The sequence below is a fragment of the Tyto alba genome, unplaced genomic scaffold (assembly GCF_018691265.1).
Source record: "Tyto alba isolate M040663 unplaced genomic scaffold, T.alba_DEE_v4.0 Super-Scaffold_2, whole genome shotgun sequence".
Taxonomy (NCBI): domain Eukaryota; kingdom Metazoa; phylum Chordata; class Aves; order Strigiformes; family Tytonidae; genus Tyto; species Tyto alba.
In genome coordinates, this window is record NW_024881282.1 from 33,005,025 (window position 1) to 33,118,923 (window position 113,899).

Consider the following 113,899-nt stretch of genomic DNA (forward strand, 5'->3'; position numbering starts at 1 on the left):
TCGCCGGGGGGAGAGGCAGCGGGCAGGGGCCGGTGCCCCACAGCTCTGGGGGAGCAAGACTCAAGCTCGCTCCCGTACCCTACGTGGCCGTTCGCAGCTTCACCACCACCTGTAGCGGCATTTCTTCCTCTTCCCCGGGGGGGCTGCCTCTCGGAAGCGGCTCCTTGGGGTGGTTTTATTGTAAGGGGGGGGGGGGTCTGCTCTGGCTGGGAGCAGGTCTCCGACATCGCAGGGGAGGAAGGGGTCCCAACCAAGTCTGGGCACCACCTGATGCAGCCAGTGCGGGTCTAGGGGGGCTTTTCTGTGTCTTTACGTTAGGTGTGTGAAGCCTTTGCCTGTTCGGATCATCCCCGGGGCTCGTGGCTGGGGGATCGGACGTGCTTGGCCACGGGTTTAGAGCGAGCTGGTTTTTTTGGGGCAGGGAGAGTGCTGCTCCCTCGCCTGGTCCCTGCTTGAAAACAGCCGCCGGTGCCGCTTTGCTACGCACTCGCTGGAGACTCACCCCCCCACACACCAAGGAGCAGAGCCCAGCAGCCCCCAAATTCTTGCTTCTCAGGCTTCAGGGCACAGGTGGAGTGCCCCTTCCGCCTCTTTTTCCTTTGTTGCTCTTCTCATCTGCCCACAAGCTGACCGCTTCCCGTCTGGGCTCGTGTGCTAGTTCCTTTGCCATGTAACCCGGCTGACAGCAACCCCTGCTCTTTCTTAGTGCAGGAGGAAAGTCCCAGCTACAGGTAGCCAGAAATACAGCAAGGTTTACATCTCATAAAGCCAGGAGCGATGGTGGCGGCGGCGGTGTGAGGGGCGTATTTTTAGATCAACCAAAAAAAAAAAAAAAAAAAAAAAAAGAAAGAAAAGCTGAGCCCTGATGCAGAACTGCAGAGAGCAGACAGCACCCAAGCCTGGGAACCGGGAGTTTTGTGGTCCCCGTGCAACTGTGCACGGGCGCTGCGGCTCTGCGCTCGGCCCAGCCGCCCCAGCTCGGGGGAGCAGGGAAGGAAGCTGGGGTCCCCCCAGGGCACAGGGCAACAGCCCTTGGCCGCGGCTCTGAGGTGGCTCTGGGGAGCCACAGCGACAGCAGGGAGGGAAACGTGGGGTTGGAGGTGCAGCAGGGGGTGGCAGGGGTGGCTTTGCTTCTTGGCCTCCCCCCTTTTGTCATGACAAGGGGGCTATGTCGCAAGGGGGAAGAGGATGGAGCTGCACCCAGGGGCACGGAGAGGTGCCCGAGGGGCACTGGCAGAGTTTGGGTGACCGGGTAGGGCAGGGTGTACATCAGGCACCCCGTATGCGCCGCGCAGCCAGCTGGCACGGCCACGGGCTGCCCCACGGCACAGCCGGTGGTGGGCAAGGAGAACGGGGCGGGGAGGGGGGGGGGGGAAACCACCCCAGCTGAGACAGAGAGCAAGAAACAGAGCGTGGGCCCTTCGCTCGGGCTCAGCAGCAGCATGTGCTTGTCCTGCCTTGTTACGTGTTTGCTGTAATAATATTTCCCCTTTAAGGCTGGGCTGAAGTTATTTATACTTGTGGGGTGGTGACAGGAACAGAGAGCGGAGCAGAAGCCCTGAACTGCTCTTACCTGATCTGCGGCGGAGGGGCGGACTAAAGGAAGAAGGAAGCTCAGAAAAAGAGAGGGAGCGAAAGAAGGGAGTCCAAAGGAGGGGAAGAGAAAGCAGGCAGGGCATCCCTGGGGAGGGACGAGGGAGGGGACCGGTTGGGGAAACAGAAAAAGGGGGAACGAGGGAAGGAGGGAGAGGTCCTCAGGGAAAAGCAAGGGGCAGAGAGGCTCCGGGGAGCCAAGGGGCCGCCAGCATCCGATGCCAAGTGTCACCGAGAGGTGCTGAGCAGGTACAGCTGAGTGGAGCAGCTCTCGTGGTCTCCTCCCGGCTCTCAAGATGATGAAGAGGCAGTTCCATCGGATGCGGCAGCAGCTGTCCCATCCCAACATCACCAGCCGGTAAGGATTTCTCCACTACCTGTGCTGGAGGGCTGTGAGGGAGCGGGATGCGGGTGCTGGCAGGTTTGTGCTGGGACTGGACTGACATCCCAGGGCCAGCAGCCAGGGAAAAGCGGGGGAGGACCCTGGGTTTAGAGCATCCTCAGCAGAAGCTGAGAGGCTGTGGCTCCCTGGCTCCCCGGTGCCCGCGGGGCAGCAGGAAGGCTGCACTGGTGCTGCTCAGCAGGGACATGATCCCCAAGCCTGGCTACCTCCTCCGGGGCCCATAAATGCTGCATCCACCTGGAAACGGGCCTTTCCCAAGCTTGGCTCCCCCTGCATGTGAGGGAAATGGGGAGGGACCTTCCAGCCACATGTCCCTGGCTGTGTGGTGCCCAGGAAGGTCTTAGGAGCTGGGACCTGCTCTCCCTGCTGAGCCCGAGGTGCCCCGTGGGAGCCAGATGCCCTGCACAGCTCTAGCCAGCCCACCAGCGTGGGTGTCCTGGGATGCCCTTCAAGGAAAGGACCAGGGATCCTCAGAGCACCCATGGAGGACGTACAGCTTCAGACAAATCCCTCTGGCCCCATCCTACCTCTGCCGCTTCCTTATTTTTCTCTTTGGCTTTCCAAAGCTCTCCCCTTGCAAAACCCAGAACTGAAATTACAGGGCTGGGCCCTCCCTTCCCAGCCCCCTCACTCCCTCTTTCCTACAGCCACCTCCACGGGTTCCCCAGCACCGGGAGGCTGAGTGGGACCGACTGTGTCCCCTGGACCACCGAGATCCTTCAGCCAGCCCAGCAGAGCAGCCGCGGGGAAGCAGGTCCTACAGCCCGGTGGCCTTTTGCTGTTCTTGCGTTTCCTGGAGGGGAGCATGATCCCCTTTCCCATCCCTCCTCCCTCAAGATGTCTCATCCCCATGTCGGATGCACCTCCCTTTTGTTTAAGGCCAGGCAGGCAGGAGGTCTCAAGCAGCTTGTGCAGTCCGAGAGCGAGCTCTTCACCCACTGCAGAGCCTCTGCTCCACGGGCTGCAATCTCACGTGATTTTGCTTGCCTTCAACCAAGCCACCCCCCGTTTCCTGCAGCTCCACATCCTCATCCCACATTGTCTCTGGCGGGCAGTGAAAAGAGAGAAACATGAACTAGGGGAAAAAGCAGCAGCAGCAGAGGGAAAGCAGACAGGGTTCCTGGGGTGTAGCAATGGCAGCGGGCCATGAAGCAAGGTTTCCTCTATGGGAGGCATCAGGGAGATTTGGTGGTGATGGCGGCTGGTGGGTTTTGAATTTGGCTTTGAGCAGAATTTGCTGCAAACCAGAAGTTTCGTTTGACAGATTTGCTCCTAATACCTGCTACAAAACCGAGCAGAAAGCTGGTTTCATGTAGGCGTTTCTGGAGGGGCTGGTGTTGGTCTCAGTCACTATCTTGAACACAAAGATACCCTTGCTCCAGCACCAGTGGCTCTTCTGATCTGCAAAGACGTGTGCCAGGCTCCAACAGCAATGCCCTGGATTTGCCTTCAGTGGAGAAGCGGACAGTCAGGGGTAGAAGGTTTCACCAGCAAACACCCCACTCCTGCCGTGGCCCCACTGGGCACCCTGTCTCCCAAAAAAAACAGGCTACCTCTGGACATTTGGACTGTGGTGCTCTGAACTGGAAACCCTGCCTGATGGGGTGTCCACCAGCCAGCAAGGTTGGCTGCTTTGCCCTCCTCCTGCTGTTCTCATCCCCCCCGCCGGGCTCATTCTGCCCATAGCCTTGTGTACGACTGCCCAGGCCACAGCCAGCATCTCCTGCTCCCCGGAGCCCAAAGAGAGGCAGCTGGGATGCAGAAGGACCTGCTTCCCCAAGGAGGCTGGGTGGAGGTCACCCCCGTCTGCTGATGGCTCTTTCTCCTTCCTCCTCAGAGCCCAAGAAGCAACTGAGCTCCTGCCAGAAGATTTACTGCAGGTGAGGCGCAGGCTGGGCCCGTAGGCGTGTGCCTGCTTGCACCTGGGCGTAGGAGGAACCCGCCCCGCTCCTGCCTGCGATTTGCCCTGCCAGCACACCCAAGTCACGGGGCTGGGATCTGCCCGTGACTCTGGGATCATGGCATTAAGGGAATAGCAGGCTCCTGCCATGGCAAAGGGCTTCCCCAGCTGCTCAAGGAGGGATGAATCCTGACTAGGAGACGTTGCTCCCTTTTCATCATCTGGACTGGGGATGCTCCGGGCAGGCCACCCACACCCAGAGCTGGGCGGTGGGGAGACGGCCTCGGGGCATCCACGGTTGGCAAAAGAGCTTCCCCCAGTCCCACTTTTCTGCCCCTAGATTGAGCAGAGGATCGAGCCGGCCAAGCGAGCAGCTCACAGCGTGTCCAAGAGGCTCCAAGCCTGCCTGCAGGGACAATGTGGCTCCGAGATGGACAAACGAGTGGTGAGTAGAGTCCTCCCACCGCAGCCCTGTCCCCTGACAGCAAAGGGGATGCCAAGCCCCTGCTTTGCAGGCTTTGCTGAAGGGTGGCCCAAAGCTGCACCCAGCCGAGGTCCCATCTCCAGCAGCGGCCACCAGCACATGCCTGGGGAGAGCAGAGCAGAGCAACCCTCTCAGCCATCACCGACTTGAGACACTCCTGAAACAGAGACAGCGTCTTTGCATTGATTAACCCTCCAAAGCCCTGTTGTCCATGTCCCTTCCCAAACCCCTGTGAACCCCTGGCAGCCACGGTGCCCTGCAGGGAGGAGCACCACAGGGCGGCCAGGCACAGTGGTGCCACCACTTCTTCCTCCTCGGTTTGAACCTGCCACCCTCTTCCCAGCAGGTGCTCACCAGCCCTTGTCTGGGAAGCAAACAGTGTATCCCCCCCCCCAGCACTTCCCCTAGCCCCCCCCCCACGATTTTGTGGGCTCCACTCACAACCTGACAAGCTCCAACTTGGCTTAATTATTTTTGGTGATTAAACTGCTCAACGCATCAGAAGCCATGGCAGGGCTGGTCTTGGTGAGGGCTTCCTTCAGTGTCACGGTCCCCCACAGGGGACTATCTGAGAGAAGGCTGGAGGTTTTTTAACCAACTGTGGAGCCTTGGTGCCTCGTTTAGCTAACTGGATCCTAGCTTTGGCTGAAGGGACATCCAAAGGGTCCTTCCTCGAGCCCCAGGGCCAATGGCACTGGGTGAGCCAGGGAAAGATGTGGGGACCCAGTGCAGAATTTGGCCACTTGTTCTCGTGCCATGGTGGCATGCTTCACAGGGAGGGAGCAGCCACATGCCAGCTCAGCAATCCCTTTCCTGAATACTTGTCTCTGTGCAGAAGAAGCTGCCCTTGATGGCTCTGTCCACAACGATGGCTGAGAGCTTCAAGGAACTGGACACAGAGTCCAGCCTCGGGTAAGTGCCGGTGGGAGAAAGTGCCAGGGGTGATCCCAAACCATGCCAGACCCTGGCAGAGCCACTGACTCGGCTCAGGGGCTCCCACAGCCAAGCTGAGCTGTCAAACCTTGTCCTCAGAGCAAACGCTGGCGTTGGAGTGGGGCAGGGGACAGCCAGCACCTTCAGCCTCCAATTGCAGAGGGGGCCAGGGACAGGCTCAGGGTCCCACCTGGGTATGGGTATGGTGGGGGGTGTTGGGTCAGAGTGTGGCATGGCTCCAGCCCTCAGTCATCTCATCTCTGTTCCCCACGCAGGAAAGCCCTGGAGATGGGCTGCTGCATACAGAGCTCGCTGGCCAAAATCCTGGCCGAGTTTGAGATCGCCCTGGAGCACAACGTTCTGCAGCCACTCAACAAGCTCAGCGAGGTAGCCATGGCCACCTTTCCAGCTCCACTCTCCCATCCCACCTCCCCTTCCCCGTCCCCAAGCCTCCTCCATTCACTCTGGCCTCTCTCTCCCTTAGGAGGAACTTCCCATCATCCTGAAGCGCAAGAAGACCCTCCAGAAGTTGATTTCTGACTGGAATACAATCAAGAGTCGGTATGGGGCACACTGCGGCTGGGGAGCCAGGGCATACGGGGCACAGCCCCCAGCCAGGCCGGGGGAGAGAGGAAGATGCTTGCCCTGGGGAGGAAATTTCCAGTGGCTGGGGGCGAAGTCCAAGAGGCAACAGCTCTTCGGGTGCACCCAGCCAGCCCCTCTCTGCAGGTGCATCCCGCTCTGGGCTGAGCTGCTGGCTCCACGGCACAGGAGAGAAGGGCAGCGCCATTGCCAAAGGCAGCAAAGTGCCCCAGCACCGCTCGGCGCCACCGAGATCACCCCACCCTGACTCTTGCAGGATAGCCCAGGCTGTGCCGGGTTTCTCTGGGAGAGCAGGGCAGCTAAGGGTCACCGATGGCTTGTTTCCACACTGACCTCCCTTTGGCTGGAGGGAGTGGAGGGGACATCTCAGGAACAGGGCTTGGGAAGGGTCCTGCAGACCCTGGGTGTTTCAGTCAGCCTCGCTGAGTGCTCCCTGACTTGACCAGATCGCGCCCCGTGGTGCGGCAGCGTCTTCTGGGTGAGAGAAGTGAGAGGCACTGACCTAGGAGAACCACCACAGGGCGGTACCAGGACTTGCTGTCCTCCCTGTGGTCCCCATAACCCTTCTGCACACCCGTCCCACCCCATCTCCCTGGCACCGAGCCCTCTGCTCTCCCACCCCAAAGGCTGAACCAAGCTGCCAAGAGCTCCAGTAACAGTGCTGGTGCTGGTGCTGGCCCGGGGGCATCTTCTGCTGCCAACAAACTGGAGATCTTGAAGGAAGAGGAGGAAGACGTGAAGAGGAAGGTGGAGCAGTGCAAGGTGAGAAGGTCACTCACTCTACCCCACAGGGCAACTCTGGGGCTAGAGACTTGCTCCTCTCCAGCAGCTCCATCTGAGGTGACCTAACGCCGAGACAGATGCAGCCAGCCAGCAAACAGGTCCCTTGGGGAGCAGAGACAGGAAGACGCCCCAAGTTTGGGGAAGAAGAGTAAAGGATTATGAAGCAGAAGCTGCTGCAGAGAGGAGGGTCCAGGGCCTTGAGCAGGGAGCTCATGGGGTCCCCCTTGGGCTGGGAGCCAGGCGAGCTGGGGTCTGTGCTGGGTGACATGGGGCTTTCACATTAGCTTTCCCCACCTCTGCTCTGTTTCTCTGAAAAGCCCCGCAACTTGTCTGGCAGAGTCCGTGGGCTCCACCAGAGCTGGAGGTACAGGGACCTCCTGTCCCTGCGCCCCTTGGGCCGGTACCCTGGTTGTATGGCAGGTTGCTGCCACTACCTGAATGCAAGTGACGGGGGGGGCGAGGAGGGATCTCCCCACACGGTCCCAGCCTGCCTCCCCCACCGCACCCCAAAGACCCTGTCTGGGCAACTCACGGCCTGGACGAGGGGCTTCGCGAAGGCTTCCTTGGGTGCCAGAGAAGAGGTGGAAGGTTGCTCTTCTCTGTATCTCCCTTCCCAGGACGAGTACATGGCTGACCTCTACCACTTCTCTACCAAAGAGGACAGCTACGCCAGCTACTTCATCAGAGTAAGTCCTCTCTTGCATTCCTCCTCCGTGTCTGAATGTCTCCTGGGGTACCTGTGAGCCTGGCCTCGTCCCCATCTGCACCGAGCCCACCAGCCAGGGCAAGGGACAGCCCCAGGCACCAGCAGATGCCCAAAGCTGGCCCTGCTCCGTGCACTGTGGGTTAATGCCACCACCAGCACAAACTTCAAACAGAATGGCTCGTCTCAGTGATCCCCCCTCTCTAATTTGCCTGCTACCCCTCACTATATCCACAGTCCCACGGACCCCAGGGGATTCCCCTTGCAGCTCCATGTGGGCGCAACATCCTGGGGATAGGGATCTCTCCGAGAGGGGCTGGTGCCAAACTGAGAGCCGTTTGTCTGTCCCCTGTCCGACAGCTGCTGGAAATCCAAGCCCAGTACCACCGGCAGTCCCTGGGATCGCTGGACTCGGCTCTGGCGGAGCTGAAGGAAAGCCGCAGTCAGACAGGTACCCAGGCCAAGGCAGGGGGATGCGAGTGCGGCTGGTGAGGCTGGGAGAGATGGGGTTTTTCCCCCCCTGCGCCTGCCGCTGTCTCCCACATCAGGCTGGTGGGCCAGGGACTGCAGCCTGAGGCAGGCTGGGGATGCTGCCTGCCCTGCCTGCCTCTGCCCAGCCAGGCTTGGCTCGGAGAGAAATGTCACCCCGGCTAGACGCTGGATGGCCCGCGTGGCCCCTGTCCTTCCCGACGTTCATCTCCCTCTTCCAGAGCCCTCCTTCTCTGCAAGCACCCCGGTGCTGGGGTACTATGGTGTGCCCCTAGAGACGCACCTCAGGAGCTTGGGCCGGGAGATTGCGCTGCCCATTGAAGCCTGCGTCATGATGCTGCTGGCCTCCGGCATGAGAGAGGAGGTAGGCAGTGCTCCTGAGTCCCCCAACACCCTCCCCCCTCCCCCCCAAAAATGGAGCCCCCCACATCCCTTCCCTCTTCTCCCCATCCCTAGGGACTCTTCCGGCTGGCAGCAGGCGCCTCGGTGCTGAGGAAGCTGAAGAGCAGCTTGGCCAGCAGCTCCAACTCCCTGGAGCAGTTTTACTCGGACCCCCACGCCGTGGCCGGTGGGTGCCGGCAAGGCAGGACTGGGGGACACAATTGGGCAGTCCCTGCCGGCCCCCAGCTGCCATCACTCCCTCCGCTCCCCCTCCCCTCCCAGGTGCACTGAAATCCTACCTGCGGGAGCTGCCCCAGCCTTTGATGACCTTTGAGCTCTACAACGAATGGGTCAAAGTGGCCAGGTGAGTCCGGGCATTGGGGCAGAAAAGCCTAGCGGGGCTCAAAAAGCCCCCAGTCACCCCCCTTCATCCCTCCCGGCGCTCAGAGCAGGGCTGCTTGGCCTCGTTTGCCATGTGGGGAGATAAGAAAGCAGCACTTGGTCTGTCCCATGCTCGGCAGAAATCCAGAAGGCCCCAAATCTCAGAGGAAAAGCGATAAAAACCACGGCAGGGCAAGCGGGAAGGATGCAGCCTTTTTGATTATAAGACCTTAGTTTGTGAAGACCCACTTGGCCTCAGTGGTGTGAGCCCCACCTCACCGGCCCACCCGGTTTGGCCCCTTGCTTTCAGAATGGAAGGGGTGGCGGAGGAGGCGTAGCAAAAACCCTGGGGAAAGGGGGAGAGCATCTTTCTGAAGGGACCGGCTCAGTGCCAGTGATGCCCATAGTCACAGTGAAATAGGATGGCTGCTCATGGCAAGGCGGTGCTCGCCCCCAGGCCCAACCACAAGCTATATTCGTATCATATTAAATCCCTCTGAGCCTTCGGGGTACAATTTTGTCCTCTGCGGATGCCTGCCTTAGCTGCCCAGTAAAGGCAGCAGCAGGGCATCTCCGTCCCCAGGGCTATGGCATGTGCAGGGCGGCCGACACTGGCCGTTCTGCCTTGCACAGTGTCCTTCTCTGCCGTAGAGAGTGGGCTGAGCTCTCTGCTCCTTCTTCTCTCTCGCAGCTTAAAGGACACGGACAGCCGCATACAGAGCCTGCGAGACACCTGCAGCCGCCTGCCCCAGGAGAGCTACAACAATCTGAGGTGTTTTGCAGGGACAGGGCTTCTTCGGTCCCAAGAAATCACTGGGGGGCAGCCATTCCCTCCCCAAATCCGTATTTACCGATCCCTTTCACCCCGCAGGTATCTAATCAAGTTTTTAGCCAAGCTGGCCGAACACCAGGAGGTAAATAAAATGACCCCCAGCAACATCGCCATCGTGCTGGGCCCCAACCTGCTGTGGTCACAGCAGAGCACAGGGTAAGGTCTGGCTCGGAGGGGTGGGGAGGCAGCTCCCCAGCCCCGGCTGGGGTGCCCCAAACACAAACGCCATGGGAAAGGCTGAGCCAGCAGCCTTCACGCTGGTCTAAAGCACCTGCACCTCTTCCATCCTCAAGTCCTGTCCCTCGTCCCCGCGGTCCCCGAGTGGCACGTCCCTTTGCCAAGCACATGTCCTCTTAGCCACTCTGCAAAAAGGCAGAGGAGGGGGCTGAGACCCAGAGCACTTGTGACATGGATGGCCTCCAACACTATTGGCCTCCAAAACCAAACCAGGGTTTCCAGGACAGAGAACAAGGCCCACCTCCTGCCCTACCATCCTCCTTGGCTGGACTGTCTCCCCTTCAGGCTCTGCCCCCTTTGGATTGAACACCAGAAGGGTTAATGACCCAAAACCTCTTTTCTGATGCCTCCTCTACCCCTGTCTCTCAGAGACCCCATGCAACTGGACTTGGCCTCAGTCTGCTCCATCCAGGTGGTGGGTGTGGTGGAAGCCCTCATCCAGAATGCAGACAGCATCTTTCCCGGAGGTAGGGCCAGGGCCTTCGCTTGCGGGATCCGCAGCCCAGGGTGAAGGGGGAAGGAAAGGAAAGGGACATTTCTCCACCCCCGGGAGGAGGGAAGTGGGGGGGGGTTGCTCCAGTTCGCCGCTGTGGGGTCATCAGGAGAAGCTCTGGGCAGCAAGCACTTCCTCATGGGGTCTCCTCCTTTTTCTCCACCCAGAGGTAGATTTCAACATCTCGGGCATGTTCACGCCACCCATGAACAGCGAAGGTGGCGAGGCTGCCCCAGTGGAAGAGCTGACCCCCGAGACCCCTCCGGCCAGCAGCCCCACTCTCTTGGAAGGAGAGGCGTAAGTCTGGTGGGAGCTGGGGGCTCTGGCTGTCCCAGCCTTCCCCGTGTCCTCCCCTACACCCCACCCCACGCCAGGGGCTGTACCCTCGCGGGTGGACGCCTCGGCCCCGTGGCCAGGACCGCCATGCACAGCCGAAGCGTGACCTGCCCCATTCTCTGTGCAGCAGCTCAAGGGAGCCCGAGGCCAGGCCCCCGCCGGCATCCCCAACGGTGACCACACCATCCCCCGAAGCTGCGGGGCCACCGGCTCCAACGACGACTGACGACACCACCCGAAAAGGTTAGGGTGCCCCAGACGGCACAAGTGATTGGGGAACGACACCCCTCAGTGTCACCTCCTCTGGTTTGCCTTCGTCCTGCCGTTCCCCGCATCAAAGGGTGCACGAAAGGGACCCTGCCACCAAATGAGAGGAAGAACCTCTGGCCGGGGCAGCATGGCCAGGACCCAGCCCTTCATTGCGTGCTCCAGCCCCAGACGCAGTGGGACTGTGGGGATGGACGTGGTAGATCCTCCAGTGTGTTGGGTCGAACATCCCCTCTGTAAAGAGGTGCGAGGCTCACGACCTCTTGGGAAGTGGGTGAGAAGAGCCCTCCAAAGCCGGTGTGCGCTTGGGTCTCCCGTATGGGAGCCGGACAAGGGGCGGTTTGTCTGTCAGCCTGCCTGCAGCCCCCTGCCCGACCCACAAGCCGGCACTGCAGCCCCTCCTGCCCCCGGGGGAGAGACCCCAGCGGAGGGGACCCCCAGCCCACACCAGTTTTCTTTCCAGGCAAGCGCCCAGCCCTCGCCCGCCCCACGATGCCGCCGCCGCCCGTGGCCCAGCCCCGGGGCACGGCCCCCGAGCACCCCGTCAGCCCCAAAGCCCGGCCACGCCGGATGGCCGGGGCGCCCAGCCGAGCCCCCTCCGTCCCACCGCCGCTCCCCCCGCAGCCGGCACACCGCCACAGCCGAGACGCCCCCACGTCCCCCAGGCCTCCCGGCAGCGAGGCCGAAGCGGCGGCTGCCCCGGGCTGCGCCCCGGGAGCCGCGGGCGGGGGGCAGCCGCTGCCCGAAGGAGGAAGGAGCCCCCTGGCCACATCGCCGCCGGCGGGACGGCCCGCGGAGAGCTGAGCAGGGCGGGGGGCACCGCAGGGCTGGAGAGATGGGGTGCAGGGCCCCGCCGGGATCCACCTGCGGAAACGCCGGGGTGGCCCAAGAGGCGGCACGTCCCCCCCCGTCCCCCAGCACCTCCACCTTGCTCCCTCCACGCGGGAACCCCCTGCCCGCCACCCCCCCCTTGCTCCACGGAGCCTTCCTCCCCGCGCCCCCGTGGCCCTGACGGGGCCCGGCCACCCCTAAGGGACCCGGCTCCCTGCCCAGGATCACGGGCGAGCCACCCACCCAGGTCCCGGTGGGAGCCCTCCCGCGCCCGGTGGGCTGGAAGGGCGGGGGGGGGGGGGAGGCAGGGCAGCCCCCAAGCACCCCCTGCCATTTTGGGGTGGCGGTGGGCAGGCTGGCGCCGTGGGGGGGCCGCTTGCGGGCACGCAGTCACGATCCCAGCCCTTTCCGTCGCATTTTGCCTCAAAACGTGTTGCCCCAGGGGCACACTGGCAGATACGTATAAGTAGAAATATATATATATATTTTGCAACTACGTTACGCAAAGAGCTGGCGTCGCGGTTGCAGGGAGGTGCGAGCAGGGCAGCCCGAGGTGCTGGAGACCGACCGCCCGCCCCGCAGGCGGGAGAGGAGAGGGAGATCCCCGGGGACGCCAACACCGGAGGGCGGGAGGGCAACCGGCTCCCCCCCCCCGGGGCCCGCCGAGGGACGGGGGCGAACGATAATGGCGGCTCCGCTGCCCACACGCCCCGCCGGCCGGCAGAGGGCACCCTACCGCCGCGCCTTCCCCCGGGCTGGCTTTCAGCCAATCGGCTAAGCGCGCTGCGGCTCTTGCCCCGCCTCCCTCAGCAGCCAACAGGGCGGGGTGGATGTCGCTTCGGGAGGTGAGTGTCCCATTGGTGGAGGGGGGGGCGGTGATTGGCGGGGCGGGGCGCGGCGCCCGGTGGCGGCGGCGGCGGCGGCATGGCGAGCTGCCGGCGGCTGAGCGGCGCGGGGCTGCGGGAGGTGCTGGGCCCGGCGCAGGGGCTGCTCTTCGACTGCGACGGCGTCCTTTGGGCGGGCGAGCGCGCCGTCCCCGGTGCCCCCGAGCTGCTGGAGCGGCTGCGGCGCAGCGGCAAGGCCGCCCTCTTCGTCAGCAACAACAGCCGCCGCTCCGTGGCCGAGCTGGAGCGGCGCTTCAGCCGCCTCGGCTTCCGCGGCGTCCGCGCCGAGCACGTCTTCAGCTCCGCGCTCTGCTCCGCGCTCTTCCTCCGCCAGCGCCTCCTCGGCGGCGGCGGCGGCGGCGGCGGCGGGAACGGCAGCGCCCGCGTCTTCGTGCTGGGCGGCGAGGGGCTGCGCGGCGAGGTGCGGGACGCCGGCCTGCGCCTGGCGGGGGAGGGCGAGCCGCCGGCCGCCGAGCCGGTGCGGGCCGTCCTGGTGGGCTACGACGACCAGTTCACCTTCGCCAAGCTGGCGCAGGCGTGCGGCTACCTCCGCGACCCGCAATGCCTCCTGGTGGCCACCGACCCCGACCCCTGGCACCCGCTCAGCGACGGCCAGCGCACCCCCGGTGAGCCCCCCCCCCCGCTCCCCTCCCTCGCTGCAGTTGCCGGTGGCGGGGTTGGTCTCGGTTGGGGATCGCCATCCCGGGCGAGGCGGTTCCCTGAGCATCCAGACGGGCAGCCTCCCTGCCGGCTCCCGAAGCCGTGTTGCTCATCCCCACCCCCTCCCTCCCCTGCCACCCCCCTCACCGCTTGCTCATCCCCCTGTGGCGGGACCCCTGCCCGCTAGCCCGTGGCTACTTCTTTTTCTTCCCCACCCCCTCCAGGGACTGGCAGCCTCACAGCCGCCGTGGAAACCGCTTCAGGCCGCAAGGCGCTGGTGGTGGGGAAACCCAACACGTACATGTTCGACTGCATCGTGGAGCGTTTCGGCGTGGACCCGTCCCGCACCCTCATGGTGGGAGACCGTCTGGAGACAGATATCCTCTTCGGCAAGAACTGCGGCCTCTCCACCATCCTCACCCTGACGGGTGTCTCCCGCCTGGAAGAGGCGCAGGCCTACATGGCCAGCGACAGCGCCGCTGCCAAGGATCTGGTGCCCAATTACTACGTGGACAGCATTGCAGACTTGATACCGGGCCTGGATGAGTAGCAGTCTGTACGTGTGAGGGCAGAGGGGTCAGGTTCCCCCCATCCCAGATCTCCCATCTGTTCCCATTTCTCTTTCACTGCCCTGTTCCCTCAGTTCCTGGCTTCTTCACATTCCAACGCCCTTCTCTGGGGGCAAAATAGGAGAGGGTTGTTGGGAGGGTGCAGGGTTCGAGGTGTCTCCTTTCTGCTGAGAGCTATCCGTGACGGACAGAGCTGCCAGCGGCCAGCATCTCTGGGAGAGAGCTGGAGGCCTTGAGGGGGTCAGATCAGTGTCTGTGTGGCCCCTTCGCCTGCAAGGGTTAGGGACTGGCTGTCGCCTTCTTTTTCTTGTAGATAACCAGTGGCGGCCTTTTACTGCTGTCCCTTCACTTGCATAACTCTCAACTTCTGAGCTGCATCCCTGCAGTCCTTGTGGTAACCCCCTCCTTGCCAGGGGACTGGCTGGCATTGTCACCCACCCGGTCTCCATCAGTGCCAGGGCGTGTGGAAGGAGTGTGCGGCAGCTCGGGAGTGATGAATGAGAGCATCTCTGCCTCCCATGAGTGAAAGGGAGCACTGCCTCATCTCTTCTCTCCCCTGTTCCTTAGAGATGTTTCCCTCACCACCCTCTGCCCCAACTCAGCTAATAATGAGTGTCCGTGTGTGGACTGTGTCCATCTGAAGGACTATAGAAAGGGAAGAGACTGGTTTGAGGGTGGTTTTTCGTGCCAAACAGACAAACTGTGACTGCACACAGCGGGTCTGCGGTTGTACCTTGTTTTCAAGCACCTTTTCTAAAAGGGGCTTGTGAAGGAGAGAGGGCTCCGTGACCACGACCGCACAACAGCGGTTGTACAACTCGCCCTGGTTCACCCTCCTCGGTTGGATTTTGTTAGAGTACGGTGAGAGAAAAGGGCTGATGGGGTGGGGGGATCTGTGCTCCAACTGCTGGTGTGCAGGTGACGTGGTGGTGTTGTCACTGCTGTGAATGTGTCACAGCCCTCAAAGTCATTCCTTGCTGCTTTCTACATTTTTTTTTTTAATTTCTTGATCTTATTTATCAAACTTATTTATTGTTAAAATATTGTATTATTTGTATAAACTATGCTGACTGGTTGCACCAAGGGGACAGGAGGCAGTGCCTTTGGGCCTCCCTTACTGTCCATGTCCCATGTTGATGTTCTTACACTCACCGTGTCTCTATATAATAAAGTGTGAGCGTAGGCTGGAAATGGCCTCCTTTTTTCACTTGTGGTTCCATCAAGATGAAAACGGCCTAGGTATCTTTGAGCCCTCAAAGATGAGGACATAGCAAGACCTTTCCTCACTCAAGGGGGTGCTGCTGGGTAGACAAGAGGGCTGGACAGTCTCTTTGAGCTGCTGTTTGCTGCTGTCTCTTACTGGGATCTCAGAACTGGAGTCAAGGAGGGAGGTGGCTGGTGGGGCTATGGCAGAGGTGTGGGGTCCAGCCAGGCAGACTGGAGCAATGCAATCTTTGCCAGCTGCCTTTGCATTTCACATGACTCCTTGCTGGGGAACAGTGGCTCCTTGTGATGCACCCAAAGTCTGCCTGCTGCTAGCCAGGTGAACCCCAGCGATCCGTACGGCCCCTGTGCGGCGGTGTCCAGCTCTGCTCGGGCCGGGGTGAGGTGCCATCTCCGTCACCCACCTGTAGCTTGCAGAGGGTTGAGAACTGCCCAGGTAAGGTTTTGCTGTGACCCTTCTCAACTACGCTAAGCTCTGAGTGAAGGGGAGGTGCATGTCACCATACCCGTGGAGGTGACCTTCACCGGACCGTACCTTGCCATGCCCTGCATCCTTTCCCTGGGTTTGGCTGTGGTCCCAGCCAGGAGGAGGGAGAAAACAAATTGGGTAAGAAGAGTTTCAAATCGCTTCAATGTACTTTGCCTTTCTCCCTCATGCAGGAGCCAAACCCTTCCCTTGGTCTGTCTGAACCCTTTAGCAGCTGTTGATGGTAACCAAGCATCAATAACTGATCTCAGTGTAAGTTAGTGCTGTGTCAGCTCATGTGGCAGAATTTGATGCAACTTACTGGCCCTAGGATAATTTCAGGTGCTAAGTGTCTTTCCCCCCACACTCCTCCAAAATAACAGGAAACAGCCCTTCAGAGTAAAAGAAAATCCAAAGAAATCTCTGAAGACTGCCCATCATCTTTATTAGCCCCCTCTGTATGTATCTGTCTCTCCCTTTTGTCTGTCTTGTCTCCAACTAGACAACCAGAGGAGTGGAACCCCCTTAATGAGCATCTGACAAACACTTGTATCCTCAAGCAGAGCAAGATGGAGGCCCAACGCGCCTGCTAACTCCAGCTGCCTAACTGGAGATACCCAGACCCCGGTTTATTTTTCAGAGCACTCTATTCTTGTATCGGGCTGAAACTGGGAGGGCTGTTGGGGCCACAGCTGGGAATGCTCAGTATGGCTGCAAATTGCAAGGACAAAGTTTACCTGTGCGTGTACAGAAGAGGTGGTGCGCAGCAAGAGCATCCCCAGGAGAGGGCCCTTTTTTTTCTAGGGTGCTTTGAGGCTGAAGGCTTCTCGTGCTCTCTGTCTCGTTTGCTCTGTCCTTTCCGGCTCCCCAGCCAGCAGACGGGGGGGCTGGAGGCTGTGGTCTCCCAGGCTGGCACACCGGGAAACAGAAGGGGAACCAGGAGCTAATCAGAGCGTTACAGCTGTGTTTGGGCCCTCTCCAAAGGGACTTTGGAGTTCGTCCTTTAGATCCCAAATGGTGAGCCTGCAGAGTAGATTTTCACGTGGCTGCTGCTGAAAACAGAGCTCAGCAGAGGTGATGGCTGATCCCTATCTCTTAAGACTGTGTAACTTCTTTTGATTTGGTCCACCTTTCCCTGAGGGCTGTGCTGTGAAGCAGAAGTGGACTTGGAGCAGAAGGGAAATAGGTTTATAGGCTTCACCCGGCCTTCCCTTGGTTCTCCATGTAGTTCAGGGCACCAGGCAGGGGTGACGTGTGTCCTGTAAATGTTTCTTCTCCCCAGCAATGGAAGCAGAGGGATAAGTGCTGCCGCTAGCCACAGGGCTGCTTTTGCTTCAAATGGGGATGAGAGCAGCACTATAGGGGTCTATCAGGTCTGCCAGGCTTTGGTTTTGTGTCATTTCCCTCTGCTACTATAACTCCTGCACGTAATGAAGGTGAGTATGAGCACATCTTATTAGAAAACTCGTCTGGAAGGGTCCCTGAGGGATGGTGAGTTCTCCATCCAAACCCTTCGGACATCTGTTCTACCACTGACACTAAGGGGTCTGTGAACCTCACAGAGGTTGGGCCTTGGTTCCCTCTGGGGGGGGTCTGGTGGGGCTGCAGAGCACATCTGCTGTTGAAACTGAAAAAAAGTGATGGCTCCTGCCCGGGTAGCTGATTTCTTCTTGTCTAAAGCAGTTTTTCCTCTTGGGTTGGGTGTTCAAGGAAGCAGTGCAGTTGCCAGGGAGCACAGGGCTGTGGAGAGTGGAGCAGCGCGTGGGAGGGCGGAGCGGATGGGAAGCCCAGCTTGGTGTAGTGTAGGGAAGGGTATTTATTTTCTCACCTTCAGAAAACTGCAATTGTCCTTTCCTGCCGTGCAATAGAGACAAGACCCAGGCAGTTGGCAGTCGTCCCGTTACCCCAGGAACCTTGTATCCTTCATCCGTAAGCGCGGTTACCGTGGCAACCGCTGGCTGGATGATGTAAGCAGCAACCTGCTGAGCATCGCTTGCTCTGGGCAAGGCCCAGGGGGAGGCTAGGGATGCCCCTGTTCCCCTGCCTGGGGGAGAGGCGAGTTCATCTCGCCTCCCAGCCTCCAGCCATCGTTAGGTACAGACAGGTGAAGGAGGCGGAGAGCTGCTAGAAGTTTCTCTGGGCTCTTGGGAGCTTGGGGCAACGTGGAAAAGGGTCAGATATACGAGTAGGTGAGCCTGCTTCCATAAGAAGCTACCCCTTGAGCCAGAGTGGACCGAGCTATACCACTCCCATCTGTGTGCAGGGTTCGTGATTTGATGACAGCTAACCCAAAAGCAGCCTGTGTGTCCTCCTCTGTGGCTGTCTGCCTCTTTCCTCTACTGCTCTGTGGCCCCCTGGCTAGCCTGCTCTCACCGGCCCAACTTCTAGGGCACCGATCCTTTGGCAACCTGATATCCCCTAGTTTGAAATGTTCTTCATGCTCCTGTTTTCCCGGGATCAGCATATTAACAGGTGCTTCCTGTGTACCTTTTCAAACATACCACTTTCTTCGCTTTCAGAGAATCACAGAATGGTTGAGGATGGAAAGGACTCTGGAGGTCATCTGGTCCAACTCCCCCTGCTCAAGCAGCGTGCTCGGTGCCAGCAGCCCAAGCCATCTCCAGATGGCTTCTGACTATCTCCAAGGATGGAGACTCCCCAACCTCTCTGGGCAGCTGGACCGGTTCTCAGTCACCCTCACAGTAGTGAAGTGTTTCCTGGTGTTCAGAGGGAACCTCCTGCGTGTAACCGTTGCCTCTGGTCCTGTTGCTGGGCACCACTGAAAAGATCCTGGCTCCATCTTCTTTGCAACTTCCGTACAGGTATTTATAGACATTGACAAGGTCCTCCCTGAGCCTTCTCCAGGATGAAGAGTCCCAGCACTCTCAGCCTTTCCTCATAGAGGAGATGCTTCTGTCCCTTCATCATCTTTGTGAACTTTCCCTATACTCTCTCCACTATGTCCCTGTTTCTCTTGTACTGAGAAGCCCAGAACTGGACACAGCACTCCAGGTGTGGCCTCACCAGTGCAGGGTAGAGGGGAAGGATCACTTCACTCAACCTGCTGGCAACACTCGTCCTAAGGCAGCTCATGATACAGTTAGCCTCCTTTGCTGCAAGGGCACATTGCTGGTTCATGTTCATCTCAGTGTCCAACAGGACCCCAGGTCCTTTTCTGCCCAACTGTTTTCCAGCTGGGTGGTCCCCAGCATTTACTGGTGCCTGGGATTATTCCTTCCCAGGTGCCAGACTTTGCACTTCTCGTTGAACTTCACAAGGTTCCTGTCAGATCATTTCTCCAGCCTGTTAAGGATGGCAGCACAACCCTCTGATGTATCAGGCACTCATCCCAGTTTTGTGTCATCAGCAATCTTGCTGAGGGTACACTCTGCCTCATCATCCAGATCATTGATGAAGATGCTAAACAGGATCAGACCCAGTATTGACCCTTGGGGTACACCACTAGTTACTGGCCTCCAGATAGACTTTATGCCACTGATCACCAGCCTCTGGGCCCAGTTCTTCGGCCAGTTTTCAGTCCATCTCACTGTTTCTTCACCCAGCCCATACTTCCATTGGCTTATCTGTGAGGATCTTATGGGAGACAATGTCCACTGTTCTCTTCTACCAAGCCAGCCGTTTCATCATAGAAGTTTATTGCATTGGTCAAGCAACTGACTCTTCAGGAAGACAACAAATGGGCCCAAAGATATTCATCGGTGAGTAGATGCCTTTAATGTGAAGAATTAATGATCGTCCTGGCTGGGAAGTTGTTAGTGTTCAACCACATGACATGGTAAGAGAACTAGGAGGATCTGGAAGGTGTTGGGACTGGCAGGACAGAGGAAGGGTTTTTTGCATGGGAAAGTGCCTCCCGAGCCAAGAAAGGATCATGATCCTAGGAACTCGCTCAATACTTGCCCAACCTGATGTGAGAGTCCCCCTTTGCCAAGGCAGACAGCTCTGGCACCACCCTGTCCTGCAGCAGCTGGAGCAGGGAGGAGAAGGCAGCGAGGAGCAGCAGCCTGTTAGTGCCTGCCCTGGGGACGCAGCCAGCGTTTACTCTTCCTCCAGCAGCCGTGGGAGTAGAAGTCCCTCCTCTGCAGTACAGCTTCCCTCCCCTCACTTCTTACACAAGGCATTTGCCCCCTCTACCCCATGACATGGGCTTCCAGGTACCCCTTTGCCACCCCTCTGTCATTATCCAATTTTTGCTTCCTTATTGCTGTCTCGTTTGTTCCACAGACTCTGACCCTGGGAGACTTGAGTGGCTATGCACATCCAGGACCTGCTGCTGTGTTGTTGGACTCTGCCTGCCTGGGAATTGTGTGCAGATAATGTATTGGAAGTGCTCCTGACAGACAAGCTATTTTGGCACTCCATATATTCCCTGGGAGATACTAAACAGCTGAACCTGCTGAGAGCAATTAAAAGCCATTAAAAACTCCACCAACTTGGAGTGTTGTACTGATCTTTGTAGCTTCAGTATACGGCCACAGCAAAGCACTGTCAGCTCTGTAAGCCTTCAGTGTGGAGACAAGGCAGACACGATGCCAAAAACATTCCCAGATCACAGGGCAGCTGCCTGCAACAATCCAGGTTGTTCTGCCCCGTGATTTAGCCTGCTAGATGTGCAGCTCCAGCAACTAGCAGTTTCCATTCTGTAAAGAGGATATTGCTGAGCACTGAGATGCTCTCTTCACTTGTTAGGGGTGAGAGAAACCTGTCCTTTAAACAGACACCGTCGTCCATCAGGTTGCCTGAAGCCCTGTCCCAGTCCTTCTGCTCACCAGCCCTTGCTGAGCCTCTGGCCTGGCTCCCACAGAAGCTGCAGAGAAAGTGGTACCCGATTAAAATTTGGGGGCAGGGATTACATCCTTACTTGACCTGCTTCGAGTAACCTGAAACAACTCTGTTTCCTCCAGGTACACTCCACTGTTGTACCGGAGCTGCCTGTATGCAAGTTAAGTAGCTTATCCCTGCAGTGTGGATGCCAGGGGAAACTGAGTCTTGGTGGGCTGTAGATTAGAGATTTCCCACCTGCCAGGACTACAACGACTGTGGCCCTGCCAAGGTGCCCTTTCCTCACAAAACAGAAGTGTTCCCGACTTGGTGTCCTCCCCTGGCCCAATGCATGAAGGCTGTTGATTCAGCTAACATTGGGCAGAGCTTAGGAGAGGTGTGTAGCAGTGCCAATCCCTCTTTGAGAGCTTGCAAATTCTGGGGGTGGAGGTGTGAAGAATGGCAGTATGTTCCTGTTCAGCGCTCCGGTACAGCTCGGGGACCATGTGCCTGCCGGAGCCTTGGTAACCTGGAGAGTGACACGTCTCATGAGATGGGCCGTACTCTTCCAGTGGAGAGTGTAGGCTGTTTTTCGGCTGAGCTTCCTAATGCTTATTGCCTTTTAATCCAACGCAGTCTCATTAGTTGCCTTCCCTCAACAATTTCAGGGGTGAACGGACCTGTGTCGTTGAGCAATCCCACACTGTGCTTGACTCTTGTTTGGCCACAGGCAACTTGGAATGCCCTTGAGCCAATGTTGCTGGGACTTTACCTGTTGGTGCAGGTTTTTGAGCTGCTTTCTTCTCGGTTATCTGTTCGGACAGCCTGATGTTAAAGATGCTCGAGACAGCTCTCTACAGAAGTGGTCTTCCTCATCCCAGAGGTCACTTGTCGCTTGCTTACTGCCTGGTGCCAGCAGCACAGTCCTTCATACTGGAGAACACTTGTTCCTCAGGTCGATGCAGGGATGGAGGTGGCTGGTCATTGCAAGCAGCACATGGTCCTGGCTGGCACATCTTTTAAGCATCAGGATCTGAGGCAGACCCCCATGGTTGCTGATGCAATACAAAACTCTGCCATTACTACCTGCAGGTGTGACACAAGCTTTCCAGAACAGGGTCTCCAGCAATGGGACACAAACAGCAGCAGGAAAATCTGTCAGATACCTGTAGTGACTCAGAAAGAGATACAACTCTGGAGAAGGAGTCTGTGAGTTACCCTGGGACTTCTGACAGCAAACCTCCAAGCTCAGCAACATGGAATCATCCTGTCTGCTACCCGTATTTCCTCCTCCTGCCCTGGCAATGTTCTGCAATGCAGAGCAGTAAGGCACCTGCAAAGGATCGTCCTTACGTGCTCCTTGTCTCTTGAACTTGGATGCTGCGCCAGATACAATAAGGAAATTAGATATCTCTAATAAGTCATCTGTCTAGGGCTCTCATTTTCCCATCTCCTGGACTGTTGTTCTCGAAGTTGAAAATAAATCTTGAAGTAAGAGGCTTCTGCTTTGTGTTCCCATTATGCTGATTGGAGTGAATTGACACCAGATTTCTCTTTCATTTCATAATGTTAATGTAAATTTTCTCTTTCCTTTTTCCTTTCTATTGCAACTACCATGGGCTCCACTGTCTGTCAGATCCTTGTACAAATGGAGTGTGAGCTGCGAATCCCTGTCACCACCCTCCCCACCAAGACCAGCTGTTAATCCTTTAACACACAGCTGGGTGATACCTAGAGGCCTCATTAGCAGGCATGGTAAGAGGAAAAATTGCAGCTGTATAGAAAGAAATGCAGCTGAAATTGTTTTCCAGCAGACCTCAATTTTGCTGTTGCCTGAGCCTCCTGTCTGTCTGTCTGTCTCAGTAGAAGGGAAGGAGTGGGAGGTTCCATGTCAGTTGCTCCATATCTCTGCAAACCCAAGGTAAGCTGGTGTTGCCTGCAAAAAACTCAGTTATTTTCACATCAGTCTGATGCCCAGTGACAGGAATGCTTTTACCACAAGAGAGGAGGCTGTGCCAGGCAGGGCCAAATAGCTGAAGGTTGTAGAGTGGGATGGAATGGTCCTGGGTGTCATCCTGGCTGATGCGGGCTCACCCATGGAAATATGGGTTGATAAATGGCAGCTGGCTGGGAAAAGAGTATGAAGTGCTGTCCCTTCACGCATTCAAAACTTGTGTTCCTCCAAGTGGTTGAACAAGTCACCTTCCTGAGGGCTGAAAAGCTGGATTTATAACCACAGACAGTTGTGGCTGTTCTTCAGGCGTCAGCTTCTTACGCTGGCTCTTGTCGACACCGCAGGGCCCTTAACTACTGCTGGCACCCCAGGTGCAGCCAGCCACCCCGCGGCTGCAGCTCTCCTCTCCAGAGCTGTTTCTCATCACAGATCATCCTCACTTCCCCCCACAGCTCCGGTCGGCAGTGGCTTGGTCACGTAAGCGTCTCTGCTCGGGAGAGCCCGGTCGTTGGCACGCAAAGGCTGTGTTCTGGAGAGCAAACAGTGCACAATGTGGCTGACAGCCCCGCAGTCTGCATCCAAGTCACAGCTCCCTTTTGTGCATGCTTAATCAGCTCCTTCTGTGCCGGGCTGTGCCGCACTGTTGCTTGGCATCTTCTGTCACCCTTCCAATTGCTCTTAGAGCGACCATGCCCTCCATTTACGCCCTATAGTTTCAATGTTATAGATGTATGTTTTCCTGTCTGCACATTACCCTCCCTTCAATAGTTGTCTTATGCAGTTCTCCATCATCCCTTGATGAACACCAGATATCCGGCTCGCTGCTTTACCCGCTACTCCATCAGCTGCACCACCACAGGAATTGCATTTTCTATTTTCCAGGCCTGTAGCACATTTTTTTGACTATCCATGTCAAAGTGAAGGAGGACCTAAGCTGTTCAGGCACTGCTGTAAAGCCCTTAGCAGCAGTTTCAGGCGCCTAAATCTCTATGAATCAGGCCCGAAGTCTGGAGAGCAGGAGGGGGAAAAGGGCCATCCGCAACGAGCCATCTGCAACCCCTTCAGAGGGGTGCAGCAATCCCAAATCCACGTGCAGTGCCCGTTTCCAGAGCCACGTGGAGGGCAGTTACTGATCCAGGCTGGGTGGGCGGACAGATTTCACAGCACAGGCGGGCAGTGCCCCTTCTCCTCTGCAGCTAGGCAGCCCTGGCCGGGCAGGGGGAAGGAGAGCACTTGGGACCGTGGTTGCACAATGCTGGGAAGCTGCACGTACACAGCCTGGCTGTTGTAATGGCAGCCCTCGCCTTCAGCCCAGCTCGTTCACTGGTGCCCGGCTGCTTTGCCCTCGAGGGGTGATGTTTCAGCAGGAGGAGGCCGTAGACGCTCAGCCAGAGTGGGGCAGCCACCACGCCAACGAGGTTGCCACTGTGGCGTGCCCAGCCAAGCCAGCCCCTGGAAATCCAGGGCTGTCTGCGGTCAGGCAGCCCGCAGGCACGGCCGACAGCAAAGGCGAGTTTGGCACCCCGGTGCAATGCGGGCAGGGAGCTCTCTGCTCCTCTGCAGGCAGAGCTGAAACACGCCGGCTGGGCGAAGGCGCGCTGGGGAGCTGGGGCTTGTCAGTGCTCGCCCTGGTTGCAGGCAGAGGTGGCCGGGGACTTGGTCCACCTGCAGCTGGTGCGGCGTTGAGATGCTACCAGCAGTGGGAGCCTGGGGAGCCACCTTTGCGCCGTGCTGGGGAGAGGCAGGGCTTCCTCCAGGCACCCAGTTTTGCTGCGATAACGGCCAGCGCGACAGCGCCCTGCAAAACATCCACTCCAAACTGCTCTGGGGATGGCAGGGGGGGGACCCAGAGCTGGGGAGGGTGCTATGGCTACCAAAAAGGAGTGGTGGGTGTCGACATGCTCTGAGCAGCATCCTCCCTCAGCTCGGTGGAGGCAGAAGCAGTGCAGTAGGGCACATCCCCTGGGGAGGAGATGCTTTGGGAGGTCTCAGGATCCCCATTCTCATCCCCAAGGCACCACTTGCTCACCCACCATCCTCTGTCCCCTGGCCAGGCCAGCTCTGACTCTGCCTCTTGTGCCACACGGCTATGCTGGTGTTCCCACCAGCTCTGCTAGTGGTGCTAAAGCCTGGTGTGCTGGGTGATTCTCCTTCATGGATGTCATGGTGCTCCCAGAAGTGTGCACACACAACCCCAGAAGACTGAAAAATGTTGCCTTAGAAAAGAAAATAAGAAAGAAAAGCAGTGCATTTCATGTTTCAGCCTTGTGGAGGGACCAAAGAGTATCTCATCTTTAGAAACTGCCAGAAAGTTAAAAAAAAAAAAAACGAACCAAACTCATTTGTGAACTGTAGTGCATGTCCTGCTTTCTACCCTTCGCAGGGATTCATCCTTCCCTGCCCACTGCACGTACCTGCACCCTGGCACAGTGCTGGGGCTCTTCAGGGCTGGGCTGAGACACCCTTCCTTGGGTGCTCAGGACAGAGAGGCAGCCCCTGCAAACACACAGGGGTGTCATTCTGCCTCAGGCCGGACCCACACCAGGCCAAAAACCCAAAGCAGCAAATGCTTCTGAACCATTTGCGAGGCTCCCCTGAAAAGGGCGAGCACACGCCCAGCAAACTGGGCCACCCTGTCTCCAGCAGCTCTCGCCCCTGCCCAGAGGGCACGCTGGCACTGCTGGCACGCTGCTTGCAGAGAGCCTGTCTTTCTCGGAAACCATCCCATTTCCCCATGGGTAGTATCGCTCTGAGCCAGTGCTCACCCTCCTGCCTGCAAGAGGGACAGCCAGCTCGCAAAACGGCCAAGAATCCTCACCCACTTCTATTTCTGGGAAGAACAGCGCAAAGCCCAGCATCTCAGTTTCACTCTGAGGGGTAAAACTGTCTGTCCCCCAACCGAGCTGAGACGCAGCCATGTGCTGGGCACAACCTGACCTTCCTGCAGTGGGAGAGCATTGGTTTTCCAAAGGGGAAAAAGTGACTTGGTGGGGACCTGGTCAGCATCCAGGTCCAGTTCTTGAGAGCGTCCTCCAGGTAGCTGCAGCCCACCAGCTTTGGTCAGTCATGCTCTTCGTTTACGTTGCCTGCTTTCAAGAAGACTGAGAGGGGCATTTCTGAGGCAAGCCTGACCCAAACTATGGCAACCTTATGATCCCCAAGGGTGGGTACATGTGTGGAGGGGTTAGGTTTCCTCCATCAGGGCTCCTCCAGCTGGCCCAGTGCCCTGGGCTTCACCACAGACCTGTACAGAGACAGTCCGGGTCTCCCCTTTCTCAACTAGGGGCTTATCATTAGGTTGAAAGGAGGAATCTCTGGCTCTGGGGACAAGGTTTTGTCCCCATTTTCCACTGACTTTTTTCTCCAGGGCTAAATGAGACTTCCTTTCATCCTCCATTCCTCTGTCCCAAAACATGGGCTGTGATGGCTTCTCAGCATTAGTCATTGCTCTTTGGGGAAATAAAGTCCTTCTGCAAGCCATCTTCTTTACCTGACAGCTAGCAGCCTTATAGGCACAGCAGAACACCTTCTGGAATTCATCCCAAATCCCTCTGGGTGCCCAGAAGGCCAGGGGAGCTTTGGGAGCAGATGGTCGGAGACACCCGACCGCCGCTCCTCCAGCATCCCACGGCCCCATGCAGCTGCATGCTGCCTAACCAAGTGATTGCAGTGACCTGGTCTGCCTCTCCCCCTGGCCCAGGGTTTGACAGCCCTGAAGCCATCCTTTCCAACCCCGCTGCATTGAGTGAACCAGTCCCAGCACGGATCCTGACCTTGCTCAGGCCACAATACACGTAGGGACCATGAGCAAAAAGTTTGCTGTTCCCGAAGGACAGAGTTGCCCCAAAGCAAGAACGGCTGCTGTCTGTTCCTATCCTCTTGCCCCTTCGTGAATCCTTTAACAGCTTTAACAGCTTTAATCTTTAACAGATCCTCTCAGTCCAGGCTACTGGAAGTTCATGAGACTTCCCTGGCTGGTCTTGGGAACTTGAGGAGGTGTTTTTCAGGAAGCCTCAGCCTGACGGACATCGCGCAATGCAAGAAGAGATGAAGGCTGGTGTTTGGTGAGACCAGATCCCTCTGGCACAGCACCGTCCGCTGCCGGAGGGCCGCCCCAGACACCTGGAAATGAACATCAGTCCTGGGATCTCTGCTCCTTTTCCTCTGATTCAGCTCCAGGGATGTGCTTGGAGGGTCTGAGCAGAAAGGATGGACACACTGGCCTCAGTGGTGCTCCTTGAAAGATCCTGCCTGGGCCCAGGGAGGTCAACCCCCTCCTTTGCCCTGAGGGGTCCCTGGCAGGCAAGCAGTAATACCAAGGCAGAGGGACAGGGAACGGGTAGCCCAAGACGTGTAGCCAGGTGGACCAGTGCCAGGATGGAGGGGCTCAGCCTCATTTCCCAGCAAAAGATAGTGCCAGCACTGGTGTGACAGGCTCTCAGCACAGCCAGAGACCAGGAGAAGGTGGGAACGCCGCAGCAGCACTGGCCCTGCATGAGCCCCCATCTCCTCCTCATCCCACCAGCTGTGTCGCAAGGATGCTGCATGGCTCAGTCTACATGGAGGTGGTGGTGAAGCTCAGTAGCAGGTGCTTCGACCAGAGAAATTTCTGTGGGCTGCGAGATGCCGTCTGCAGTTTTCCTGCTGTGTGGGGGGGTCCGTGCAGGGCTGGGGGAAGGAAGACGGCAGATAGCAATGAAGCAATGGAGAGTCTGAAGGAAGGCCAACCGAGACACCCTGAGAAACGAAGCAAGTAATAAAATCCCAGAGAAAAACAGCGCTCCGCGCCCAGCTGGGCCCACTCCTGGAGCTGTCAAAAAGTCATCGTTGGCTCGGAGGCAGGCAGTCATAAACGCAGGGAGAGACTTCGAAGGGAGGGAAGGTTTTACCTGTCGAGCAAGTTCAGGAGTACCTTCGCCCACCAGCTGGGAGTGTTGAGCACAGCGGGGAGGCAAGGCTGGCAGTCCTCCCACCACAGCCCTCAGCACAGCAGAAGGAAGAGGAGGGGGAGAGAAGGAGCAGCAGCCCTGTTTCTTCTGTGGCATCCAAGCCAAGAGACTGGCTGGGCCATTTGGGCAGGGTACCAACCCCAAGGGAAGGTGGGGTGGGCACCTGGGCCAAGTTGGGTAACCTCTTATCACCAGTGGGGAACCAGCTAGGGGAAGGCTGAGTACCTTTGCAGTTTATGGCAGTCTGCTTGTGTTTTTGGCCACCCTCTTTGGACTCAAACCTTTATGGCTGGAGAAGAGGTCCTGTCCACTCATAGGGCTGGCCCCCAGCCTCCCGGCCCCACCAGCCCCGTTGGGTCCTTCTCCCAGCCACTGCTTTGCCTCCTGCACTGCTCATCCCTGCTTGTGGGTGCAGGTCCTCCTTGACTTGCTCAGCAGGTAAAACCTTCCCTGCCCATGAAGCTGAGCTCGCACCCCCAGGGCAGCCCAATAAAGCACCACGTGGGGTAAGGCCCTGTTCTACTCTCTGCTGGTTTTCTGTCTCTTTCCCCCAAATAAACAGATCGCCACGGAGAGAGACAAACGCCTTTGTTTCCGAAGTGGGAAGGACTGTCAGAATGGTATGTCTCCCTGCATCTTGTCAGGGGTTAGATACGTCCCTGAGGGCCACAGGGAGCCCTTCCATGCAGCACAAGTCCTTGCTGACAGTGCTATTGTTAAGAAGGGGTGCGTTTTGGGAGGGCTGGGGATCTTGCCCCCTGCTTGTTCCTCCCCAGAAAAGTCACAGATGATGTTTCTTTGCCGAGGGAACCTTCCCTCCCTGATGGCTCTTGTCCTGAACAGACACCAGCTTGGCACTCACCAAGTGCTGTGCAGGGAGGCCCCCGTTTCTGGACCTCTCTGTGTGCCCCTGGGTTGGCATGCACCCCATGGGGTGCCACAACTGAGCTCTAAAGAAGTGACCTTCTCTTGGAGCTGCCCAGCACCAAGCTCACGCCGCTCCAACCCAACATCTGCACCCAGCAGTGGCCCTTGGGTTGCTCCGTCCAGGAGCTCTCAGGCAGCAGAGCCAGTGAAACAAGCCCAGGATGCTCACCCTGCCCAGGTTGGGGGACACCTCGCCCAGAGCTTGGCTTAGGGCTGTGTCCTGCAAAGGGCCTGTCCCACTCGGGGCAAGTTTACACAACAGCAGACCCTGTAGGAATATTACTTTCCCTCTAAGATTACCTCCTTATCATGGGCTTGACCTGAGGACTACACTCATCTCCCCATCTTCCCTTTGAATGGGAGGAGGTGTGTTATATTACAGCTTGAACCTGCCTGACTAAATTTAGACAGTGCAGAGGCCAGGAGAATCTCCCTGGTTTCCCCTGTTTGCTTTAGTGGGAATGGAAATTACAAAACCCAGCTGTCGCCTGCTTCTGGAGAAAATGCCTGAGGGCTTGGAGGCCAGTACCTCTCAGACATCCAGGGTTTTTGAAGCTAATCCACCCTGTACAAGAAAACTTATAGACTGTAGGGCTTCAGGCTGTGGATATTCAGGGTGAGGGTAAACAGGCATGAACAAGCCCTCTGGAGCGAGGGGCACAGGGAACATCACATGAACCAGCTCAGGGTGATCTCTGAAACGTTGTCACCAGCCTGGGGTCTGTGGTGGGAGGGGAAGTCAGGCAGGTTTAGTAACCCTGTTGGGTAACTCTCACCAGTAACTGGAGCCAAGAGGAAGTGATAAGTGCCCCTCTGTCCAGGACGGAGCTTCACCCAGGTTCCAGTTCTGCTCCTTGATGCTTCTGTTTTGTCACGTCCAGGGAGATGTGCCCAGTGCCTTCCCCTACCCTCAGGCAGTGCCTTCTGCCCTCTCCTTCTGGGCTGCACTCCCCTGGCAGTCATTTACTTTGCTTTTGCCAAGAGAGAAGCTAAATATATTAATGCCTTTCCCAGCTCTGGGGAAGTCTCGGGGGTCGGCACCCCAGGGTGTAAGGGCTGATCCTCCCACGGGTGCATTGGCCCCTTGGCCTCACGGCAGCGTATCTGGTGAACCTGCTGTGGGCTGAACGGACAGCACGGACCTGCCCCACAGACCAGCTACCTGTAGCGTACAGAGGGTACATCCAAAGGTACATGGCTGGCCGGTGGACTCTCCCTTACCTTCTGTGCTGTGGAAGAAGAGCAGGACTCATGCTCATGCGAGGAGCACTTGTCACCAAATCACTGGTGCACCGATACTGCAAGTGAATGTCCATCGCTCTTCCCCCAGGATCCTGCTGTGAAGAGGCTAAGCAGAAACTGATATTATGTCTAACCAACGCCTTGCCTCATCTGTGACCCGGCTCCCTACAAAAATATCTCTCAATCAGTAGCCCATGGGCCAAAAATACTTTATAAAATCCACAAAGCTGTGCCACAGAAAAGCAGCCCACTCATGCATATAGCCAGGCAGTCAGGTGGCATGTCAAGGTCTACCCCTCTGGCCAAAGTCAGGAGTTTGTCAATGCTTAGCCTCCATGTCCATCATAACAAGAGCAAGACTACAATCCCATAGAACAAAACCACATTGTTTATTTTGGTGCTAAGTGCATCGACACGCTTCTCTCCCTTCTCTCAAGCCACCCAGTTCTGCTGGGATGTGAGCTGGTCCTGGGATTTCTTCCAGAAAAATTAGATGCTCCTTTGTTTGGGAAAGGCCGAGGAGCCCAACTGTGGAGTACAAGGCAGGAGAGAGGGAGGGTACATCTGTGCCACCAGTGCTGGGGGAGAGTGAGCTTGTGCTCCTGAAGAAATGGCCTCTATTACTACCCCGTCAGCGGCTGCTGTGAACCTGCCCAAGCTCCAGGTCTGGAAGAGGACTGTCCTCCAGATCTAGAGATCCCAAGTGTGGATCCCATCTTTTGCCATGAGGTATGGACCATTGACAGCTAGACTGGGCTGAGTGAACAAGGCTGGCTCTTCCCTCTTTTGCCCCGAAAAACAGTCAAAGCCCAGCTTTGGTGTCAGTGGGTTGTTTCAGTGCCTGCTCTCTGGAGAAGCCAGAGGTGAGGAAGATCGAGCTCTTGTGTGGGACATGATGATAGATGGACGTGTTTGCTGACAGGGGTAGGGATGGCTGCGCAAAGGGCTTCCTCACAAATATCCACCTGCAAAAACTCCCGAACGAGCAGCACGGCCTCACCATAGCAGTGACGTGCATGTTCCCACCAGCCCCAGAGAGTGCCTGAGCCCCCTTGCAAAGGAGTGGGAACCAAAAATATTGCAGGGGATGACGCATCCCAGTGCTTTCCACTGCCTCCAAACTCTGATAGCATCGGAGAGGAGCGCCGCGTTTTCTCTCCCCAAATAGTACCAGCCTTGGGGAAGGGAGGCTGCCAAGCCCTGCTGAAACACCCTCCCATTTCAAGCAGCTGATCCCGGCAGATAACAGACAGCTTACTAGTGAGAGGCTAATTGTTCCAGCTGGCTGTAGGGTGGCAGGCAGCAGCTGCCTAACAGGGCTCAGTGCCACCTAACTCTTTGGGGCACTGAGTGAGGGATGGCACTTGCTACTGAAACCCTCAAAGGAGTTTTGGGGATGTTGAGGGGACCCTGGTCAAGCAGTGAAGGAGAGTCCCAGGCTGCGCTGGCTTTGGGGTGCTTCCCGTGCCAGGAAGATGCTTCCCTGATGGAGAATGATGAGCTGTGCCACCCGCAGGACACCAAGGGAGGGCAGTTGCATGTTGGCCCAAGGCAATTCTCTTTTCTTCAGCTCTTGCTGCCTGGCAGAGCCCTGTTGCCCCTCAGAAAGGCCTTTTGCCTGCCTTGGCTTCACGTCGGCTGTGCGGATGCCTTGTGGTCCCACGTGCTTTGGAGGGTCTCGAAGCACGAGATGTGGCCCTAGTGCTGGTTCACCGGCTGGCTGCCGATGAACGCGTCGGCCACAGCAGATGCAATGGGCCACACAGGGCACGTCTCACTGAGAAAAACCTGATGTGCTCCAGGCTCCCTGCTGGCCTCACCTTCCGAGCAGCTCTGATGCCATTTTCTCTGTGTGGAGACTACTATCACAGCCCACACCCTAGGTACCACTTTGCATGCACAAGAAAAAGATGTTTTCAGGCTTCTTTGTCATTCCTGCCAGCAAAGCCCATTCAAGGCAACCCTTTCCTTCAGAATTATCATTTCACACTGGTTTTCACACACATCACTCGCTGAAAAATAGCATGCGGCTGCGTTTTGGTCTCAAGGCTGTTGCAGGAGAAAGTGCCTGTATTCCACGAACGTAGTTCTCCTGAGCACTGTCTCTTAGGAGAGCTGAAACCAGCATCTGGGTTGCTGTAACATGTTCAAACACGGCATCCAATTACAGCTTGCATATTAAGTACAGCAAAGAAACCTCTGCCCAATGCATCTCAAAAGTCACTTTAACACACAATAACCCGAAACAGGGAATATGCCTCAGCAGGTGGTTTCTAGTCTTGAAAAAGGCTCAATAAATGGCAGGTTTCTAAGGCACTGCAAGGGCACCAATTGGGGTATTACAGCAGTGCAGAGCCAGTGGGCACAGTCAGTCGATAGCCTGCAGCTCTCCTGCTCTGGCACATCAGTGCCGAAACATCTGACTCTCTCATATGGAGCTGCGTTTCCTTGCCCTTCAATTCCCAGCACTAACCAGCAGCCCAGGAATATTTCTTAGCATCGTATTTTAGCACAATATTCCCCTTTCTGCAGTGGTGGCGCTGGGCTTATGTTGCAGGCCCTCTGGAAGTCATTAGTCAATGCCCAGACAAGTGGTGGCAATGGTTTCCCCTCTATAGTCAGCATTTGCTGAGCTTGTAACTCTGCTTTCGAAACATGGCATTTCTTAAAGGTTGAGTTTGCAGCCTTGCCTGCAGTGCCTGCACAGCCTGAACAGCGCATGCTGCACCCCAACTCATTTTCACTTCTACCTTTTCCTTTCTTTCTATTTCTTCCACTTGATTTATTTAAAGAAAATTGGAATTTCACGCCACTGGTCAGAAGTTTATTTCCCATTTTCTTTAAATGAGAAAAATATTATCAGTTTCAAACGGCGTGGCAGAGTGGTACAAGGTCCCTAACTGTACTTTGCCTACAGGAGAATGTAAGCCTTACTCCATTCACCTTCCAGCTCTCCCGGGTCTGCTGTCCCCCTCTGGCTCAGCAGCGATTGCTCAAGCCACTGCAACACTTTTCTAAACCTATATTTGCAGCTCTTGGAAATACTCTACGTGCAGCAGCCATGAAGTCTGGGCTGCGGCATTTCGAGCAACCTCTCTGTGTCAAAACCAAGAATGTGCTTTCCTAAAGCATCAGGCCGCCCCTCTTTGATTTGCCTTTGCTGTGCCGCCCTGGGCCAAGTGCCCTTAAATTGAAATGCAAATGACCTGAATCCTTCCCGACCAGTCACTGCTTGGCTAGGATTAAAGATCTGCTATCTCCACCGCTCCAGCCTCACAGTCAGGATCCTTCATGTCCAAGTTAATCGAAGGCTTGATGCTTTTTTGCTGTGCCGTCAATATTTCTAGCACCGTCAGGCGAGGAGTCCTCCTGCCTATCAGGCGGGTGGAGGAGCTAACCCAGGTTAGTGGGTGGCTCCTCGTTGTTCTCACATGCTAGAAGGGCACTTGAACCGTTTGGGCCAACTATTTCTGCAGGCTGACTGACACAGGCTGATCCGTGCTGCCCATGGCCGTGACCCAGCACCCAGCTCCCTCCCTGCCCTCCCCACCAGGATGCTGTGCCCGATACCACCCTGGCTGGCAGACCAGGATCACTCCCTTCCCTGCCAACCGCTGCAAAGCCCACCGGCTGTGCCTGGGGAGGGTTTATACCCCAGAGGCGAGATGGAGCCCAGTGTGAGCAGGCAGAGGTGCTGGTGACCAGGTGGGGTGCGTGGACGTGCAGAGCTCCTGGGATGCACTTTGAGGCGTGTCTAACGCATCCCAGGGTTATTAGCGTGAGCAGGAGTCATTCCCGCTTCCCCAAGCTGTAACTTCAGGCTCACCCGGATAAATCACCTCATCCAGGTACCCTTTGATAACATTCGCAGGATTATCTTTACCACTAGGGAACACATTTCCATACTGATTTAATGAAAGCAGAGATTCTGGAGTCAGCAGGAGCCGGAGACTCACAGACGGCTCCTAATCCAGGAAATTGGATGTGGTTGGAAATGTTTCAGCAGGCAAAGCTTGGGAGATCCGGCTGTGGCTCATTCCTGATGTGAGGCTCTGTGTCCACGAGATAATAAATTTGAGTTTAGCGCAACTCATCCTGAATTTAAAATACCACAACCCACATAACAAAAAGTGGCTGAACAGGTACAAAGACGCTCTCCCAGTGGAAAGGTGTTGCGAATCAGTGAAGGAGTAATTGCAGTCAAAACGGGCTTTGGCCAGCTGGAGAGTAATGTATACAGGTGGACTTTGGTCACGTAGGCCACGGGATTTTCAGTCAGGCCCTTTCCCAGTCCTCTGAGGTCATGACTTGGGACTCTCTATCTATCACCACATTCCTCACAAGCAGATTTGGGGGTAGATCTTCCCTCTTTCGCTTCAGACACTTGCCTGACTGGGCTATTTTTTTGGTGGCTGCCAAACCACCTTGGTTAGAGCCACCCAACAGCTCGACCCAGCAGTTCAACTTAACCCCACAACTTGCAGTAGCTGGACTCCAGCCCTCAGCACGCAGGACCAGTCCGGGTATGCTGAGGCATACCAGTGCCTATCAGCTAGACCAGAAGGCAGGCCCTAAATCAAAGCTACTCACAGTGATGAAACTCACCCTTAGCAATCATGTTTCCCTCTTCCATCTAAGCTGAATTACAGCTTGGAGGCTGGGAGGGGTGGGGATGTCCATAAGGAAAGCTGTGAGCTCAAGAAACTGTGCCGTCTCAGCAGCACGGGCTCTTTGGGTGTCAAGGAGAGCGCAGAAAGAAGGCTGAGTCCCTGTGAGAAGATCTACAACAAAGACCATGGGCAGCCCTAGCTACAGATGGAGATGTCTGGTCCCTTCTACGAGAATGATGTGTCTCCGCCAGCATCGGGGGATGAGCTCAGGCACCAAAGGCAGCAGAATTTCCTGGAGGACTGTCTGGGATTGCTCATTTGCACTTCCCAAGGAGGAGTGAGCAGACGGAGGCATTGTGCAAGGAAAGGCTAGCGAGAGGGCAGTGAGCTGCTCCCAGGAGCCAGGCTCTCTCTGAAGCGCAGGCCACAGTGGAGGAGCCCAGGGTCGGGCCCTCTGTGTGACACCTAACCCCTAGCATAGGACATGCTTAGCGGGGGCTTTGCTGTGATTTCTGGCCTTGCACAGATGTGCCAGCTGTGCATTTGGCCTGCCCCTGTCATGGCAGATGGCTCTTCTACAGCCCCTTCTCCTGGCCCCGTCGTGTCCAGGGCACACAATCCCAGTTTGGAGAAAGCAGGTGCAGATGCAAACACCACCTGCCTCACCCTCATAACCAGAGATGAGGCACTGCTGAAGTAGTATCCCACACACATTACTCCTTTGTCCACACCTGTGGCTCTGGCCAAGATTTTGGCATGGCCAAGGGCACTGTTTGCAGCAACAGTGTCAGGTCCAGTCACTCCCTTTGGCTTGGGCAAAGATCTTTTGCTTCCCAAGGTACAATGCAGATCAATGGCTTTCTCTCTAACACAAAGTAAGGATTTCCAATGTGATGCAGGAGAGCTGTCCTGTTAAGGAATAGCCTGGCTGGAAGGCTGGAGGAAACGGGACCTATCCCACTGCTGAGTCCCCACACAGCAGGATAAGCCCATGCCACCAAGGTCTGCTGTGATCTGTCCTCATCTTCCTCATTTCCATCCTTTGCAGATCAGATGGGCCGATAACCTTCTGGCACATCCCCTAGCTGTCTGACCCACCGCACGCTGATAAGGAATGAGATGACAGGAGGTGAGGATTGCCAGCTCTAGTCAGCCTGGCTCTGCCCTTCTCAAACCCCAGTGGCCATTTCTACACCGCATTGCTCCTGAAAATAACGGGCAAGCACTTCTGCACCTTCAGTGTGATGGAGCAGGTGTCAGTGCAGCTGGGACACCATCTCTGTCTGGTGTGCCATCGGGGTGAGCAGGGACCTTCCCTTCCCTGAATTCAGCTATACCTTATGAGGGCACTGATCCTGGAGCTTTAGATTTTGTCACCTCATCATGGTGGCCAACCCAGAGGTAGGAAGGGAGAAGTGGCATTGTACAGCTGGAGGTAGCCCATGGCCTACAGGCAATGGGACACCCCACAGCCCCCTTGCCTGTCGTATTAGCCTGTCGTGCCAATGCCATTTAATTCAAGGCTCCTTGAAAGCCAGCAGAGACACCCGGACCTCCATCAGACAAACATGGGCTGCTTGAGGTAGGCTAAAGTCTGAAGGCTGAATTCCTTGATGTAAATAGCCCTTCCAGTGTCTCCTCTGGGATGGTATCCCCTCCCTCGTTATCAGCTGTTATCCATGAGCTGGTCTCTAATCTTCCCAGCAACATTTGGAGGAAGGTCCATGGATAGCCATGACTCGGGGAACTGGTGGCTGCTAAGGCTGGGTTAAAGTGCTCAGCTTCCAGAAGCACTGTGGAAAACACAGAACCTACTCCATACCTTTTAAATGGCCTCACCCATCTGCAGCTCTAAGTGAGCAAATATTTACAAATTTTCCTTCCCGTCCAACATTCCTTGCAAGGGAACAGTCCCTCCTAGTCCAGTCCCCGTAACCTGCTAGACCAGCAGCAGCTCATCTCCCTGGAGAGATGTCTAGGTCCTTCGCAGGGCTTCAGTCTCACAAAATCTTGGATTTGAAAGGAATTGATTTAATTACACATACAGCCCGAGCAGAGGGAAGCTGTCTCTAGTTACTGTTTCTCTTGCTGGTATGGAGCACTTCTCATCCCGCACCACACGGAAGGGATCAGGCTCAAGGGCTGAACCCTGAGGCAGAGTTCCAGACGGGGAAGGAGGGAGCAGGCACATAAGAGCAGAGGATCCCACTTTGGCCTTTACTCCAACCCCCCTTGTGTCATGGGGTGATCAGCATCCTGGCCAAAGGCTGAAGCCAGTCCATGCCCTCCCCAGCTCCAGCAAGCAGGAGGGTCTCCCTGCTACCTGTGCTGGCATTGGTGGCACCAACTGGAAATACCCAGTAGTGACAGTCTCTGGGGTCGTGCTTGACAGGGGTAAGAGGGCTGGGGACTATCACATCCTCAGCAGATGGGGAACTAATGGGCCTCATAGAAAGGGAAGAAGAAAGTGTTTCAGTGAGTTTCAGTTCTGGGCCTCTTAAGGAAATCACAGAGCGTCTTGTGATTTAGAGACAAATATGCAAGACAAGGAAAGCTTTAAGCCACAGGCTTGGCCCACTGCCTGAATTTTTTCCCTCGTCTTTCAGTGTAATTACAGTTGAGCCATGTAGTAATTGAGTAACTTTTTCCAAAGGAATCCTTTCACCAAGAGTGAATCATACTTGCCACAAAGAGAACACAGAGGCAGATAAAAGGCATATAGATCCTAGGGTTTATTGTGATAGAGCGTTTTGCCCCCTTCCCCTTGTTCCTCAGCCCCCCAGGTGTGTCCCGGGTAGGTGCAAGAACCAGGCACCGAGCTTTCCTGGATAATTCCTCCTCACCCCTCCAAGACAGCTTCCTCCTGGCTTGCTGTGCCCTACAGCCAAAATGAACTGCATGGTTTGGAGGGCATCTAGGGGTTCTGCAGAATAAGGGCTATTTTCCCTCCTTTGGTTCCTGTACCTACAAGAGCGAGTAGTAAGGGCTGGGCAGCTTCTGGGGACAGCAAGGCTTGATGGTGCAGCTGGGTGACCCTGGATCTAGCTTCAGGATTTCACCTGAACCACGAACAGTTGCTGAAGTACTGTGTGTGCTCAGTGTTATTTCTTCTTCTGATTTAGCCGGAGATGAAAAGCCCAGCCCTCCTGCCAAGTCTCAATCCATCGAACCATTTTCCATGTGGGATAAAAGCCTTGGATAGTAAAACACTCATTGTAAAACTATTTTCCGTTGGCTTCATGGCCGCACACAGCTGGATCACGGAGCAGCCGGCAGCCTGCTTGGAAGGATTGGGTTTAGCATCCTGGAGAGGAGCCCGGGTGAGGGTGGGAGGAGGCAGCTCTGCCCGATAGGACCTCCCTGCCCCCCCAAACTAACCCCTCCCACCCTTTCCTCAGTCTGATTGGCGAGTGGAGTGGAAAAAGGGTGGGACAGCTCAGCTCCCCATCTATTTAAAGGCAAGGGTGGGGTCCCTTGAGCTACTTGCTGGGGACCGTTGCACCTCGGTGGAGCGGAGCATTAGCCCGTAGAGCAGCACCATGTCTTGCGTGAGTAGAGCCGAGGATGGGGCAGCCGGTGCGTGGGTGCAGGGGCCAGCTTTGCTGGAGGTGGTGCCTCACGGAGCGGGACCGCGGGGAATGAGTTGGCTTGGTGCGAGGGTGCTTGCGCTGTTCTCCTTCACCTGCTCATCAGCCCCTCTCTCAGAGGGGCTGCTAGAGCTGGGTGCCGGCTGCTGGGGAGGAAGGATCCCTGCTGCGTGCACTATAGAGGGGTGGCTGCTATTTCTTGTTCGGGCAGGAGTGGTTTTTGTTTGTTTGTTTTTTGGGTTTTTTTTCCCCTGCAGGATCCCTTTGGATAGGCATGTGGGGGGTCCTTGCTGGGTTGGCTCCCAAGCTGGGGTAACCTGTTCTACAGCAACTCTGCTCTGGGGAAGCAGCTGCAGTAACATTTCTTGCTCTCTGAGCATCTCTTCTGGGCAGCCTTGCTGCTTGCTTCCTGGCTCAAGTTTTCATGAGTCACTGAATCGTTCTCCTTTTCTTGTAAGGAAATGCGCTATACAGAAGTGCCCTTCTGTGAGTGTCAAGGACTACCAAGGAGATGCTTGTGTCAGAAGAGAGACTGCACTTTGATTAATTTATCTTTCATTAGACTGAGGGTGATTAATCAAGGAGTGTCCCAAGTGCAGACTTATTTAAGTAGGATGGGGGAAAGATTCTTAGTATTCTTGAGGTCTTGCTTCTGCTCTGATAGAGACTAAGTATATATGGTTTTACAGGGTATTTTAGTTTTCATAGAGAGAAAGTGGGAAAAGATGTGTATGTGGAGTAGGAGAATGTTCTTGCAATGGCTGAGCCTACTTAAAAAAAAAAAAAAAAAAAAGAGAGCAAGCCCTTAGGAGCTGGAGAGCAAAGCGTCTGAGCCCCTGGACCTGGGCAAGGCTTCAAGTTGAAAACCAAGCAAGGGGAAGGGAGGGGAGGCTCCATTCCTGCACATTCAGGCTTCTCTGGGATGATGAGACCCATAAGGCACACAAGTGTTTGGGACAGGGCGGGTGTGATGGGAGCTTGCAGGTATTTATGCTTCACTGCTGTGAAATATGGATGAGAGCAGCGGGAGGAAGGTTGGGAAATTGGGCACAGGTCCCATGTGACTGGGTTAACTTCTCTGGGATGTCCCTGGTGCAATGCCCTAGGGGAAGGGAGCTTCCCTGTCTCTCCAGCCTTACAAAGCAATGCACTGTCTTGTTCTGGCTTGGCAGCTCTCCTTGCTGCCTTGCAAGTAAGCCAGCAGGTACTGAGCTAACATCTCTGCCTTCGTGTTCCCCAGGGACCAGTATGCAGCAACTTGGGTCTCAAGCCCGGCCAGCGCCTCACTGTCAAGGGGAAAATTGCACCAGGCGCCAAGAGGTAAGCTGTGCTGTGCTGCCCAGGCACGGCCAAGGCACCAGACTGAGTTGTCATCCACTGGTGGGGGAACATAAGGAATTCCTCCCTCGGGTAGGAGCGGAGCAGCTTTGGAAGGAGTTAACACTAGCAGCGCTTCCCAGTGAGTCACTGCCTGTGCACTCTGGAGATGAACTCTACTGCCAAGGGGATAAGCCAAAGCAGATGTGAAGCTCCAGATGTGTGCACTGGCAGTGACCGCATCCTCTCTAGCGCAGGGTAAAGGAAATGGGGAGTTGTGTCTATACTGAGATCTGGGTTGAGACCACCCCTGCAGCCACATCCTCTCCCCTGCATGAAGGTGGCCCAGGAGCAGGGACACTGTTACAGCACCTTGCTTCATTGGGCAGGAGGAGATTATGGCCCAAGCAACTGGGAGGTCTTGGGTGCTCTGGCTCCATGGATGCTCTAAGCCACAGCTGATGGTACAAATGGAAAGGCTGCATGTTGCAGTAAGAGGTCTCCGGGTGTGTTGAGGTTTGCTTTCACTCAGTGGAGGTGCCTCTCAGATGTTGATAAGGAAGGAAGGTGGTGAGCAGGCAGGTGGGATTGAATGGAAATGTGCTCCTGGCTCTGCAGAGATTAGGGTGTCTGGTGTCCCCAGAGAAGCTGCTGCAGCAGCCCCCAGCCCTTGTGCAGGTCTGTGGCTGGTGGGGCCCCTCGGTGGGTAATGTGGAGCCTGTAGCTGCTGTACCAGCACTAGCCATGTTCCAGGAAACATGTCCCAGCTCTTCCCAGTGCCTTTGAAGTGTGATAGCATCAGAGTGAAGCCTCCTGGGCTTTCTCTTGCCAAATAATATGCCTCTTCTCATCTGGGTGAGAGGCCCGGAGGCAAGATGGACACTGGGCTAGGAAGCTGCTTCCTCCCACTGACACTGCAGATGCTTTGGGATAGCTAATGACATGGTAATTATTTGAGCTGCCTGCAGGGTGGGGAGAAGACAGTGGCTGTCTGGCAGGCTGCAGCACCAGCTAACTGTTTGAGGCTGGAAGGAAATCTGTGAAAAGCAACAGACTCCTTGGGAGCTGGTTTGGGTGCAGGATAACTCCAGGGCTCTAAGTGCTGAGCTTTTTTTCTTGTTAGAAGCTTTGTGGAAAGTAAGCTGCGTCTGTCTCTCCCAAGGATGGCACTGTGGGGCCTATCACCCCAGCAGAGGAGAGTACCCTTTACTGACACAGCACCATCTTTTTAGGGAAGCTGTGAGGTTTAGAAAAGGGTTTATCTTTGGTTACCCTCAACTGGGCTTGAAGCAGGCAGACCCAGAGATGCTCATGGTAGTCAGCAACGTGTTACCATAGTATTGATTAAAACAGTACCAATGTCGTCTTTCTCTGCAGCTTTGTGATGAATCTGGGGAAGGATGCTTCCCACCTCGGGCTTCACTTCAACCCCCGTTTTGATGCTCACGGTGATGTGAACACCATCGTGTGCAACTCAAAGAAGGTGGAAGAGTGGGGTGCAGAGCACAGGGAGACTGTCTTCCCTTTCCAGAAGGGGGGTACAGCAGAGGTGAGGCCTGGGACACGCTCCCTGTCCGTGCCTGATGAAGGGAGGGCGTTTGGCACGGGACACCCGACTGCAGGGGCTGTCTCAGGGCTGTCTGTGCAGGAGGTGGTTGGCTTCTCCTGCTTGGTTAGTGCCACCACCCAGGGCTCTGAACAGTGATAGAGGGTGGGGATCAAATGTGCAAGCTCCATCTAATTTAAGGGGATGTTACAATTGAACTGAGCAGAAAATAGGCATCTCTTGGGAGACCAGAATAACACTCCTGCAGTTGAAGAGCAGGTTATGCTGCCGAGTGTGTTCACCCTGCAAAGCAGAGGATGGCACAGCAATGCTGTCAGGGGGAAGACTTGAGGGTATCTTGGCAGAAACTTTCTCTGACTCTTCCATTTGTCTTGCAGATCACTTTTGGCATCAACCAAAATGATGTGACAGTCCACCTGCCAGGCCATCAGTTTACATTCCCTAACCGGCTTGGTCTCGCTGTCTTTGATTACTTTGATACACAGGGGGACTTCACACTCCAGTCCCTCAGCTGGGAATAACTTCCTCTGACACCTCCATCTCAAAGATACAGAAAAAGTGATCAATAAATAAGTGTTTTGGTCTAACCAGTCTCAATCTCATCTGTTTCATACTCTAAGCCCACATGGGTTGGTCACCTTGTTGGAGGGGGTGGTGGGTGGCCAACTTTGTTCAAGTACCATATGTGGGTGGGATTGAGAGGAGGGTGAGGGTCAAAAGCCTGCTAGGGCAGAAGGCAAAAAGCCCAAGGACAGTCTCGGCAGAAAACATTGGGAAAAATCCTCAATTGTGCTAGCTTTGGCCTGTACCACTCTGTAGAGGTCGGTCCTACCCATGACTCAGCTCCCCTGTGTTTTCTTGGGACCTCTTGCTGTTGCAGTGGGACAGTACTATGGTGTGATAGAGCATGCAGTGGACTCCTCATCCAAATCCTTTCTTCCAATAACTGCATAAGCACAAATATTTTTGGGCCACAGCTCATGTGGCACATAAGGGCAGTAACCTGCAGGGATCTGGTTTTTCTTCTGCTTCCTATGTGTTGTCTGGTCCAGTTAGAGCTAGGAGAGGTAGCAAGGCCCAGCTGGGGTGCGGGATGTTAAGGATGTGTCCACTATGCTTTTGTAACCCTTTCACTCATTAGCCCAAATGAACCTGAGAGCTTCCCGGTCTAAAATGAGGCTAGCCTCTGAGGAGTCTGGAGATGATGAGGCATGGTTATGCTACAGCATAGTTCTCAGTGAGCTGTGAGTTGTTACTCCAAGGTGTCAGCCAGCAGCTGCCTTGGGGGGCTCTCCCAGTATAATGCTACTTTGGCAGCAATGACTACTGCTGTTGGGCAGGCTGTGCCTGGTGGGCATAGGAAAGGTGGGAGCTGCCCTTTCCGCAGTGCACAGTGGTTACCAGGTAGACCTGGTACAGAAGGACCTAATCTCTGGGTCGTCACTTCCAGGCTTGACCATGAGCAACATGAAGCACAAGCAATCTGATGTCCTACAAGGATTCCCTGCGGGCCTGGCTGGGCCAATTCTTCCCATTAAGCAGTTGCAGAGCAGCTGGAGCACAGGAACTTGCTCCTGTGGCAGCAGCACCTCGTGTATGTGTTCCATAATTCACGAGGCTCTGCCAGGTCCTGTGTCTCAGGTACCCATGCAGAGGGAGGCTTGGCTGCTAGAAATTGGGGGGACCTGAGGAGTAGGATAGAGATGAGTTGGAGACAATGGCTCAGGATGGGCTTTTGAGCTGGGAAGCAGGAAGACTTGCAGTATACCAGCAACCTGAGGCTCTGCAGCTGGATCTCTCTTGAAGCCTCATGTTGCCCAAAGCCGGTCTGCTCTGGATAATCATATCCTGCTTTTTCGGGCTACATCTATAGTAGCATACTGGGGTACGTTTGGTAGGCCAGAGAGCTGGGGATTTCCTCGACCACAGCAGGGACATGGTGCTGGTGAGGGCCCCCTCCATGAACAGTGATGATGGACATGTAGCGGAGGTGTCTCCCTACAGCTTCCTCTGCTGGGCTGATCTTGAAAGCTGAGCAAATGCGCCGACCTCCCCAAGCTCTACTTCGGGGCAATCTCACACTGTATCTTAACTGCACTTGAGAGTCTTTTTTTAGAAAGACTCTTCAAAGATTTTTTTCGTGGAGGGTGGGGGAAGAAAGCTGAGTGTAAGCTTTACCACAAGAGGATGAACCTTATTCAGGTCTCCTGCTAGCGTGGCTGCTTCTTGAAGTGACTCACTGGCCCTGTGAAATCTGTGACTCACTGTTGTCCTGACTTTGTTATGGCTCAGCCCCGTTGCTAGCGAGGTGGTGAGGGGTGGTGAGGGCTCCCCAGCTGTATAATTTAGATGTATCGAGGCTGACTGCTCCCTTCCACCCACTCCTCAGCCTTGCGCAAGGTGAGGCATGTGAGGGCTGAAGGACCTTGAGGATGGAGTCAGGCTCCCCCAGATAAGCGCCTTCCCCCGGCCAGCTGAAGAGGGTGAGGGGCAGGCATTGCAACAAGGACGATGGAAGGCACTGCACGCCATCGCGAAAGGTGATGCACTTTTATTTCTCAACTTGACCCCAGCCAAAGGCTGGGAGACGCTCCTAGCCTGGGGTGCTGCTCACCCCTCACTTTCCCCCGCAGACCCTGACAACTCCCCGAAAGGCGGGGGGATGCCGTGGCCTCCCACCGGGCCCCCCGTGGTCTCCCGGGAGGTTGCTGGAGGCCGTGCCATGCCCATCCCGCTGCGGCCGGGGTGCCGGCGGTAGCTGCTGGCGAGCAGGGTGTAGAGGAAGGGGTTGACGCAGCTGTTACCATAGGCCAGGCAGGTGACGCCGAAGTTGAGGTATGCCTGGGCGGTGGGGCTGATGCCCAGCCCCTCGCCCCAGTACAGCCCAGCCAGCTGCCAGGCCCAGAAGGGGAGGAAGCAGGCCCAGTAAGCCACCAAGATGACGGAGATCCTGGAAAAGAGCCGCCGGGCAGGGACCCGGCCGGCCACCGGCAGCCCCGGGCCCCGGGTGGAGGACCGGTACGCCTGAGCCAGGCGGGTGTAGACGATGCCCAGCACCGTGCCGGGTGCCAGGATGCTGGTGGTGAAGAGCACCGTCAGGTAGAGCCGGAAAGCTGCCGGCGTCCAGGTTGGGATGCAGATGCGCTTGTGGGGGCCACCCCCCTCCCGCAGCTGGGTCATTGCCATCATGGGAGCCGTGAGCAGGAGGGCGAGGAGCCAGAGGACAGCGCTGGCCAGCTTGCGGTAAGCGTTGCCAGCCTGCCTGGCCCGCAGCGGCTTGGCCACCGCCCAGTACCTCTCCAGGCTCATGGCAGTCAGGAGGAAGATGCTGGCGTGCATGGTCAGGAGGTCCAGGCTGAGCAAAAGCCTGCAGCCCACGTCCCCAAAGAACCAGTCATGAGCAAAATAGGTGCAGACCACAAAAGGGATGGTGGAGAGGTACAGGAGGTCAGCCAGGGCAAGGTTGATCACATAGACCCCCAAGGAGCCTGCTGAGTGGCCCTCCACCCTGCCAGAGGCCACCACCACCGTGTAGATGTTCCCCACCATCCCAATGAGGCACACGGCCAGCAGCACTGCGCCCAGTGGCCCTGTGACTGGGCTGTCCCCTCCCAGGGCACTGCTGTCGTCAACCCCGCCGCTGCTTTCCTCCAGGAAGCTGCCACCCTCAGGATCCTCTCCGGGCCTTGCACTGATGAAGGAAGGGTCGTAAGACATCTTTGGGTAGAGCGAGCAAGAGAGAGTCAGGCTGTCAGAGACCTGTTCCTTCCCCTTGCCTTCCTCCCTCCGCCCTACGGGACACGTCTAGCCTTAACAGGAGAGCAGGTGAGGGAAGGGAAGAATAGCGAGAGTTCATCAGACATAGGGTACTCCAGAGAAGTCTATTCCTCACCTCCAGCTGCCCAGTCCGTTTTGATGATCTTGTCCATAACAGGCTCTGTCCGGTGGTTTCCCTTAACAGTCAAGGAGCTGAGAAAGGGACACTGCCCTCCCCTTCAAGACCAGTAGGTGCAAAATAACCTCTGCCAGCCAGGAGGAAATGTTTCTGCTCTTCACCAGCTCCTCATTTGTTTCTCCTCCAGTGTTCGCTGGGCCCACGGGAACCAGCGGACTCAGTGGACAAGTGGATTTCTCCTCCCAGGTCTGCGTCCTCTCAGCTCAGACAGACTCTGGGGAGGTGGGCTCTGCCCCCCCCTGAACCAACCCTTGGAAAGTTGCCTTGCCCACTGCACAGAGGAATGTGTCTGACTCACAGCTTCACACACAGGTGCGAATGCAGACCCAGTTTATTCTGGGCTTTTAGCCACTAGCAGAGGAGCCCTACTGGCTCCCTCCTCTTTCTTGCAGACACACTCTTTCTTTCCCCAAGTCTTCCTGCCCTTTCCTTCTGCTCCCTCTTCCTTCTTGCTCTTGTTTCCCCTTCTTTTTCCCATTTCCCCTTCCACAGTTGTCCTCATTTGAGAGAGGAGATGACTGAAAGCCAAGACTCTAATGTGGCAAAGGGAGGAGGGGAAGCATCACACAGAGGCTTTAGAAGGGAAACAAGGGCCAGCCCTGAAAGTGCAATAGGCAGGAAGCTGCCGCACTGCTCCGCTTGGTCTTTAGCCAAGCCGGGCTGAGAGGGCCTGTCCCCCACCCCCTCCCAAGGACATCAGGGTCCCTCGAGGTGTAGACAGTGGATGTAGCCCCCAGTTTGCAAGCAAGCCCACCAAATGGTGGGACATCTCACATTTTCTACAACCTGGTCCTGTTCTACCCTTGTCCCCCAGTCAGCAGCAAGCTCCTATAAACTCAAAGGGCTGCACATTTTAGACCCGCTCTTTCTTCCCTCTCCCCAAAGACCATCCTCCTTCTCTAAGCTTTCCCCCTCCCTCCCTCGTCGCTCCAGGACCTGCTGCCTCACCTCAGAGCAGGGAGCAGAAGCCTGTCATGAGGGCACCATTGCCTTCTAGTGGGACATTGCTGCGCGACACCAATGCCCTTCTGTGGGGAACACTACCCTGCTCTTTCTTCACCCGCTTTTGAGCCCCATTCGTCTCAGGGAACAGACATAGAGAGACAGAATTTGCAGAGCAGAGACAGATGTGCCATTACCAAACACGCTCTGCTGTTAATTCACAGGGGTTTTCAGGCCACTCCACCTACACTCTTTTGCAACCTCAGTGTATTACTTTTGTTGTGGCTGAGTTAAACGCCTCCACTCATCTCCAGCAGCAATAACTCAGCAGCAAACAGGAGAAGGAAGCATCCTACTGATACTGCTCTCACTGCACCGAGCACCTTCCTGACCAATGTGCAGCATGCTACTGCAACAGCTTCAGCATGACCGTGCCACAGGAGTGAACGTAGGGCACAGGGCACTGAGGGAGGCAACTTCAGAGGCTGGCAGCTGGGTCACACTCTCTTCTCCCCAGAGAACTGAATTTGCAGGTCATTTAGATGGGGCTTGACCTTCTTTTTAATGGATATTTTCATGTTGCCAGAACCAAAAGGCACTTCATTTTGGAACACAAGCTTTGCAATGGCTCTTGGTTTTTAGGACAATCGTGCTCCAAACTGGGGGAGATCAACAAACTGCAATGAAAATACACTTTTCAGTGGAAAGCTCCATTGTGCCATGGCAGCAGGATGAGCGATGCCACTTCCCATCCAGGAAGTTGATGCTCCCAACAGGTTGTGGTGGTCGCAGCACAGAGGGGCCCCCCTTGGACCGTGCTTTTGCCCATTTGGCTCTGATGAAAAGATTCACCGTCCACGTGCCCTGGGAAATGCAATGAAGCACCATTTCTCCTTGCTCTGAATGTCTGTGCCTTTTTGCAAGAAACAACCTCATGCCTTACAGTTAGCAGCTCAGCTCATTTAGGAAGCTACAATAAATTACAATGGAATTTTTAAATTAATTTCTTTAGGAGATAATTAAAATACTGTTTGCCTCATTAATTCCAGTTAGCTCCCCTTAACACATGAGATGCCTACTCTCACACTGCCCGTGTAAAACTGCAGACACATCAGATTCTACAGTCATCAGCAGAACTCAGCTGGTCCTTCCAGCACGTGAAACATAGCTCTCCCTGGAGAGTTTTAAGAGATGATCTTTAAGATATGAATCATGGGTTGATTTAGTGGTTAGAGCTAACTGTTACTAGAAGGACGTGAACATACAGACTTTCTGCTACTACATAAAATTATATGTGTATGTAATATACAATATATACATACATAATGTATAGGGATGAATGAAAGCGTTAGGCCTTTGACATACAGAGAATGAGGGAGCAGAGATCCATGTATTACTAACTTCAGACATCAACCTCTAGGCTCTAGTAAAGTCAGCAGAGAGTCCAAAGTCTGTATCAGACACCACAGGCTGCTCTCTGCTGGACCCAACCTCTCTCTATGGGTTTGACTAGAGACGTAAATTTGACAGCTGAACGTCAATGGCATGAATAGCCCTCACAGTATCTTCCCTAGGGCAATATTCCACCTCCCACCACTTTTTGTTACGTGCGCACACACACGCACACTACCCACATACACACAAGTATACACACACATTGAGCAGATCTCCTAACCCTCTCTGTAGCAATCAGAGGAAGGTCTTCACACAAATGTGATCTGAAGAAGCTTTCAAGCCCATACATGGCAGGAGGAAACAGGCCTCACATTTGGCTGTTAGATTACATCTTTTAAGTGACTTTTCTCAACTACAGTTCCAACTGATCAAATATCTAGATGTTTCACATCTCTGTCACCAGCAGAGAAGCCATTTCTTGAAAAGAAACTCTCTCCTACTCCAGCAGCCCCTGCAACCCACTGGGACATAGCTCCAGCCAGGCAACTGTCTTCTTGCATAAGGTATGTGGCTGCAGTTTCATGCAGGAGTGATGCCAGGTCCCATGTCCAGCACAGTGCCAAGTTTTCAAGGCCCAACTGACAGGCAAGGCCTGCTGGTGTCCAGTCAGGTCACAGTAATTTAACAGTGACAGGTTGCACTGAGGATTCAGACTCACAAGGTCTTGCACTCGAAAGGAAGCAGCTCGACTTGGCCCCCAGAACAAAGTAGACTGTCTATGGGGAAAAAAAGTGCTTCAAAGGGTGCTTCAAAAGCAGTGTTTCTCCGATGTCGATCCCCTCTCCTCTCCTGACAGCCCACCCAACAGAACCAGGTAGAGTCGAGTCATAGTGAGGTTCTGGCACAGCTTCCTAGGATTTAAACTTGAAGTAGGCTTCAACTGTAGTGCAGAAAAAAAGTGGTGTGTTAGGGCAATACCCTGGACCAGAGTGGCAGGAGGGGAAGGAAACAACATCCAGGCACTTACTTGCATACTCCTGTGGTGTCATGGCCTGGTTGATGATGCTTGTGAAGGCTGTGATCCAGTCCAGCTGGTCGGTCTCCGTCTCGCAGGTGAAGAGGTATTCCCGGTCGGGGGTGACAATGGTGAGGCCATAGGGCCAAGAAAAGTTGCCCTGTGTCCCCGAAGGCAATCCCTTCTGGACGCTATATCCATTCTCTCTGCTGCCCACAAACACCTCACCCTTCGCAAATGCATCCTGCACATCAGGACGGAAAGAGAGGGATTTACAGAATCCCAGAAGAACCAGGGAATAGTAGCAGTGCACCTAAGGACAGGAGGAGAGTGGGTGAGGGCCAGGGATGTAGCAGCAAAAAGACTTGAAAGTGGCTGAGGGATTCAGAAGAGCAGGGATGCTACGCTCAAGGGCAGCAGCGGAAAGAAAAATTTAAGAGCATAGATCTTCAGACATCTGAGAGAGGAACTGCTGCTCCTGCCTCTCCGTGTCACCCCCCATGTCACCCTCCTCTCCATCACCACCTTCCCACCACTACCCTCCCTGTTGCCATTGTCTGCGGGCAGTGAAACAACACAGAAAGCATGGGATGAATTAAGTGGGATGGAAAGGGCTTCCCTAGGTCTTCTCTAGGTCTTCACCTAGAGTCTGCTCAGCAGCTGGGGAACCTGCAAGCCTCCCTTACAGCAGCACATAGACTCTGGTTGCACTTTGACCCTGCCCTCAGCACTGTTGCCTGCAGCTGCCGGAGGTCAGATCTCCCCCTCACCAAAGGGTCCTTGAAGTACATGAGCCTGCGGTGATCCAGCGTGAACCAGCGCTTCTTAAAAGCCTCTCTCTGCTGTGAAGGGAAGAGGTGACACATGTAAGGGGACAGTGCCCTCTGCCGTAAGCAATGCGAATGGGTACCCAAAATTCATCCCAACCACTTGAACCAAGCCCCTGCCTTAGCAGCAACCTCCTCCTCGCCCTTTCTAAGCTGAGAGTGGGGATCAGTATCGGGTTTTTCAGTCCCAACTGCTGTCCCCAACTCTTGGACTTCTGTGAAGGACCCCAGAGCGGAGACAGGAGAAATCTAGACGCTAAATACCTGTACGGTCACGCACACACAGACACATGCAGAGAGATCTGTTGTTCTGGGAGAAAGCATGGACTCTGGCTTCATCTACTTTCACATGTGTCCTTCCCCTTCCTTTTATTCTCCCCTCCCTTGGTGCACACACACTGTTCCCATGGGTTTCTAAAGAGTCAGGGGGGAATGGGGAAACAGCAGGAGAAAAACATTGAAGTAGGGAAGGTCAGTGGCTCTCTGGGAGGTCCCTGTCAGATTTATTTCTCCCACAGCAGCTCACCTTGGGACCAGTCTTCTCCATGTATCCCTCCTTCAGGAAGTTTCTTGTCAGCCGATTTTTAATCTGACAAAAAGGCAAGAGTAACATTCACTTAGCCGTGTTTCTTTGCTATTCGCTTTTGCCCCCAACCCTTCCTTCTATTCCCCCAAATTCAGCCGCCTTTTAAATTCACGTTTGCAGAACTGCCTAGCCAGGGGTCAGTTCTGTCTCCAAAGTGCCCAGAAACGGCAGAGAGCGGTTGTTCTCTGGCCATCACAGGGCCTTTTACACACACTTTCTCATCCCTCTATCTAAACACTGCAATTTCCACTTCTGTACCTGGGGGTCTAATAGTAGCTAACGGGATCTTTTATCACATAACCAAGTACCAGCGGGAGACTCAGCACTGCACTCTATGGCTGCCTTACCTCATTATCGCTGGCAATGGGAAATGCTACCTTTAGATAATGGAACTGCACGGAGCGAATGGCATTGTACCAGTCCACTACCTCCTGAGAACAGAAAAGGACAGGACAGAAAGCTTAGCCAGAGCGACAGTGAGCCATCTAAATTCACCCAGCTGCACCCAACCCTATGTTAACCACAAACACAGCCAGCTCTCCCTCCCCAGCACCTGTAGCATCTCCCTCACATACACACAGCCAGCACGGCTGCCCCATTCCTCACATGCACAGGCAGCACATCTGCACATCTTCTGCGGCAGCTCCTCCCACACAAACCAACTCAGCCAGCGTTCCTGCCCTGCTCCCTGCAGCAAAACTCTCTCACAGACACACAAACACAGAGCCAGAACCTCCACCCTGTTACCTACAGCAACTCACACACGCACACCCCGTCCTACTCATGCTTCACACTGCTTAGTATCAGCAGCTTCTCAAATCATCTCAACTGCTTTGCAGTGTTTGATGCTAAAACCAGATACCTTTCCACTTTCATGGTAGACAAATATATTCCGGGTCTTGTTGTCTTTGAGATAGGTGATCTGCAGGCCATTGGGGTTCCCAATCTTTGCTGGCTGGAATGTAGCATTGATGACATCAATTTTAACATTGATTTTGGGTTCTTTGGCCTGAAAACAGAATGGCATTTGTCATGCATGAGACATCCTAGTGGGAAAGAGACCTGAGCTACTGACTTAGTGGGGTAAGGCAGGGTCAGAAGGCTTTAAAAGGTAATAAGTGCCCCTTCCCACTAAAACTGTTGTATCACTCACTCCCTTCACTGTGTGGCATGCTTGAGCCCAAACAGTGGTCCAGGCCCTCCAATTTAGATTTGAGCTGTGCCTACTCTGGAACTGCTAGTGAAACACTGAGAGTGCATCTGACTTTACAGCTGAGCCAGTCTAGAGGCTGACCGACCTCAAAAGGAAAGAGCCCATTCCTAGAATCACAGAATCATAGAATGGTTTGGGTTGGAAGGGACCTTTAAAGGTCATCTAGCACAACCCCCCCTGCAATGAGCAGGGACATCTTCAACTAGATCAGGTTGCTCAGAGCCCTGTCTAACCTGACCTTGAATGTTCCCAGGGATGGGGCATCCACCACCTTTCTTGGCAACCTGTTCCAGTGTTTCACTACCCTCACTGTAAAAATGTCTTCTTTACATCTAGTCTGAATTTACACTCTTTTAGTTTAAAACCATTACCCCTTGTCCAATTGCAACAGGCCCTGCTAAAAAGTTTGTCCCAATCTTTCTTGTAAGCCCCCTTCAAGTACTGAAAGGCAGCAGTAAGGTCCCCCTGGAGCCTTCTCTTCTCCAGGCTGAACAACCCTAGCTCCCTCAGCCTTTCTTCATTCAGGAGGTGTTTCATCCCTCTGATCATTTTTGTGGCCCTTCTCTGGACCTGCTCCAACAGGTCCATGTCTTTCCTGTGCTGAGGACTCCAGAGCTGGACACAGCACTCCAGGTGGGGTCTCACCAAAGTGGAGCAGAGGGGGAGAATCGCCCTCCCTTGACCTGCTGGCCACGCTTCTTCAGATGCAGCCCAGGATATGGATGGCTTTCTGGGCTGTGAGCGCACAGTGCCAGCTCATATCGGGTTTTTCACCCACCAGTATCCCCGAGTCCTTTTCTGCTCTCAATCCCTTCCTCCTCCATCCTGTATTGATACCTGGGGTTGCCCCAACCCAGGTGCAGGACCTTGCACTTGGCCTTGTTGAACCTCATGAGGTTCACACAGGTCCACTTCTCAAGCTTGTCCAGGTTCCTCTAGATGGCATTTCCCGCTCCTACCTACCCCAGGCCACTCCCTGCCTTGCGATAGTATATTAGCACTTGCCCCATTCATTTCAGGGAGATGAACGAGCAGAAAAGTAGCCCTCCTCAAAACAAATAATCTGAACAACAGGTTTTTGCCAACTTGGCTCACAGTGGGCTGAGGCTGGTTCCAGGGATGCTGCAGGATTGATCACACAGCCAGGCAAATGGATAGAGGTGAAGTGAAAGATCAGCCCTTTTATCAGCAGTAAGGGAAGGGTGTAGGGAAGCACAAAGGGAGAACATGGGGAAATGTCACCCTGACAGTAGGAAGGGGGCCCCTCTCCTCAGTGACATGTTTCTGTTATCATCCCTGGCCTGGGATGAGCAAGGCAACCTCAGAAACATGCATAGAAAATAGGAACATCTTTTTGACCCTGCTCCCCTGGGTGGAGTACACACTGAGGTGGGAGTTGACCGCCATACTCACATCCTGCTTGGTAAAATACTTCAGACATCCCTCTCTCTCAGACAAGAGGAACTTGCGGGGTAGGAACTGCCCATTGTCTCGACCTCGCTTCCAGAGGATGCCTTCCTTCACACCTGGGAGCAGAAAGGCCACTATTAAGAGCATCCCCCCCACAGGCATGGTAGGCATCAGAGAGCTGAGTGCGGCCTGGGGTCCCAGCCACACCTCTGGATAAAGCACATGATGGACCACTGCTGAGAACACTTGAGAAGGAGAGATCTCACCTCTGACTTACGGCTGAAGGTGGTGGTATTCCTGGGTTTGCAGCCCAGATAAGTAGTCACCAAAAGACATTCCCAGATGCTTCCCACCTCCTAGTCCAGCTGCTACTACTGCCTCTGACAGTGTGAGAGCCGTTTCTCCTGTGAACACTGGAGTCCTGGCCCATGTAGACCCTGGCATGGGTCCAGAACTCTTCCCACTTGACTCTGCAGGACCCTGGGCTCCAGTGCCTTGTGTCACAGCACTGGCAGTGACATTTCAAAGACAACTGCCATGGTTGGACTGGGTGGCATGCAGCAGGACAGAAATACCCTACTGCAGAGGTCTGGCACCACCACGACAGCAAATACCCTCGAAAAATGCCAACTGGTAATACCAGACTTGGAAGCAAGCCACGGCAGTGCCAAGCTATGCTGCCCACAGTTCAAAAACACACATATATCCCCCAGCAATGCCCTGTAAGTACCGGCTGGGTTCTCAGAAGTACTTTTGGGATTTGCAACATTGACACTATGGGCTTTCTCCTCATGGTAAGTGAAGGCAACAGGCAGGAAATTCTGATGCTGTGCTCTGCTCTTACCATCAGAATATGGCAGCTGTTTTCCTGGCTCAGTGAACTCTTTGCGTTCGTATTTGGCCCGTATCCACTGTTCTCTCAGCACTCTACGGAGAGAGGTGACAGACATCTCAGAAACAAACTAGAGGAACCCAGAACTGCCCTTCCCCCTTTCCTTCTGTATACAGCAACTTACTGGCAGTCATTGTAGGTTGGCTGGTAATAGTAAATAGGGATGTGAGCTTCATATGTGGCTTTAGTCACAGCATTCCCGTGCTTGGCCAGAAACTGCGGAGTTAGACAGAGAGTTAGTGCCTTCCCTCTGATGCAGACTCATGTTGGGCCTTTTTCTTTCCTAACCCACTACAGGGCTAGATGTAAACTGAGCTCTAATGGAGCATTCTCTTTCCCCTCCATTGAAAAATCCCAGCAAAGTCTGGCTACAGAAAGGTGGGTCTCAAAGGTCTTGTCCACTCTCAGACGTTACACTGATTGCACCTGATTCAACAGAATGCCATGAATGTCACTTCCGTGAGGCTGGGTGCACGCACAATCAGTGGATTTGCTGCCATGCCCCACATCTCTGGGGAGAGGAGTTCAACAACAGCTCTGCAATGCCATCTGGGAGGACATTCCGGACATCTTTGCTCCTCTCCAAAAAGCAGTGAGATACAGATTTTTTTCTTTGGATCTCTGGAAAATCTTTCCAGTCCCCTGAAGATTAATGCATTGAGAGGGGTGTAATGGGGAGAAGTCAAGTTCTCATAAATGCCATTTTTCTCAAGAGATCATATATCTGGGAACTCTTTCTGGAGCATGGAATGGCCCAAGATTTTTCCCTCAGACTGCTGAAACCAAGAGGAGACATAGAGGCTGGATGGTGTTGGCAAGTGAGAGATGAGTAATCTGGTGCGATAAAGACCCCGTGCCTTGACAAATTACACTGCAAGAGCTCTGAATTTGCAATAAAGTAACGGGACATGGAGCGACACCTAAGGCAAATGCATCCTCCCTCGCCCAGTGGGTTATGGGGAGTTATCCCCGCTTGAGTAACCAGAGCATGATTAGCAAAGGGACAGATTAAATCAGATTAAATCTCCAACTCTGTGTGGCCAAAGGGCTGATTTTCCCAGCACAGTTAGTGTATTGCCTAGACCCAACCCACCTGACATACCAGTGGGGATAAAGATCTTACCTGCACCTGAGCATCATCCCAGTGGTCCATCTTCAGGGATTTGACTTTGCTGATGCTAGGGATGTTGCGGTGAATTCCTGAACAGCTGAGGCATATAAAGACACCCAAAGTAGAGGATGCCCAGTCAGGATCTAAGGGTATAAAAAAAGGTATGACTAGAAGTCATAAACTCCCCTGGGACATATGCCTCAGCTGAGAACATATGCCTGAGAAACAGAGCGACAAGACCACAATTTCATCTGACCTGATTAATTAACACCCAAGGTACAGGTGCCAGTCTGGAAAAAACATAGCTGTTAGTCTCTCACCCCTCCTGTTTCGACCACTTCACCTGAATCTCTATTGACCTGAACCTTGAAAAACTTCCAAGAGCTCTGCAAACTCCCTTTGTGTAAAGGGGCACCCACAATGAAAATGAAACTACCTCTGGGAAAAGACTCCAGGAGCTGTTTAGCGCAACACAGCAAACCCCCAACAATATTTAGCTCAGGAAGTAGAAAGCAGCCTTGAAACCAAAATTTTCCTGGGCAAATTTAAGAAGGCAAAATGGTACTAATTAGGCTGGTCTCAATTTGGCTTGGGTGGTACGCTCCACACGCCCCTTTTGCGAGGAGTACGATGGGTGTTTTTAGCGGTGCCTGTAGGAGCTCAAACTGGGTACCCTTTTGAGAGGGCAAGTCCTCCCGTAAAAGAAATCTCCGAGGTGCCTGTGGCAGGTTGTCAGTTCAGAGCTGAGTCACGGAGGAGACAATGCCCTCCTGAATCATGATTTCATTCTGGAGCAGTCAGGGTTTCACTGGGAGTTTTCCTGTCAGGTCCTGACTGGGCATGACCTTGATTTGTATTTGAGATCTGACATGACTGCAACCCACAGCGCTGCAGCTACACCGTCCCTTCTCATCTAGCACTACCACGTCCCTGTCCTTCTTCCCACCAGCTCTGTCACAGCATCTCCTTCTTTCTCCCTTGACAATTCACCTCCAGGGAGAGGAAACGAATATCTGGAGCAATGCCTCTCCTTCCTCTCCACCCCAGGCTCCTGTCCCAAATAGCGACCAGCCCCAGCTCCCTGCTTTTGACTCTTCCTCTAGCAGGCAAGACCTCAGATACTCACCTGGCTTCCCACAGTCTGCACACAGAGAGTTTTCGGCTCTTCTCCACACCTCCTTCAGGGCCTTCATCCTCCGCTCGTGTCCTCCGGCCATCACCTCCCAACGCTATCCCTCCAGGCGGGGCAGGGCAGGGCCAGGAGGGCAGCTGCCTGCAACCTTCTGCACCTGCAGGCCAACCCGCTGGGTTGCCCAAGGAAGAAGAAAGCCACCAGAGAGCCAGAAGCTCTGGCAGACAAAGGGAAGGCAGGAGAAACTGTAAGGTGAATGGAAGAAGTGCGGAGCCGGCTGGGCACAGGCAGGGGCGAAGAGGCTGGAGGCTGAAGTGCACCCAAACTGCGAGGGAGGAGGAGGAGGAGACCTGCCCCATGGGCGTGGAGGGAAGTGCAGCAATTAACCACAGAACTGGTTTTTCCGCATTTCTGCTGGTGAGAGGACAGGCCAGGAAAAGAGCGAAAGCAGCAAGGGAGCTGATAAAGGCAAGGCGGCCCTGGACCAGCGTCAGCCAGGCCGTGTCAGAACTCGTGTCGGGACTCGTCACGCTCCGTGGGCTGGGGCGGTTGGCTTCGGCTGCCCCCGCAGCGCTTCAGGAGCTTCCATCAAAGTCAGCTGGCCCCCACATCAGCATTACACCCATTTTTAAAGCGAGGACTGGAGGGCAAGAAAGGTTCAAGAGTTCAGCGATAGTCGCTCAAGCCAGCAGCCGAGAACGCGACAGCCCCGATGCCCCCATCGCCTTGTGCCAGTCCCTCTCTCCACCACTACAGAAACCGTGGCTGTTCAGCCAGGTCCTGCATCTTGGACACTCAGTGCCTGAGCAGAGACCTGTCCTTGTGTTGTGCCTCAAACAGGGTTCGTCACCCGGTGTGCAATAAGCCAAGATAGCAGTTTATTTCATATTTGTGCAAAGAGAGGTGCTAGGTGGCAATTCCACAAAGCTAGCGCACCACACAAAAGAACTTCAGGGTATTTATAGACTCCAGACTACATGGATACACATTTACTATATTAACCTCTACTTAGTTTCTTATCCCTTTATCACTCATCAGTTAACAACATGCCTTGTCTTGATTTAAAGTTACAGTGTGTTTTAATTTTCGAAGCATACGTCTCACAAAAGGAGGCAGCATTATGAATAATATATAAAACAAGTAAATCAATCCTTGAATACAATCTAAATCAGAATACAACTTAATGGATTCCCAACTACAGTTCATTGGATTCTCGAAATCTTCAGCTTCTGGATTCCTCAGAAAACTACTCTTCCTTTGGAGCCTCCTTCACTCGCGTATAGTGTATCCAGCCCTTAACAGTGGCATAGGTGACCAACAGTACCAGGCAAGGTCCTTTCCACTGTTCCTTTAAAGGCTCATCCTTCCAAGTCCAGATATACATTCTGTCACCTGGCTAGAAGTCATATACTGGAGTATCTAAAGATAGAGATGATCGCTAGTTTAAGTACCTTTTTACCCTTAGACAACTCCAAGGCTCAAGTTAGAGCTATAATTTCTGATTTTTGAGCGCAAGTATTGGGCAGCAATGCTCGTGCTTCAGCCTCTTTTTGTTGGGTTACCACAGCATATCCAGCCGTCCATACCCCATTCCCCATGAAGCTGCTCCCATCTTGCCGCTCTCTCAGTTCTTTGGCAAGTACACTACCGAACAGGGTTGGGCTATTCTTGAATCCTTGGGGCAGCACTGTCCAGCAGAGTTGTACTTTCCTACCAGTAGTGGGACTCTTCTATTCAAAGCCAAAAATTTTCTGGCTCTCCTCCTCCAGGGGAATGCAAAAGAAAGCATCTTTTAAATCTAACGCTGCAAAATATACGTTATTTTCAGGTATCGTAGACCGCAGAGTGTAGGGGTTAGATACTGCAGGATGAACTACAGTGAACTTATTTTCTCTTAAATCTTGCACCATTCTTGAGATTGACATTTCCTTACTGGTAGAATAGGGGTGTTATACCCAGACTGAAATTCCCTTAGTAAGCCATTTGCACAAAGGTGTTAATTAGTGGTGCTAACCCCACTCTAGCCTCTAATTTCATTGGATACTGCTTTTTCCTTACCGGTTGTGGTCCTGATTTTAATTCCACCTTTACTGGAAGAGCATTCTTTGCTCATCCAGGTTTCTCAGAGGCCCAAACCAAGGGTATTACAGCATCTAAAATTTCCAAGATCCTGGTCTCTTCCTGTTTATTTTCAGTCAATAAGCACAACTGAGCTTCCCACACTGTCTTCTCAGGCACGTGTAGCTGAAGGGACTTATCAGAAAATGTCTGTTGTGCTTTCAATTTACATAATAGATCTCATCTCAACAATGAGCAGAGGCACTCTGGCATGTATAGAAATTCATGAGTTAAGGTAGTACCTTCAACCATACATTCCACAGGTTTTAAAAATGGCCTTGAAGTGTGTTTTCCCATGACCTCAACAACTGGCATATGCATTTTACTTAAAGGTCCCTTACAACTAATTACTACTGAATGGGTTGCCCCACTGTCTACTAGAAAATCAAGTTTCATTTCCCAGCTTAACTGGAACCTGGGGGTCAGCTGGGGAAATTTTAATGTTTTCCCCTGGTCTCTGTCAATCTGAATCTGAGGCTCCTAGCATGATCAGATCTGCCCCAGGTGCCAGCCCTGCCTTGGGCCACTGTCCTTTTTTCGTAATCTTTCCCTCTTTGGACACTTATTTTTCCAGGGCCCTTCTTCCTTACAGTAAGCACACTGATTTTGTCCTAACGGCCCAGAGAAGATGTGATTATTTGTGCAACCTCTTCCCCTACCATTACTACCACGCCTTGTGAACTCTCTACTCCTCCTCTCCCTCTCATTGAACTCTCAGTAATTGCTGCTGCCAAAAAGGCACCCTATAATTTTCTATCCTTCTGCCTCTCCTTCTGTCTCTCCTTTTTCTTGACTTCATCTGGAGTATTATAAACCTTACAAACTATTTCATTTAATTGTGAAATTGACGTTCCTCTGGGACCATCTACCTTTTTTAATTTTCACCTGATAACTGGGGCAGATTGTCCAATGAATTACGTGTTAAACATTCTCCTGTTCACCTCATCTTCTGGATTCAAATCTGTCCATGATGTCTAGCAACATCACACAACCTTTCATAAAATACTGGTGGATTTTCTTCACTTCCTTGTCTTATTTCATATAACCTTTGACACGTTCTTAGGTTTCAGAACTCCGTGTTGGACCCCATACAAAATTAATTGCTGATATTGTTTAAACAGATTTTTCCCTGCACTGATAGATATTTGGATCCCATTCTGGATCAGTCCTAGGCATGTGTCTGGCAGGGTCATCATTAGCATTATGGCATTCATTTTCTTCCCTACCCATTTCTAACACCAAGTGCTTCTCTTCTGCTGTAAAAAAAAAAGTATTTAACATTGCCTGAAGAGCTTCCCAAATAGGGTTATGGATTACTATTATTGTTTTCAACAACCGATACATCTTTTCCGGATTTTCGTGGTATGATCCTATTGACTGTTTCCAATTCAACAAATCCAAGGTAGTAAAATGTACATGTACAAACACAGGCATTCCCTCCACCCCAATTGCTTGTCAGAGGAATACTTGTATAGCCGGACACCGTCCTCTAGTCCTTCCTGAGACTGGACTAAAAGTCTCTTTCCCTCCCTTCTGGGAAGATCCCTCTTCCTCACTACTGCCTTCACTTACTGGTTCCTCTTTCCTGACTCCTGATACCAACAGCTGTATGTCCTCTGGCTCCTCTGGCCCTTTAAGTCCTTTAATACACCTTTGCTGTATATCACATGCTGAGCAACACCACTGCTTTTTTTTCCCTTGCTCACTTTCAGCTAACACATATATACTGTTAGGATCATTATCTAACAATTTTAATTTTTTTCCACAACATGAAAAACAGATCAACATACAGTACTTCATCCCACTTATCCATCTTCCTACACAACAACATCAATTGTAAAATAGTATTATAATTCAAGGTCCCATATTCTGGCCACTTTTCATCATTGTCAAGCTTATACACGGGCCACCATTGTCCACAATATAATTTTTCTTTTGTCAGGGGATCCCATCTGAATTTAGTCCAATGTTTAAGGATACATCCTAAAGGGGTACAAGGGGGTATCTCAGTGGAGGAAACTGAACCCATACTGAAATTATTTCCCAGGAAAATCTTCTTTAATTACGGTGTCATACACTCAGCTTTTAGGAAGAAATCCCCCTACTTCTCATTCCCCGCATCTACGTGTAGAAGAGAACTAAGCTCCTGCTGTGGTCCTTTAATGGAACGACTTATGCAGAGCAATCAGAATCCAAAATAAAAAATCTTCCCTTGGATATCTCATAGAGCCATTGCACCGTTGTGTCGCTTACAGCCTCACTCCCAACTGTGGGAGAGAGGAACCGATGAAGTCCTTAATCCACAGGGCAGCGTGCGCTGGAGTCCAGTCGGACCCCTTCCCCCCATCAGGTACGGCAAAACGATCCCAGCAAGGCTGTCAACACAGTCCCATCTGGGTTGCCAGAAACTGTTATCTCCCAAACAGGGTTCGTTACCCAGTGTGCAATAAGCCAAATTTACACAAAGAGCTGCAATACCAGTTTATTTCATATTTGGGCGAAGGGTGCTAGGTGGTAATTCCACAAAGCTAGCACACCACACAAGAGGACTTCAAGGTATTTATACACTTCAGGCTACACAAACACACATTTACTATAATAAACATTGCTTACTGTCTTATCACTTTATCCCTCATCAGTTAACAACATGCTTCATCTCTATTTAAAGTTACAGTTTGTTTTAATTTTTCTCCGCAAGCTCGAAGGGTCTTTATTCAGGCAGGGGTCTTTGAAGCAGTGGGCCCCGATTTTTACAGTTATATTGAGGATAGTCCCTCCAAAGAACACTCTAATTAAACTGATTTACAGTAAACAGTTTTAATGAGCCTCCGTGTTTCAGAATGTTTCTCCAAGGAGAATAGCTCCTGATTAGAAGTTCCTTACTAATCATGGTTGACAGTTGAAAGAACAGAATCCATTCTATCTGTCCTTTGTATTTCACGAGAAACACGTCTGGGCTACATCTGCACTTGCCTTCCCCAGCTAAAAGGAGCAGCACAGGTGCTGCTGACACCAAGCAATAACAATACCTTGAAATAAACTCTCAGACCTCCACTGAAGAAACGCAGATGTTTGAGGAACAACCTTTATTAGAGATGCAGATGTAAAATAACTCCGAGGAGTGGCGGAGCGACTCTCAGGGTGAGAAATCGGGTGCTATCCTGGCCACGCAAGGCAGTGCTTTTGCTGGGAGGGAGCTGAAGGCACCCAAGCCTGCAAGAAATCCCTCTCCTGCCCCAGGATGGATGCACGGTCTGCGAGGCCCGCGATGGCGGCCTCCCCCCTCCTGCCCCTGGAGCGACAGAGCACACCAGGAGCGGGCAAGGGGACCCGCACAAGGTGACCCGATGCCGGCCCCACGCTCTCCCTTCACGCCTCCCCACAGCCAAGGCAGCGGCCCTGCCCGCCCGCCCTCCCTCCCAGCCCGCTGCCGGCGATGCCCGCGGCTCCCTCAGCCCCACGCAGCCGACAAGCGCCACCCGCTTAAAACATCGTGGAAACAAACAGCCCCTCAACCCCTCACTTCGCCCGGCGGCACAAAATGGCGGCCGGGGGCCGCCCCTCACGGCCGGGCGGCGGCGGAAGGGGCGGGCGGCGGCGGCGGCAGAGGAAGAAGCAGAAGCGTGGAACCGCCATGGGCCGCAAGAAGAAGAAGAAGGTTGCGGGCGGCCGTGAGGGTCGGACGGTGGTGACTTTCGACGAGGAAAGGCGGAGGTGAAGGCCGGGCGGGCCCCGAGGCGGGAGGGGAGGTGCCCAGCGATGAGGAGGAAGGTGTGTGTGTGTGGGGGGAGTCGCTAAAAGCCGGGCGGTTTCTGTGTTGCCGGCGGCAGGGAGTACCTGACCGGCTTCCACAAGCGGAAGGTTGAGCGGAGGAAGGCGGCGCTGGAGGAGATCAAGCGGAAGCTGAAGGAGGAGCAGAGGAAGATGAAGGAGGAGGTATCCCTTCAAACACCCCCTGGCCTTCCGTGGGAGAAGGGTCGCCCCCCCGTCCCGCCATGGCGGGCTGGAAGCGGGGCAAGAGGGGACTTGGGGCTTCCCCTGCCCCGCTTCCAGGGGGCCGGGGCCGTCCCGAGTGGAGGGCAGAGGCGCCGCAGCGACCTGTTTCCATCTCTCAGCGGCACCAGGAGTACCTGAAGATGCTGAGCGAGAGGGAGGAGGCGCTCGGTACGTGCTGGGGCCCTCGGCGGCAGCGTGAGGGGCAGGAGGTGGGCGCCCGCGGGCCGGTGCCCCGGGCTGGGTGCCGCGGGCCGGTGCCCCGGGCCGGTGCCCCGGGCTGGGTGCCCCGGGCTGGGTGCCCCGGGCTGGGTGCCCCGGGCTGGGTGCCCCGGGCCGGTGCCCCGGGCCGGGTGCCCCGGGCTGGGTGATGCGGGCCGGAGCAGTTGCACGCAGTCCCACAGCATCGGCTCCTTGTTCCTCTCGCGTTCCCCTGAGAAGCTGGGTAGCAGTCCGGGCGGTGAGCCCTGCAGCACGCTGGCCCCGGTGGGACAGGGGGTCGGGTGGGTTGTGCAGAAAGAAACGAGCAGCGGGACAACTCCAAGGTGCTACCGGGTCCCCTCTGGTGTGAGAAGAAGCTTGCCCTTCGTGCTTATAGTGCCAGTGTTCAAGCCCGTCTGCCCCTTAACTCTGCGTGCAAAGGCTGTGTCCCCATCTCCCTTCATTCCACACATACACCCCCCTCCCCCCTTGGCATGGCACTGCTGGAACATGCAAGTGTGTCTTGTGACAAGTTGGGCGCTTTGAAGTGCAAGATTTCTTGTCTCCACAGAGGAGGCTGATGAACTGGAGCACTTGGTGACATCGCGGACGGAGTCTGTGAACATTGACCACCCAAACCACATTGTAACAGTGACCACCATCAGTGACCTGGACCTCTCGGGAGCACGCCAGCTGGGACTGACCACCCCTGTGGTAAAGCCTCTTGCTGCTTCTTTGTATCAGCCGTAAACACTTTTGGGGCTGGCTAGGTAGGGCTGGTATTCCCTGAATATGCCCTGTTCAGAAAAAATTACTGTTAGCATGAGGAGGGATTTCTCTCTCCGTGATCCTGTGCTTGGACCACAAATAAGAAAACCATTCAGTTCTTGTTGTGGTTGCTTTCATTCTCAAAATGTACTGTAACTGAAATCTCATATTTGTTTTATAGAGGCTTTCAGGTACTGGTTGACTTGATTCTGTTGATCTTCATGACTTGCGGCTGGATTTGAGCTCTTTGGGGAAGTGTCTGTGTCTGGCAATCAATCTTTTACATTTGTAAGGTCATTGTCTAATCTGAAAAGCCACTTAAAGAAGTTTGAATAGTAATTCAAGAAAAAAGATGAAACCTTTTAATTCATTTAGACTTCAGTTGCCTAGCCATTGAGATCATGCTGAAGTTTTTATATCTTAGGCTAGATTACTGTAGGACGTCTCACTGGTTGTCCCTTTCTCTGAGGGGCTGCAATGATAAACCCTGAGATTTGGACAGCAGTGGATGTGGAGAATTAAAAAAGACTTCATCAGTAATTAGGTAGTTCACAAAGCAGGATGAAACCAAGAAGACAGCAGAAACACCATAATCACAAGACTGTCAGTTTTAATGTGTCTATAGGGATTTTTTTTTCTCTTTTTTGCTTCCTTTTTAAGGGAAAAAGTGATGGATCAGAAGAGAAAGGGGAAGAGGTGGTGAACAAGCCTGTAAGAACAATGCCCAAGAAGTCCAGAAATCCCTTCCTGTCTGAAAAGTATGTGTTAATTCATCCAACTCTTTGCTGCTAGGCTGTGCATGCTCACCTAGAGGATCCTGAATTTCCAGAGCAGTGGTGTGGATGCAGGGAGGGGATGCTGTGCTGCCTGGGCACCCGTGGGCAGGAGCCAGCAGAGGGCACTGGCAGAGCACAAACCTGTGCTGGGCGATCCGTTCCCATTGCATTGATCCCAGGTGACAGCAGCAGCAAGAGGAGGAGGATGTGGTGCAGGGTGGGCTTGGTCCTGAGATGTTTACCTAGTCCTAATTCTCAGCAGATATTTCAGGGAAGGGTGTATTGCAGAGTGCAGAGTCTGTCTCTAGGATTGAAGGTCAAAAAACCCTGAAGCTTTGGCATTCTCCACATTCTTTGGTATCCATGATTTAGAACTACTTTGGGGATGCAGAGAATTACTTAACTCAGTGGTGGCTGGGCAGCCCGCTGCTCAGAAAATTCATTTTGGTTCTTACTGCACATGTAGACCTGCAGGTTTCTTGCCCTGTCACGATGATGCTCAGCACAGTGGAGTTCCTCTGGGGCTTGCTGTGGCTGGTGTCTGTTCACGCTGGGCCACACAGGGCTCTCGTGCTATTTTTGTGGTGTCGCCTTGCTCCTGCTGACTTTGGTCCCCCAAACATTTCTCTCTTCCTGCCCTGCACAGGATCTCATCTCTTACTGCCACGCTGCACATGCACAGCCGGAAAAAGACAAAAGGAAAGAGACCCCAACGTGGGCAAGGCCCACGCAAGAAAATCCAGAAGTCCAGCACCGGGCGAACCACTAAGACTCAGCGACGGAGGCTGACAGGCAAAATGGGCCGTGATGAAGATTGATGGAGAAACTAGTGCTCAGACCAGCAGCTGGGACAGTGCTCCATGTCTGGCCTGCTGCTCTTTGGGGCCCCCTCTTTACAAGCAAGGGCCTTGTTTATGTGGCATTCTGACCAGCCCAGTTCAGCCTTTCACCTCCAGAGCATTGGCTAGGATGTCTAGACACTCTACCCATTTATTTCTGCAGTGATCTCCAGCTAAGTGCCTGGGTGCCATGGAGTCTCTTAAAAGCTTCTGCTGGGGGTCACGTTCTCTATTTGGCATAACCCTTCTGTCCTTGGGCCTCCCCTTCCACAGCTGATACTTGGCTTTATCGAAGGAGAGGATCCAAGGCAGAGAGCAGCAGGCACATCATCAGGGCAGTCTGAGGCATGGAAGAGCTCTGCTTCCAATTGTGCACCAGTGCCCTGGCATTTCTGCTGTGCAGCAAACCCCTTTTCCATGGAGTCATGGTGTCATCAGGTCTCATGTGTTTCTTCTCCAGTGCCATACCTGAATGCAGGGGTACTTTTTGTTTGGTACCTGTGCCAGGTGAAATTTGGTAACTTTGTGAATAAATCTTTATTAAGTCATTTTGCTAAGAAAAAAACATTTGTGACGTAGTTGAAGCATAACAGCAACTGTGCTAACGCCAGTACCAGCTGGAAAAGAGGGGAGATGATTCCTGGCTTTTAAAGGATAGTGAAATCCACCGGTGCTTGGGAAATTGAATAGCTAGGAGCTATGTCTGCGGTAACAGAGCCAGCCAGAGCAGGAATGGCTCATTCCATTGTCTGCTGAACATGCTGATCTTAATTGCGATAGCTCAGGGGAGTATGAAATGACCTAATGCCCTTGCTGTATGTGTGTGGCCTTCTCTGGAATGGGAGCGGCAGAGGCTGCCCTTTACTTCAGGGCTGCTGCAGTCAGCAGCAGTTAATTGCCTTTTTTCTTGGGATCTCAGTATATGTTTTTTAGCATGCATGCCTTCAGCAGGAGGATTAAAAAAAAAAAAAAAGGGCAGTGTGTTTGAATTGGTTGGGGTTGAGGAATACTGGTGGCAAAAACTGAGTGAATCCTCTGAGGAGAGTGAGCCTAGGCTGCGTGCTGGCTTCTGTCCTAGACTATCTGTAGGAAGCAGTGGCCATTCTGCCTCTGTCAGCCAGGCCTCCTCCCATGCCACATGTGTACTGGCAAGGAAATGACAAAGGAAGAGAAGGCCTGTGTGGCCAAAACCCACACCAGAAAATTGGCAACCCGACAGTGGGCGAGTACATAGATTCCTCATGCTAGAAATGGGAGTGGAAGGAGTAAACCAGCGCCTGAGGCTTCGTGGAGGAACATCAGAGCAATGCTGATGGCCACCAGCCGCTAAAGCTAACGGCAGCAGCCTGATGTAGCTCTCCATCATTTCCTGGAGCATGCATATGCACACAGAGAAAATCAGAGTGTGTCGAGGAGGAGGTTATGATCTCAACACTGCCAGTGGCTACACAATTTCTGCTAGAGCATCTGGAGGGAACTGGGTGACACGCATGCTTGTGGTGAGGAATGGGGTCCTTTTGCACCTCTCTTTCTCTGAAGAAGGTAAATGGTGGGAACGTGGATACTGTTATCCCGTGTGTCACTGGTGCCTTGTGTGCTTGGAGTCTTGAGTCCCACCCAGGGCTGAGGTCTTAGGCACTAATGCTGAATAACCTTGGTCACATCATAAATGTGCTGTGTTTGTGGTTTCCTCACCTCCAAAATAGTTTACATACACTGCCTTAAAGGCCACTCCAGAAGGTTGATGGGGTTTAAAGTGTGTCCTTACCCATCTTCCTCCGTTGCCTTGGGGTGTTGGGTGTTTCAGAGCTGCAAAACCACAGTTCAGAAATAAGGCCAAAAGTCTGTCACCAGACTGGATCTCATCCAAAGTGTCCAAGAGGTGCCCTGTGTGGAGCACAAAGTGTTTCTTGTTCTGGTTAATTCTACTTGGAGTGGTGAGCCCCACCAGGAGGACAGTGCGAGACACCCTCAGTCTGGGTCGTACAGCAGCTTTCCCTTTTCTTCAAGACATAGTGCCTTGTGGAGCGACCGTGGGCAGAGCTGACTTTACGCTTCCCCACCCCAGGAGTTTGCTCTGGAGCTGGGATGGCCACTCTAAGGGAAATGTACAGTCTGTGTGTTTGTGAAATCTGCTGAAGTGTGAACTGGGGCTTGGGTTGCCTTCCGCAGCCTGTAGACAGCCTGGCATGGTAGTTGGGACACGGCTGGATTATCTCACCGTAATCCTGGTGGGATGTCAAGCGTGATCTCAATACCATGTCAACGTTTGTTATCTTGCTGTCAGGTGATTTAGAAGAATCTCTCTCTTAGTTTGCTGTTTCCCTGGCCCTGATAAGTTCTGAGCCTTTCTCAAGTGACAGCTGAAGTCTCCAATGGCTGCTTCCACGCTCTGAAAGCTTCCAGTTCCTGATGGAAGCTGTGTTTTCACATTTAAAAAAAAAAAAATCATATTGAAAAACAGAGCAGAATGTTAAATCCTGTATGCTGTTAACCATCAGCATTACTCACTGCACTGTTGATTTCTCCATTTGATTGATTAAATCTTTATTTTGTAATATAAATTACTGACTCAGCCCTAGCCTGCTGACTTTGTTACGCACAGGGTGCACAGTCGGGCTTCCCCGGGATATATCGCATCAAGGTTATGAGCTCCCACATGCAAGTTAGAGTGTTAAGTGTTTGCCAGAGACATCACAGTTCGTACCAGACTGCAGTTTAAAATCCTTCTTGTTTGCTGCTTCCCCTTGTTTTTGAAACGGATTTGAGCGTGTTGGTTGGGGAAACCCACTAGCTGCTCACAAACAAGTTTCAGCTGTTCAGGAGGAGGCTGCTTCCAAATATAAGACACCTGCAAAAAAAATCTATGTGCTAAGCGCAGCCGCTGCTCTGAAAAGGAAGAGCGGAGACCAGCAGCTCACCATGTGCTCCCTCGTCCACGGCCCACGCACAGGATTTTCACGCGTGGCTCTGCAGCTGGGCCACCTCTTGTTACTCGTGCTTGTGCAGAGAGGCGCAAGGTTTTGGCATGCGCTGCCACGCTGGCGTTGCCACACACGGTGGCTTTCGCTGGCTAGACCGTGATTTCTGCGCACACGGGCGCACAAAAAATATAATTGGGATTACAAAGGATCAAAGCCAGACTGAGAGCTAAAAAGGTCAGAGAGTTGGGGAAAAATAGGAGCACAGCACAAAGGAGGCGTGGCTGCAGCGTGTGTGTGATAATCAGTGGGCTGTATTTATTGCTTTGTAGCGTATCAAAGCTCAAGGCTGTACCCAGTACAGTCCTGGTGCTTCTTCCAGCATTGTCTCCCAGAAATGAACAGGGGAAAAAAGTTCCTGGGACAGTAGCAAGAACTTTTGGGGACTAATGGAGCTGAAGAAGCGGGGTGGTTTGGCAAAGACGGGTTTGTAAGCTGCCTTCAATGGGTAAACAAAAAGCGCAATTAAACTTTTCTTAGCGCTCACCAAGACTGGGAGGAGAAGGAAGTTGAATGGCAGCAGGAGCACTGGAGGAGAGATGTGAAGCACATCTCAGTAGGAATAGCGAGGCTCGGGCAGGGCTTGTGCCAGGGGGGAGTGCTGAGAGAAGGGCTGACCTCCCCTTGGAGCCGCGCTGGGGACACGGCGGCGTTTGGCCGTCTCGGTGCTTGCAGACGAGTCCCGCTGCTTCGGCACCTCCAGGGCTCAGGTTAACTGACTGCTGGGGTGCTGCCTCGCGGTGAGCTGAGGGGCAGGCCCTCGGCTGGGCGGTGGGGTGGTCCCGGGGGAGATGTAGCCGCGGGGAAGGGGGCGCAAGGCGAGGGGATGAACCGAGGCCGCCGGGCCCGGCCCGGCCGGGTCGATCGCCCGCCCGCCCGCTGCCCCCGACACGTGGGTGCCCGCCGCCGTGGGCGCCATGGCCTCGCGCCTCCGCCAGCCACTCAGAGGGCGATATTCAAATCACCGCTCGGCGGCAGCCAATGAGAGGGGAAGGGGCGGGGCTTCGCTCCCCGCGGTTCCCACGGCGAGCTTCATTGAGGGGGGAGCTCGGCGGGCGGCGAGGTGCTGGGAGCCGTAGGGAAGCTGAGGTACTGGGGGTACTGGGACCACCGAGCGTGAGTGGCTGCATGCGTGCCAGAGGCCCTGGGAATCACAGCCTTATCCTGGCAGTAGGCCCCAAGGGATGTGGGGAGCAATGACTTGCCCATCAGGCAGTGGGGTGCCGTGGGCTCCAGCCATAGGTGGGCACGCCACAGGCAGGGGGGGTGGGCAGCGATGTTGGGGTGTTTGGTGCTGCATTGCCGGGTGGTGAGTGCTTAGGCTCCCGTCCGGGATTTTGTGCGCACAAGTCAAGAAACACGGCCCAATGCAAGGAGGGAGGCTGCGAGGTTGGCACTAGTGCCACTTGCTGTATTGCAAACGAGCGCGCTGACAAACAAAAATTATAGTTTGGTTTTGGCTTTGACAGTGACCCGGGTTGTTTTGGGAACAGCCATAGCCTTCCTTGATCAGCTGCTCTGGCTCACGTGTCCACGTTTAAGGGAACAGTGGCATGTTCACATCATGGGTGCTGGACCCATCCCACACTGATTTCCTGTCCTTCTGTTGGTGCCTCCTCTGGACAAATTCAGTAGAGCCCTCCCAGCACAGGTCACATCCTCAAACCCAAGGACTCGCTCTCAAACCCTGCAGGACGGAGGAGGTGGTGGTGGGCAGGATGCTTGCGAAAAGCCAGGACAGAAGCGTGGAGCCCAGCTGTTGTGCTAGCAATGCTTGTTGCCCTTCACAGTTTTGCAATCGACTGTCCTGCAGGTCTCGGAAATTTTAGTGGGATCAACAAGCTTAGGAAGATTCTCACTGAGTTTCCAAATATAGCTATTATAGCCATCCCTTTGTGAGCAACATAGTCAAGAAAAGTTTCCTTTCTGTGCCTTTTAAGAGAGCTTGAAGGAAGAAAACTTTCATCAAACAAAATAGCAGGATGTGAGTATCATTGCCTCTGTTCGCAGGGACTCCAAAACTGGGGGGTGTCAGCAGTCATTTGAGGGTGCAGTGCAGTGCCCCCCTTCTAAAAGAGGTCCCTGCTGAGGCATACCCTTTTATTAGCTATAATTATATCGATCATACTGATCGCCTTGCACCTTGATGCCCTTCAGTTCCAGTATTGCCAGCTGACAGCAGCAAACTTCAGTCTGGGAATAACATTCCTGCTTCCACAGGAGCCTGAGGCCGAGGGACCCTAAGCTCTGGTCTTCTGCTGCTGTTCCTTCCTCCTTTTCTTCCTGGCTGCCCCCTGCCAGCAGCCCAGCAGCCAAAGATCTTCGTCCCTGCTATGGACGATGTCTGGTTCAGTAGATGATGTGCCCTGCATGAACTCTGAAGCCAACACATTTGAAAAGAGCCTCTGCCAGTACTGTTACCAAGACTCAGAGGCTCACCAGTATGCTATCCAGGTGAGCTCCTCCATCCCACCAGGAGGCTATGAATACTTCATTAAGGGCCCCTTTGTTCCATCTTGGGATTCCATGTGCCTTTGTAAAGATGGAAATCCCTAAGGAAAAGGCTCATCCAGGCTTTCTAAGATGTCTTTGGCAGAAAGCTGCAAAGGGAGAGAGTCTTCCCAGGCACGGTAAATCCATCACTGAACCGTGCCCAGGCCAGAGCTGGGAGCCACCTTAGCAGGGAAGGGCTGGACGTCGGGTACAAGGGGCTTGATAGATCCTGGAAGGGAAAGCAGGGGTGTCGCAGACGCAAACCTACGAGGAGGGAAGAGAGGACTGGCAGAGTAGGCACCCACCCTGGGTTTATCTCTGCTTGATGCCTGCTGGCATTTACAACCTGCCTCACCTAAAATATGGCCCTGGGTGTCCCTGCGGCTGTTGGCTCAGGGCCAGGCTGAGTCCTGTCCCTGGGGCAGCTGCAGGGCGCTGTTCCCAGAGGGGAAGGCAGGAGTGGGATAAATCTCACAGGACTTTGGGCTCCGGATACCTCGATCCAACACGGTCCTTCGGCACAGGGCCGGACGCACAAGCCGCTTGGCTGCCTCTGACCGGGCAGCAGCCGGTTTCATGTTCACGGAGGGTTTCGTGTTGTTCGCTGTCCTCCAGGAGCGACTGGCCTGGGATGATGAAATAGTAATGAGCCTCCCTCTCTCTTTCTCGCCCTCTCCCTCTCTGCCCCTGGCCCCGGGCCCTCTAAGGTTACCTCAGCCCTTCGCCCGCGATCTGCTCAGAGCTGTCACCTCTAAGCGAATCCCGGCGCGGGCGAGATGCTGGAGGGAAGGCGGCACGGGCGGCCGGCTTCCCGGAGCCTCCCACGCTGCTGCTCATAAACCCTGCAGGTAACAGGGCTGGGGAGGATGCTGAGACGTCTGCAAGCCCTGACAGAGAGAGGCAGGGGCTGGGGCTACAGCCTTCTCTGCAAAAATCTCCCTCCCTCTTGGCTCCGTTGCCTCTCCCTGGGCTGTCCGGGTGGCGAGGGAGAGCGGCTGCCTGCAGCATCAACACTGATGTGGAGGGGCAGTTTCCCTGAGCCCTCACCCACACGTGCTGTCTCTGGGATGCCTACAGCATTCAGCATGAAATAGGAGCGTGCTGGGCCTCTCTGGCCTCCTGAAGAAGAAGGAAGATCTGAATGGTGGGCTGGGAGAGGCATGAAGAGCCCCAGAGGTCTGGCTGCTCCTGGAGGAGGTAGAAGAAGCAGGCGTTTCTGAAGGGCAGCCTTCCTCCTCATCTTTGACACGCTGACAAGCACCATTGCACCCCCTTCTTCCTCGCAGGAGCATGCTGCGGAGGTTGCAGGGTGTGATGCCGACAGCGACGCAGACCCAGGCGGGCCCTGGGATGCCCTCTGTATTTTAGCCCCACAGTGCGAGGTATACGTGTGCGTGAGCCCAGAGGAGGAAACAGAGAGGTGAGTACCAGCCGGGAGCCATGCTGCTCCAACGAGCCCCCTCGGTGGGAAGAACGGAGGAGGGGGGGCGGGAAGCCAAGCAGGGGGAAATCAGATGCCTTCTCCCTGGCGCTCTGCACACCAGTGCCTGGGAAAAAGGGCTGAGCAACCCCCATGCCGTGCCCTCTAACCGCGTTCCTCTTAGCTGTCCCAGGAGAGGTCAGGGGGGACACCAAAAGAGCCTCTTACCTCCTCACTGCCTCCAGAGCAAGGCTGGTGGTCCCAGGGTGGGCTCTGCCAGCCTCTGCCCGTCCAGTGGAGAGAGAGATGGCGTGGCTTGGGCTGCTGATGCTGCCACCCACCCCTGGGCTCTGCAGGCGGTGCTGACCACCAGCTGTCCTCCCTCCCTGCCCCACAGCTGGCACGAGAGCAAGGAATATCCCCCGCTCAGCCCCGGAGCTGAGAGTGAGCACAGAGAAACCGGCACCGACCCCAGCACCTGTGCTGAAGACAACTCTGCGCTTGCCGGGGTGAGATGGGGATCTCTCATGGTTTGGGTTATTTTAGTCGCCCCAGCCCCCTCAGCCCTTCAATTCTACTTCTTCTGGGCACATTCAGAAGGTCCTGAGATGCAAGGGGGGATCAGCTGAGACCCTTAGGCCCCACAGAGGAGGCTCTCCCCCTAAAGACCACATGAGATTTGCTCTTGGGATTCCCCCATGCAGACTTTCCTATGTTATTTCTTGCCACGCCCATTGATGTTGGGCTGGGGCCATCTTATGTTCACTCAGCTCCTCTCCCGATTCCTTTTTACCAGCAGCTTTGGGCTGAACAGGCTGTAACTTCTCATAAGCTCTTACCTCCTTCCAGTCCACAAAAGCTACTGGTCCCCATTGCAGAGATCTGCCCTATCTTGTCTCCCAGGACGGGGAAATGACCCGGTTGTGGGACAACACTTTGGGATCTGGCAAACGGGACATGATGAGCTACGTGGGCCACAAGCAGGAGGTGCGGCCACAAGCCCCGCAGACAGACAGACCCAGGTGGGCTCAGCCCGTTCCCTCTGGATCCTGGGTGAGAACCGAGCCCCAGGACGTTAGGAAAGAAATCTGCCCAATGAAAGCAGGTAAACTTGGTTTGCTCCCGTGTGAGATCCTAGTTCTGGTTTGCTTTCAAGCCGGGGGTCCCTGAAGTTCACGGCAGATGTCTATTTAAATTTAGCATCTCTTTACCCGGTTGTGGTCCCAGGAGGTGTTCAACACCTCTGCAGGCACCATGGGAAGGGGTGAGTCCCAGAGCCCCTGAGATGGCATCTTTGTGTGCGCTGACCATGAACCATGGGTCTCCCGGCTGTTCTCTGTCTGCATGATTTGGCATGCCCTCGTCTTGCAGTTCTGTGTCCCAGCGCTCCCACCGCGCCTGGAGGGAGTCTGGGTTTTATCTCTGCCCTCCGGGACCGTTTCTAGCTGTCCTCCAAAGACCTGCTTTGCCGTGGATGTGGTGGCACCCCGCGTCGCTAGTGCCTCCCCCCCCCCCAGTAACGGCCTTCTCCCCGTCCCAGAGCGCCGTCCTGCCAGCCAGAAGCCCGAGGAGAGCTGGCCAAAGCACCGGAAAACCGACCCGCCCTGGGCGTCTGCCCCACCACGTGTCGCCGGCAGCTCCTCGCCGACCCGCAGCAACCCGTTGGGCAGCGGCGGGCACCTCGCCGGCTCCTGGGCTCGGGAGCCCCGCAGGCACCCCGGCAGCGGGGGCACGGAAGGGCGGCACGGGCTGGAGAGGCAGGAGTACACGGTGCTGGCAGACCTGCCCAAGCCCAGGCGCCTCGACCAGCGGGATGCTGTCAAGCGCCCCGGCTCCCGCACGCTCAGCCCCGGGCGGGTGGAGGTGGAGAAGATATTTGGCTGCGAACGCAGGTGAGAAGGAACTGGCCTCTGCAGAGGTCAGAGGTGGGGGATCCTCCCCCTGGGCTACCAGGGGGCCCGCATCTCCGAATCACCGCGCCTTGGGGAGAGAGCAGGGCTAGATGGCAAAGCTCAGCTTTCAGATGTGCTTAAATTTCCCTTAAAGCAAGGACCGGGTTTAGGCTCAGCGCCTTCCAGCCTGGGGAGCTTCCCCATTGTGGCATGCAGCTACCTGAGGCCATTGGAAAGGTGGAGCGGAGCTCTGCCACTGGAAGCAGGAGGAACGGCCCACCCTCCTCATCCTCACAGCCACCTCCTGGAAGCTGCAGGATGTGCTGCAGAGCAGGGCAAGCCATGGAAAGGGGGAAGGAAAGAGGTGGTTCCCACCCCCAGTGTCAGGGAGCCACTGTAGGAGCTGCTCAGGAAAGGACAGAGGGTGCCAAGAAGTACCTTAGGCTTGGGTGGAGCGGGTCCACAGCGCCTCTGCCTCCAAGCTGAGCCTGGTGGCAGCTGGACAAACTGTGTGTGCCCACAGGAAATCGGAGACCCTGGAGGCCTTCCAGGCCCTGGAGGAAGGCCGCGTGGACCGGCTCGACGGCAAGACCCCGGTGCCACCCAGCAAAGGCCGCCCAGCTCGGAGGCAGTCCAGCCCCAGCCTGTTCGGCGAGGTGAGGCTTGGCTGTGCTGCAGGACCCCATCCCAACTCCCCAAGCTGGGCTGCTTTTCTGTGCCACATTTTCCTCTATTTCTGTCACATGCTTCTCTCTACCATTCCCCTGCTTCCCCTTTCCTCTATTTCCAGCCCTCCCCTTGCCATGGACTGGGACTGTTGGCTCTTAAATGGCAGCAGGCCTTTCACCCTTTGGGTGCAGAAGGCATCTTTTCAGTACGAGCTGGCTCTGTGCACAGGGGTGCGATTGCTCTCTGGGAACTATTTAACCAAACCACCCCCCAGCCCTGATCCCATCTTGTTCCCACTCACCAGGATTTATATTTTTTAAGAGGACTCTCTGCTCTCTCTCCCCTGTGTCCCTAGGGTCAGCGGCTCTCCAGGTACCCCGAGCAGCGCAGCAGAGATCCCAAGGGGGCCCTGCGTTCCCCCAGCCCAGCTTGGCACACCGAGAAGGCAAACAGGAGCCTGGGGAACTCCCCGCGCTCTGCCAGCCCTAGCTGGCTGCTGGAGAGAGGCAGCCAGAGCCTGCGCTCCACGAGCCCAGCCCGCTGGTCAGAGAGGAGGGCAGGGGAGCCCGTGAGCCCTCCCTGGCTCCCGGAGAAAAGCTGGAGGAGCCGAGGGGAGCCCAGCCGCCCCCCAAACTTGGAGAAGAGCCGAGCCACCTGGCAGGCTGGGGGTACAGGGCAAGCCCTGGAGAGGAAAAGCCGAGTGGACTCCCTGCACCCCGTGGGCCTTGGGAAAGGCTCAGATAACAGCCGGCTGAACCGGGCAGGGTCACCGTCACGGTCCCTCAGTCCTGGGAGACGTACGGAGAGCACGTGGAGAAGCCAAAAGGAGATCTCCCCTCCCAGCCTGGCGCGGGGGACCGAGAGGCAACGGGCAAAACTGGGGAAGCCATCGGAATACGCCTGGCAGAGCCTCCGGGAAAAGCTGCCGCCCTCCCACCCTGGGAAGGGTGCTGGCAGTGACTGGAAAGGCCGAGGCAAGCCCCTGCGCCCCATGAGCCCGACACGATCGCTGGAGCGGGACCGGAGGGGTCGGGGGGATGCCCGCCAAGCACAGGCGTGGGAGAAGGACTGGAAGCGCCAAGAGAAGCCCGTGTGCCATGTGGACTTGACACGCCAGCGGGAGAGGGACTGGAAAAGCCCCGCTAGATGTCTGGATGTAGGACCACGGCTGGATGACAGTTGGAAAAGGCCTGAGAGTCCAGCGCAGCGCCTGGAGGATAACCAGAAGGGTCTCGAGCACACCCGAGACATAAACAACCCAGAGAAGCCATTGGAAAGCGACTGGGGGAGCAAGAAGTTTCTCAGTTACCATGTGAGTAGGGCACGAGCCAGAGGTGTCGGGGAGCCTGCCAGACGTAAAACTGACAAGCGCAGGGTGGGTGGGTCCCCTTGGGTTGAAATTCTGCACACCCTGGCTCCCCCGGATCCTCTGCTTCTCCGGGGGGGCTGTGCGGCGTGCCTGGCACTGGGAGGAGGGAGGATGCTTCCCCTCCCAGGCTTGTGCCAGGAGGCGGATGCTCAGATCCGGGGGAACTGAGGTGAGGACTAAAACCCCAATGGCTTCAGCTCTCGCTTTCTCCCCCTGCAGCTGGAGCTGGGTGGAGGTGCCTTCCCACTGCAAAGCAGCACCGGCTCCTCAGGAAGCCTGCAGCCACGTCCCAATGCCCGTGAGAAGCGCAACAAGGTAGGGGCCAAGCCCTGGGAATGGCGAGGAAGGGCTGCTGCCCTTCCCTGGAGGTCACTGCAGGCAGCACTCAGGTCTCCAGCACTTGACCTGAGCAGGCTGAGCATGCTGCTGCCTTCCCATGACCTTCTGGGCACCACGCTCACTAACACCCTCCTTCCCTTCGTCCTTCACCCATTTCTCAGGTGGGGAAACTGAGGCACGGAGCCTTTTTTTTTTAAGCCAGAGAGGGTCAAGCAGAAGACCTGGGGCTAAAATCTCAGCATAGCCGCTTTCTTTCCCTTGATTTTTGCTACAACGGCACTGAGGGTTTTACAGGGATGAAGCGAGATTTAGTGGCGTGGAAGAAGATACGGTTGATTATGTTGGCATTCCTGGTATACCAAAAAATGGTGTGAGAGTGGCTTTGGAGGGTTGCAGAAAGTGTCCCAGGAGCCTGTGTAGCTGGCAGCCGTGCCCCAGCCCCTGCCTCCATCCCCCTCCGCGTGCGTCAGTCGTCTTGGCCAGGTTGTCCCCTGTTCCAGCCGGGCTTTGTGCTTTATACAACGACAAACCACAGCTGTGCAGGAGGCTCCCAAAGGCCCCCCGAAACTCAAAACAGGTGACAGCCCTTCCCTCATTTTCCTGCCTCAGGTCAGAGCAGAGCCCAAAGCCCTGAGCTCCCCCGGCACAACTGGAGCTGGTTAACCCCCATACCTATTCCAGGTTTCTTCAGCCCCGAGCTCCAGGCCAGGCACCTTCGCTTTGTCTTTCGGCGAGAAGCACCTTGCACAGTGAAGCCTGGCATTTCGTGCTGTGCAGCCCCCCTGCCCCTTTTCCTTTGCCACCCTCTCTAGCAATTCTCCTTCTCGATGCCAGCTGGCTCCCCGGACCTGCTATCACCTCAGCCAAGACTGCGAATGGCTGCTTTAGGGGTTCCTTTTGGCTGGGGAGGGGGATAAAGCCAAGCGAAGGTGACGACCCGCCTGTGTGCACATACAGGACGGGACTGCTGCAAAAAAAACCCGCCCGTTAAAAAAAAAAAAAAAAAAAAAAAAAAAAAAAAAAATCCCTGCCCGGGCAAGGGCTGGGCCCCCGGCGGTCCCTCCCCAGGCTTCAACTTTTTTTTTGGAGGTTGAGAGGGAGGTTGGGGTTGGGAGGGGGGACGTGACCCAGCCCCACCGCCGCCCCCCCCCGCCCCCCCCCGCCCCTTTCCGTGCGGCCCGGCGGCCTCGCCCGCCCCGGCGGCTCCATTGGCTGCGGGCGGCCGGGGCGGCGGCGGGGGCGGGCTGCCATTGGCCCGCCCGGGCCCTCCCAGGAAGTTTAGGGGGGAGGAAAGAAAAGTTTTTTTTGGGTTGGTTTGTGGTTTGGGTTGGTTTTTTTTTTTTTTTTTTTTGGTTTGGTTTGGTTTTTTTTCCCCTCCCTTTTCTTCTTTTTTTTTTTTTGTTGTTTTGTTTTGTTGTTTTTTTTTTTTTTGTTGTTTTTTTAACTAAGCGGGGTGCGGAGGTGCGGGGCGGAAGAAAGGCGAGCGGCGGAGCGGGCATGGTGGGGCCGCGGAAGCCGCCCGGGCGCTGAAGCCGCCCCGCCGCCCTGGCTGCCAGCGCCCGGCCCCGCCGCGACCCCGGCCCCGGCCCCGCCGCCGGCCGCGGTGCCCCCGCCATGACGGTGAGTCGGGAGGGGGGGGGGGGTCGGGGGGGGGGGGGGGGGGATGTGAGCTCCTCCACCCATCCGCTCTCCGCGATTTGGGGGGCTCCGCGGGGCTGAGACGGGACGGGGGGGGGGGGGGTTTGTCTCCCGCTGTCAGCCGCCGCCTCCCCCGGGGTCTCCCCGCCGCGGGCATCTCTGTGGGGAACTGCGGCCCCGCCGGGCGTCGGAGCCTGTGGCTGAGGTTTGGTGCCTCTTTGCCACCCTTCCCCGTGGCCACCGGGGTCCCTTCTAGGGGGCTCCCCGTGGCCACTCGGTAGAGTCGCTTCGTGGCACCACCCCACCGAGATCGACGTGGGTCAGCGCCGCGCCTGAGCGTGGACCCGGCTGAGGCCTGCCGAGCTCACCGCACCGATGACTGCAGTCGGATGCGAAATCCGCATCCCCCCCCCCCCCGGGGCGTGGGGAGCTCCTGCTGCCTGTGGGAACCAGATGTGGTTTCGGGGTAGGGAGCGTCCCACCCCTGGGGTGAACCTTCCTCGGCACGGACCTTTACCGGCCGGAGAGGAAGGCCGCTGAGCAGAGCAGGGTAACGGAGGTGACAGGCCAGGCTGTGCCCGCCGGCGTTTCACACGGGGGCCTGTCACCCTCTTGCTTTTACAGCACGTATGGATTCAGGAGCTGCGTGCGTGCTCCAGCCCGGGAGCGATTTTGCTTCCGCCGAACTGAGCTGGAACAGTTTTTGCTTTGTGTTTTGGCCTGGGGCCCCCGCGCCTTGTGGAGCAGGTTCCCTTTTTGGAGGAGAGGAGGCGTTGTGCTTTCGGGGGGGAAGCCAAGAGCCCCTCGCCACCATCTCTCAGAGGTGAGAGGAAGCGGCGCTCCAGGACCTGTGGCCCTCAGGAGCTTTTGGGAGCGGGAAGAGCGGGAGGCAGGGCAGTGGCAGAGGCCGGCGATGGAAGGAGCACACCTGACCATCCCGTCCCTCCCCTGGGACACTGAGCTTTCTCAGCCTGCTGCTGCCTCTCCTCCACCGCCTCTTCATCCTGGCGCCTCTGTACCACCCAAGAGCCATTCTTTTGCTCCCACCCCATCCCCTTTCCTTCTTTGGTGTTTACATTCTTCAGATATTTGCAGGCTGTTATCACCTCCCCTGTAGCCCTTTTTCAGCCAGAGCAGGCAGCTGCCTCTCCTTAACCTGCTGTTGTAAGCCAGTCCTTCCAGACATCGCCTATGTCCCCAGCTGCTTGGAACCCCCTCCAGTGCCTCTACCTGGCCAGGTGCAAGGCTGAACATATAACTGGTGGGTATGGATGCAACCAGGCAAAATTGCTGCTGCCACCTCCTGAGCCAAAGCCTCGCCATCCACAGCCCCAAGCTGTGCTGCAGAGCTGTGCATTTTGCCGGGGGTGCATCCTGCCACATCCTTGCACCTCTGGCACCCGGATCTTCCCGGTGGTTCGGCTTTCCTGGATGTTTCCTCCTCCCACTGCTGGGCCATTTCCTCTGGATGGGGGGGGGTTCAGTTTGAACCCCGCTCTCTTCTCTGCTGGTATCCCGAGCTCTTTGTGCCGGATGAGGAAGCTGGATTTGTTTGTGGGGAGGGGGAGAAAAGTAGCTTTAAGCACTTTGTGCATCAGCTGATGCCTCGTCCTAGGACACTAGGCAATTCCAGAGCTGTGGCTCCACATCTGGAGGTGGCAGGGAAAACAAGAGCCCTGTACAATTTGCCCGCTTGGGAGAAGCCCTCTGGGGGGATTTTCTGGCCCCAGCACTATATCAGGGGCAGCAGTTCTGGCAGGACTTTGTGCCAGTTTTCCCAGCGGCGTGCACCCTGTTAATGTTCATTATTTTGGCGCCTAATGTTTTGGGATTGTAAATTCTCGAGAAGATGAGACCCAGCTGATCTGTACATCCCTAACCAGGAGTCCTTTCACTCCCTCCCTCCCTATATTTTTTTCCACCTCCACGGAGCCTGCCCAGCTCTCTCCTGCCGAGCACACGTGTGTCCCGGGAGAGGGGGAGGTTGGCTTTGACATTTCGCCTCCTTTCCTTCCCTCCCGCCGCTCCCAGTTCGGAGCCGGAGCTGAAGTCACCGGATTGGAAGGGATAACGGGAAAAAGGGTGGAGCTGCTGCCACGGGGAAGGAATTCATTTTCAGGGCGCTTTTTCAGGGCGGCAGCAGGGCTGGTGGGACGTCCGGGTCCGTTGGGATGGGGATACGTGTGTGTGTCCCCATCTCCCAGCTGTCAGCAACGCCTGTCACCTTGGCAGGAGATGAGGTGTGGGAGCCCCCCGGGCCCTCTCGCTCTGGCTTCCATCCCATCCTGGGTGGCTCGGGGCCATCGGGGACTTCTGGCCAGGCCTGAAGCTGTAGCAGCCGGTGACCCTCCCCTTGGCAGGCCTCCCCATGCCTCCTCGATCCAATAGCCGGAGCGGCGGGGAGGGCCGGCACGTACTCGGCTCTTGCTGCCCCATAAGCTTGGGTGTAACCCAAGAGCGGCAGCTCGGGGAGATGAAAGCAGGGGAAGGCTCAGCCCAGATGAGTGGCCAGGGAGCTGGGCTTGCGGGGCAGTCACGGCTAGCTGCCAGGCTTGTTTGGAGGGTGCAGAGTGGCCCTCGGCTTGCCGAGCCGCTGCTTCTCGCCAGCTTGGTCTCAGGTGGTGGTTGTGACACGTGGGGACCGCTGGTGGCTTCTCCAGGGCTGGTGCAGACCACTGGGAGCTCCAGCTCTGGCACCGTCACCTCTCTGGCACTGTCCTTGCCTGGTTCGGCTGCAGAAGGGGCAGATTGGCAAACTCTGGCTTCCCGGGGAGAAGAGGCGTTAGGCTGAATTATTTGATGGTGCAACTTCTCTGGAGCCAGCGGGGTTGGGAGGAGGGACCAGCTTGAGCCTGTTTGACTGAGAGCAAAGCCGGGGAGTGCGGTTCCCCTGAGTCAGCTCTCTGACATTCCACCTTGGGAAGGAGATAAACTGGTTGGAATGCCGCACCAGTGGCATGAGGTTAGGAGGGGGCAGGTAGCAGGAGGAAGCTTTTCTAGCACGGGGCGAATTTGGTGAAACTCTGTTCATCCTCATCTCTGGTATCTGTGGCCAAGGTTGGGCAGAAGGCAGGCTCTGCAGTGGGAGGGAGCAGAAAGAGCTGAGTAAGAGAGGAGCCCCCAGCATCTCGGAGCAGATTGAGTCTTGGAGAAGGTCAGGTCTTGGAGAGGATCAAGTGCTGGTTGTGACTCTGATTTCATCTCTACCCTGGGGCACATCGTTTAAAGGCATCGTGTTTTCACAGCTGTTGAATCGCCTCCTGTACTCTTTGCGGTGAGGGCTGTTTCACAGAGAGCTACTCATGTCTTTAATAAATGATGGGTGGTGGAGTAACCAGAGGGATGTAGCTCTGGGGCATGGATGGCCAGGGTTTGGACAAGGTGTGCTGGTTCTTTGCGACTTTACCTCCATCTCTGAGGCAAGCCCCGTCAGGGGCAGTGGAGCACTCCCTTCTGCCCACTCTCCTGGTCCCTGCCTCCCCCTCTCTGAATAAATACCTCCGAGGCACCATGTGGAAACCTCCCTGCTGCATATTTTCCTTTCATTTTTTTTTAAACCTCTTTCTTTATCTCCTGCTTCCTCTGACAGGAACAACTGCCTGCTGCTGAGAGCTAAATCCAGTTCTCCTTCGCCACCGGGTCCTACACCCCTATGAGTTCCCTAAAAGGAATGCCAGGCTATTCCTGCTGTCCTTCTGCTACTGGAGATTTGCCTTCCACCCCCTGGCATGAAGAGCCCTTTTGCGAGTTGCTCCAAAACAGTAACCTTCTGTTTTGTCCTTTTCTCTCCAGCCGGATCTCCTCAATTTCAAGAAGGGATGGATGTCCATCCTGGACAAGTCAGGAGAGGTAAGCCCAGGGCAGGGGTCTGCCTCTTCCCCCAGCCCCTGCTGCTAGAGTGAGCAGCTGATTTCCTTCCCCCCTCGCTCGCTGCGGTCGCTCCCGCTGAGAAAGGCAGCGGGAAGCCTTTGGTAGAGGTGCCTCGCTATGTGTGCGGGCACGGGGGTTCACCCGGCGCCCCTCTGCCAGCCGAAGGGCACGAGGGGGAGCTGGAAGGGACGTGGAGGAGGTGGGGGGGAAGAGAAGGCCAAGAGGTCATGTCACAGAGCATCCCTCCCTGTTCCTACACTTCCCTTGGTAACTGCCTATCCGTTTCCCTCCTGTCTTTTCTCTCCCCTCCCCCTGCCCGATCTGCCTGCAGTGGAAGAAACATTGGTTCGTGCTGACCGACTCGAGCCTGAGGTATTACCGGGACTCAAATGCAGAGGAGGTAAGCACGGCTGGCTTTTCTCCAGCCCTCTCTTCCTTCCCGGCCAGAAGGGAGAGGAGCGCAGCCCTGGCGTGACCAGCGCGCGCGTGGGAGAAGCAGCAGCATCATGTCCTCCTGAAAGGCACTGGAGGTGACGAGCTGCTCTTTGCCAAGGGGTGATGAAGAGGATGGGTGGCTGAAGGTGGGGTGGTGGAGCTTGGGGGGGGGCTTGTCAGTGGTGGGAGGTGAGGAGAAGGGCTAGTCCCGTGCCTGGGCATCTCTGACGCTCTCCATCCACGCTGCTGGCTGCCCGTGGGGTTAAAAGAGGCCACGCTGTGTCCGGGAGCTGCAGCTGGCTCCTGGAGAGCTGTGGGATGAAGGCAGAGGCGGCCTGCACTTCGGTTAGGGAGCCAACGGGTGATGGGGGGCTTTTTCAAAGCTGGGTTTGCACTGACGTCCTAGCCGGGTGTCTGTGCTTGCAGGCCGATGACCTCGACGGAGAAATCGACCTCCGCTCCTGCACGGATGTGACAGAGTTTGCGGTGCAGCGCAACTACGGCTTCCAGATACACGTGAGTGTCCAGCCCTGCGTGGCCGCGGTGCAGCGGCACCAGGGGACATCGGGTGGCAATGCGTGCTCCCTCCCCGTGGCCAGATGCCGAGAAGCAAGCCATGCAAACCTTTCGCCGGGACGGTAGCCCGGCATGGCTGGTTGGTGACACATGGGTGGCAGTGCTCAGGGACACGAGTACTGCCTGCCTGCAAAGGGAGGAGGAGGAGGATTTGCAGGGCTGGCTGGAGGCGGCCCAGGAGCCAAGCTAAATGCCAGGAGTGTTTACGTGACCCGTTGGCCAAGGCAGCTTCTCTAGAGCTGTGGGGAGGGAGCAGTGAGCACTGCAGATCTTGGCGTAGGCTGACTGACCATGCTCTGAGTAACAACCTGTACCCTGGATCCAGCCCCAGTACAATCCTGTCCTTGGCTACTTGCTGTAGCAGCAGGAGGTAGCTGTTAAGGCAGCACAAAAAATGGTATTTCTATGGGTGTGCAGTACTGGGCGCTTCACAGTCTGGGATTTCTTCACGGTCTGGGTTTTTCTGTGGCCTGCTCCTGTATCCCAGCGCTGGTGCTCAGTTCCCAGCACCTGAACAGCTGGATCACACCAGCTCACGTTTGACCAAGTGTGCTGGCGAAGTTTTTTTTTGCCTTTACTTGGAGGTAGCCTCGTGGAGGACGTGTAATGGGCTTCCCCGCAAAAAGCATGTCTCCACTCCCACCCCTCCACCTGGCCCCAAAAGTTTGAGGCAGCGGGTGGCCTCTCCCCAACACTGTCCACCACCCGTGCGAGCGAGTGTCCGGGGGTCTCGGGGAGCGAGTGGGAGCCGCCTGTACCTCTGACGGGGCCTCCGTCGCCTCCCTGTTGCAGACAAAGGATGCCATCTTCACCCTGTCGGCGATGACCTCGGGCATCCGGCGCAACTGGATCGAGGCCCTGAGGAAGAACGTGCGCCCAGTCAGTGCTCCGGACGTCACCAAGTAAGAGCTGTCCCACACAGCTTCTCCTCTTCCCCCTTTTGCTGCCCTTCTCCCCTGGAAGACAGGGACCAGAAAGGCCTTTCTAGAAATCCAGCCGCTCCCAGATCAGCCCTGTCCTCTGCTGCTCCTGAACGTGGCCTGAATACGCCAGCCGGTGGCAGGGGTTGAGGGCCTGATGGCTCCTGCTCTTGCACCCTCTTTTTGCCTTGCCACGTCCGTTTAGCCCAGTTTTTCCACCGGCATGGCTGGAACCAGGGTGAATCCTCTCTGCCCCATGGGGGGGAACTCGCTTCTCTGAGGGATGGGATGCTGCGGGCCCAGCTCCGTGCTCAGGGTGGGGTTTTGTAAGGCTGGGCTGAGCGAGGGCTGAGCCTTGAGCAGTCGGCGACGTCTCCACCAGCATCCTTTCCCAGATGGTGCCTCTCCTTCACCGTCTGCCGCTCTCGTTTCAGGCTCTCCGACTGCGATAAGGAGAACTCCTTCCGTAACTGTGTCCCCCAGAAGGGCTCACTCCGGACAGAGGAGCAGCAGCGGCTGGGCTCGGGCTCCGAGGGGAACTCAAAGGGTGGCCACTGGAAGGCGGACGGGCAGCGCCATGCCTTTGACTATGTGGAGCTGTCTCCCTTGCCACGGGACCCCGGGAATCAGGGGTCCCCGCAGAAGACGAGAGGGACCTCAAGGATCTCCGAGCGAACTTCCAAGCAGGAGGAGCTGGAGCGGGATCTGGCAGTCCGTTCAGAGGAGAGGCGGAAATGGTTTGAGAGCCCCGACGGCAGGGTCCCAAACCGCGATGGCCCAGCGGGAGACTCCTCCCGCAAGGTGGGGGAGCAGGCCCTCCCCATTCCCCCACTTTCCGAGGACCAGCGGATTCGGTTGAATGAGGAGATAGAGAAGAAGTGGCTGGAGCTGGAACGCCTGCCCTTGAAGGACTCGCGGCGGGTGCCCTTGACAGCACTGCTGAACCAGAGTAAGGGGGGCCATGGAGACACCAACGAGGTGCTGAAAAAGGAGGTAAGAGCATCCCTTCTCTCTGAAACTGGGATTCTGGTGGGCCCTTGGCAGCAGAAGGCTCTGCAGATTAGCGAGGCAGAGGTGCCCGGAGCTGTTCATTCTTTCTGATTCCATTTGCCACCCCTCAAGTGTATGGGAGCTTTCTTGGCTGGGTAGTGCGAGGCCAGAGGCCTGTTTCACACGCCTGAAGAGGTTCCCCAGGCCACGTGTGGGTCCAGGATAAGTTAATTGGTGGCACTGCTTGCATGGAGTCTGTGTTTCCCAGGAGCCCATCCGCAGCCTCTCTTCCCTGGCAGTTCCCAAGCCTGCAAGCGCTTCACGTGCCAGCCTTTGGAAGGAGCCGTGCGCTTGCCTGTCATCCCAGCTACACGTGCTGCGGTGGTTTCCTCCAGCACGGATCCACCTCTGGAAGCTGGGACGTCTCCTCCCCTCCTTCCTAGCACTTACCAGGCTGGAGCTGGCTTTGCCAGTTTGGTCCCTTAGCAGGCTGCCATTCCTGTGGGAAGCAGACGTTTCCGCTGGCCGTGCGCGGTCCTCCCCCATCCCTAAGCCCAGGGTTTGGATGTAGCACGCTGGTCGGGCCGCGCCACTTTTCCACCCCTGGCTGAGCATCTCCCTCCCTTCCCTGGTGCAGGTCCAGTCACTGCGGGCACAGCTGGAGTCCTGCCGGGCCCGAAACGAGAACCTTCGGGGGGCGGCAAAATCCCAGGGAGACGGCCACGTGCCCCGGGGGTACATCTCACAGGTGAGCAGGGTGCCCCAGACCCTGGGGTTGCTCCCAGTCCCAAACTGGGAAATGCTGGGACTCGGCCCATGGCGGAGCAGGTATTGCTAATCAGAGGGTTGCCATGGTGACCCTAACTGGGCCCACTTGTAATCAGTGTTAATTACATAAAGGCCGGTGCGTGTTGCCTGGCCTTAAAGGGGCCAGATTATAGATGGGAAGGAGGAGGAGAGTTAGGGGAGAGGTGCAGATCAGTGCCCTGCTTTGTGCGTAGGCACGATACTGGCCTGGCTGGGGGGGGGGGGGAGCCATCCCCCCAGCTTGGGAGTGGGTCAGCAGCTTTCTGCCGAGCTGCCCGCGCGTTCCCTGGCGGTTTGCAGCTCACCACACGTGGTTCTTGCTAACAGGGGTTCCCGAATCCCTTGTTAAAAGCAGTCCGGCAGGCCTTGGGGATCTCCCGTCCCTGCCAGAGCCACCCAAGCCCCGAAGGTCACTTTGACAGCGCAGCCTGTTTGTTTGCTGGGATAGCACGTGGGAAAGCCCGCAAAGCGGAGTTTGCTCATGCTTTCAGCCTCTCGTTTCTCTTTGTTTATTTATTTTCCCTGCCATGGGCTCGTCCGGAGCAAGTGGGGTCACATCCCGCAGGGATTTCCTGGGGGGAGGCTGCTGTTCCACCACGCTGTGAGGATTTCAGGATGTGCCCTGTGTGTTGAAAGATGCCGGGAGGGAAGGAAATTGGGGCTGGCAAAGCCTGTTGCAGTGGGTTGGCTGTACCTAGCCCAGATAAAGAAACCCACAAGTCCCGTGGTGCCCAGCCCAGCCACTTACCAGTCGCTCTGTCATCTTGATTTAATATTTACAGCTTACAGGCCTCCTTATGGTCAAAAAAAGCAAAAGGAGTGGAGAGGAATGGCACCTTATCTGCCTAATAACTTGTCTCAAAAGGCCAGCGTTTCACATCTGAGGCCGAACTTGGCCTTTCCCCAAAGGGCTCTTCTCTCTCAGTCTGTTGAGGTTCGCTGCCAATCCATGGACAGATCACCAAATTGATCCCTCACCTTTTCCCCTCCTTTGGTTGACCCGTGAAGCTTCCCAGCTTCCCTCGTCTCAGTAGAGAGGAGTAGCCAGCAATGACTTGCATTCCCACAACATGTTGCGGTGCCCTTTATATCTGCCCTTATACTGGGGGAAGAAATGGAGCTGTTGGGGGGATGTGATGGCTTCCTGGCTCTCTACTGATCTCTTAAAGGTCCTGGCTTTTTAAATTAATACTCTGACATGGTTTGGTGGTGAACAAATCCTTCCTGAGGGGCTTGGGGTGGTCCTGCCAGCATCTAGAGGGGGAACAGAGGCGTAGCCCCCAGGTGGGAACTGCTTTGCTTTGCTGTAACACCAGTTAACCACGGCGCTCAGCGTTGAAAGAAACATCCCTTTGGTCTCAGAGCTGTCAGAGAGGAGGGCGAGCTGTGTGAGGAAGGATCCCTAACCATTAGGCTTTGGGGAGGGCTCTTTGGCAACCTCCGTCGGGCCACAGGGCAGTGCAGGGTGTCACTTTTCAGGAGAAGAGGCTCAGTTTTCATTGATTCCGGGGGACGCTGCTTCATTTAAAAGGCAGATACAGAAATGCGGTTCCCACTGTTGATCTCCTCCAGCCAGGCAGTGCAGCCTGGTGGAGGGTCTGGGCTGGGGCGTCGGGTGCGTTATTCCCAGCTCTTGGCCCAAGAGGGACGTTCCTGTCTTGCTGCTTCAGTTTTAAGAAGAGCAAGAGGAACGCTTCTTCCCCTGCAAAGCGCGAGGGGGTTGCAAGGTGTGTGGCCCCGCCGAACGGTTGCGTTCAGTGATAAAAATGCCACCTCACTTTCAGAAGGAAAAGGGGGGAAAAAAGCGGTCTCCCTTCTCTCAGAATGGCCCTGGACTCGGGTGAGATTTGCAAAGGCAAAACATCAGCCCAGCCAGGGGCCTGTCCTGCCCTCCCTCACCCCTCCTTTCCCCGGCACGGCAGGAGGCCTGCGAGCGCAGCCTGGCTGAGATGGAGTCGTCCCACCAGAAAGTGATGGAGGAGCTCCAGAGGCACCACCAGCGGGAGCTGGAGCGGCTGCGGCAGGAGAAGGAGCGGCTCCTGGCAGAGGAGGCGGCGGCGACAGCAGCGGGTAGGAGCAGACACCAAGCTGTGGCCCCCACTCACATGGGCCCTTCCCGCCTCTCCCAAGTGTCTCTTGCCAGAAACCAGTCGCCCCAGACGTCTGGAGCCACACTGCTGACCCTTTTGGTGTGAGGCTGATGCTCCTTGGAGCATGACTTTGATGCTCCTTGGACCTGTGCTGCAGGGGCTGTTTGGGCTGGGGGGGGGGGCGGGTCAGGGCGGTAAAGATGCTGTGAGAAATAGGGTCTTGCCTCTGAGGATGTGTGGGAGAGGGCCGACACCTTCTTGTAGGCGGGTGATGCTGGCAGAGGTGGCAGGGAGCTCCCACACTGCCCTCTGTTAGTCTCCTTGGCAGCATTTGGTGCATCGGGATGATCCCAGGGCATGGAGAAGGTGGGGGGAAGGAGAGGGAATCTGCAAAGACAGGTCTGGGAACCCGCAGCAGCAAGAGCTCAGCCAATTCCCTGGCATAGCTTCCCCAGATGTGCCAGAGCTTGCACAGCCTGATTCCCCACCTGCTGTTGCCCCCCTCTGCAGCCATTGAGGCACTGAAGAAAGCCCACCGGGAGGAGATGAGTAAGGAGCTGGGCAGAACACGAAACTTCCAGCAATGCAGCTCGGTCTCAGATGCCCTCCAGAAGCAGCACCAGTAAGAAACCACCTCTCCCGCTCCCCTTGCCGCCCTGTGCCAGTGTCACCACACCCCATCTGGGGCCATGGCCCCCAGCTGTCCCTCCTGCCACCCCCCCCAGCTCCCTCCCCGGGGATGGTGGCTGCCAGGGCTGCTGGAGCTGTAGGGCAGGGTGATTTATTTCTGCTCGGCTGTTTGCCCTACAGCACCTCTGTTTTTCCTACAGCACTTCCATTTTCCCTATAGCTTCTTCCCTCGATTTTCTTTATGGAAGGCTGCTCCATTTCTCCTGTGTGGCTCGAAGCTCCTAGAAGCACCACACTCACGTGTAGGAGGGTGGGAACTGAAGCCTTGGTCCACGGGGAACATTATTTTGTGCCAGTGACTGAAGTGGGCTGAAGCTGCCCATGGCAGAGGGGAAGGTGATGCCAGGGGCCGGTGGAAGTTGCAGGGCAGCGATGACCCAGCACCTCTTTGGCAGGTTGGACGTGGATTCCCTGAAGCGGGAGCTGCAGGTGCTTTCTGAGCAGTATTCCCAAAAGTGCCTGGAAATCGGGGAGCTCACCAAGAAGGCAGAGGAGCGGGAGCAGACGCTGCAGCGGTGTCAGCAGGAGGGGAAGGAGCTCCTCCGGAAAAACCAGGCAAGAGAAGGGCTTTCCCTGCCAGCAGAGACTGGGGAGGAGTGCGTTCCTCCCTTGCACAGCACATCCCCTCTGTTAAAGCTCCCCTATTTGTTCATATGTCTTCCCTTCTGAGATTTTATCATCAGGAAAAAAAAAAAAAAATTAAGGGGCAGAGGCTGTAGATGGGGTTGTCTTAACTGTGGTGTTAAATAGAGCAAGTGTGTTCTGCTGGTTGTAGGTGCTGCCGTCGCCTATGGACAGGGTGTTACAAGGAGGTGTCTAAGCTGGAGTAGGGCTGGCATGAAGATGGAGAGGTCAGGGCAGCAGAGGCCTGTGCCGTGGCTAATCCGACATCTTTTGGGTTTGCCCGCAGGAGCTGCAGACCCGCCTCTCGGATGAGATCGGGAAGCTGCGGAGCTTTATTTCATCGCGGGCCTCGGGGGACCGCTTCCCACACAACAACGAGCGGAGCTCCTGCGAGCTGGAGGTACAGGAGTTTCCCCCCCCCCTCTCCCAACCCTCCCCGCTGCCTCCATCCCCACCCCGTGCCGGGGGCGAGGGGGGGTCTCCTCCTCACCACGGTTTTGGCTTGGAGCGGGAGGGAGGGGGGTGCCTGATGGGGCAGCGGGGCCGGTGCAGGAAGGAGGTACGCAAGCTTCCCCTCCGCCGCTCTCCCGGGGCGCTTGCGCCGTTTCCTGCCCCAGCCCTCCTGGCCCTTCCTTCCTTTTCCACCGCCGCGCTTGCGCCGGGGCCCGCCGGCCTTTCCAAAAAAGGGGGGTGGCTCTTGAGTCACCTCTGGTGCCTCTCCCCCCCCCCCGGCCCCAGGTGCTGCTGCGGGTGAAGGAGAATGAGCTCCAGTACCTAAAGAAAGAGGTGCACTGCCTCCGGGAGGAGCTGCTGATGATGCAAAAGGTCAGTGTTTTCTGGGGGCCTTTGGGAAAGGAGCAGGAGAGGGGAGGGAGCGGAGCGCCAGGGCTGCATGCCAGCGTGGTTTGATGGGATGCTCAGACCAAACCCTCTTGTCACCTGTGCTCTTCGTCCCTGCTCGCTCCTGAGCACGTAGCAGCCACGTGCTCTCAACAGTGTGGGCTGGTGTAGACTTACCTTGTACAAGAGAAATGTCACAGGCTTTGCTGCTGGTTTCCCCTGATGTATGTACATAGAAGCATGGACAAGCCAGGAGCCTTTCTTTCCTAGGTGGGAAGCCCAGATGAAGCCTGCCCAGCACTCCCCTTCCCCAGCCACCTTCTCTTCCCCTAGCTGTCCCCTCTCTGGGTGGACGTGTTTCCTTGCTGGTGGACCGTTGCTGGGTGTGCTGCTCCCTCCGCTGGCAGCAGCTCCTTCCGAGGGATTTGCAATGACCCTTGCCAAAGGGGAACCTGAAAGAGGCTTTGAGATTCAGTGACGCTCCAGGAGTTTATAACTTTCTCACTTAAGCTTTTTGCCGTATAAGTAGCTGGGACCGGCCTTTTCAGTGGCCTGCAACTCTGGTGGGGTTTATTTTTCCCATACGGCTGGCCCAAATGCATGCAAGCCATAATAAAGCCCACACTGCCTCCTCAATCTGATGCTGCAGATTCTCGCTGCTGCAGGACCAGTGGCTCTGCCTTCCCCTCTGGCCTGGGGTTTGGGAAGCGCTACCTTCACACTCTTCTAAATGATTTCTGCATGGCTTGGGTTGGAATGGGTTTCAAACCCCGGGGCTGGCTCTCCCCTCCTCACCTGTTGGCCTTTCTCCTGCTGGGCTCTCCTTGCCGCCCCCCCTCCTTAATATCAGCCCTAAAAGCTTGCTGACGCCCTTCCTTCCCCTGGCAGGATAAGAGATTTGCCTCAGGGAAATACCAAGACGTCTATGCAGAGCTGAATCACATTAAGGTGCGCTCGGAGCGAGAGATCGAGCATCTGAAGGAGCACCTGCGCCTGGCCATGGCGGCTCTGCAGGAGAAGGAGTCGATGTGCAACAGCGTCGGCAAGTAACGGTGAGCTCTGAGGACGCTGTGACATCCCCCGGGGGTGCAGGCGGCTGAGACCGGCTGCCCGGCTTTGACAGGGGGGATGGAAGCTGCCGGTTCCTCCTGCTGCACTCCGTGCCGAAACGTTAGGCTTAAACTCTTCCTTCTCTGCTTCTTGCATCCTCTCGTCCTGCACCCCTGGCCCTCCTGTTGTACCTGACATTCTCCCAAGGTCCTCATCCCCCCTTCTCGCCGTGTTGCTCTGGACGCTCCTGCAGCCAGCACCGAGCGCTGCTCAGCCAGGCTGGAGGTGGGAGCCTTCTCCCCGTGGCCTGGGTGACAGCGTGGGGGCACCCACGCGCTACCTACACAGGTGATGTTTCTGCTGCATTCACCTTTGAAGCAGTTTCCTTATCGCAGCACGGAAATTTTAGACCGGCATCGAAGCGGCCCTGGGTAGGCCCAGCCCTCCTCCCACCACTTGCCTGCAGGCATCCCTGCCGCGGCCGGGGAGGGGAGCAGGGTGACAGAAACGAGGGTGTCCCCTTGTCCAGAGTGCTTCTGCTTCTTGCTTGGGTGCCGTGGCTGTCAGGATTGGGGTCACCCTGCTCTGCCAGTGCTGGCTGGGGGGTGCTGAGGTCGGGGGCTCTGTAGCAGGGCACTAGATGCCGTCTCCCCTGGGAGCAGAAGAGACGGCCTTTCTGCACTCAGTGGGGTCTTTCTAAACTTTCTGGTTTTGTCTCTCTCTAGGTCTGCTCTTCGTTTGTTTATCTGTTCTTGTTTTGTATTCGCTCCATTCTTCACTTGCGGGGAGGGGGAGGTTGAATCCCATCCGTTATCGCCCTGGCAAGGAGTCCCACACACCCCCCAACCTCCTCAGTCCCCTTCCAAAGCTTTTTTGATGAACCCCTTTTGCCTGCGTACCTGAGCACATTGTTTGGACTGGCTCCTTACATGCACCTTCTTCAGGATTTTATATGTGAAAATTATATTTTATAGAGGATTTTTTTTTTTTTTCCCCCTGGGAAGAAGGGGAAGAGGAGGGGGAAAACTTTTGCTACATCACCAGCATTTTCTAACCTGAAAAGGAGAATCTGGTTTTCCCTCCCTCCCCAGCCCCATTGCTCCCGGCCACACAGCCGCCTTCGGCACGTATTCCCTCTCTTCCAAATATCTCCGTGGCCCCCCTGGGATGTACGGCGAGGACCCCGGTCCCCCTCCCGTGCCACCCCCAGGGACCTGCGGAGAAGACATGCAAGCCATAGGAGGGAGCCGCTGGGGCAGTCTGCCATGGGCATGCTTGCCTGGGACTTTTGAAAGAGGAGACCTTGGCAAGAGTCCGCATGATCGAGCTCTCGCCTTGACTGTCCTTTGGCTCCTTCGAGAACCCGAATTGGCAGGAGCCCAGAGCCATGGGGCTTCTCCTTTCCGGGGAAGAGGAGCTGTGAGGCTGCTACTGCGCACACCGGAGCCAACCTCCCCCAAAGCGGCAGCTGCTGCTGCTCTGCTGCACCCTTCAACTTTTAACTTAATAAAGTCTTCCCCTTGCGCTGAGAAAAACGTGTTCGTCGAGGGGAATGTGTCCCAAACCCAGTGTGGCAGCGGCGGAGGGTCACTTTTCCATGTTCCTGTGTGATTTTGGAGCATCCTGACCTGTCTCTTCTCTCCCTCTGGATTTAGGGAGGGCAGGCAGCGGGAGCACCCCCAACCCCTGGTCAGGGAGCAAGGGGAGCCCTGCAGTGCCGTTATCCAGCTGTCTGCTCCACCTTTGGGTTTGGGGCGGGGGGGGGAATAATCCACTTCGCCACAGCGCTCCGAAAATCCCACGTGGACCCTCAGCCCCTTGGAGAAAGAACTGAGCCTGGGCTGTGTTAGTAAAGCCCTATTTGGAGGGGGGGTGGTGGAAAAATGGCACTGCGAGTTACAGGCAGAGTAAATGGTAAATATAGATCCTGGGGGAGATCAGAATCTCACGCGTTTTACTCCTGGGTTTGGGTGAAGCAGGTTGTTTTTCTGGCAGGTTGGAGGACCTTGGGGTGACTGCCTCTCGTTCAGCCCCATCCCGGTGTAAACCGTGAGCTGTTGCTCTGCAGCGGGGCTGCTGGCAATTACAGAAGAGCCCTAATTGCAGGCTCATGCCAGGGCTGGAGGTGCCATCTGAAGGAGGGGAAGATGAAGGGGTTGAGGAGGACCCTTGGGTGGAGATGAGACGAAGGGATGGGAGCAGGGCCTAAGGGCACAGTGGCATCTGCCATGAGGGCAGTTAGGGGCCTTCCCTCAGACTGTGACAACCTTGCCAGTGGTATCAAAGGCCCCTGGGGCAAGGGGGGTGCGGGCAAATACAGACCCACCCCTCTACCGGCATGGCTTCAGCCTCTGCTTGCCCTAGGTAAGGCAAGCCACTTTGTAAGTCACAGATTCCGGTAAAACTGGGTTACAGGCTTTTGTCAGGCACATGAGGCCCTTGGGCAAGCCGGCGGATGGTGCAAGAGGCTGGGTGCTGAGCTCAGCAGCTGGCTCCCCACCGTGCCCATGCAGAGCCAGGGCTTGCTCTAGCCCGTGCTTGGCCTCCTGCCTAGAAAAACTTCCCACCCCTGCGCTGCCCAAGGTCCAGGCTTTTCCCTCTGCCTCCCAGCAGGACGTGGCTGTTGCCATCAAATTTGGGACGGGGCGAGCATTCAGCACACCTGGGGCTGAGGTGAGAAGCGGAGGCAGGAGGTGACAGAGCAGCTCAGGGCAACTGCTTCCAGGCTGTAGGGTTTGGTCTTGCCACGAGCAATTGGTAGGAACCAAGAGGAAAAAAAAAAAGCTGGGTTCAGGGCACGGTGGTGGTGTGGACTGGGTAAAAACAGCCACTGAAACACCAGTCTGCGTGGTCATACTTACTCCTGGGGGAGGAAACCCCCCAAAAGTGGGGCCCTGGGGTCAAGTGGAGGGTGAGCAAGGGGTGAACTGCAGACTGCTGGTGTGTGCAGCTCACCAGCCCCTTCCCCAAGAGGTTTGGTAGTTTGTGTTTTGTTTGGGTTGGTTTGTTGGCATGGTGTTTTTTGGGTTTTTTTTTGTGGTTTTTTTTTGTTTTGTTTTGTTTTGTTTTTTTTTTCCCCTTCCTGACCAGGGGCTGCTGAGCCCGATAAACTTGTCGCGTAAGCGCGGGCTCAATGTGTGGGTGCCTGACATGCTGTTGAGCTGCCCCTCCTCGAGGCTCTGCCGCTGCAGATCAGCCGCCGGCTGGGTAGGAGCACCCCGTCATCCCGGGGTGATGGGGGACCGCCGCCTCCCAAACCGGCGTGGTGTTAATCAGGCGGCCCCCGTCTCCCCTGCGGCAGGGCGATACGGTCGCCCCGTCGTCTCCACATGGCTATCTCCCGGGTGCAGGGGTGCTGGGTGGGGGGGAGAGTCGTAGGGAAAGGAGGTGGCCGAAATGCCCACGGGTGACAGGCAGGGAGGCCAGCTCTCCGCCCGCACCTCACAAAGCCCAAAACATCCCAAAGCGATGCCTGCACCCCGTCACCTCACTCGCAGCTGGGCTGCAAGAAGCGTCCCAGCCTCGAGCGCGGGGAGAATCCGCAGCCACGCGGCACCCCAGTTGCATGAGGGCCAGCAGCCCGGCTTGCGCGAGGAGCTTGCCCTTGCAAACCAGCTCGTAAATCCTTTAAAACAGCGGTAATCGGTCCAGCAGCCAGAGGCAATACCCCTTCGCCATTTATTGGCATGGTTAAAGCCCACTCTGCCGTTAGCAGCGGCCAGGCTGAGCGGCTTCGTGCCGGGCTGACTGCGCTCCATTGCACGCCGGGGGCTCGGGGCTGGAGCTCTGATGAGCACAGCTGGAAAATCAGCTCATTTGCCACTAAAAAAGCACTGAAGCGCTTGGATCTGAGTGCCAGCGAGGCCGGATCCCAGCGCGGGGGGGTGGGGGGGGTTTGAGCCTCTCTGAAAATGGAAACCAGGTAAAAGAAAACGTGGCTGCTGACATTGGTTGCCAGAAGCGCCCTTGTGCGCTCAGATGCAAACAAACAGCCATCCTGCCCCTACAAGGCAAGGACTGTTACCCGGCAGATCCGTAGCACATCCACGATGGACGCAATTTGACCGTTTAAGACAAAGTCCGTAGCTGGAAGCGCGTAAATCCTCGCGGGGTGCAGTTGAACACAGTGCAGAGAGAGGGAGGGGAAGGTAAAGGGGATTACGGAGAGGATTCCTCTGCCAGGCTCTGTCCTCTGGGGTTCATTGGAGAAACAGTATTTCCCAATCTCTGCTGCCTAATGCCAGAAATGGGAGGTAGAGGAGGCTGGGAGCAGTTGGGTAGCTCTCCTTAAGGAGAAAAGGGGGTGCAGGGGGGTAACCCACCCCGCCCCAGGCATGGTGGCAGGCTTCTGTAGCCAAAAATACGGGCATGAGCTGAAGCAGGGCACAAAGAACTGGTTGGCCCATGAGAATAATTTTTCCCTCTGGCTAAGCCCCCCCCCACCCCGTCCCATGCTGCCTGCAGTGGGGTGCTGGACCCCACTTTCCAGAGGCAGCGGGGCTTGCACTGCCCTGCAGCATCTGCATCCCTGCACCAAGGGACCAGAAAACCCCTCTCGATCCTGGCCAGCTGGTGTTAAGGATGCATCGGTTTAACAGCGCAGGGTTCAAGGGGTGTTTTCCAACATCGTGGGGTGCTTGGGGGTTACCTTGACCGGGATCCCCCTCCACGCGCAAGGCCAGCAGCAGCTCGATGAGCTGTGACCACCTGTACACCTTCCCTCCACCGAGTCGCTTGGGGGCATGGGATCTTCTCCCTATTTTGACTGGCTAAAAATTAGGGAGCTGGGCCAGATGAAAGGGCTGGAACCCCCCACGTATAGGGGAGGGGGTGTTTGCCCACCGGCAGCAGCACCCACCCCAGGAGGCTGAGCAGCCCCAGCCGGCTGCGGGAGCTGCCCAGGTGACCGGCTGAGATTAAACCCCTAATTTCCAGCCGGCTAAAGTTAGGTAAAGCATCTGCCCTCCTCCCTCCCTGCCTCTCCCCCCCGCCTCTTTGCCTCCCGATCGCTGTGCTGCCCTGATAGCGGCTGCCTGGTTTTTAAGGCTGGAGGCTCTGCGGTCAGCCTGCGGCGCTGTGCCAATTTGGGGGGGTTTGGGGCCAATGCTTACACCCCCCACCCCCACCCCCCCCCGCCCTGTCTACCCTCAGAGGCCGGTGTACATGCGAGCCACTTCTGACAGTTAAAAACTTGGATGCAAATAAAAGCAGATGGTGCCTTATCTGCGGGTGCCTGGGTTGCCTCCGTGCGGGCAGCCAGCCACGGCGGCTTATTCCTGGGTAGGAAAAATGAGAGGTCCTTCGGCCGGTCAAAGTGTCGTACAGAGGCCACCATAGCTCACCGCCCGAGTGTTCCACGTGGGATGGAAAGCAATGTATTCATTAGATCTTAAGCAAAAAAAAACCAAAACCAAACAAACAACCCAAAACCAAAAAAAACCAACAACAACAACAAAACCAGGGGAGACAGGAATGTGCTTATTCCCCTGCAATTAGGAGCTTTTTGCTCTTAATAAAATCAAGTGTTTTGCAGGTGCTGTGAACCTTTCCCGCTCCCCAAAGGAAGCGGAGTGTGTGAAAAAGAAGCACCAGGGCGGGAGGCACAAGGGGGATGCCCCCAGTGGTCCTTCCACCAGTGGGAAAGCACCACTGCACCAAGTGCCTCCTCCCAGGACGGGGGAACACGGCAACTTCACGTAGTACGTGTGTTTGTCAGGGAGTGGGCATCAAATATTTCTGTTTCTAATATTTCTATTTTTTTTTCTATTTCTATAACTTCTATCTGTATATTTATTTGTATTTATATATCTATATTTTTACGTATACTCCTGTGTGTCCCTGGCCCATAGTTTTCATGCCCCTGGGCACCCATTGCGCATCGAGGTTACAGGCAGGTGCTCGCTGTGTATTTTAATGCCCTGACAAAGCGCTGGGGGATTTGGAGGTGCTGGGGTTCACCTCTGAGCACCGCACGGCGTGTCAGCGGGCCCCAGGCAGCTGCACCCGCGTGTTTTTAAGAAATAAGGGGGGGAAAACATCATCTAAATCCTACGGGCAAGTTGATGATAGCGGCCGCGTTTAATCTCCCAGGAACAGCCGACCACTCACCCAGCGGGGGACGGATGGCTGATTGTCACTGGTACATGTCCCTGCTCTGTCCCCTCACAAAGAGTTGTGTGTCCCCCCCATAAAAAGGGGACAGCCTGCTATTTGTGGGCCCCACCACACACATGCAAGGGCTGAGCTGACATCCCCAAAGCACCTGGTGGGGAGCAAAGAGGGCAGAGAAAGGGGGGGGCAGAGGCATTGGGCTGTGGGGTTCTGCTGCTGAGCCTATTTTCAGCCCAGTGCTCCCCTTTTTTCCTTGGTGTCCCCCCTCATGTCTCCTCTAGTGTCCCCCCTTGTCTCCTTAATGTCGTCCCCAGTGTCCCTCCTTGTTTGTCCCTGCGTCTCTCCTTGTTTCTCCCCCAAATGTCCCTCCCTGACCCCCAGCATCCCACCTAAGTGCCCCCCCACCTGTCTGGATGTTGCTCTGGGTGTCCCTGCCGTGTCCCTCCCTGTCTCCCCGGCGTCCCCAAGCGCTCCCCAGTGTCCCCCCATGCCCCTTCCCAGTGTCTGTCCTTGTCCCCACCCAAGTGCCCCTCCTTGTCTCCTCCATGCCCCCCTCCCCCAGTGTCTCCCCAAATGCTCCTCCTTGCCCTGCTGTTGTCCCCTCCAGTGTCCTCCCCTGTCCCTATCCCACACCTCCCCAAACGCTCCTCCTCGTCCCCCCGGTGTCCCCACCCGGTGTCCCCTCCAAGTGCTCTTCCTTATCCCCCCGGCCCCCCCCACCCCCCCCCTCCCCGCCACCACCAAGCGCCCGTCCCTCCTCCCCGCTGTCTCCCCCCCCCCAACCCCGCGTCCCAGCCCGGCGGGTCCGGGTCGGGGCGTGACCGGGGACACACGGGGACACGGGCGGGCGGGCGGGCGCGCGTGGGGCAGTCCTCCCCGCGGTCCGCACCGCGCCTTTAAAAGGGTGCCCGCGGCGGGCGCGGCCGCAGAGGCGGCACCGGCACCGGCACCGGCACCGGCACCGGCAGCAGCACCGGCACCGGCACCGGCATCGGCATCAGGAGTCCCGGGCCGGCCGGGCCAGGCTTCCCACCGTGAGGGGACAGCGGGGCATCGCGGGGCGAAGCGCTGACCATGACGGAGAGCCCAGCCCCGGCTCCGGCCGCCAAGCCCAAGCGGGCCAGGGTGGCACGGCGGCCGGCGGCCCACCCCACCTACTCGGACATGATCGCGGCGGCCATCCGGGCCGAGAAGAGCCGCAGCGGCTCGTCCCGCCAGGCCATCCAGAAGTACGTGAAGAGCCACTACAAGGTGGGCCAGCACGCCGACACCCAGATCAAGCTCTCCATTCGGCGCCTGCTCGCCACCGGCGTCCTCAAGCAGACCAGAGGGGTCGGCGCCTCCGGCTCTTTCCGCCTGGCCAAGGCTGACAAGGCGAAGAAGTCCCCCGCCAGGAAGAGGAAGAAGGTGGCCAGGAAATCCATGTCGCCCCGGAAAGCGGCTAAGCCCAGGAAAGCCAAGTCACCAGCAAAGAAGCGTCGATCTGCCACCAGGAAAGTCAGGAAGAAGTCGAGGGCCAGCCCGAAGAAAGCCAAGAAGCCAAAGACTGTTAAGGCCAAGTCGCTGAAGGCGTCCAAGCCTAAGAAGGCAAAGCGGTCGAAACCCAAAGCCAAGAAATCACCCAAGAAGAAGTGAGAAGTCTAGAGGCGTTTTGATACTCTCCCCGTTGGTTTCTGTAAATAGCTTTTGCCTTTGTTTTTACCCCTTTCTATTGCTTTTTATAAAGAATTGATCTATTCTTGTCTGGAAATAGCTAAAATAAGCCAGTTAATGAAAGAAAAAAGGAACATCTTTGGTACAGACTTCCCATTTTTAAGAGTTACTGGTCTGGGTTTTTATTCTGACGTCTCAGAAATTTCTTGTGTGTGTCTATTGGGTTTTTTTTAGCACTGGGCTGCTTGTTGTGTGTTGGGAGTGATGGTGACCCTGTGTGTCCGTCGAGGCCATACAGGATTTCAATTCCTGATCCTGCCCCAGCTCCCCGGGGAGGTTGTTGTGTGTTAGCCGGGGCTGGGCAAAGACTCTGCTGGTGTCCGGGGGGAAGCAGGAACATAGGGCTGCGAGAGCCACAGCCTTCCCCAGAGGGAGGAAAAGGGGGTGCCAGCTCCCTCCTCTACCACCCTGGCTCCCAGCGACGGGGCCGAAGCGAGGTGTGCTGGGCTGCTGGCTGTGAGGTCTGTCTGGTGCTGGAGATAACTGCCCGGACGGGAGCCGCTGCCGCCGCGTAGCTGGGTGGTGGCAGGGATGGGGTGGAGAAGGTGGAGCGGGGCCAGGGTCTGTCCACAGTTGCTTTCGCGGAATTGGAGTTGCCCGGAAAAGCGGGAGGGGGTTGACCCCTGGGATGAAAGGACAAAAACACGGCTGTGAGCAGCTTTGCTCCCCAGGTCTGAGTGCCAGGGCAGGGGCTGGCAGGGAGCCTGCGGGCCGGCCCCACTGCCCAGCAGGGTCTGAGCCTCGGCAAGGAGGTGCCTGATCCCCCTTGGCTAGAGATGTCTAAACTCCTTGGATGTCAGGATCCCCAACCACTGGGCCAGGAGCTCTGAAATCCCAGGGGTTGCGGGTGTCTGGGCCCCTCGGGCTTGCTGTGCTTAAATCTCATGGGCTCAATGTCTTCGCCCTCCCCGATCCATTGGCCTGATGATCCTAAATCGCTTGGGCAGATGGTGCCTGAGCCTTTTATAGCCACTGAGGATCCCAAATTGTGTAGTTCAGCGTACTGAAATCCCTGGCCTGGGGGCACCTAGTCCCTTAGGGCTCTTGTTCCTAAGACCCTTGGACCAAAGGCTCCCAGACCACCGAAGACTGAAGACTCTAAACCCCTTTCAAGGGCCTGGTGACTAATCCTCCTGAACATGAGGGGCCAAAACCACTCTGGCCACCGGATTCCCCAGTCAGCTATAGCGAAGGATGGAGATGCCAGATCCAGCTGGACCCTTTGTGTCTAAACCTGGTGGGCCTGTGGTTCACAAACCTCTTTGGCCAAAGTCACTTAAATTCCTTGGGCTCAGGTGCCTCATCTCCTTCAGATGGTAAGTCCTAAACCTCTCAGACCAAAGGATCCTTGGTCTTTTCAACCGGATGCACCCAAATCCTACAGAACCTTGGTTCATCACCCGCTGTGGTGGGCACCCATCAACCACCCACCTCCTGTGCTGAGGACCCCAAATCCCTTAGGTGGGGTCACCTAAATCTCCTGGCCTTCTTGATCCTCAAGGCCTATGGTGGCCCGCTGCTCCAAAATCCCTCGGGCACTAGTACATGACCCCCCCACCCCCTTTACAAGTTCCTAAATCCCAGAGATGGGGTTCCCCCCCCAAACCCCTCCGCCTCCAGCGATTCCCAAATCGCCTGGTTTTGGGGTGCCTAAACCCTCTGGGACAAAGCCTCCCCCTCCTAAAATGCCGGGCCTGAACACCTAAAGAAGGTGCCCGAGTCCCTTTAAGCGGGAGGACCCCGGCGGGAAGCGGGGGGCGGCGCCACGGCGGCGCCCGGCTCCGCCCCCCCGCCCAGCCCCGCCCCCCCGCCCCGCCCCGCCCCCCCCGCCCCGCCCCGCCCCCCCGCCCCGCCCCGCCCCCCCGCCCCGCCCCGCCCCCCCCGCCCCGCCCCCCCACCCAGCCCCGCCCCCCCAACCCAGCCCCGCCCCTCCGCCCATTGGACCGCCGGGGGACACGCCCCCTCCCCCGGGCCTGCGCGGGGCGGGGCCGGGCAGCGCGATGTGGCGCGCGCGCGCGGCGGCCGCGCGGGCCCTGCGGGGCGGCGGCGCCGGGACCCCCCGGGCCGCGTCGGGGGCGGCGGCGGAGGCCGAGCTCCGGCGGCGGCTGGAGGGCGAGCTGGAGGACATCCGAGGCGCCGGCACCTGGAAGAGCGAGCGGATCATCGCCTCCCGCCAAGGTCCCCACCTCCGCTTGGCAGGCGGCGGAGCCGGTGCGTACGGGGCGGCGGGGAGGGCTCTGGGCCTCTTTCCCCCCCCCCATCCCGGGGCGACGCGCGTTGCTTCTTCCTCCCTCCCTCCCTCTGTCTTCCCGCAGGGATCCTCAACTTCTGCGCCAATAACTACCTGGGGCTCTCCAGCCACCCCGAGGTGATCCGCGCCGCCGTGGAGGCCCTCGAGAAATTCGGCGCTGGGCTGAGCTCCGTCCGGTTCATCTGCGGTACCCAGGTACCGGGCAGCATCCCCTGTCCCGGGAGAGCCTTTCGCAGGGGCTCTGCTCGGACTCCCCTCCTGGCGCTCGCACGCGTGCACGGCGCTAAGGTACACGTGGCAGAGCCAGCCAAGGCCCTGCTAGCCAAAGCACCTGGAGATACGCCAGCTTAAACCCTCACAGCCTCTCAGAGGGCAGAGAAATGAAACACCCCTCTGGACTCAGGAAATTTGCCCTCCCTTGAGGGTCACATTTACGGCGAGCCTGACTTGCAACGGCTCTGTCAAACCCACCCCGGTTTATCCCCACTGGAACCCGTTCGGAGCCGCGGCTGGTTTAAGTGCAAAGAAAACTCAGAGCTTCTCCCCCCGTGGGTGGGGAGCTCGGAGACTCCCTGCTGCGCTTTTGGAATCCAAACCCAGAACCGCGGTTTAGAGCTGCGTTTGCCGACGCTTCCTGCACGCAGCTAGCTGCTCCCACGCTCGCACACCTTTTCTGTATAAAACCCGGCTGTTTTCCTCCCTTTGCAGTGAGTGTCTAACAGCAGCGGGCAAGCAAGAACTTGTGCTGCCCCACTGGTGACGCTTGCTCCTCTCTTCTTTTTAGAGCATACACAAGGACCTGGAGGAGAAGATTGCGCGTTTCCACCAGCGGGAAGATGCCATTCTCTATGCCAGCTGCTTTGATGCCAACGCTGGTATCTTTGAGGTCCGTAGGGCTTTCCTTGTGTGTGTGGAGGAGGAGGGTGACGGCAATGTGCCTTCCAGAGGCTCTGATGTGAGCTCTGTGCCACAGAGAAGATGGCAGCGACTGGTGGTGGAGAAGCCCGACGTGATGCCCTTGGACTGGGGGAGCCACGCAGAGCTGTTTATTCAGCCCTCACCTTCCTCCCCAGCCAGCTCTAGGTTTTGGGGCTCCCGTTTCCCGTGAGGTCTAAACTCCCCTTTGAAGCCGAGGCAGGGGGAAGGGGTGTTCCTGTAGGCTATACTAGGGAAGGGGAGGGAGGTTTTGAGCTCAGAAGCCACAGGCTGGTGTCTGGCCTAAGGAAATCAGGGGATAAAGTGGCTGGGAAGGAAAGTGGTACATTTAGCAGCGCTAGGAGGGATGTGGCAGCTGCAGTCAAGCGCAGCCTTGTCCTCTGCGCTGAGAGAGGCTGGAAGATGTTGGTGAGGTGGCATCCCGGAGCAAAGGATGATCCTTTCTGTTTGTCGTGGCCAGGCCCTGCTGACCCCAGAGGATGCCGTGCTGTCGGATGAGCTGAACCATGCCTCCATCATCGACGGGATCCGCCTCTGCAAGGCGAACAAGTACCGCTACAAGCACATGGACATGCAGGACCTGGAGGCCAAGCTGCAGGACGCGAAGGTACAGAAGTTTGCTCCCACCCCAACACGAGGGTGCTCACTTAGCTGTGCTACCTGCACAGTAACCAGCCCCAAAGGGTGAGCTCTGCCTTTTCCTGTGCCATAGGCATCGTTTTTGCTGATACGCACAGGTAGGCATGGATGGGCAAGGTGGGGGAGCAGCTGGTTGCAATGCAAAGCCCCCCGTCTCGGTTAGATATATCCACTCCCTACAGGATTTGGACTATGTCCCAGTCTCCTTTGCCAGCCCCTCTCCTCAGGGTGGCATCTTTACCCCTGGGGATGCCGGTCTCCCTCCCACAGAAACATCGTTTGCGGCTGGTGGCCACTGACGGGGCCTTTTCCATGGATGGTGACATTGCACCTCTGAGGGAGATCTGTCAGCTGGCCCAGAAGTATGATGCCCTGGTCTTCATTGATGAATGCCATGCCACAGGCTTCCTGGGACCCAATGGCCGGTAAGTGGCTGTTTCAACCCCGTTTCTCCCCCTGACCCCAACTACCTCTGAAGCAAGGCCAGAGGTGCTGATGACCAACATATTTTTGTGTGGGGACTCCTGGCGCCACCATTTCTTGAAGGCTTCACACCTCACCTTTGGGGCACCAGAGGGGATCGAAGGGAGATACTTTAACACTGACCCATCCCAATGTGACAGCTGCTTCTCAGTGTGTAAGGGATGGTGTGACCATCTCATCTGCCTCTCCTGGCAAGCAGCCGGACTTTCTGATTTTCAAATCCTTTCGGTATCTGCTCAGATATCACTTCCAAATACTTGGGTCTTGGGGGTGTTACGGAGTTAGCCTGCACAGATTGACTAATTCCTCAGGGCAGCTTTTCCCTCCATCCCCTGGAGATCCTCCAGGTGCCAAGCAGTGCACTTGCTGCACGTGTTGGCTGGGAGGAGACACTTCACATGCTTGTTTTGTTCAGGCCTGTGGGCGCCCGGCGATACGTTGCGTGAGACCCATGTGAGGCAACACCTGTAGGAACAAGATGGAAGGGTAGTGCAGGAGATGATGAGGAGAAGGCCATCTCTGAAAAAGCCAAAAGTTGCTCTATGAAGAGCTTCCTTCCAGCTCTCTCCTCTTTAGATAGATCTCATGTGGGAAGCTGGCAAGTCCACATCAAGCTGTGAAATGGGTGAGAGGCAAGAACTAAGCAAGAATATTTGCCTCGCTTTCTCACCAAGGCCATGGCAAATGTTTCATACTGGATCAAAATGATGGTGCAGCAGGCATCTTTTAAGAGAAGAGATGCCAATCCAGGTGGCACTTCCTCACTAACAAGGGAGGTGGTTGTGCTGAGCTTTAATATATTCCAGACCCTGTAACTGTACTGAGCTTTCTCAAATTCAAGTCTTCATAAGGAAGAAATCATAGGATGGTCTGTTTGTCTTTTAATCTTCCTTCCTTGAGGCGTGGTGGCCATCCTGTGAGTTGAGGTAGACCTTGTTGCTCTGTCCCAGTGGGCTCTGTGGTCCCACCAGCTGCAAAAACAACAATTTGGCTGCGCTGAGGTATGTAAGTCCACAATGGCTTGAGGAAGAAGGAATGGTTACCAAGCACTTCATGAGTTGTGCTAGTTTCAGTGTGAACCCGCTGCTGTTGTCTTCAACGTTGCATTTCAAGAGAGCCAACAGAGAAGCTGAGTGGCCGTGCCCCATCCTGCCTTTTGGGGCTGGAGGATGTGAAGCTGCAGAGCACTTTTGCCTCATCTGGTTGGTTCCACTAGCGTAGACCTTGACACGGTTGCGTTAGGCCTGTGTGCATTTAGGGCAGCACATCAGTAACGCGTGTAGCCCACCCCAGAGGACATCAGCTACTCTAGGCAGGCAACTCTTTTTCCCTGGTATATGCTAATGGTGTGGCACGACAGAGGCATGTGCACGACCTACATCGGCAGCTAGTGCTTTGTTTGGCCTATTAAACCTCTGCACGAGAAACTTGAGCGCTCTCCCATCTGTAAGGAAGAACCCATGCCCTTACCTCCAGAGAGCCCAGCCCAGCCTTTCTGCAGAAGGGAAGGTCAACACTTGGGTGGAAGGGCGGGCACCAGAGACCTGGCTGGTGGCGCTTTATTTCCTTTGAGGCGTTAGGTGTAGAGCAGCTTCCTTGGTGTTTGCTGGCATACTGTAACCTTCCTTTTTCTACAGGGGTACCGATGAGCTCCTGGGAGTGATGGACAAAGTCACCATCATCAACTCCACCCTGGGAAAAGCTCTTGGAGGAGCTGCAGGTGAAGACGTTTTCCTGTCCAAGGCCCTCCATGACCTAAAGAGCTCCACAGCATCGCTTTGATGTTTCCTTCCTCTGCCTAATGATAGAGCAACAATTGCATGTTGTCCTCTTCTGGTGGCATGAGGCTCAGTTTGGGACCATGCTGCAGGGTCAGGGGAGGTCCTGCCATGTGGTCCTTCCACTGTCATCTTCCCTGTGCATTTGCCTTTGCGGTCAGTGTGGAAATTCTTGGTAAAAGGCATCAGCTGTGATTTTTTTTTTGGGGGGGGGCCTGGTTTGTACTGAAATTCCTGCTGTAGGTGACAGGTGGGCTTTATCCAGGGCCCCCCCCTCTGAAAGATTCACCCTGGCGTGCCTCATCCATTTCTCTTTCCTCCATCTGCAGGCGGGTACACAACTGGCCCCAAACCCCTCATCGATCTGCTCCGCCAGCGCTCCCGCCCCTACCTCTTCTCCAACAGCCTGCCCCCCGCCGTGGTGGGCTGTGCGTCCAAGGCCCTGGACCTGCTGATGGAGAGCAATGCCATCGCACAGTCCATGGCTGCCAAGACCCAACGGTGAGGGGGCCATACCGGGGTGGGAGCAGGGAAAGAGGTTCGTTAGGCAGGAGTTGTCCACGTGTGTTTATTCACACCCCCCCCCCTCGGTGATAGCCACAAAGGCCATTTGCAAGTCACAGCCAAGGAGTGCTCAGGGGAAACCCCAGGCTGTGCCTCTTGTGTCAGGCCGATGTGTGGGCAGATGCGTCGCATCTGGATGCTTTATGTGCTGGGACACAGCTGCCCCTCGAGCAGCTGCGGTCTCACGGAGCGGGAAGTGGCAGAAGATCCCTCCAAAAAGAGAGATCCCTTCCCTGCACAGGAGGTGCAGGCAGGGCAGAACCACATCCAGCCCTCGGTGGCCAGGGAACCCTGGGGAAAGCAAGGCAGCAGACCCCTAGGACAGGGGTGACGATTTTTTACTCATCCTCTTGTTCTCTTCATCAGGTTCCGAAGCAAGATGACGGCAGCTGGCTTCACCATCTCGGGGAAAGACCACCCCATCTGTCCTGTCATGCTCGGGGACGCTCGCCTGGCTGCAGTGATGGCTGAGGACATGCTGAATAGAGGTGAACCGAGGAGGGAGCTCTGGACGCAGGCACATGCCTTGAGGGAAGGGACAGCCAGTGGTTGTGCCACCACCATCCTTCCTCCAGAGGATCTTCCTGCATGAAATCTGTTATTTCTATACCCTCCAGCTGCGGTGTCCTCATGGTCCCCCCAGATGTTGCTGGCTTCACCTCCTTTCTCTTTGTGTGTGGGGGTTTACATTAGTCCTCTTGTCCTGTCATGCTGGACTCCATCCCCATCACTGGCCCTAACCCTCATTTCCACGCATGGGAGCAGATGCCACTTGGAAACCCTGAAGCCTGGAAATTGTTATTGAGAAGGGAGGGAGGATCCAAAAGCCTTTCTATCACCCACTGCCACCCCAGCCTCCCTCCGTCCCAGCCAGCTCTGACTCTCTGTGTGTTTCCTCCCCAGGAATTTATGTCATTGGCTTCAGCTACCCCGTTGTCCCCAAGGGAAAGGCCCGCATCCGGGTCCAGATCTCGGCCGTGCACAGCGATGAGGATATCGACCGCTGCGTGGAAGCCTTCACTGAAGTGGGACGGAAACACGGAGCTCTGCCTTGAGGGACCAGTGCACGCCTCCTCCAGCACCCTCCCTGCCCACGATCAAGTGCCTGTGCTGGGGAAAAAAGATGGAGCATCGTGCTGCCGAAAGCAGAACCGGTCCTCAAGGCACCTCAACCTGTGGGAGGCTGTGGCTGTTGCAGCGTGCTGGCAGCGGCACTGGCAGCCAGCCCTTGTGTCATTAAAGGTGTCCTGCAGTGCAGCGGATATTTGTTTGGCTCTTGTTTTCTCACCTGGGAGCTGCAGCCCATGATCATCCTCTCTGGCTGTGACTGGGCGCTGCTGTGTCTTCCCTGAAGCTCCAGCCCGGGTGCTACAGCTCCTGCTCTCTGATGGTTGCTGGTATGCCTGAGGTCGCCTGCTTCTTCCAAGTCTCCTGTCAGTCCAGCATGGTCACCCCAGCAGATCTGCCTGCTGTATTCCCCCACCAAGGCAAGGGTTTTGCCAAGCTCTTGGCAACCTGTGCCACTGCCAGCTGGTTTGGGAAAAAGGACATGGGCCAGCTGAAGCTCCAGTCCTCCTTTCTCGCCTTCCCACTCTTGGGTGTTGGGTGTGAAGCTTGCTTGGTCCTCAGGGTTGGCTCTAAGGCCTTTTCCCATGGCTGCAGCGCTCCCAAACCTGCCCTGTGAGCTGCATCTCACCCCAGAGAAGCTGTCAGGCAGCAGGTAAGCCGAAGCAGCAGCAGCCAGCAGCATGGCGAGAGGGCCTGCATCTGCCTGGGGCTGAGGCCGGGGGTAGAGCAGGTGACAGAAACCTGCAGTTTTCCTCCATAAGCTGCAATTTTCCCACAGCAGAGAGCACAGAGCAGGCTGGGATCTCTGGATTTGTTCCTCCAAGCCGTACTGGGGTAGCGATGTAGCCCTCGAGCAGGAGCACATGGTTGCTGGGCATCTCTCAGGATGTCTTTGTTTGCATCGTTTTTGCTCCAGGTGACAAATGATGTGTGTCCTGCCATCTGCCCATGTGCTGAACTGGGTACCAGCTGCCTGCAGCCGGGGAGGCTCCAGCTGAAATCGGGGTGCCCTGTGCTTGGGTGCCAGAGCACAGGGTCACATCAGCACAGACCTGCTCCGAAAACGCTACCTGCCGTTAGGCAGGCAGGGAGTGAGCTACGGGGCGACAACGTGTCTGACCTGAACCAGAGCAACTGCAGAATACAGAAGTTAATTCAGGGTTTCAGGGCCTTACGGGATGTAGAGGGCAGGGGAGAAACATGTTTTCCATAGGGCTGCCAACAGACCTTGTTAGAGCACCTGGTAGTGTTACTGTGTGCTGATTTTATTTAATTTTCCATCTCCGCAGGGCCCTGAGCTCAGCCTGCTGATAAAGTATGAGACGGAGTTCCCTCTGTGGCGCCAGGCCCTCAGGGTACTGCAAACTCTCCCCCTCTTATCAAAGGGTAGCATTTTGGGAATGGGGAATGTAATTTGGGAAACGGCAGGGGGTTGTGCTCGGGCTTCTTCTGCAGCCTGGAAGAGATGAAGCTTCAGCCAGCTGGGCTCTGGTACAGTGGGGTTTGATTCCCTAAACCGGATCACTGCTGTTTTGAGCCTGATGCACGTGCACCCCCTTCCTCTCCCTCTACCTGCACACCTCCATTGCACATCTGTACCATGCTCTCCCCTTCCCTCCCTCCTGCTGGTCCCCAGCCCAGGCCTCCCCTTCTCCCTTGGGCTTCTGCAGGCAGCCCTGCTGATGGCTCTGCTCCGCTCGGGGCAATGAACTCAAGCAGTTTAACCCTGCTCCAGCCTTCAAGTCCTCCCTCAACGGGAGAGCAGTCATACAGACTTCTCGCTGCTCGGCCGCAAGCAAGAGCAGCAGCAGCCTCCCTCCTCTGCGGCGCACACACTTGTCCTTGCCTATACACGTGTGCTTCCCCCCTTCTCCTCCTCCTCCTCCTCCTCCTCCTCTCCTCGCCAGGCACCCCGACCTCCCTCTCCCCGCCGTCTCTCCCACGCCCCTTGACAGCCGACCCGCCATGCTCTGTCTGCCTCTCCGCCTGCTCCGAGGCCGCGCTCTGCAGCAGACTGCGGTTTGCACGGCGGCGCGGGGGAGTGCTGGAGCCCAGGGAAGGCAGGAGCGTCAGGCAATGGCACACTGGAAATAAATAATGCAGGGCCCGTTGACTGCAGGCACCGTGAAGCTTCCAGCTCTTCATTTCTTCCAAGGCTTCCCAACCTAGGTCTGTTCTACAGCTCTTTGCAACTTTCAGCCCAGAAAGCAGAGGGGTTTTTTTGCTGGGTGGAATGTAGAGGCAGATGCCACTTTTTGAGGATGCAGTTCCCGCCCTGGGCTCGCCGACCCACCCCAGACCCCATATGCTGCTCTGCTAGGCTTCTCCCTGGGTCTCGAGCCATCACCCTCTACACCGTGTGGGATAGCTGTGGGATCCCCGTATCTCACCTCTTATCCCTCAATGTAGGGGACTGTCTTGTCCCATCCCATTTCCATACAGATGCTTCCAGCCCTGGGTCCCTGTCCACCCCCCCACTTCTTCCACCCTCACCAGACTGCTTGGTTGCACTCCCAAACCTACGCCTCTGCCCGCTGACACCCTCCAGCCCCTCTCCACACCGCTGTTCCCACCCTGCGCTGCGACCCACCTCCCTCTACCCCCTCCCCACCGGCATCCCTCCGCCCTTGCTCCCTGCCCAGGCAGGCGGGGATGCTCCAGTTTGGACCGAGCCCGCCGGGGCTGATGCAAACAGGGTCTGAGCCCGCTGCCGGGTGCCATGGTTTTTCCATCCTGCATCCTTTGCTGGAGGTAAACACCGGCACTAATGCCTCCCCGAGCTGGTGGGTGCGGGGCGAAGCAGCTACGTTTTCCCCCCCTCCCCGCCCAGGGGCTTCCTCGAGAAACAGCAACGACAGCAGCCGATCCCCACTTTCTTTCTGTAGGTTTATTTCTCCGTCTGGGGGATTATACCCCCCCCCCCCCCCCCCCGCCGGCTCCCCAGCCCCGAGGGTGGTCCAGGCAGCCGCTCACCTTTTCAGGCCATTTGGCTGCGAGAAAAGCACCGTGGGGGTCCCCCCTGCCACCCACCCCCCCCGGCCTCAGCGGCAGGAGCACTTGCAGGCGGCCACCACGGGGTAGGGGATCTGCCGCCAGGCGCAGTGCGGGGGGCCGGGGGGCCGGGGGGCCCAGCAGTGCCAGGCCAGCAGCTTGATGTGGGTGATCTGCGCGGGGCGGCAGGTCATGCCGGGGGGCCAGGAGCAGCCGGGGGGGGGGCCGGTCCCGCAGGCGGTGCGACGCACCCAGCGGGGCCAGAAGACGGGTCCCAGGTCGACCCAGGCGGAGGTGAGGCGGCAGGGCCCCCGGCACCTCGGGGGGGCAACCCCAGGCCTGGGGGGGCAGCAGGGTGGGCAGCTCCAGCCCCTCCGCCTCCCGCCACAGCTTGCGGCGGTAGCGCCCTCCGCCAGGTCCCGGCTCAGGAGCTCCAGGTTTTCCTCGAGGATGCTGCCGGTGCGGGGCCCGGGGTTCCTGGGTCGCCATCCAGAAAGGGTCGAAGGCCGAGCCCAGCAGCCGGCGCAGCCGCCCGGGCCGCAGGTGCCGGGGTTTGGGGGTGTAGCGGTAGTGCTGGGGGGAGAGCGAGAGGCTGTCGGGCCGCACCGGGGCCGAGGGGCGGCCGCGCAGCAGGTGGGCGGTGGGGTCAGCGGTGCCGGACGGCGGAGGCTCCCGGGGTTCCTCCGGAGGCAACGGCGGGCCCAGGGCGCCCGGCAGCTGGGGCAGGCAGGGGAGGAGGAGGAGAAGGGGGGGGAAGCAGCGGCGGTGGGGTCCCTCCATGGCGAGCGGCAGCGGCGGGCTGCCGGCTTGCCCTCTGCCGCATCCCCTGGGATCGTCGCGTCCCGAGGCATGGCCTTCCCCTTTTCCCCGGTCACAGCGGCTGATAGCGAGCCCCGGCGGGGACACCTTGCTCCCTCCCGCCGGAGGGGCAGGCGGGGAGGAGAGGCCACATCATCCCTTCTGCCGGGCTGAGGGGTGCCGCTGACGGGGGCCCCGTGGCCGCTCGGGAGGGGAAGGGGCCAGCATCTCCCCCCTCGCATCCCGCTCCGCCGTTGGAAGAGGCATCCAGGACATTCCCAGCAGCAAAGGGAAGCTGGTGGTCGGCAGGTGCTTGCTGGGAAAGGGCCACCAAGCTGCGCTTGGTCTCAGCACCCCTGGGAGTCCGCAGGGCACATCACGGGGGTGGACACGGCGGTGGGGCGGGAGGGCTGCGCGGGTCGCTGTCACCTCTCAGCACATCATTGAGCACATGCGGTGCTCTGGGCAGGTGGGACGGAGATGAGCCTCTAGACTTGGCCTCCCTGGATGGCTTGTCCTCCCTCCCCACACTGCAGTGCCCAGCAATGCTGGGGGAGGGCAGACCTGGGCTGGATGGAAACCAAAATCCGCTTTCCCCTCCTTCCTTGCATCAGACACTGTGGGAGAGACTTGGTCTGATCTGTGCCGTGCTACTAACAATTAATTATTGACAGCTAGTAATAGCAATCAATTGCTTGTGCTCCAGAGGGTGTAGACCCGTATCCCAAGGATTGGGGCAGCAGCCAGTCTCACCGTGGTGGGATATTCATGTTCCCCAGAGGTGTTGGGCAACATATCCTGAACACCCAGCATTGAGGGGTGCCTGCAAGGCTCACTGGGGTCCATAGGACCATGCGCCCTTCCATCCTCCCTCTCCCACCAGAGAGCAACAGGCTTTTTCTCTGCCACCCCCTCCTTACTCAAGCGGAGAGCAGCTGAGCCCTCTGGAAGGCTGGGCAGAGAGGAGTTAACTCCAAACCCAACCTCAGGGAGAGGGGAAAAAAAAGCGGAGATCAATGGATCAGCAGCAAGAGCAGAGTGAGGGAAAAGGGGGAGACAGAGAGAGAGAGAGAGGAGAGGAGCTCCAGAAGGAGACAGACGTGTGTGGGAGCCAAGAGAAGAGAGAGCAGAGCTGGCGGAGGGCAGGGGGAGGCAGCGGAGCACCGGGCAGGGGTGACAGCACTGCCCGGACAAACTCTTCGGTGGCCCGTGTCCTCCTCACCACTGCTGCCTGGGCTGGACCAGAGGTCTCCTCCGAGCGAGCAGAGAAGCTGCAGGCCCTTCCTCAGAGAGGTGAGTGCTGGTTTCCCAAGCCGAGAGGTGGCCCCGGGCTCCCTGAGCAGGGACATGCTGGTGCCCAGAGATGCCCCACAGACTGTGTGCAAGGTGCATGCTCACAGGGAGACCAGGGTCCTCTGCTTGAGTGAGGAGATCCCACGGGGCCAGGTAATTACCAGTAGGACAGAGGGGACTGCAGAGCCGGAGAGGCAGGGATGATCTTTTTGTGTGATACGGCGAGGCTGCTGGGAAGAAGTGGCATGAGCTGAGGGATGGGGGAGCACGGGGTGAAAGAGCTCGTACAACCCAAAAAAGAGTTAACTGTGTGTCAACAGTTGCTAGATAACTCTGTCTTTCTCTCTTGGTTGCTGCTCACCGATTAATAATTTGTTCTATATAGCACAACACGGGGGAGGCTCGTTAGGAAATAGGCTGTTGGCACTCCCCTCCTGAGCGCAGTGTTACTCAGGGCTGGAGGAAGTTTTGCAGCAAATCACAATACCTTGAACTGCGGTAATCATACGCTTCTTGGCAATGATGACTGTATTGTGTTTCAGGCAGCTCTGAGATCTCTCCCCCATCTTCTCCTAGCTGCCGCCATCCAACCTGTGACCACCTCTCAGCATCAGGAAAAGGTGCCCTTAGTTGCCTCCTCGCTGCGGAGCATAACTACTGCCCAGGGAGCAAGGAGCAGCCAGCTCCGGGGTGGAGGTGGTCCCAGGTTAAGGAGCTGCCTTGGGGTGGGAGTGTGGTGGGGTGCTGCTGCTGGGGGGGTGTCATCCGGGCGTCGGGTCTCTGCTGTCGGAGGTGGCACAGCCCTGAGGTGAATGTGCCAGGACCACTTGCAGCCCATGGGAGCCCCACGGCCTCGCAGCCATGCCCAGCTGAACACCAGTCAGAATTTAGACTTGTCAAAGCAAGCGATCCCAAGAGGTTTAGGAGCTTTGGGGTTGTAGGGGGGAATGTAGGAGAGACCAGGCAGCAGAGCAGGGGGTCCTTCAAGGGACTGGGTGCACAGAAGATGCTGTGGTGGGGATGTGAGTCTAGGCAGGAGAAAGGGGCTTCGGCTCTGCCCCAGCCAGGCAGATGCGGGCTGTCTGATCTCTACAGCATTCTTGCCAACGACACCATGAGGATCTTGATGTCATCATTTAACCAGCTGGTTGGGATTGGTGTCTCTGGGAGAAACACGCGTGTCAAACAAAGACTGGGATCAGGCACCTTAGGGCCAGAGCTCTGGTGGCCACTGTGATCAACACCAACCAGCACCTGCATGCCTACGGCCAGGCACAAGTGCTGTGTCTCTCTTTCTCCCTGCACAGGTCCCTGCAGCCAGATGGAGAAATGCCAGGGGGATGGAATGCCTCTTCCGACAGCCCAGAGCTACGAGCAGCGGGGATTATTGTGCCCATCATCTTCTCCCTCATCTTCCTCCTGGGTACTGTGGGGAACGGGCTGGTGCTGGCCGTGCTGCTACGGAACGGCCAAATCAAGTACAACACCACCAACCTCTTCATCCTTAACCTGGCTGTGGCCGACCTGTGCTTCATCGTCTGCTGTGTCCCCTTCCAGGCCACCATTTACACCCTGGATGGGTGGCTCTTTGGGGCCTTTGCCTGCAAGGCTGTCCATTTCCTGATCTACCTCACCATGTACGCCAGCAGCTTCACCCTGGCTGCCGTCTCCATTGACAGGTAAGTGTCCCCTTCCCTTTGAGTCCCTCAGCTCAGGGACAACATTTTTGCCACCCTTGACTTAAGGGGTGGGAGAAAGGCCAGTCCTTACCTGGTTGAGTGTCCTGTAAGAAGCAGGTAAGGTCTCTCCCGAGGCAAGGCCAGCCGAGCCAGCCCCCCCAGCTCCCCGTGTCCTCTCCCAGCACCCAGCCAAGCCCACAGCCTGGTTATCCAGCCCTCACTTGGGAAGGAGGAGTGCAGGCACATGCTGAGGTTTGGTCAGCAACACACCACGGGAGAAAGAGGGAGCTCTCTGGGTGCTGCTCCCATCCTTCTCTTCCCTGGCTCAAGAGCCATGCTGCCTGCCCTTCCCGGGCTAGCACAGCTGAGTGGTTGACAGAGATCCCAGACCTGCTGTTGGGATGATGCTGATCTCTGTGTGACTTCACTGTAACTCTCCCTACCAAGGGGTGGGGAGGGGGACAGATGGGTGGCTACGTGGGAAGAGGTGCACAGGTGGCAACTCCATCGGGCAGGAGAGATACCTCATCTCACCCACGCTGTGTTTTGTCTCTCCTTCTCCTTCCCCTCCTCAACAGGTACCTGGCCATTCGCTATCCACTGAAGTCCCGGGATCTCCGCACTTCTCGAAATGCAGGAGTGGCCATTGTAGCAATCTGGTCGCTGTCGCTGCTCTTTGCGGGGCCTTACATCAGTTACTACCAGATTGTCCATTACCACGGAGTGCCCATCTGCATCCCCATCTGGGATGACCGGCGCCGAAAGATTCTGGACATCCTCACATTTGTCTTTGGATACCTCCTGCCTGTGACTGTGGTGAGCCTGGCATATGCCAGGACCATCAAGTTCCTGTGGACCTCCATAGACCCCATAGAAAGGATCTCGGAGTCCCGGAAGGCCAAGTGTAAGGTCACCAAGATGATTGTGGCTGTGGCCATCCTGTTCTGCCTCTGCTGGCTGCCCCACCACCTGGTTATCCTGTGCTTCTGGTTTGGCCACTTCCCCTTCAACCGAGCCACTTACGCTTGCCGCCTGGCTTCCCACTGCCTTTCGTATGCCAACTCCTGCCTCAACCCCATTGTCTACGCCCTCATCTCCAAACATTTCCGCAAGCGTTTCAAGCAGGTCTTCACCTGCCTCTTCTTCCAGAACAATACCAGGAAGAAGAAGAGAGTTGGAAAGAAAGTCCACGTGGTCAACGTGGACAAAGTTTTCACCAACAGCACCAGAGGTTTCTGTGGAGGCAACACTGAAGAGAGCCAGGTGCCGGAGGAGAACACCAGGAAGAGAGACCCTGAAGGTGCCAGTCATGCCAGAGCATGGAATCACCAGCTACAAGATGCCATGGTCTCCGTTCAGAAGGAGCTACTGGAGGAGGAAAGTTTGGCAACAGCTGTCCATCCCCTAGGCATGACCCCTCCAAGAGGAACTCAGGAGTTTCCAACTGTTCACTGCAGATGAACAAAGTGAAGAAACCTGTTTCCCATCCAGTGAGTAGCTGCTTCATTCCCAAACAAGCAGAATAATGTGGGGCAGAGGGGAATGGATGTAGCAGAGCCACCGAAAGATCCTGTGCCAATGGTTAACCCATTGTCCCCACTCATCTTCACTCACTGGTCCACAGCATTCATACAGGAACGGCACGATCCACCCAGACAGATGCAGAATGGAGAGACGTGTTAATGTGATGCCAAGCCATCTGGGTGGCACTCCTGCACCAGGTTTTAAGGCCTCCATTTCCCAACTTCCTAACTTGCTAATTTTAAGCAGCACCTTGAAACTCTAAGAGGGAGGCATACAAAATGAAAACAACCTGGTAGGAAATCCAGCCTGTTGAGGGCCTATCGCAGCATGGGTGGGAAGGGTGGAGAGAGTGCACGGAGATCTGAGTGTGAATAAGGTATCTGGCAGCCCCCAGCAGTGAAACACTGTCCCCTGCCCACGTGCTCTTCTTTTCCCATGGGCTGGGGACAGCCCTCGTCCACCTCCACCCTCTTTCCCAGCCCCTGCACCCGGATCAAAGGACCTTCGCCACACTGGCTGATGTACAAGCAAGTCAGCCAGAGGCTTGATGATACCAACCCCCCAACGGTCACTAGTCGTATTCAAGTGATTTATGTCACGGCAGGTGAAGAACCGAAAGGCTTGTGTGCTGACACCTCTGCGTGCTTCCCCTCTGCACCTCTGGCTTCTCTGAAGTTCAAGGAGGGAAGGACCAACTGTCCAGCCTCTTCTCTCCACCCTTGCCCCACCAGAAGTACTTGCTGAAGGATGTTTCCTGGAGCTCTGTCCCGCCTGGCTTTAGCACTTGCAAGCAGATCCTGCAGGACACTGTCCCTATT

At 56.2% G+C, this 113,899-nt stretch overlaps 10 protein-coding genes and 1 pseudogene across 12 annotated transcripts; 8 read left to right on the forward strand and 3 right to left on the reverse strand.

Annotated features, from left to right (window-relative positions):
- Window positions 1-1,731: 1,731 nt before the first annotated feature.
- Window positions 1,732-12,146, forward strand: SH3BP1 (SH3 domain binding protein 1). The gene is made up of 18 exons (XM_032996741.2): window positions 1,732-1,951; window positions 3,834-3,876; window positions 4,237-4,341; window positions 5,216-5,292; window positions 5,589-5,700; window positions 5,798-5,874; window positions 6,543-6,678; window positions 7,317-7,385; window positions 7,763-7,853; window positions 8,113-8,255; window positions 8,348-8,459; window positions 8,555-8,636; window positions 9,345-9,425; window positions 9,525-9,641; window positions 10,092-10,189; window positions 10,383-10,512; window positions 10,679-10,794; window positions 11,282-12,146. Exons 1-18 carry the CDS (start codon window positions 1,890-1,892, stop codon window positions 11,620-11,622), a joined length of 1,992 nt encoding a protein of 663 aa, XP_032852632.2. The 5' UTR covers window positions 1,732-1,889; the 3' UTR covers window positions 11,623-12,146.
- A 382-nt stretch (window positions 12,147-12,528) lies between these two features.
- On the forward strand, window positions 12,529-14,953 carry LOC116959142 (pyridoxal phosphatase). The gene is made up of 2 exons (XM_042793249.1): window positions 12,529-13,159; window positions 13,418-14,953. The coding sequence occupies exons 1-2, from the start codon at window positions 12,574-12,576 to the stop codon at window positions 13,741-13,743; spliced, it is 912 nt and encodes a 303-aa protein (XP_042649183.1). The 5' UTR covers window positions 12,529-12,573; the 3' UTR covers window positions 13,744-14,953.
- Window positions 14,954-37,358: 22,405 nt separating this feature from the next.
- On the forward strand, window positions 37,359-40,974 carry LGALS1 (galectin 1). Its single transcript, XM_009975788.2, has 4 exons — window positions 37,359-37,464; window positions 38,744-38,823; window positions 40,198-40,369; window positions 40,765-40,974. Exons 1-4 carry the CDS (start codon window positions 37,456-37,458, stop codon window positions 40,906-40,908), a joined length of 405 nt encoding a protein of 134 aa, XP_009974090.1. The 5' UTR covers window positions 37,359-37,455; the 3' UTR covers window positions 40,909-40,974.
- Window positions 40,975-42,997: 2,023 nt separating this feature from the next.
- Window positions 42,998-44,119, reverse strand: LOC116962604 (urotensin-2 receptor-like). The gene has a single exon (XM_032996829.2). It carries the CDS (start codon window positions 44,102-44,104, stop codon window positions 42,998-43,000), a length of 1,107 nt encoding a protein of 368 aa, XP_032852720.2. The 5' UTR covers window positions 44,105-44,119.
- A 2,156-nt stretch (window positions 44,120-46,275) lies between these two features.
- On the reverse strand, window positions 46,276-55,049 carry LOC104365498 (arf-GAP with dual PH domain-containing protein 1). Of its 2 annotated transcripts, none has more exons than XM_032996825.2 (11): window positions 54,860-55,049; window positions 53,746-53,876; window positions 52,747-52,838; window positions 52,575-52,657; window positions 51,734-51,846; window positions 49,970-50,062; window positions 49,455-49,538; window positions 49,048-49,110; window positions 48,465-48,536; window positions 47,707-47,938; window positions 46,276-47,619 (listed from the first exon to the last, which is right to left on the reverse strand). In XM_032996825.2, exons 1-11 carry the CDS (start codon window positions 54,948-54,950, stop codon window positions 47,591-47,593), a joined length of 1,083 nt encoding a protein of 360 aa, XP_032852716.1. In that variant the 5' UTR covers window positions 54,951-55,049; the 3' UTR covers window positions 46,276-47,590. The 2 variants fall into 2 exon arrangements, with proteins under 2 accessions (XP_032852716.1, XP_009970605.1); XM_009972303.3 differs by having other exon boundaries at window positions 49,970-50,116.
- Window positions 55,050-60,423: 5,374 nt separating this feature from the next.
- NOL12 (nucleolar protein 12) lies at window positions 60,424-64,108 on the forward strand. Its single transcript, XM_032996828.2, has 6 exons — window positions 60,424-60,697; window positions 60,814-60,919; window positions 61,099-61,147; window positions 61,749-61,891; window positions 62,606-62,703; window positions 63,368-64,108. Exons 1-6 carry the CDS (start codon window positions 60,525-60,527, stop codon window positions 63,537-63,539), a joined length of 741 nt encoding a protein of 246 aa, XP_032852719.2. The 5' UTR covers window positions 60,424-60,524; the 3' UTR covers window positions 63,540-64,108.
- A 6,153-nt stretch (window positions 64,109-70,261) lies between these two features.
- On the forward strand, window positions 70,262-90,788 carry LOC104358800 (TRIO and F-actin binding protein). Of its 2 annotated transcripts, XM_032996821.2 has the most exons (20): window positions 70,262-70,454; window positions 70,852-70,963; window positions 71,358-71,559; window positions 71,995-72,346; window positions 72,870-73,002; window positions 73,371-74,327; window positions 74,604-74,699; window positions 80,154-80,210; window positions 80,563-80,631; window positions 81,093-81,182; window positions 82,035-82,144; window positions 82,597-83,155; window positions 83,790-83,900; window positions 85,882-86,029; window positions 86,560-86,671; window positions 87,135-87,294; window positions 87,650-87,763; window positions 88,102-88,188; window positions 89,092-89,255; window positions 89,979-90,788. In XM_032996821.2, exons 3-19 carry the CDS (start codon window positions 71,367-71,369, stop codon window positions 89,251-89,253), a joined length of 3,510 nt encoding a protein of 1,169 aa, XP_032852712.2. In that variant the 5' UTR covers window positions 70,262-70,454; window positions 70,852-70,963; window positions 71,358-71,366; the 3' UTR covers window positions 89,254-89,255; window positions 89,979-90,788. The 2 variants fall into 2 exon arrangements, with proteins under 2 accessions (XP_032852712.2, XP_042648156.1); XM_042792222.1 differs by lacking the exons at window positions 70,262-70,454; window positions 70,852-70,963; window positions 71,358-71,559; ... (2 more) ...; window positions 73,371-74,327; window positions 74,604-74,699 and adding an exon at window positions 76,109-76,343.
- Window positions 90,789-96,291: 5,503 nt separating this feature from the next.
- LOC104360184 (histone H5) lies at window positions 96,292-97,180 on the forward strand. The gene has a single exon (XM_009966085.3). It carries the CDS (start codon window positions 96,439-96,441, stop codon window positions 96,997-96,999), a length of 561 nt encoding a protein of 186 aa, XP_009964387.3. The 5' UTR covers window positions 96,292-96,438; the 3' UTR covers window positions 97,000-97,180.
- Window positions 97,181-99,062: 1,882 nt separating this feature from the next.
- Window positions 99,063-104,985, forward strand: GCAT (glycine C-acetyltransferase). The gene is made up of 9 exons (XM_042792223.1): window positions 99,063-99,288; window positions 99,393-99,523; window positions 100,113-100,214; window positions 100,725-100,871; window positions 101,174-101,328; window positions 103,024-103,106; window positions 103,494-103,665; window positions 104,095-104,216; window positions 104,632-104,985. The coding sequence occupies exons 1-9, from the start codon at window positions 99,078-99,080 to the stop codon at window positions 104,781-104,783; spliced, it is 1,275 nt and encodes a 424-aa protein (XP_042648157.1). The 5' UTR covers window positions 99,063-99,077; the 3' UTR covers window positions 104,784-104,985.
- A 2,852-nt stretch (window positions 104,986-107,837) lies between these two features.
- On the reverse strand, window positions 107,838-108,567 carry LOC122153470 (annotated as a pseudogene).
- Window positions 108,568-111,189: 2,622 nt separating this feature from the next.
- GALR3 (galanin receptor 3) lies at window positions 111,190-113,645 on the forward strand. Its single transcript, XM_009971891.3, has 2 exons — window positions 111,190-111,557; window positions 112,136-113,645. The coding sequence occupies exons 1-2, from the start codon at window positions 111,208-111,210 to the stop codon at window positions 113,016-113,018; spliced, it is 1,233 nt and encodes a 410-aa protein (XP_009970193.2). The 5' UTR covers window positions 111,190-111,207; the 3' UTR covers window positions 113,019-113,645.
- Window positions 113,646-113,899: the final 254 nt, after the last annotated feature.

Excerpts from the sequence above, each read along its gene's own strand:
- SH3BP1 (XM_032996741.2), top strand. The coding sequence starts at position 1,890 with ATGATGAAGAGGCAGTTCCATCGGATGCGGCAGCAGCTGTCCCATCCC. Across the intron at positions 5,293-5,588 it reads GACACAGAGTCCAGCCTCGG|GAAAGCCCTGGAGATGGGCT; the intron begins GTAAGTGCCGGT and ends TTCCCCACGCAG. Across the intron at positions 8,256-8,347 it reads CCTCCGGCATGAGAGAGGAG|GGACTCTTCCGGCTGGCAGC; the intron begins GTAGGCAGTGCT and ends CCCCATCCCTAG.
- LOC104360184 (XM_009966085.3), top strand. The coding sequence starts at position 96,439 with ATGACGGAGAGCCCAGCCCCGGCTCCGGCCGCCAAGCCCAAGCGGGCC.
- LOC104358800 (XM_032996821.2), top strand. The coding sequence starts at position 71,367 with ATGACCCGGTTGTGGGACAACACTTTGGGATCTGGCAAACGGGACATG. Across the intron at positions 74,328-74,603 it reads AGAAGTTTCTCAGTTACCAT|CTGGAGCTGGGTGGAGGTGC; the intron begins GTGAGTAGGGCA and ends CTCCCCCTGCAG. Across the intron at positions 87,764-88,101 it reads GGAGCTCCTGCGAGCTGGAG|GTGCTGCTGCGGGTGAAGGA; the intron begins GTACAGGAGTTT and ends CCCCGGCCCCAG.
- LGALS1 (XM_009975788.2), top strand. Across the intron at positions 38,824-40,197 it reads ATTGCACCAGGCGCCAAGAG|CTTTGTGATGAATCTGGGGA; the intron begins GTAAGCTGTGCT and ends CTTTCTCTGCAG. Across the intron at positions 40,370-40,764 it reads AGAAGGGGGGTACAGCAGAG|ATCACTTTTGGCATCAACCA; the intron begins GTGAGGCCTGGG and ends TTTGTCTTGCAG.
- GCAT (XM_042792223.1), top strand. The coding sequence starts at position 99,078 with ATGTGGCGCGCGCGCGCGGCGGCCGCGCGGGCCCTGCGGGGCGGCGGC. Across the intron at positions 99,524-100,112 it reads GGTTCATCTGCGGTACCCAG|AGCATACACAAGGACCTGGA; the intron begins GTACCGGGCAGC and ends TCTTCTTTTTAG. Across the intron at positions 101,329-103,023 it reads TTCCTGGGACCCAATGGCCG|GGGTACCGATGAGCTCCTGG; the intron begins GTAAGTGGCTGT and ends CTTTTTCTACAG.
- NOL12 (XM_032996828.2), top strand. The coding sequence starts at position 60,525 with ATGGCGGCCGGGGGCCGCCCCTCACGGCCGGGCGGCGGCGGAAGGGGC. Across the intron at positions 61,892-62,605 it reads TGGGACTGACCACCCCTGTG|GGAAAAAGTGATGGATCAGA; the intron begins GTAAAGCCTCTT and ends TTCCTTTTTAAG. Across the intron at positions 62,704-63,367 it reads AATCCCTTCCTGTCTGAAAA|GATCTCATCTCTTACTGCCA; the intron begins GTATGTGTTAAT and ends TGCCCTGCACAG.
- GALR3 (XM_009971891.3), top strand. The coding sequence starts at position 111,208 with ATGCCAGGGGGATGGAATGCCTCTTCCGACAGCCCAGAGCTACGAGCA. Across the intron at positions 111,558-112,135 it reads GCTGCCGTCTCCATTGACAG|GTACCTGGCCATTCGCTATC; the intron begins GTAAGTGTCCCC and ends CCTCCTCAACAG.
- LOC104365498 (XM_009972303.3), bottom strand. The coding sequence starts at position 54,950 with ATGGCCGGAGGACACGAGCGGAGGATGAAGGCCCTGAAGGAGGTGTGG. Across the intron at positions 52,658-52,746 it reads CCAACCTACAATGACTGCCA|AGTGCTGAGAGAACAGTGGA; the intron begins GTAAGTTGCTGT and ends CTCTCTCCGTAG. Across the intron at positions 50,117-51,733 it reads AGTATTTTACCAAGCAGGAT|GCCAAAGAACCCAAAATCAA; the intron begins GTGAGTATGGCG and ends TTCTGTTTTCAG.
- LOC116959142 (XM_042793249.1), top strand. The coding sequence starts at position 12,574 with ATGGCGAGCTGCCGGCGGCTGAGCGGCGCGGGGCTGCGGGAGGTGCTG. Across the intron at positions 13,160-13,417 it reads CGACGGCCAGCGCACCCCCG|GGACTGGCAGCCTCACAGCC; the intron begins GTGAGCCCCCCC and ends CACCCCCTCCAG.
- LOC116962604 (XM_032996829.2), bottom strand. The coding sequence starts at position 44,104 with ATGTCTTACGACCCTTCCTTCATCAGTGCAAGGCCCGGAGAGGATCCT.